General features: G+C 36.8%; 1 pseudogene; it reads right to left on the bottom strand.

Annotated features, from left to right (window-relative positions):
- Window positions 1-49559: 49559 nt before the first annotated feature.
- LOC149223893 (transcription elongation factor TFIIS pseudogene) lies at window positions 49560-124835 on the bottom strand (annotated as a pseudogene).
- Window positions 124836-144179: the final 19344 nt, after the last annotated feature.

Below are 144179 nucleotides of genomic sequence, written 5' to 3'. Positions count from 1 at the left end.
ATGCTCTCTCAGGGCCGAACTCCACATTCTTAACTCTGGGAGTGACAGGGTTGGTTGTACAAAGATCCACTAAGGTGCTAGCTTGGGCATCCTTCACCAATTTTTCTAAAGGTAGTGCACTGGTAGGTGGGTTTTGGATCAAGTTCTCGATCAAATCATCCTCGGTTGGGGGATTTCTTCTATTGGTTTCTATGGTACACAGAGGTGCTGAATACACCTCGTCTTCCTCTCCTTCTTCCAACCAGAGTGGTAAGTCATGCTCCAAAGAGGGTTGGGCAGGAGGGTATAGGACAAGTTGCTTGGACATAGGACCATTCTTGATGGTCATATTTCCGGCACGACAACTGATATAGGCATCTGCAGTGGCTAACCAAGGCCTTCCCAAAATGAGGGGATATCCAGTAAGCTTTGCCTTTGGTTGCAGAACCAGGAAGTCTGCAGGATACTCCCAAGAGTCAATAGAGACCAAGACATCCTCCACAATCCCTTCGGGAGTCACGGTGGAACGATCTGCTAGTTGCAGTACTGTCGAGGTCTTCCTCAAGGAACCTTGAAGATTGAGCTTGAGCATGGTATCCCTGGTCATTACATTAATGGCAGCCCCCAGATCAATCAAGGTGTGGGGGATAATGGTGCCATTGATGTGGACATCTACTACAGGACTTCCAGGATCTAAGTACTTTGGGCAGATGACTTGTCCTAGCATAAGGTCAGACAGTTGTCCTATGACATTGATAGTTGAAGCATCTTTCTTCCGTCTGCCTGGATGTTTGAAACACTTCTCCTTAACCAACTTGTTATAGATTGGCACATCCTTGATGGCCTGGAGAAGGGGTATCTTCACACACAACTGCTTGAGCTCTCCCAGAAGCTCATCTTCTTCTGGGTTGGGTTGTGTGGTGGCTGTAAGTCTCTCAGGAAAGGGTGGAATAGGCTTTGGTTCACTTTCCTGATGGTCTTCCTCTTCCTCTGGGGGAGGAGGTTGGCGATCTGGAAGAGTCTTTCCAGATCTAAGATTGATCTCCTGGATCTCCACAGCATAGGTAGGGCATGAGGTCTCCCCAGTATATACCTGCTGAGCCTGTCTATTGTTGGGGTTCGGGTTCGGTTGAGCAGGCATTTGAGGTTGCCTTGGAGGAGCAGGAGGTAATGGTTGTGGCTGAACTGGAGGTGGAGGCAGAATGGCGGGAGGAGTGTTGTACTGGGGCCTCCACCCCGACTGAGGTGCACTCCACTGAGGCTGTGACTGGGCATGTGAGTGATATGAGTGAGTAGTGGGTTGAGTAGGATACTGAGGTGGATAAGACCATGGAGGAGGCATGGACCAAGAAGGATGAGCAGGGGGACCCAAGGAAGGCATAGGAATCGATTGGTTGGGGTTGTAATAGGCTTGTGGTGCCCCTTGCATTCCCTGCTGATAGGGTCTAGATCCTTGTGGCCTCCTTTGGTTGATGAAGTAGAGAGGTTCAGTGGGGGCTTCAGTCCCTTGGTACATGGCTTTAAACCCAGGCAAGGTGGGACACTGATTGGTAGGATGGTCCTCCTCACAAACAAAACACACTTCAACCGAATGCAATGGGCATTCGTTCTTAGGATGTCTTCTTGTGCACCTAGGGCAGAAGACAGCCAGGGCTCTCTCAGCTTCTTCTTTCTTCTGCTGGATCCTGAAGGTGTCCAGCTGCATGGAAATGGTCTGTCTCACCTCACTCTTAAGATCTTCTAATTGGTTTGTAAACTCATGTTTGGAGAAAGGGACACCAGTGGAGAGGAGATTTCCTCTACCTCGTTTCCTAGCTGCCCTAGAATGATTTCTAAACACATTTTTGATGTCCTCATAAGGAAGTTGATAAATGTCCCCCCCAGCTAACATGTGAAGGGTATCTAAGAGATCTTCAGGTACTCCTCGGAGCAGAACCAACTTAAGGGATTCAGGGTCAAGTGTGCACCTGGCCCGCTTGTAACTAAGTTGGAACCTTTCCTCATAATCCTCTAAAGACTCATCGTTTCCCATGGTCATCCGAAAGATTTCCCCCTTTGTTTCCTTGGACCTACAATAATCCCGGTACTTGGTGTTGAAGGCTTGCTGCATCTGAGCCCATGTGGTGATACTATTCCCAGGCAAACCCATGAACCAGCGTAATGCTGCATCCTTGAGAGTGGAAGGGAAAAGTTTTAGCTTTTGTTCATCTTCAGTATAGTCATAGGTTCTACAGAGGACAGCAAACTCAAATAGGAAGGTATCAGGATCCTCAGTGGTCAGTCCATGGAAGTGAGGCAAAGAAGAGGGGCTAATGTTTTTCATTTTCATCTCTCCATTGGTCTCTCGGATGGGGAAAGCTCCTTCTATTCTCTCATCTTCTCTATTGTCAGCCATAGCTTTAGGTGGAGTGGTCTCTAACTCTTCTTCTTCTATAGGATTTTGGTATGTCTCGGGATGTTCACCTATAGTTTCCTCTGGATCACTGTCGCCACCGAAGAGTGAAGGGTGACTAAGTGATGTGGTGGGGGTGTTAGGTAGGAATTTTCCTGATCTATCTCGGTTCCTACGAGGCATGAAATGGAAAAGACTTTTTTTTTTTTTTTTATTGCTTTTGCTTTTTCTTTGGTACCTGCAAAACTGAAACAGAGTGATCTACAACTAACTATCTTGCTCAAATGAAATTGCAGAATTGGAAAGCTAATCTAGGAAAGCGAGAAATACTAGTCTATGAAAGCAGGAAATGCTAATCTATGAAAGCAAGAAATACTAAGCTATGAAAGCAGGAAATGCTAATCTATGAAAGCAGGAAATACTAAGCTACTTTTGCAGAATGGAAATGAAATAAACTACTGAGCAGAAGTAAGAGTACGAAAGTAGAAGAAAAGCAACAATTACTAATACTCTGACGCGTCCCCGGCAACGGCGCCAAAAAGATGGTGATCTCCAGTATTGTAGAAATAATGCTACAACTTTTGGGGCTTCCTGTCTCTCATTTTATCAACCCGGTAGTTCATACAAACTTGGAAGCGACGGTGCTGTATGCACAAGTACTAGCTCTTGTCGCAGCTGTCACTTGGTCAGCTGGCACAAGTCCGCTAGGGCTCAAGCCAAATTCTATAGGCTCACAGAAGAAGCTTTATCAATGATGGATGAAAGCTAGCTCAAAGGAGACTAATCTACTTGACAAAAATGAACTGAAAGCAAATCAAAGCATGTAAACCTAGGAAACCCTAATTTAACTAGTCTAACCTCTATAATGCAAAGAACGTGAAAGAAACTTCTACCAATGCTGCTGTTACCTCTAATAAGTGAAAATGCATGGATCTAAGCTGTTTGCATCATAAAAGACATGTTTTTGTATTTTTCCTTTAAGTGTGTGGAATGATTGTGATGGTGTGCTAATTAGGGTTTGGTTGTGCAGATGGGATGGAGAAGGAAGGAGAACGTGGGACAAGTTGGGAAGGCTAGGAGAGGTCCCTAGGGATCCTTAGCATCCATCCACAGAGGTTCCTCACATTCAGAAGCTTAGCAACCGAGTGAGTGGCCTCCTACAAGATGTCTGCAGGGGATCCTACAGGATACTCCGAGGTTTCTACAGGATGTCTATAAACTGCTACAGGATGACCTACCGTGAGTGGTTGGAGCGATGGAGGAATGATGGAATGGTAGGGGGAGATGTGCAAGGTGGGAATGAGGCTGGTGATGGCTCTAGAAGTGGAGGAATGAGATGAGAAATGAGTGTAGGGAGTAGGTTGGAAGATAGAGGGCTAGGTCAACGAAAGGCTAGGAAATGAAGTTACGTGAGGAGTGAAAAACTTTGGAGATAACAGAGCGGAGTAGGGGTCGAAGATGTGTGTGCATGCGTGATCGAGATGGAGAATGAAGTAATGGACGAGAGAGGGCAGTGCAAGTGAAACAAATGCTTGTGACTGTTACCAAACCGAAAATGCATTAACCTAAACTACTTGTGCTTGTAAATTCAATGATCAGCAGTCCAAAACGTGAAGGAGAATGTGCATGAAGCTGTGGTAAAGGAGTGTAGTGCAGGTGTGAATGACAAGGAAGCATCTAACATAACGTGACTGTGTTTGCAGCAATCATCAAGTAAAGAAATGCGTGTTTTTGGTGGCTAGTTATGGGCTGCACCCCAATCTTCAAGCGAGATGGCAGTGAGCCTTAACAACCCTTTTTGTTGGAGCTCCAATGGACTATATCTATCCTCTGCTACACTAAACAACTGTAAACAAACTCACCATAAGCAAATCCTATCTAACTCATGAAAAAGACCAACTTAACAACCTGTAATTCGAATTGCATGTGCAAACGAAAAGCTCAAAGTGCTGAAATGAAATGGAAACAATACTACAGCAGAGGGGATCTATGGCTCTCAGGTTGGGCCCTAACCTGAGAGCTATAGTCTCCTTAAGAAACTCAGAACTAGATCACAAACTGCCTTCTTTATTCATAATCTGATATCATGCCAAATTGGCTTACAAAAAGAGACGAAAACTGAGCTGTGCTCCAAAATTACAATAGCAATACGAGAGTTTCAACAACCTATCCAAGGCTAAGGCCTCTATACTTATACAAAAACGATGATCCAACAAGTATCCTTGATTTTAGGAGCTCGACTATCCAACTTCGAGTTTAACTGCTGATCCTGTAGGACAGTCATAACTACTGTTCCTGTAGAACAGTTATAACTGATGTTCCTGTAGGACAGCTGGCCACTTCTTAAGCTCAGAGGGGAGATGGATTGGAGCTCGGAGTTCTTGGTGGGAATCACGAGGAATGTCCCAAGACCGTGGACATCCTCTCCTAAAAACCAGCAGTGCCACCTCATTGTCTCCTTATCTCCTTTTTCGTTGTCTCTTGCTCCCTTTTAATGCCAAAACCTGGAATCATAACGCATTAGTCACGTAGATAAAGTGCCTATCCTTCTTCCTACAAACAACATGAATAAACTACGAAATGCATGCATAAGCAATAAAAATGAATGGTTTGAGCAAGTAGAATAGGCCAAAATGAGCCCAAATTGTACCAAAATTGGGGCTCATCGGACTTCTCCAAGCAAATGTGTTAATTTGCGAGATAATTTAGTACTTCTTTTGGTCATTCAAAATACACATGTTAATCAATCTGCAAGTTCTATACACGTGTTAGTCAAGTGTTAGTCAATCTAAATACTAGTATTAGTGACAAATGTCTCCCATCCGCCTTTTCTGATGAACCATAATTCAATAAAGTCATCCAAGACAAGATGAAAAAAACAAATTCCGCATGCATTTTTAGCTTTGATGGTATTTATAGTTGGGGCTTTAATTTATGATGATTTGATGTATACATTTAGTTTATTTTAAAAACTTAGTTAATGGAGGGAGAGACATAATTAATGGTATATATATGAAATAGTAATATAATATATTAAATTTAAATTTGAATATTTTAAATGTTTTATATTTTTGTTTTTTTAGATTTGTTTTTTTGTTGAAATTTAATAATATAATAATTTTTAGAATAAGCATAAGAAAAACTATATAAATTCCACATGCATTTTTAGCTTTGATGGTATTTAGAGTTGGGACTTTAATTTATGATGATTTAATGTATATATTTAGTTTATTTTAAAAAATTAGTTAATGTAGTGAGAGACATAATTAATGGTATATATATGAAATAGTAATATAATAATTTTTAGAATAAGTATAAGAATAATTACATATAATACAATTTGAGTGGGCATAATGGTTAAGATTATGTGTTTCCTCTTAAGAGGTCATACGTTCAAAACTAGAGGGAGTAGAGTATGTATGCCTTCGTAGATTTAGCAATCAAATCGCTGCATGGAAGTGGGTCCCTTCTTATACCAATTTTGTTTGGAAGGGAAAAATTTTAATGAGAACGTCAATCTTGAAGGGGTCCCTTGTCCCACAAACAAGGGGGTTGCATACACCAATTTTGTCTGAATAGTTGATTTATTATTGTGATTCGTTAGTTTGTATTTTGTCTTTAATTCTGTATTCAACTTCATCCCAAGTAGTTGATTTATTATTGTGATTGATTAATTTTCTTTTTTCCTTCCATTTTGCATTATTTTCCATAGTATAATTTATTTTATGGTAAGCTTATTCCACATAAAGATCGCATCAAGTAGCAAAGGCTCTTGCAAGCCAATCCCAAGTTCATGAATCTGTTGAGTGCCAATAACATTAGGGTGCATTAGCGGAGGTCGAATTGGTATTCTAAGGGTAAGAAATGCCAATCCAAAACAAACGAGCGTATTTCATAAAAAGATGCACCTGCAATAGATTCGCGAAAACGAAGGTACAGTCACAAAGGTCTATGTTATGTGTAAAAATAGAAAGAACCCATAAGATTTGAAATCCAACCCAATAGATTCAAATTTTATCATCAAATCACCTTCACATGAAATTCACTTCCCTGTTTGGAAGTGTGGCACATTGCTATTGTAAAACAAGGTACACTGCTTTGTGAGTATATTGTTGTGTGTAAGCTAACCCAAGCGTCCTCATGGAAATCACTAGAAATCAAACTTTTTAAGAAATTTGATCCATTCCGAATATTGGTACTTCACATTTCAAAATTTCATATATATAAAATTTGTGGGAAAAATTTTATACTTCTGACAAATTTAAACTAAAACTTTAACATTCATTTATTGATGATAATTTTCAATTTAAACGTTCTTATTATAAATTTAATTAAACATTTTTTAATTCAAAATTTAAAAAACTAAAACTTTAACATTCATTTATTGATGATATTTTTCAATTTAAACATTCTTATTATAAATTTAATTAAAAAAAAATTAATTCAAAATTTAAAAAATTCAGTTTGTTCCATTTGTTGATAAAACATAGATGTATATGATAATTTTAAACTACTATTGAAAACCTCTTAAATTCAACCATATCGTAATTCATTTATTAATTAATTACAATTACTCCTTGGAATTACTTTTTAATAACAAATTGTGAATTCCCATTTTGCCCACATACCAAATGTCAAATCTATTACTTAAAAAAAATATTATTAATTACTTTATTATTAATGTTAACATTAATACTCCATACTCTTGTAACTTGCACTTGCACACATACAATAGAAAACCACTATATCCATACCCCTGCAAACCACATTAGCATTACATCATAAATAACCTAGAAACATACCTTAACAATAATATAGAAAAACACATGATATTGGTGACGAAAACATGATCTTTTTATTATACCAACGTAATTTACAATGTTTCCCCCTTAGTGTTCCTTGCCCTTGGCTCCTCCCATCACCGCAACTCGTGATCAAGCTCACTCTATTCTACATATTATCACAAAGAGAAGTAAATTCTCAATTCAAGAGCATTTTGTTATCTCTTTCTTTTTTCCATTTAATATATGGAGAGTATTGCTTATAGAGATTGCTTTGAGGAGTGATCATAGGTATTTAAACACACTTTGCTCACAATGTTTGATATGGTCATTTCATTTTTATCTTTAAAATCTAATAATTTTTTACCTTTTTCCAATCTTATCTATTCTCTCTGCCAGCCCTAACTACTTCAACCTTCTTTCTTCTTCTTCTTCTTCTTCGTTTTTGAATAAATAGAGTGGTGCAACTCTCCCTAGTAGGCCAACTAAAGCACTGTAACTTTCCCTGCTAGCGTATTAGGGGCATTGGAGAGAAATATTTGATTTTTAGAAAGGGTTTCCATATGTTTTTTTCCTTGCATTCTAGCCCTCATTTTGAAGTGATTTCGTAGTAAACCAAAGGGGGTGTCATTTTGAACTATGATAAACCCATACAGTGACATTTTGAGCTATAACAATACTGAACAAACCAAACATGAAAGATAAGTGTGATTGGAATATAGGTTAAAAACAAGTAGTTGCAAGAGGCACAATCCCAAAGGTTTGTCCTCAAATATTTTGAACAAGTATCACTCAACTGGCAATACTCTCATGAATGATGGAAATAAGGAATTTTCACAAAAAGTGCATAATATTGGGGGGAGTTATGACATTAAAAAAATTATTTTCTTCATTATTAATCTAATTAGTTATCTTCTAATTGAATTGTTCTACAACTTTTCCCCTTATTTCAAATAATTTACGTGTGTTACATGAAGCCATAATGAGTTTTCCTCATATTTGGATCTATTGTTAGAAAATTTAGTTCTTTCTTTTTCATGATAATAGGATGGAAAAAACGAAAACAACCATAGTATGTAATAAAAAATATTAATCACTAAATTCCATTGATGAAGTAATTGAACTTTCATTTTCGAGGGATCGTTCTACGTCAAACACGAAAGAGTTTAAATGTTCCTCTTATTTGGGTTTAATTCCCAATGTGGAGTTGGGAACCCAATCCCCTCAACACAACAGTGATCTTAGTATGACAATAAACAATAGAGAAGTTTGTGTGGACAATGCTAGTGCTAACAGGCTTGCAGATCTTTTTTAATTATCTTAATTATTTCAATTGGGTAGATATTGAGCCAATCAAATTGAGGCCTACTTAGGCCAATAATATATTTAGTCATGATTCATTTTTAAAACAATTGGAAGATTCCCTAGTTCAAGATATTGTCTTACAAAATTGGGAAAATTATAGATACTAGGTGAGAACTGCTAGAGCCTATGGTCACTTCCACATTTGTTTATAATTTATTTAAGGGGATTTTAAGTTAGGATATCCTTTAAATATAACAATAGTTAGTTAGTGGAGGAGGAATTTTGTTAGGATATTCCGACACATAGGAAATAGTTAAGTATAACTTGGTTTAGTGTAGAGTTAGTGTTATAGATATTTTTGGGTCCTACAACCCCAAGCATAAATATCCATAAACTAAGGGCTCCTAAGTCCCTAAAAGTGTTGTTCCAACCCCTAAAGGAACAAGGTCAACTGATTACAGCTTCTCCCAGAAGTTCTCCATGAAAAACTGCTCAGAATGGGTCAAAACAGGATCAGTGCACTTGCTCCATGGTCAAGGTGCGTTGCAGCTCACCTAAGTACACTATGGGGGTGCGTTGCAATGCAAAAAGCCCTTCTATGGGGTGCACTGAGCGAGAAGAGACAAATGGCAGTGTCATTCTGCAAGGTGGAAAAGCATGGAATCTTCCAGAACTTTCTCCTGTGACACTTGCCTCTCTGAATTCGACCAAGGATGAGTAAGAGATCCTCAATCTCCAAGTGGAAGCAAGAACTATCAGTGGGAGGACACTAATCAAAACACAAGCTGACTCATCCCCCTTACAGATATCTATATATGGATCCCTCATCCCAGAGATCCAGAGGCTGGAATTTTGCATCTTGTAAGGAATTGCTGTTAGTTTCTTGAGGTAACATCAGTGTATGTTGGGTGATCTAAGCTTTGTATGAGGTGAAAAGAGGGCTTTTCTTGTCAAGAGGATGATGCTGGGTCGGAACAGCTGGTTGTAACTCTCTTGACTCTACTTTGATTATCAATAAAGCTATTCTTGTTTTCTTCCATACTCTTGTGTAATTTATGTTTCATGCATTTGTATGGTTAATCTATATCTGACCCTAGATTATTTATGATAATAGATCCATGTTCTTGTATAGTTTTGTGCTGCTGTGATCTTGCAGGTACTCCGTGAAGCTGGGTGTACGAGAAGGCGAGCAGTGAAAGACTATCAGAAGAGAGAAGAACCGAACAAGGAGTCAAGCGAAAGACAGAGGTTGGTCTCCTTATTCTTCTTTCATCTATCTATCGTAAAAGAAACGAAAGTAGACTTTACTTTGTTTGTTTCTAAGGCAGCTACCACACCTTAGTGGGATAGAGCAGTTCTATATAGACACTTTTCCCTGTAACAAAATGGCGACTCCACTGGGGAGCGAATAGATTGTTTGTTCATTTACATTTGTTTACTTTATAAACATACAGACGGAGCCTGAAGCTAAGCCAGCTAGCCTTCGAACTGCATTCGTTTTACGAATGCAAAGTAGATCAACGCTGCTTCAGTCAATCTCCAGGTTTGTTTATGACTTGAACATTTGATCTACAAGCTCTCTAGTTTCCCTTTGTGGTGGCCTTAGTAACCTCATTTAGATCTACCCCTGATTGTTAAGTTACTGATTATCATTTTCACGGCCAAAAACCCTGAACTGAACTGCAAATTGTGACCCGGAACCTGTTCAAAGTCTCGTCTCTAGACCAGCGCACCCTCTGTTCTGAGAAACTGCATTTCAGCGCACTTCCCGAGTGAAGAACCTGCGCTGCAATTCAGTTTCCCTGTGTTACAGGTGCGCTGATCAGATTGAACTTTGCCACTGGATTTTGGTTTCTGAGTTCACTCCTTTCAGTTCTATTCTTGAATTTTGCAGCCTGTGATCAGTACACCTCTGTTTGAAACCCTTTTCCTTGATGATATTCCGCCTCTAATGTGCAAAGAACTGTCAGTGTTTTAAGTGTATTTTAGTCATTTTCAGTTCTCATTTGTAAAAAGTAACATAATCGAGCTGTCGTTATTTGATTTGAAAGTGTCGTAACTGTCGTTTTCAGCCATAGACAACAATCCTCCTGTTTGGTAGTCGATTATATGATTTACTGTTGCATATGATTTGAATTGGTGTAATTTTTAAAGTGTTGAAAAGCAATATTTCATTTCAAAATCGTTGAGTGTCTCTTTTACCCTCACTTCTTTTTGGAAAGAAAGTTGTTAAATTGCAGTCGCTTTAAAAGTAATTCAAATTTGCACATTAAACTTTCTTTTTATCATCTACATATTAAGAAAGTCGAAAAAATACATGCATGTGCATTTGCATTTAGACAGTCTGATTGGTTTGATTTAGGAAAAATGCATATAGTGTGTGCTCTTTGCTATTTGTTGAAATAAATTTGTGTATCTTTCCTTAGTAGCTAGGATTTTCATGCCATAAAGAAGATAAAACATTTGTTTATCATCTTAGATTGCATCTTAGGAATTGTATCTATACATCACGCGGTGAACCCAAAAGGCAAATTTCATAAACAAGATCAACTCTAAAATAAATTGAATGAATCTAATGATGCTTTGGAACTTAACGCAACATCTAGAGGTCTAGGATAGAGATGTGTTCCGGCGTCGTAAAATGTGGTAACTATCGCTTTCACTGTTGGTTGGGTGATTCCTCCACTTTGAGACGACAAGTGCCAATACGGACTTATGCTCCCAGGTACCGTCGAGTATATTTTGGGAGACCACTATAGGCTTTATCCTTTATCCATAGGAAGCCGTGTCTACCGCCCTAGCGATCGCAATGCATCGAACACAACATTCGGGAAGATTGACTGCCGTACTGTCAAAAGAATTCTGCAGTTTTGCGATTGGTTTGGTAAACCCTCTACCTAGATCTCTAGAGTAGTCCCTTTTGTTCCTTTTCAGACTCTTTAACAGAAAAGGTCCATCTGAGCACTTGTCACTTCAGGCTCATTAAAAATCGAAGGAGACTAGAGTCATCTTTTGTTTTTTCTTGAATCTTTAAAATTGAAAAAACAAGTTGTGTCAAAGCGTCTTAAATTTTTTTTTAAACAGAATAATCGTCACCTTTCCTACGTTGATCTTGGGTTGAGAAAATGGAGTCCACCAACCAAGGAATTCCCCTTGGAGGGAATCCTAGTCCCTTCTCCTCTTTGGGAGATATTGGTGCACCCCACATGGCCACATTGTCACTTCCAGGGTTGACAATAGGCTTGCCGGTATGGCTCTTCTCAACCTCTGTCATTATGAACACCGCAATTCCTGAACAATCAAGTCATCAACTAGACGATCCGAGAGTTACCCCCAAACCCTCCACTTCATCCAATTCTTCCTCTCTTCCTTCCTCTTCGCTTGATGGAGATGGTAAAGCCAAGAATCAAGTACCTGAGAAGAAGAAAGAAAAGAAGAAGAGAGAGAAGAAGAAGAAGGAGCCAAAACTGAAAGGGGGCAACAAATCGTTATCTAGTGAAAATCCACACACTGCACCGACCAGGCCTAAATCGCCATGTGTCATTTGCAAAGGAGACCACTATCATAGAGATTGTCCCTGCATCCCTCGGATCCTAAGGGACTGGTCTCCTCGTTTGCACAATCCAGTGTCGTCAACCTCTGATAATCAAGTTGAAAGCACACCGTCGACTAGTGAGAGTGAAGCCCACGGACAAAAAGGAAAATATAGATTTCCTTGTAAATTGTGTGAAGGCGATCACGCCGTCCACTGTTGTCCCTTCTTAGACGAGGCTAAAAGAGTGCTGGAAGATTGTCCGGTTTCACCATTACGACTTCCACCTGGATATAAAAAACTCTCGCCGAGTCCATCACTAGTCGAGAATCCGGCTGGCCCGCTCAAGTGGTCAGCCGAAGCATCTATCATTGAAGATGAACCGTCTGAATCCAAACTAGACGAAAGTCAAAAGGTCAAGACGGCAGTTGACATGGTCTTGCCTTCAGAGGTTCCATCTTCGAATGATACCGTCATCGAAGAGAACAAGGATGACACCGTCCAAATTATTTTCATGAACATAGACTCTGATGAACAAGGGAACAATTTACCCATTCCTTTACCGCAGGAAGGAAGTTCGTCAGAGTCATCTCTGGTCGTCTATTCGGTCCCACCGCCAAGCAACCTAGTTGTTTCCTTTGACTGGAATCAACTAGGCAGACCCCGTTTACCGGCTAGTGTACCGTTTCGAATTATTGTTCAAATATATAAAATGGTTATGGCCGGTACCATCATAGATGAAGGGGCTTCTGTGAGTATCCTTTCCTCGACTACTTGGAAAGCGCTTGGTTCGCCATCTCTTTTGCCTGAAATGAGAAATCTAACAGGCTTTGACAAAGGAACCAGTCGACCTTTAGGAATCCTTTCCAATGTGCCAATAACATTGAAAAGGAAAACCGTTCAAATGAACGTCATGGTAGTCCAAGGTCCCTTAGATTATAATCTACTCCTTGGGCGAGACTATATTTATTGCATGGGAGCGATTGTCTCCTCACTCTTTAGAGTAATGTGTTTTCCGCACGAAGGAAGAGTGGTCAAGCTCGTAGACCAGCTTTCATTCCCCGGCTCACACATAGCAAATAGTCGTACACCATTCCTAAATGGTCTTTTCACACAAGGAATGTCTCAACACCCAGTTCGTCAGCCCGATGAGCGCGAGTAATTCGAGGGCGTGACTGAAACCCAGGGGGCATGCACCCTGGTCTGCTTCTGCAGGAAAACTTCAGGTATAGGGTAGGTTTACGCGAGAGGTATATGACCTCCGTAGTCCCGTTCGTGATTGGAAACGGGGGTTGGACTGGAATAAGATTCTCTTGTCAAAGTTATGTGGGTTGGCGGGCATCGCCACTCACCTTTGTTTATTTCGGTAGACATCGCCGAAGAAGTGTTTCATTTGCACCGTGAATAAAACAATCTTTGGTAACCTGTAAGAGGTAGGCCTCTCTCGGTAAAACAAATGTTTTGGCGGATAGAAGAAGGGGTAACCTCGAAACTCTACATTATACCTGGGGGCATGCAAACCTCTCGCAAGCAAGTGAAAAGAGACCAGCGTAACGCTAACCTCATTCGTTCTCTAACCATAACCACTCGAGTCGGGTGAATGGTCGAATCGACCATTCATTTCGTTGCAGAGCCCTTTTTCGAAAAGGCTCGGCGAATTAAAGGAGAGATCTCCTACCTTGCTTTAGTGGCCAGCTAACTCCATAAACAGTAGTTGGTCGCTCCTAGCTTGCATGTAAGAGGCTCAAGGGCAAAGAATTGAAAAATTGTCGTATGAAATGAGACATTCTTATTATACGACTGGATTAATCGAGCAGTTTTAATGCGGACTTCATGCTCGTTAAAAAATAAATATAAGCAATGAGCACATGTTCCTCCAGAGTTTAAGCTCAATAAAAAATGAACCAATTTCCGGTAAATAACCATCGTGAATGTAAGATTTCAGCCTTTAAAGCCTTGGGCGTGTTTGCACCATCACCTCCACTTTTGCATTGGCTGATCATTCACCTCCATTTGATTGTTTACCCATTTTGAGGAACAGCTACGAAGAGTGATCATGTTAGCCATCCTTGTAACACTGCCGTGATTGGAAAATTCCAAGCCTTACCTAGAATCAGTTGCTACCCAATTTTATCACTCGTTCCTCAAAAGACGAGTCGTCTTTAAGCTCTTTTCAAAATCGACTCGTAAAATATGAAAAGATTGCTAAGTTATTGGCCTCTCCAGCTCGTTAAAGCGACCGGAAGTGCTATCCCTCCTTTAGATTTTAATCTTTTTGGACTTGAGGGATCATTACACAAAAAGATCGAGTGCTTGTTTTGTTCGACTCGTTGAAAGAATCGAAAATCCATCCCTTCTGTATTGTTTTATACTTTTTCAGACTTAAGGGATTAGGTGATGAAAAAGGAATGTTGGAGTTTTCTTTACGTCCCTTTTCAGACTCTCTAAAATTGAAAAGGACCGAGTTATCTTTGTCGTTAAACTCGTTAAAAGCATAATAGCGACAAACTTGTCCGTGGCAGACAAGAACGAGTTTCACTATCGCTAGGCTTGGTAAAACATAGCGATGGGTTTGCCCGAAGGACAAATTATAGAACAAGCATATGTTATCCTCCTCAAGCTTGACAAAAATAAAGAGGTACTGGTCAGCAATGACTGGGGAAAAATTGGGAAGAAAACTTGAAGAAACTTTGTTGGTAGCAAGTCGCTCTTGAACATGACACTTTCACTCCGCTTCCATGTCGGGTTGGGTTGTTTCATTCACCGGTCACATCACCATGGTCACATCACACCATCCACATTTGGGGTTAATGCTACCAATCCATCATGTCAGTGTCACCGATATGTTCAAGAGAAGTCATTTAGAGAATTCACCTAGGTCTCACCCGCCACAATACACTTATACTCCATTCTTTCATGACCACCATCCTGAACCTTATATCATCAAATAGTTTTCACCTCCATAAAAATCATTTGCTCCGTTCTGTGTCATTGATGTGGGATTCATTAAGGCCCTCCTATGACGGATCACTTCTTGTCGACATCAGCTCATTATCCAAGAAGTCGATCTAGGAATACCCCCTCAGTACTTTGAAGCTTGCATGCCTTAATGGCAAGTTTCTCACTTCCGGCGAAAGGTTTACATCAATGGCCTTCGACCGAAAGATTTTGCGTGGTGTTCGACGCCAAGTCCTTTATTCACACCACATAGATTGTACTGCAGTACCTTGAGGGTCATCATCATTATCGGTGATTCCTCTCACGCCTGTTAACAGCTTACATCATTGTCTGGTAATCATGATCCAGGTGGATGTTGGTGGCCACCCACCAACCCATTTGGACCCCCACAACTCTCTCTTTCAGTCTTTTCAGTTTCCTAAATTGCAGCACAATTTACTATTTTTAGCAGTTTTTCGGGTCCTGAACTTCCGGAGCCGTTTTGAGGCCCTAAACGACGTTTTTTTGGGATTCTGGGGCAACATGGGTCCTCCCAAAGTGGTAGTACTCGGATAGATCTTTCTAATGAGCTATCGTACGCGTCAAACGGAGATCGTATGTCAAAGTTACGACCCCGGGAAATTGATGTACCAATTTACCCAAACGGGGCCCACAATTTGGCGTTTCATCTTCTAGGGTTAGGTTTCAGGATGTGAAGGGTTTTCCATTGTTTCTCAACAATAAATAGGCCTTCGAGCCTCATTGTAACTCAGTTGGGAACAGTTCAGAGGCATGTGGCCATCACATCTCTTCTCAGAGATAAGCTACCATCGCCCTAGCTGATTTATTTCCATTTCTGATTGTAATCATATTTCAATATTTTTCCATTAATGAAATGAAGTATTATTTTCGCTGCATCTTTGTGTATATGGTTATCTCTGTGATTTGTTGCGTTCCTGTTTAAATCTGGATCAGTGGTATCAGAGCGGTCTGCTTTTTCTCGGTTTTTCTTTGCATGTCCCCAACAAGGTCGGGATATAAGGAGTTAGGGCTTGAACTGGTTGAACCTTTGCAAGACCAGCCTCGCAAATCCCGACGGCCTCCCATGGCGGACGAGAAGAAAGACGAGGGGGCAGGAGATCCCGTCAAAATCTTGCTCGAAGAAGCCCTCGAGCGACAACGGAACGCGATGATGGACAGCTTTGCGCAAATTCTTCAGCGGCTACCCAGAGGCGACGCATCGGCTTCCAACAGCGACTCTGGAAATGCCACACCCTTCAAGGTACAAGTTAATTTTGAAATCCCCATATTCGAGGGTCAAATAGACGCAGATGCCGTAGATAAATGGTTAAATCTGCTAGATGGGTATTTTTCTGTTCATGAATTTTCAAGTCGGGAAAAGATTGTTTTCGCTCTTCTCAAAGCAGCCCCCCACGTCAAGGACTGGTGGGAAACCTATTGCGAGCAGAAGGATGAAAGTACAGGCTCACTATTTTTAGCCGCACCCACTTGGAATGACTTCCGGGATGCCATCAAGGAGCAGTACTACCCTGTCGGAAGCTATGAGGACAAATACATCAAATGGACCACACTGCGGCAGGGACGAGACCAAGATGTGTCAGAGTTCACAAATATTTTTCATACCCTTCGCACACAGTTGGGTATCAAAGATTCTGAGATACATCTGGTACTCAAATACCGTGGCTGCCTACACAGATACATCCAGGAAGAGATGGGGTTCTTGAACATCCCCTCACTCGGCACAGCGTATCGATACGCTGTCAAAATCGAGCAAAAGTTCAAACAGAAGAAGCGAGACTTTGGATCTGCAAATCCAAAGCCCAAAGGACAAAGCCAAGGCGGGGTGACCCAAGAAAACCCGTCGAAGTCGCAAGAAAAGAACAACACCATGAAGCCGAAGAAGGACACACGGAAGTGGTGTGAGTTCCACAAGAGTCCCACTCATAACACAAGTGAGTGTCGGACCAAGCAGTCGCTGGTGGCTGAATTGAAGGCTTCCGAATCAGATGCATGTTCTGACCCTGAGCCAGAACTTGACAAGGGGAATGGCAAAGGGAAGCAGATCACTGATGCGGATCCCAGCGCCACTGTTGCCACTGCCAAGATCCAGACGAATGAACCTGCAGATCCAGAAGAGGGGGAGCGTCTTTTCCACTCACAGATGTGGGTGAAGGGTTCGCCGCTACAATTCATTGTCGACAGTGGCAGCCAAAAGAACCTCATTTCAGCAGAGGTTGTGAAGCGGTTGGACCTACCGACTACACCGCACCCGCAGCCGTACAGTATCGGGTGGCTTCACGAAGGACGAGATCTGAAAGTTTGCCAGCAGTGCCGCCTTCCCTACAGCATCAAACCCTTCACAGACGAGGTATTATGTGATGTTACACCTCTGGATGTTTGCGATGTATTATTAGGCCAACCATACTTGTGGAGGCGACATGTTGTGTATGAGTCAAGGCCTCGTGCTGTCATTATTTCTTTGAATAATTCATTATACATGATACCGGAGGTAGCCCCACCTACTGCCACATCTTTGATCACTACCAAGAAAGGCAGCAAGCTCATATCACAGACTAGGAAATTCATCTGTCTGGTTCAATCCCAAAGTAAGGGGAAGATCGTTGCTACATCCATGACCCCTACAAAGGGTTCCTCCACGCAGCAGCAGCAGCAAAAGGATACGGTCATGACAAAACACAGGAACAACTTCTCCTCACCCACATGGGTACCACACAAGTTTCAGGTGGGCAACAAAGTCTGGTTGCATAGACAGAAAGAACGCCTTACCAGAACCCATCAGAAGCTCAGACCATTCCGACATGGTCCTTACAGCAGTACCAAGGCAATGGGGAACAATGCTTTGGAGCACATCATTCCTCCATTCCTTCGCCTGTACCAAATGTTCAATGTGGACCATCATCGACCATGCTTCCCACCATCACTGGACACATCAGAGATTGCAGGACAAGTTCAGCATATGGAGGAACTCAACGCAATGGGGACCATTGCTTCCTAAGGGGGGAGGAATGATCCAGGTGGATGTTGGTGGCCACCCACCAACCCATTTGGACCCCCACAACTCTCTCTTTCAGTCTTTTCAGTTTCCTAAATTGCAGCACAATTTACTATTTTTAGCAGTTTTTCGGGTCCTGAACTTCCAGAGCCGTTTTGAGGCCCTAAACGACGTTTTTTTGGGATTCTGGGGCAAACATGGGTCCATGGACCCATGTTGCCCCCCAAAGTGGTAGTACTCGGATAGATCTTTCTAATGGACCCATGTTGCCCCCCAAAGTGGTAGTACTCGGATAGATCTTTCTAATGAGCTATCGTATGCATCAAATGGAGATCGTATGCCAAAGTTACGACCCCGGGAAATTGATGTACCAATTTACCCAAACGGGGCCCACAATTTGGCGTTTCATCTTCTAGGGTTAGGTTTCAGGATGTGAAGGGTTTTCCATTGTTTCTCAACAATAAATAGGCCTTCGAGCCTCATTGTAACTCAGTTGGGAACATTTCAGAGGCATGTGGCCATCACATCTCTTCTCAGAGATAAGCTACCATCGCCCTAGCTGATTTATTTCCATTTCTGATTGTAATCATATTTCAGTATTTTTCCATTAATGAAATGAAGTATTATTTCTGCTGCATCTTTGTGTATATGGTTATCTCTGTGATTTGTTGCGTTTCTGTTTAAATCCGGATCAAATCAGGCGATGTCTTTCCATGTTCGACTCCAAAACATTTTTAACATGGATCGAATTGTACTTTGAGTGAAGATCGGACGAGATTGAAGACCTCGGATCTAGTTTCATCCATCCGGGCTGCGATATATATTCAGGAAAATGAAAACATCAAATGTACAACATTACGACACAGATAATCATCCAATCAAAGGGATGATGGCTCTATCCGAATCATCAGTCTATACTCAGACGATTGTCTGTCCTATGTACATGAAAATGAATTTATAAAGCTGAGCATGGGAATGCCTGCCTCAGCTAGATCATGAAAATGTTATGAAGATAATGTATTGTTCTGTATCTTATTACAGGTCTCCTCTCTGCTTGAAAGAACTCCGGATCCTCATTATAAAGCATTTCACCTGACATCTAAAAAGAATTAACGACCTCATGCTTTAGAGGGCAACTGTTATAGATATTTTTGGCTCCTACAACCCCAAGCATAAATATCCATAAACTAAGGGCTCCTAAGTCCCTAAAAGTGTTGTTCCAACCCCTAAAGGAACAAGGTCAACTGATTATAGCTTCTCCCAGAAGTTCTCCATGAAAGACTGCTCAGAATGGGTTAAAACAGGATCAGTGCACTTGCTCCATGGTCAAGGTGCGTTGCATCTCACCTAAGTACACTATGGGGGTGCGTTGCAATGAAAAACGCCCTTCTATGGGGTGCGCTGAGCGAGAAGAGACAAATGGCAGTGTCATTCTGCAAGGTGGAAAAGCATGGAATCTTCCAGAGCTTTCTCCTGTGACACTTTCCTCTCTGAATTCGACCAAAGATGAGTAAGAGATCCTCAATCTCCAAGTGGAAGTAAGAACTATCAGTGGGAGGACACTAATCAAAACACAAGCTGACTCATCCCCCTTACAAATATCTATATATGGATCCCTCATCCCAGAGATCCAGAGGCTGGAATTTTGCATCTTGTAAGGAATTGTTGTTAGTTTCTTGAGGTAACATCAGTGTATGTTGGGTGATCTAAGCTTTGTATGAGGTGAAAAGAGGGCTTTTCTTGTCAAGAGGATGATGCTGGGTCGGAACAGTTGGTTGTAACTCTCTTGACTCTACTTTGATTATCAATAAAGCTATTCTTGTTTTCTTCCATACTATTGTGTAATTCATGTTTCATGCATTTGTATGGTTAATCTATATCTGACCCTAGATTATTTATGATAATAGATCCATGTTCTTGCATAGTTTTGTGCTGCTATGATCTTGTAGGTACTCCGTGAAGCTGGGTGTATGAGAAGGCGAGTAGTGAAAGACTGTCAGAAGGGAGAAGAACCGAACAAGGAGCCAAGCAAAAGACAGAGGTTGGTCTCCTTATTCTTCTTTCATCTATCTATCGTAAAAGAAACGAAAGTAGACTTTACTTTGTTTGTTTCTAAGGCAGCTACCACACCTTAGTGGGATAGATCAGTTCTATATAGACACTTTTCCCTGTAACAGTTAGGTAAAGTGTGTTTCTTTACTATGTACTTTTGTAACTTACAATCCGATGGTCACGATATGTTCTAGACATGAAGTGATTTGATGGTTCATTCTCTCCTCGATATTATCGACACTTGATCCATGGCTTAACACCCAATTGGTCCATGATCTCTATTTAAAGAGCAAGGAGGGTCATTTGTAGGGTAATCATTCATGAGAGAAGCTTATGTAAATTTTCATTCTTTTATTAATAAATTGCTTGAAGTGGCTGTGTTGGCTCAGGCTGTGGACTGTTTCCCTCTTTGAGGGTTTCAACCACGTCAAGAATACTGGTGTATTGATCTATGATCTATTTGTGAGCGGTGTCCTTTGGTGTTCTGTCTGAGGAACTTACCCTGTAAATTCCTACATGGTATTAGAACTATTTGAGGGTCGCATCCATTGGTGATCCAAATCTGAAGCCGATACAATTGCATCTGACTGTCACTTCCTAGATCTATTGTTTCTGACTGCTGTCAGGCCAAGATGATTTCTCTATTGTGTTAAGAGCATATGTTCCAGTGAAGAATCCCCTTTGTTTCATACGAAAAGGTTTCTAGTAGCCCTAGCTATGTCATTTTAAAGATCTAGAGGTATACAATCTTTATTTGCAGTTCTAGCTATTCATCTCTCTATTTATTTCGGTTTATTTATCTCTTTGTCTTTTATTACCGGATTTATACCTTTCATTTCTTCATATTCTCTTTACCCCGTGACTCTGTGCGATCTGAGAAAATCAGAAATATAAAGGAAGGATTTTTCTCATGTGTATGCTCTTTTCTGCCGCGCCTTAATGTGATCTCGGAAAATCAGAAACATTGAGAAAAATATTTAGTTTCCAATTAAAGCTAACTTCGAGTCGTAAGGTTTGTTCTTTTTTGTATGTCCTTGTTGGGTTTTGTGGTTTTTGTTTTGTAGGCAAAACAAGACTTTTTTCAAGTAAGCACACACCCCAAAGCTTTAATGACTGAAAAAAAAAAACTCTTCCTATTTTCCAAAAGTTAGTAACGTTTTAAACTAGCTCACTTGGTCCAAAGTTACTTTATGAGAATAGAGGTCTTGAGTTCAAGTCTTTCTTTTTGTTGAGTTACTTTTTCAAAAAGCACATGTAACTTATGTTTTAAAATTACTTTATTAAAAGTGTTCTCACTCATTATAAACAGTGAGTCACTTATAATTCTAAAGTCTCTTTATCTTTTATTTAAGTTACAATTTAATGGGTAGCTCATAAAGTACCATTGTAAAAGTGACTTTAACTTCTTTATAAAAGTGAGTCACATAAAAAAAAAAATTAAGTGAGCTAATTAGATTAAGTTTGGAAATGGAGGGGGGGGGGGTGTGGTTTTAAATATGACATTATCATTCATTTCCGCACATTCACACACTTCGTCGGCATCTTCAACAACGTTTCTTCAGAAAACCATAATTTCTTCATTTGGAAGCCGTTTTCAGAGCCTTTTTTTGAATCAACCTAATTTTTCGAGGTCTTTCCATTGGAACACTTAGTTTCAGCATCTACGGCTTTAGTTTCTAATAAAATGGAAAGTACATGCCAAGTTATTCTTGACAATACCAACTACTTCCAATGGTGGTCCTACATTGTGGATTTACTTAGAAGTAAAGGTCTTTACAGAATATCCTGAAGCCAAGAAACTAAACCTCAAGATGAAGATAAGGTAGCCAAATGGGAAAATAGGAAAGATCAAGCATGTGGGTTGATAAAGATGTATATTTCTCCAGACCTTAGAATCCATATCGTAGAACTTGATATTCCTAATCAAGCAATGAAATAGCTCACTAAATTTTTTGGAATTAAAATGAAATTAGAGCCCATCAGCGCGAAAATGAGTTGCTTAAATTGGACCCCAATAATTTTTCTTCCATTGAAGATTTTTTTGTCTAAGTTCAAGACCCTTAGACTTCTCTTGGAAGGTGTTAAGGTTGAGAAAGAAGATGGTAGCCTTATCTATTCCATTCTTACTAAGTTGGGACCAACCTACTCTGTGTTTGTTTCCACCTTCCATTCTACTAGAGAAGCCTTTATTTTTCAAGGACAAGACTACAAGTCCCACTCTTTTGATGCCTTTTGTGATTTTTTAATAAGAGAACAAGAAAGCTCTTATATCTTGGTCATTTTAATCTGGGAAACTCTTCTAAGAAAGCCTTAGCCACCCAACAGCAACCAAATTCAAAGAATACTAAGAAGCAATATCCTAAAAAGAATGGTCTTAAACCAAACAAGCACTAGTAAAAAAATAATGAAATTAGTGACTAGGTGACTAAATAAGTTAGTCACTGTAACTTTTCCAAGTGAAATACTAACAAAATTAAGCAATCTCAACTGACAAAACTAAAAATGACTAACATAAACAACTAATTTAGTCACGGATTAAAATATATGACTAGCTAATAAGTATTACAACTAAAAATGGCTAACACGAATGTCTAATTTAGTCTATGAACAAAAATCTGACTACCTAGCAAGTACTACAATAATATAAATTAGTCATTTAAGTTAGTCATTTTAATTGTGTGACTTCTTCAATCTAAACTTATAAGTGATAGGGGATTCAAAGGTTTTTATAGATTGGTTGAAAGGTTATACTTCCTTAAACACTTCTTTATTGGATCAGTGGATGGTTATAATTAGGGAGTTGATTAGAATCTTCAAGGTTATATCCTTTGATAACATTCACAAGGAATTAAATTCAAATCATTTTTCAAGAATGAATGCACATAACATCCTTGTGAACCCTCAACTTTAACAACAACCTCACACAACTTCCACACATCGTCTAGAAATATAGATGGACAAATACAACAATTACAACATCCAACAAAAACCCACATAATGAAGAGGAAACATTAATAAACATACATAGAATCCTCAATCCTTAGTTCTAAATATTACACAGCCCATGATGCTCAAATCAACTAAGCAAAATCTAGGGTATGGGTTATTAATGTGGTGATATGAATGAGAAGGGAAAAAATATTAGCAACTCATCTTCTTCAACTTCACTCCCACCCTCCACATAGCATCAAGCACAACAATTTTTCTAAGGCATCTACAATACTAACAAGTAGGAGTAAATAACTATATTCTCATATGCCTATCATAATTATATTTAGCCTCTCTAACATGCTCTTGGTTTTTTAATATATTCTATATGTGAGTTCACTCTATACCTAGCTTAACATTATAACAAAAATTAAATAACGATTTTAATTTGCAAAAACTAATAGGATATAATTTACACTCAATGAAAGAAAGCATTGGATTTTAACTTACAAGTAAGAACATATTTTATATCAATATAGTAATCAGTGTTTTGAAATTGTTTTCCATGATAAATCAATTTAATTTAATAATTTGTGTTATCAATGCACCAAATCATTACGATTTTAATTTGAAAAAACTAATAGGATACAATTCACACTCAATGAAAGAAAGCATTGGATTATAACTTACAAGAAAGAACATCTTTTATATCATAGTAATCAACATTTTGAAACTTTTTTCCATGATGAATCCATTTAATTTAATACTTTTTGTTATGAATGCACCAAATCATTTTTCAATTTACTAATAGTGAAATCAATGCACCTTATTGATTTGCATTAAACTAAGGAGACAACCCATGCTAATGATAATCTAATCCTTGCTACTAAAGCCCATTGTCAAAATTTAGATCAAGGGATCGTACTTAGAAAACCTTAGATTGATTTCAATGATATTATTTTGCCGCAAATGACAAATTTCTAAGAGGTTAGTTGAAATTAACCCTCAAACAAGAGAAATTTTATCTTTTAACTTCTACCTTGAACTCCTAACTGTGTACAAATTTCTGATATGTGGGGAAAACCCTTAACCACATTTGTAAGTAACAGAAAACCCTTAACCACATCTATAAGTAACATACTTTCTATTGTTAGTTCATTTTTGTAATTGCAATATAAACAATTGTTTTATTGGAATTCAGATCTAAATGGTAATATTAAATTTAGATTGTCAATTTTAGTCTCATTGTCCTAGGAACATGCTGCAGACACACTAAAGAAAATTGTTAGTGTTGTTGAAGCAATCAAAGATTCAAGATACGACACGACTGAATTCATGTCACATGAGGCTGAATCAAAGGATCTACAATTCTGTTTAAGGACAGGGAGAAAGGGAGAAAGGTATACAGAGTTGTAGTAGAAACTTAAAAGGGTCTTTAGGATGGATATCAATCTTAATATCTTTTACAATATTTTGTATTTTAACATTCTACCATATCTTGTTTAGATCAACTTTACTACAAATGAAAAAAGTAAAAAGTTTGACAAACTATGTAGTTTTTTTATTACTAAGATTTGTAATCTATTATCTCGATGCCTTGTCACTGGAGATGCATATCGAAGGATAAATGAAATTTGTATGCCTGTAGAGATTTCCAAGAGAGTAACATTTGTAGAGCGTGTAAATGTTTACAGTGTAAATGTTTACAATAAGGAAAAATTGCAAAAAATTAGATTATGTTGACAATAGGGGTAATTATTGTTAAAATGCATTCAGAAAAGCAATGAAGAAAGTTGAAATTGGTGAAGTGATCAATCGTGGACTTCATGATGGGGATTTTGTTTTGATTAATCGTCCTCCAAGTGTCCAAAAACATTCATTGTAGGTATTAAAAATGTACATATATCTGGGATCTATAGTGATTATTAATCCTCTCATAAGTTGGCCACTTGGTGCAAATTTTGATGGGGATTTCGTTCATGTTTTTTATCCCCAATCTTTAGAATATTGGGGTGAGATTTTGCAGCTTCTAAGTGTGGATCAACAAATGATTAGTTCCCATTGTGGAGAGACAAACATAGCACTGAGTGTTGATAGTAGATACATTTTTGGTTGGTTAGTCATGAGGATATGATCCCATAGTTAGGGTAACTACCTACCCTTTGCCTTTGCTACTTTAGTCTCATTCTTCGTTTGTTCAAGTTAAGCGCTAAACCCTACAACTTCAGTGTATATGACTATGAAGAGATGGGTTTATCATGACTTTTTTGAGAGAATTTCCGTCGCAATTAAGTCACCGTGCATAGAATCACTATCCAACATTAAATATTTCCGGAAGAAAAGACCAATTGCACATACCAGGTTTAAAGTCTGACTTGGAAACTTTAATTTACCTATTATTTTGGCTCATTTCTACGTGTTTGAATTTTCTCTCCAATATTCTCCATCAATTTCACTTGTTAATGGTGAGTTTTCTTGTCATCAGGTAAAACCCGAACCTACTTTGAGGGTTTAGATCTGGTGACTCACTATTATGGAGATCTAATCATACTTGGTTTTCACCAAGGGTGAGTTTTGTATTGAACCCCCAACCCTGGTATTTCAAGGAAGTGTTTATCTTAACATTAAGGTTGATACTTGTGGAGCTATAAAAAGGGTCTCTTTCACCTCTAGTTACCTCACATTAATATGTCAATCTGGGAACGTTTTGCTATTTCAAAGAGTGTCTCAGTCTGAGGCTATCATTTGCTAGAGTAATGCTAGTAGCATAGTGTTTGAAAATACAAGAGTAATTGAATGCTTGTTTACATCTTAACTACTTCAAAAGACTAAATCACACGTTCAAAACATTTAGAAATTTATCAGTCAAGGGTTCGGTAGCAATAACCCATCCCTTTAGAAACTGATGGAACAGGAAATCAGAGAACAGATCAGGGGTCTAGGAGCCGGAAAACATATGCCAATGCTCACAATAGCCTGAGATCGTTCTTCACACAAATAACAAGAAATGGAACGACAAAGAAATTAAACAGCAATGAAATGGAACAACAAACCTAAAATGGAACTGAAATTCTGAAATAGAACAACAATTAAGAAATAGAACAGTAACTAAATCTAACAAGTCATAACATCGTAGTCTATCAAATCAATTGCATTAATCATAACCAAACGTCAATCCTTCACTCTTAAAGATGTACACACAAATGGAATAGCACTGATTACTGATACATTATGGAACAACACTAAAAACCATATATACACAACGTACTCAAATAGTAATCTGATTCAGTGATCACCTTGGCTAGAAAGAATATGATTACATTTCAAGATAGAACATCAGTATTCAATAATCCAACAATCACAAAGAAAAAAACTTCCAAGATGAATTCTATAATGTTAAGAAACAAGCGCATAACACAAAAGCTCTGTAATGGAACAACAATAGTATTCTGTAGAAACTAACCATATTATATCAACACCTAAAAGAACCGTAATATGATGCAGAGTCAATACAAAAATTTTGTCTGCAGAAACCTTAATGGATTAAACACAATAGAGCTTGTGATGTAAACTTTTAAAAAACACATCAGATTACCAAATCACATCGACAAGAAAACCACGCAAAAACCACGCGTAATGGTACAAGAGCAAGTGTCCTCCGGGGCCGGGCCCTTAGCCTCCAGGGGTACACCGCCTGAAGTTATTTTAGATCCAAAGATGAAATAGTAACCAAGTTTGTATTAATGCATCAAGTAGAACTACAGTAGAGCAGTTATTAACAAGACACGATGATCAAAGTTTTGATCTTTAAAAGAAATTACATGAAGGCCTAATCGCCCTCTTCTCTCCCTCCTTCTTAGCTAAAAGTGTTGCCCCTTATATAAGGGTGATGACAGAGATATCTAAATGCAGAAATAGATAAAACAATGATCCCTCAGGATCAAGGATCCTGAGGGATTCACAAAACAGTTAACCCTCAGTCATTTCTTCTCTTTTCTGCACCGAGCTGATATCTCCGCTTCCTTTCCCTGGCTGATTCATTTTGATCTAGTTTGCATGCAGTCTCTTGTCGAAGGGATAGCAGTTAACCCGTCTTTGTCTTTTCCTTTAGAATGGAAACTTTTCGTTTTTTCTCCTCCCTGCATAAGGAAACGACAATTGTCAGCGTTCTTGTCTTGCATATTAATCTCACATGCTTTATTACAATTCTTTATCATTTTCTAAGTTCATGATGCAAAAAGGCTTGTAAGTTCTAATGAAAATATACTGAAATAACTATCAAAACATACCTTCTTTAGTACTCCACACACCCCCCTGCTTACCCTTTTTCATGGCCTCATGAAAACATTTTAGTTGACGTGTAAGGCAGTGAGTGAGTAGGCTGGAGATGGAATCTCATGCGAAGGCCTACAGCCATGATGCGTAACCAGGTAGTCAAAGAAATGACCTATTTGACCCTCAAGCATCTCATACAGGGCTTGGTATCCGGGTGCAGGATACCAAATAATTGGACTTCGGAACCTATATCCTAACCAGGATGGCCCTGCCCTCAAAACAATTTCACCATAGAGGGGCAAGCGATTGGTAGCTAGCTTAAAATTCTCATACTTAAATGGTTCTCTCGGGATTGATCTTCCTCCCATGGTTTCGCTGTAAACTCTCAAAAGAACGGCAACTGTTTGTGATGTTGAAACACAGAGAAGCTGACGGACGCAAGACTTGTTCAAACTCTAATGTTGTAGAGTATACAGTGGAAATGGCTTTGAACAACAAGTCATGCAGAAAAAAAATAAATAAAAAGAAATAGTATACCGTTGAGCCATGTTATACCCCAGTACACAACTTCCTGAATAGTGAGCTAACACGTAATCCAAGGAATAATGAGGCTAACCTCCCCACCCCGCAATGCGATAGGCTGTCCCAGCTGTCAAATAAAGGAGCAACGCTTGCTCTACAACAAAGTCTTTAAGGAGCAACGTATGGAAATATGCCATGTTTACAAAAGCAGCACATTACTGAAATCGAGGTTTAGAGTTGCGTCACTTAATACGTAAGAGACTGTGGTGATATGATGCAAGGTTGGGAATAGGACATTTGCCGTAAATAGAGAGTCTCATGTGGTCATTGTCAATTGTTCTATCATGATTGGTGATAATATATATTCATGCGTTATATGGTTGGGGAAATAACATATAATTGATTACCACAACATAAAAAATAGAAGGGTGCTAATAACTTACCTATTGGTGTAAATAATGCGACTTCAATACCATTAACAATGCTCTGCTACTGACAGGTGTCCATAACCTTGGCAAAGTTGTTTATTTCACCCATGGAACCATGATACTTTGTGTATGCTTAGGGAACATTGTGTAATGTCAAAATGTAGGCCATTATGCTGGCTTCGTGACCAGTTAGCCATAATTCCATTCACGAGGAAGGAGCGAATAGTGGGCAGGTCGGCTCATGATGAGACCTCCTGTTCCAAGGGTTGTTTATTTGATATACCTTTTGGACCATATCCCTGGTGTGGTGGCCATAGTGGGAATGCCACTTCGCTTTCGTCCTCATGATCATGGTAGGCCAGCTCTTAATGAGACTCCCTATCCTGCATTTGAAAATTTATAAGTCATGTTTGCTCTTTTTTTCTTTCTTTTTCATAAAGTGCCTTCCCTATTTATACAAAAAGGGTGGTTCAACACTCCTTAAGAGTAGGAATGGTGGAAGAAGTCTTAACATCCCAATAGGAAGATATAAACCGTTTTCTCTTATTCCTGAATAATAATCAAAGAGGATTAAAAGGGACCAACATGATACAGATAACCAATCAGAGCAGAATTAGTAGAACAATGACAACAAAAGATGATGAATAAGCATGACCTTCCTTCTATCCTCCTACCAATTCAGGGCACTTTCTTATAAAGATAGCGATTTATGATTGAATAATTTCAGTATGTTGTGATTTTGTTTCAATTACATAAATGCATAGCTGTATTCAAAAAGACTTGAAAGAACAGGGACAATAAGCATCCTCAATTTAGAACAGCAAAAGGAACAAGCTGTTTCACAGGGAGAGAAAAAGCATACAAGTGGTGTTCCTTTTGAGAAAAGGAACAACAAAAGTCCACAAATGTTGTTCCTTTGGAAAAGGAACAACAACACACAAAGGTACTGTTCCTTTGGAAAAGGAACAACAAGAATCACGAACGCTATTCCTTTGAAAAAGGAACACCAAAGCACACCAATGTCGTTCCTTTGGAAAATGAACAACAGACGTCAAAAATACTGTTCCTTTGGAAAAGGGACAGTAAAACACATAAAAATGTTGTTCCTTTAGAAAAGGAACAAAAAAACACACAGAAATGCCGTTCCTTTGGAAAAAGGAACAACAGAAATAAAAAAGGTTGTTCCTTTGGAAAAGGAGCAACAAAAATACACCGATGTCGTTCCTTTGGAAAAGGAACGACAGAAATGAAAAATGCTATTCCTTTGGAAAAGGAACAGCAAAAACACACAAATGTCGTTCCTTTGAATAAGGAACGACAAAAATAAAAAATGTTGTTCCTTTCGAAAAGGAACAGTAGAAATCAGAAAAATGTTGTTCTTTTGGAAAAGGAACAACAGAAATTGTAACAACAAAAAGTTGTTTCAAAGATATGTACAAAAGTAATTCGAAAAATGAAATTATGTACAAACTGTAAAGAGAAGTAAATTCCTTAATGAATTACAGGTGAGGAAGACTTCTCTTCCTCCCCCAAAATCTCCATATCTGAATCTTGGCGTAGCTGCTGGTAGAAAGACTCCCAAGTGCGTGGTTTGCGATAGAGACAAACTTGGTGGCCATTTGCCTTGAAGGCATATCTAGAACCATCAATAGTGATTAGAGTAAGGATACCATTGTCATGTACCTTCTGGATTTCATATGGTCCCAACCAGCGAGTCTGGAGTTTCCCGGGGAAGTCCTGAAACCTGGAGTCATACAAAAGAGCCCAGTCTCCTTCGTGGAAGACTTTATTTTTAATGAGACCATCATGCCATTTAGCTCCCTGCTGCTGGATTAGAGCAGTGTTTTGAAGTGCAGAGAGCCTAATTTCATCCAGCTCATTGATCTGTTGTAGTCTATTAATCTGTGCGTCTGTTAGGTCTAAGCCAACTTCCTGTGTTGTTCGTAATGTTTGGATTTCAAATTCTATGGGGAAAATGGGTTGTTTTCCAAACACTAGTTGATAAGGTGAATAAACAGTGGTACTCCTCCATGTTGTTCTGCAAGCCCACAGTGCTTCAGATAGTCTGGCAGCCCAATCACATCTATGTGATGCAACAGTTTTCGTTAGGATTGTCTCTATTATTTTATTGCTACTTTCTACCTGCCCATTTGCTTGTGGGCGGTATGGAGTAGTGATTTTATGATGGAAATGATAGTTGTTGAGTGTTGCAGTTATTCTGTTTCCAGCAAACTGTGGTCCACCATATGTAATTATCTCTCTTGGAAGGCCATAATGTACAAATAGATGGAACAGGAACTGTATGACAGAGTCCTCTGTAGCTCTTGGCAATGCCTCTGCTTCAACCCACTTGGTGACATATTCTGTTGCCACCAAAATATATGTTTTCTGGTTTGATGATGGGTTGATTGGTCCAACGAAATCAAGAGCCCATCGCTTGAATGGTTCGATGACTAGCTCTGGTCTCAGAGCCATCTCATCAGACTGACTAGGGAGTCCTGCTCTCTGGAAACTGTCATAGGCTTGGACAAATTTCTTTGCATCTTTGAAAATCGTGGGCCAATAATACCCTATTTGTAGCACTTTTTGTCCAGTTCTGCGATCGACGAAATGTCCACCACATTGTCCATCATGGCAGGCTTTCAAAATGTCAAAGATTTCATCCTCTCGAATGCATCTCCTGATATGCATGTTTGCCCTTGTGTGAAACAAATATCCCCCAATCCAAGAAAATCTAGTACTTCGCTGAACAATATGTTTTCGCTCATTAGGGGTTAGATGCTTTGGTAGTTTACCTACTGCTAGGTAATTGGAAACATCAACATACCAGGGTGTTTTAATAGCCACATCAAACATATGCTCGTTCGGAAATTGATCTTCAACTACTGCTGCATCAACTGGCTTTGGCATTCTTGGGAGAAAATCAACTACAGGATTGTCTTTTCCAGGTCCATCCTTGATTGTAATATCAAATTCCTGCAATAAAATCAGCCATCAAGTTATTCTGGCATTTGTTATAGGCTTGTTTGCTAAATATTTTATGGTAGAATGATCTGTGTACAAGATAACAAGATATCCAGTAATGTAATGTCTGAACTTATTGACAGCATGTATTACAGTTAGAAATTCTTTTTTAGTAACAGCGTAGTTTAATTCAACAGTGGATAAATTTTTGCTAATGTAATAAATTGCATATGGTTTTCTATCCTCTTCCTACCCAAGGACCGCTCCAATGGCTGTATCTGAGGCATCAGATGATATCTGGAATGGAAAATCCCAATTTGGTCCTCGAAGGACTGGGGTTTTGGATACGAGATTCTTCAAATCCTTGAAAGCACGTTCACATTTTTTTGTCCAAAGAAAATCAACGTTGCCAGTTAGTGCATAGAAAGGTGCAACAATACGTGAATAATGTTCTATAGACCTCCTGTAATAACCAGAAAATCCAAGAAAACTGCATACCTCTGTTTGAGTAGTGGGAGTAGGAATATGCAAAAGTATTTGGATTTTGGCTGGGTCTACCTAAATGCCAGCTGCTGAAATATAGTGTCCTAGGATAAGTCCTTCCATCATCATCATATAACATTTTTCATGGCTTAAATAAAGCCTGGTAGCAATGCACCGTTGTAGGACTTTTTCTAGTGTATCCAGTGCTAGATCGAAATCATCTCCGTATGGTGTAAATTCATCCATATATACTTCAAGTGCTTCAGTTATTAAGTCTGCAAAAATGCTAAGGATAGCCCTTTGGAATATGGCAGGAGCATTGCATAAGCCAAAAGGTAAAACTCGATAGGCAAATGTTCCCCAAGAACAAGTAAAAGTAGTTTTGTCTTTGTCTTTAGTGGCAATATGTATTTGATTGTACCCACCAAATCCATCGAGGAAAGAAAAGAATTTCTTTCCTACCAAAGTTTCTAGTACTTGGTTGATGAATGGGAGAGGGAAGTTGTATTTTTGTGTTGCTTTATTTAGCTCCCTGTAGTCCACACATATTCTCCATTTCCCATTCTTTTTTGGTACCACCACAAGCATGGAGACCCATTTACTATCATAGATAGGGTAGATAAAATTAACATCTAAAAGTTTTTGAAGTTTAGCCTTTACCACATCTTTTAGATGAGGATTTAGTCTTCTCTAAGGCTGTCGAATAGGTCTCGCATCTTTTTCTATGTAAATGTGGTGTGTACATAACTAGGGGTCAATTCCTTTCATATCAAGGTAGTCCCATGCAAATGCTTCTTTATATTTCCTTAACAAATGGATGAGCTGCGTTTCTTGTTCGGATGTGAGGTTGGCATTAATGTTTAAGGTTTTTCCCGATTCAATTTCCACAGTTTTACTATTTGCAATAGAGGTGACAGGGATTGTATGATCATGTGTATCTTTCAAAGGATTTTCTTCTAATTCATTATCAAATTCTGCTTTTATCATATGACATTGTGTGCGAGATGTGAGTTCAGTTTGACTAATGAAATTATTAATGGCATCATCTTCTGTTTGGTCTTTGAAATCAAGTGCTTCTTGTATAGTTAATGGAGATCTAATGTTATCAGTAAGGTATGATACAGGGTGCCTATTAGTTTTGACTATTGTGACACTTGGCTGCGCTGGGGGATATAAAACTAAGTTCTTGATATCTGTTCCCCTGGTTATGATCATATTTCCTTGTCGACAACCAATATAGGCATCAGCAGTGGCAAGCCAAGGTCTTCCTAAAATCAATGGATGTCCATGTAGTTGGGTTTTGGGATTTATTATCAGAAAATCTGTTGGATATTCCCAAGAGTCAACACAGACCATGACATCATGTAGTATGCCCTCTGGCCTAACCACAGATCGGTTAGCCAATTCCAACAAAGTAGAGGTGGGTTCTACAGATGTAATGCCTAGCTTTTGGCAAGTAGTGGTTGTTAAGATATTGATTGCAGCTCCAAGATCAACTAAGGCACTGGACAGGGTCTGACCATAAATTTGGACAGTTACCGTTGGGTTTCTTGGGTCTTCATATTTAATGGGTGTTCCTAATAATAAGTCAGATAGAGTGCCGACTACTTGTACACTTGGATTATTTGTTATATTCCTCCTTGGTCTCTTTATGCACAATTCTTTGATAGTTTTTGCGTATATCAGGATGTCTTGAATGGCTTGGAGGAATGGAATTTTTATGTACAAATTTTGTAATTCTCCCAGAATGTCAAAATCAGGCTGCTGTATAGGTTGAGGTATGACTAATCATTCTGGTAACGGGGGAGAGGATGTGGTTGCTTGATTATGAGTTTGTTGTTTATTCACATCCTCTTCTTATGACATATGTTCTCTGGGTAACTGATCTTCAACCTGAACTGTCTTATCTTCCTCGGTTTGAATAATACGCCTAGATCTCAACTGAAGATCATTACACTCCCTTAGATCGGCTCCTACTTTTGGTGTTTCTATGATTTGGAGAGATTGGACCAGTCTGTTATTTGGATTGGGGTTGGGTTGGGCTGGGAGTTGCGGTCTCAGATTAGACTAGGGATTTTGTTGTAAGGCTGGCAGTGTAGGCTGAGGGAGAGGAATAGTTCCTACTGGCTGATGCATTGGTCTCTGCCAGTTTGTTTGCCAAGCTGAGCTTTGTGAAGTAGGGGGAGTCCATTGTGGTGGGTATGGGTTGTTTTGCCAATATGGTGGGGTATAAGGAAGGTTCGTCCAACCAGATTGACTTGCCTGATTCAGCCACGGGTTTGAGGAAGGAAACGATTGTGGTGACTAGTTTGGAAATGGGGGTTGGAATTGACTTTGCCACATGTTATACTATTGAGCATTATATTGCGGAGGCTGAAAAGAAGAAGTTGGGTCTGGAAACATACCAGATTGTCGCGGCTGCCACTGACGGCGTTGGTTGAACAAATACAACGATTCTGGCTCTTCTTCTGCTTCCTTATATATTTCCTTCAGTCCAGGAAGTGAGGGACAACTTTCCGTAGGGTGATCTTTTGTACAGATGGCGCATGTTTGGACTGCATCCAGTAAACACTCCTTATGGCTATGCTTCTTCCTGCATCTGGGACAAAAAATTGCCAAATTCTGTTCTGCCTCCATTTGCTTCTGCTTGGCCTGCAAAATATCCAGTTGTGTAGTTAGTGTCCCTAGTATATCAGTTTTAAAATTTTCCAATAAATTTCCAATTTCCACACACATTACTCCTTCTGACAAGATTTTATTATCTCTTACAAATCCATCATGTTCTGTCGGTTTTACTCTTGTGCTGCCTCTTGAGCTCCTAATACATAAATCAATAATGTCAGCAAAACTTTCTTGATAAATATCTCCTTTTCCCATGATGTTTAATGTTTCGATCCATTGTTCCTTCATGCCCCTTATTAATGTTGTTTTCAACATGTTATCAGGTAAAGGCAGTGATGCATAGGGAGATCTTTGTAGATTATGCTAGAAACGTTCCACATACTCCTCTAATGTTTCGTTTGGTCTAGCTATCATCTGGAATATTTCATCCTTCAGTTCTCTAGACTTGCAATAGTCCTGATATTTTTTTAGAAAGGATTCTTTCATTTGCTCCCAGTTAATTATAACCCTGCCACCTAATCCCATAAACCATCTTAAAGTAGCCCCTTTTAGCGTGGAGGGAAACAATTTCAGTTTCTGGGGGTCGGTGGTGTAATCATATCCCTGCACAGTACATCGAATTCAAATAAAAATGCATCTGGGTCTTCTGATGTAAGCCCATGGAATGTAGGGATATGTTGAAGAGGGATTGCTTTCATAGGCGCATTTGCTGCAGAATCCACTATGGGGTATTGTAATGTAGAGGTTTTGGTGTTTGGATGGTTTTGAGCCATTGGGTCGAATATATGCCAATAACCTTCTGGGATATCTAGGAAGGTATTCCTAGGTTGAGAGGGAATGGCTTTAACAGGAATAGTTTTAATAGCACTTCCTCTATCTAGGACTATTGTCTGAGGAGATTAGGTTTCTTCAACGATGACTTTTGCAGCACTTCCTTTGTCTGGGTTGTTCAATGGCTGAGTTGTCCCAAGAGGAGATCTCAGTTCCTCAGTTTCCCATGTCTCTCCTCCTCCTTCACAAATATTTCTGAAATTCCCTTCCTGCAATAGTTCTGGAGTAGAATTTTCAATATCTTGAAAGTCTTGCTCTTCAGTTTGACTATGCACCTCAGTAAAGGCTACAGATGGTGAACCTGTGGCCTGAAGGGAACTAGTAGGCTGTTTAGAAATAACTTTCCTGGGTCCTACTGAGGGCTGAGATTCTGATTTCTTGTAGATTTCGTCTATGAAGGTTGATCAGCCAAGGGTCACCGGCTCCTTAGCTTTTTTTGGCTTGGGTAAAGGTTTGGAATTTTTTTTTGGCTTTTTCTACTTAGTCATGCACTCAAATTAACTACTAAATCCTACTTACTCAAACAGCAGCAAATCTGCAGGAAAGAAGGCAAAGGAGCAGGGCTTTTACATGCTCCACACGTAGGTTCTTACCTTCCATTTTCAAAACCCAATTCTTCCCTTGCAGGTTTGTACACTACTCTAAGAAAAATGACAAATGGCTACACTCTTTCCCCGGCAACGGCGCCAAAATGTGGAGCTATAAAAAGGGTCTCTTTCACCTCTAGTTACCTCACATTAATATGTCAATCCGGGAACATTTTTCTATTTCAAAGAGTGTCTTAGTTTGAGGCTATCATTTGCTAGAGTAATGCTAGTAGCACAGTGTTTGAAAATACAAGAGTAAATGGATGCTTGTTTACAGCTTAACTACTCCAAAGACTAAATCACATGTTTAGAACATTACGCAATTTATCAGTCAAGGGTTTGGTAGCAATAACCCATCCCTTTAGAAACTGATGGAATAGGAAACCAGAGAACAGATCAGGGGTCTGGGAGCCGGACAATAGATGCCAATTCTCACTACAACCTGAGATCCTTCTTCACACAAATAACAAGAAATGGAATGGCAGATAAGAAATGGAATGGAAAAGAAATTGAACAACAATGAAATGGAACCACAAGTCTGAAATAGAACAACAATCAAGAAATAGAACAACAACTAAATCTAACAAGTCGTAACATCATAGTCTATCAAATCAATTGCATTAATCATAACGAAATGTTAATCCTTCACTCTTAAAGATGCACACACAAATGGAATAGCACTGATTACTGATACATTATGGAACAACACTGAAAACCATATATACACAACATACTCAAATAGTAATCTAATTCAGTGATCACCTCGGCTAGAAAGAATATGATTGCATTTCAAGATAGAACAGAAGTATTTATGAATCCAACAATCACAAAGAACAGAACTTCCAAGATGAATTCTGCAATGTTAAGAAATAAGCGCATAACACAAAAGCTCTGTAATGGAACAACAACAGTATGCTGTAGAAACTAACCGTATTATATCAACACCTAAAAGAACCATAATATGATGCAGAGTCAATACAATAATTTTGTCTTCAGAAACCTTAATGGATTAAACACAACAGAGCATTTGACGTAAACTTTTATAAAACACATCAGATTACCAGATCACGTCGATAAGCAAACCATGAAAAAACCACGTGTAATGGTACAAGAGCAAGTGTCCTCCAGGGCTGGGCCCTTAGCCTCTAGGGGTACACCACTTGAAGTTATTCCAGATCCAAAGATGAAATAGTAACCAAGTTTGTATTAATGCATCAAGTAGAATTACAGTAGAGCGGTTCTTAACAAGACACGATGATCAAAGTTTTGATCTTTTCTCTCCCTCCTTCTTAGCTAAAAGTGCTGCCCCTTATATAAGGGTGACGATGGAGATATCTAAATGCAGAAATAGATAAAACAACGATCCCTCAGGATCAAGGATCCTGAGGGATTCATAGAACCGTTAACCCTCAGTCATTTCTTCTCTTTTCTGCGTCGAGCTGATATCTCCGCTTCCTTTCCCGGGCTGCTCCGTTTTGATCTAGTTTGCATGCGGTCTCCCATCGAAGGGACAACAGTTAACCCGTCTTTGTCTTTTCCTTTAGAACAACAACTTTTCGTTTTTTCTCCTCCCTGCATAAGGAAACGACACTTGTCAGCATTCTCGTCTTGCATATTAATCTCACATGTTTTATTACAATTCTTTATCATTTTCTAAGTTCATGATGCAAAAAGGCTTGTAAGTTATAATGAAAAGATACTAAAATAACCATCAAAACATACCTTCTTTAGTACTCTGCAATACTGAGCATTCATCTTTCGTGGTAGGAGTTTATGTGATGACGTCATTCCATTTTGCTCAGGTAAATATCCATATTTTTTTGCCATGACAAAGTCCTTCCCGCTTTTTTATAATGCATCTTATGGGTTTAAATTTGGACCGAGGCTATTATTCTGTGCTTTGCTGGTTAGTCTCAACTAGGCTTGGGTCATCCATTGGCTTATCTCTTGAAGACATTTTTTTCAATAAGGCTTCCTTTTACTATGGCAGTAACACGTGCTTCTTTATACGATTTCTAGAAATGTGAGCATGCTCTCATCATGCTCGTGACTTGTATGGATGTTTGCTTGTGTTAGGGTTTTATTGATAAGCCTCATGTTGGCCATAGTTACAGACTCTTTTGTGTTATTTAGTCTGGAATTTTTATTAAAAGTTTTGGGGCAATACCCGGTCTCTATAATTGAAGTAAATTTAAGTTATTTAATTCTTATATATGTTTTTGGATGTATGGATGAGACTATTAGGCCAAGATTGTAAACCCTTCTTTACTTTTCTAGTTCATGAAGAAAAATACATAATTGCATGATTTTCCTTTTCTTGGAAAAAGCCTATAACTTGTCTATTAATTTTTACGGGGTCTTCACGCCCTCATTGCTATTACTTTTCCATTTTTTTTTCTCTCAGCATATATGGTGTACCTTCTTTATCTAATTTCCACCATAGTACTTTCTTTAACATGCATACTCTGTAGTTTTTTATATATATTCTAGGTCTTTTTTTATGAGTCATAACTGTTGATGAAGGATCCAAATCAATGGGGTTGGGAGCAAGAGGAGAAGTAGTGGTAGCCATTCAGGCTTCTTCTGTTGCAAGAAAGCAAGCCAATTGAATGATAGAAAACAGAGCACATGAGAAAAGAATTAAAGCTAGTAAGTTGTGCTCCATGGCTTACTTTTCTCAGAAGTGTTTTTGCTTCCGTTGTTAATCTCTGATTATAATTGCATTTTGAATGAATTCATTATGTAACAGAATCCACATTTTTGAACACAACCCACAAATCTTAGGTGTTTCACGGCATAGAATGATTGACATGTGATTAAGACTTGAAAGACTTGAAGCTATAAGCAGTGTCTTTATAGGAAAATTTTATTGTTGGGAACTTTAAACAGATATGTCATTCAGTTGAAATTCCTAAATTTTGATGATTAGATGTGCCCCTAGCAAGTAGATTAAAGTTCAATCCTGATCGCAAAAAGTAAGTATTTGATATACATAATTTTCACCAAAAAGTCACAAAATATGCTAGATCCATCCAGTTATAGACTGCAATATTGCAACATCATCCTACCAATGGAGAACCTCCAGAAAGTTCATTTCTAGGAGAAAGAGCTCAAGTATTTGGCACTAATTTGCTTAAATTCAAAGGACATTTTGAATTTGTGCATTGCATTTTTTTCGAATTACTTTAATGGAGGACTTTGAAGCTCCTACAATCTCTTGAGGCCTCAATTTTGAATGAAACGCTGGTCATTCACTCTTGGCTTTGACAATAATGATGGAGAATATGAAAACCCAGCCATTGGTAACCAAGTTCATGAAATAAAATGCCGACCAAAGATCATTGACATGTCGGAATTGTTCCCTGGACCCCGAGGCTTCCAATGGCAGGGATCGAGCCCAGGAACTCAAGTTTTCCCAGATTAAGACATGAAGATCTATAGTGCTACAATGAAGAGTCGATTCCAAGACTCAAGATACTAAGGCGATGACCCTTGCTAATGATAATCTAATTCTCGCTGCTAAATCCCATTATCAAAATTTAGGTCAAGGGATTGTACTCAGAAAACCCGAGATCGATTTCAATATTTTGTGGCTGATGACAAATTTCTCAGAGGTTAGTTGAAATTAACCCTCAAGCAAGAGAAATATTTTGTTTTAACTTCTATCTTGAACTCCTAATTATGTACAAATTCCTGATATGTGGGGAAAACCATTAACCACGTATGTAAGTAACATGTTTTTTATTGTTAATTCATTTTTCTAACTACAGTATAAACAATTGTTTTATTGGAATTCAGATCTAAATGGTAATATTAAATTTAGATTGTCAATATTAGTCTCATTGTCCTACGAATGTGTTGCACACACATTGAAGAAAATTGTTAGTGTTGTTGAAGAGATCAAAGATTCAAGATACAACAACACTAAATTCATGTCAGATGAGGCTGAATCAAACGATATACAATTCTTGTTCACAGATTATCTGTGACTAAGGGCAGGGAGAAAGGTATACAAAGTAGTAGTAGAAACTTAAGAGTCTTTAGGATGAATATCAATCTTATTATTTTTTACAATATTTTATATTTTGACATTCTACGATATATTTTTTAGATACTTGGAAGCAAGTTTCCAACAAACAACTTTTGTGCAAATGCAAAAAGTTAAAAAATTTACAAACTGTGTAGTTTTTTGTTAGTAAGAGTTGTAATCTATTATCTCGATGCGTTGTCACTAGAGATGCATATAGAAGGATAAATGAAATTTGTATGCCTATAGAGATGGCCAAGAGAGTAACATTTGTATAGCGTGTAAATGTTTACAATAAGGAAAATTTTCAGAAAATTGTAGACTATGTTGACAAAGGAGGTAATTATTGTCCAAATGCATTCAGAAAAGCAATGAATAAAGTTGAAATTGGTGAAGTGATCAACCGTGGACTCCATGATGGGGATTTTTTTTTATATTAATCATCCTCCAAGTGTCCAAAAAAAATCATTGTAGGCATTAAAAATGTACATACATCTGGGATATACATTTATTACTAATCGTCTCATAAGTTGACCACTTCGTGTCGATTTTGATGGGAATTTCATTCATGTTTTTAATCCCCAATATTTAGAATATCAAGGTGAGATTTTGCAGCTTCTAAGTGTGGATCAACAAATGTTTAGTTCCCATTGTGGAGAGGTAAACATATCATTGAGTGTTGATAGTAGATACATTGTTGGTTGGTTAGTCATGAGGATATGATCCAATATTTAGGCAAGGAGGTTTGGTTCCCACAATTGTTAACAATCCCAGGAAGGACTATGTACACCCCAGAGCTACTCTAAACGTTATTTCTTCATTTGAAAGAAAAAATATACATTGTTGGCTACCAAGTTTCTATCCAGAAAATTTATGTTGGATAAAGCCACACTGGATTAGCTATCATTTTGGACTTTTGGAACGTTGCATGAACCAACAGTCACTAATTTGTATGATGGAGGGCCATTTTGGATAGCTATCCAACTTCTTTAGATGGATTTACCTCGGAATTGAATTGTGAGGAGAATGGGCTTCTCATAAGAAACAGTGAAATACTATTACTCAATGGTGATAAAACACAATTGCTAAGTTCTCTGACTCAAATTGTTAATGAAATTGCTAAATGAGAAGGTCCAGGAGCGACAATGAATTGTTTGAATTCAGTTCAACATTCTTTTCTTGAATTTTTAACCTTAAATGGTTTTAGTGTAGGTTTGGATGATTTGGTTATTGCTCACTATGTTTCTCAGAGAAAGATATCTACGGAAGAGCTAGAAAATGAACTTACTAAAATTTCTAGTCCTATGAAGCACGTGAGGGGAGGAAGATATGATAATTCCATCATTTCCCAATTGGATAAGCATCTACTTGGAGTGTGGGAAAATGTTACCAAGGCTATTTATTCTTCAAGTTCATTTTTTCTGATGGTTGATAGTGGAAATGCAAGATCTGCTAAGAAAGTGGTTCAACAACTTGGCTTCTTAGGGCTTCAAATGTTTCGAGGAAAACCATTCCTAGAGATTGGCTTAAAAATATTTTTCACATCTTCCATTCAATGGTTCTCATCCTTTGGATCCACACAAGAAAGATGATTCGCCTATAAGTTTGTGGACTCGTTAAATCATCCTATGTTTGTGGATTAAATCACTGTGAGGCATTTATTCATTCTATCTCTTCCAGAGAAGGTCTTTTTTTCAGAAGATGGGAATGAAAGAACTAGGAATGCCTTCTAAAAATCTAATGACCTTTCCACTTGATCTGACGATTTGCTATGATGAGACAGTAAAAGATGCTTGTGGAAATTTTCTCACTAAGTTTGAATATGGGAACATAAACTCTTTAGCAACATGTAATTCCTCAAACAAGATTGAGTCTAGGAGTAGCTTGGATCATTCATCTCCACGAGAACACATAGGGACTCTGGCTGATACAATAATTGCAAATTTATCTTACAAAGCACTTGTTGATTCCTATTTCCCCTTTGGACATCCTTAAGGTAGTTGAGATCATGTTCGTTACCTGTCATTAATGTTCTATTTCAGTATGGTTTCCTTTTGTATAGCGGGAGGGCCGAATTTCGGGGTAATGACAACAAAAAACATTAATGAGTAGATATAATTATATCTTACAACCAAATGATAGATGGGTAATTATTCACATGAGAAGATGTTGTGCTAATGAAACAGATTTTGAGGAGAAAGTTGCAAGAATTCAAGAATATTTGAAGAGGATTCCTTTGAAATATTTTTCACTCCAATTTGTTGTTGAGTAAGTGGATCTCTATGTTGCACCTTTTGTTTCAGTTGTGTTACACATAATCATAAAGGTGTCTTATTGTCCAGGTCAATCATTTAACCAATCTGATTCAGAATCATTTTTGTATTTGAAGGTTGACCCTAATAAAAAATTGTGAATGAACTGCTTCTTGTTTCAAAGTTTCTAGTTGATAATTGTATTCAACGTTAATATTAAAGAAAAATACACCCTAGAATCTTCGATATTCAATGTTCTCATGTTTAATGAGATCTCTTTAAAAAATTTGCAGTTCAAAATTTCAAACTAAATGTGAATATCAGATCCATGATAATTGACACAAAACGTAGTAATTTATGTTTTGATTCCTTTTGTTCTTTTATCTTTTATATTTTAATGCAAATGCAATAGCAAATGCATGCATTATAAACTAGTTTTAATCTTCTACATGTAAAAAAAATATTTATCCGTGGTAGACATGAGTTTCCTTCACATAACATTCACACTGGTATAAGAAACAATCATTTCACCTTCAACTTTTTGAGAATGTTTCATTAAGAAATTGAGTTGCTCAACCCCATCCCTCTTAAAGTCACAAACATCTTTGCATATGAAGTACAAGGCTGCAAATATATTATTATTTTCGGATGTTTAGTGCAAGAATCTATTGTCATTCTGAACACAATTTGAAAATTCCAATACCAAATCCATGATAATTGATAAAAAAAAGCAGTAGTTTTTGTTTTGATTCTCTTTGTTCATTTATATTTTAAATTTTAAAGAAAACACAATAGAAAATGCATATGTGATAAACTATTTTTCATCTTCCATAAGAAAAATGAATATTTATTGACGGTAGACATGGACTTATTTCACATAGAATTCAGAGGTATAAGAAACAATCATTTTACCTTCTACCTATTGAGAATTTTTCATGAAGAAGAAATTGATTTTCTCAATCACATCTTCTTTTAAGTTACAAGTACCTTTGTGTTTTATGTACAAGGCTGCAAATGTTATGAAACTAGCTCACAAAAAGATAGAATAGATAGATGAACGCCTTAGAGTTCAACCTCTTCGAGGGGGCAACCTCCTTTACATTACACAAATGGACAATTCTTGGATGATATAAATGACAAGACCTCCTTTCTATATATAGGAGTCTAAGGGGTCATAATATAATGAGAGCCAACATAACAATAATAATGTAAGGGCACAATAATAACAATAGTGGGCTTCTATGGGGCACAATAATAACAATAGTGGGCTTCTATGGGGCACAATAATAACAATATGGGGACTACATGGGCACAACAATATAATAAGGGGGTTGTACTAATAACAATAAGGGGTTACACTAGTAGTATAGGGACCTAACATGCCCCTCTCCTTCAAAAAGTGTTGTCCTCAACACTTGAGTAGTTCTTGATGCTTCTGTATAAATTCTTGTCCTCCCATGTGGAATCTTCAACGAGTAAGTTCTTCCACTTGATGAGATACTCTGAAATTGATCTATTTCATAGCTGTTGATTTCTCAGTTCTGTGACTGCTTTAGGTTCCAATATGATTTTTCCTTCCTTGTCAAGTTCTCGCAATATTGTTTGAATTGGGATCTTCTGCAACTTTTGAATGAGTTCCTACTCCTTTGGGCATATGGATATCTGTAAGGCCTGATGTTTGGAGGAACACTTCCTGGAATCAAATGAATAGCATGACCATGATCATGAATAGGTGGGAGGCCTTTGGGAGTCTCAAATACCTTGGAATGATTGTCCAAAACGTTTTGGAGATCTGGAGAAATACATGATTTCGATGTGGGATATTCTAGTGAACATAACTGTGCAATTATGCCCCATTTTTCTTGATTTAGAAGCTTCGTCATGTTGTTAGAGTTAATTATCTTTCCAGGTTTCCCTTTGATACCCCTCAATTCAACTTCCTTTCCTTCCAAAAAAAATTTCAAGAAAAGTTCTTGAAAATTAAAAGCTATCGTACCCAAAGATTGTAGCCATTGGACTCCTAGTAAAACATCAACACCACCCATTGGAATGGAAAGCATTGGGCTATTCAATACATATTCTCCCATGGATAGCTTGATATTATGGGACTTTCCAGAGTAATTTATGGTTCCTCCACTTGCAACCATCACTTGACACTCTAGTGTTGGATATAGGAAGCAATTCAATTCCTTGGCTATCTTACAATGAATAAAATTATGGGTACTTCCTGAATCAACCAACACTATTTCCTTTTTCTTCTTGATATGTCCTTCTATATTAATGGTTTGAGGAGTGGTAATTTCTTCCAATGCATTACAAGATATGGTCGGATTCATTTCTTGATACTCGATGTGATCTTTCAATTCTTGAACATTTTTCTTCTTGATATGTCCTATATTGATAATTTGAGGATTGGTAATTCCGGCCAATGAATTAAAAGATATAATCAGATTCATTTCTTATTTCTCAATGTGATCTTTCACTTCTTGAACCTTTTTCTTCTTGATATGTCCTTCTATCTTGAGAGTTTGAGGAGTGGTAATTATTTCCAATTCTTTACAAGATATGGTCGGATTCATTTCTTCTTTATCTGGGGTGGGTTCTCAGTGTATATCCTCTTCTTTTGATGTTTCTTGATCCTTGTCTCCCTCCTCTTCATAATCTATGTAAAATAATTTCTTCTCGGCACACTTATGACCTTTAGTGTATTTGTTATCACAATTCTAACAAAGCCCTTTTTCTATTTTTCTTCCAATTGTTGTGGTGTAAACCTTGTAGGTTGTGGAAGGCTAGGAGAAAAAACACTTCCATAATTATAGTCGTGAGTGATGGGATTCCTTGTTTCCATAATTTCGCTTTCAATTTTTTTTGCCAACCTGAATGCCTTCTCTAATGAATCAAGTTCCCAAAGATGAACCTCGTGTTGAATGTTATCCTTTAAAGTCCCTATGAAGTCATCAACTATTTTCTTCTCTAGAATATCATTTAGCCTCATATTCAATTTTTGGAAGTCCTCAATGTGCTCTGCCATTGAACCCTCTTGTTTGAGATTTATCAATTGGCTAATGAAGGTGTTTCTCTTTGTATCCTCATAATGTGCTATCATTTCCTCCGTGAAAATTGACCACGTGACAAGTGGTTTACGAAAACAAAGCCCTTTATACCATAAAAATTGATTCGGTTCTAAATAATTAGATGCAATACGTACCTTTTGTAATAGTGGTACACCATGTAGATCAAAATATTTCTCCATCTATAGTATCCAATTTACCGGGTCCTTTCCGTCAAACTTCCTCATCTCGCTTTTTCTTGATTTTAGGAGCTCGATCTTGAAATGACTGTAACTCTGTACTTTCAGATCTTTAAGTTCTGAAATTTTGGTCTGTAATATCCCTCTGAGTCCTCTTTATAACTCCACAATTTTGATCACAATTGGATTCCTGAAGAAAGATCTATTCGCAATCTCCCGCGACGACCTAATTATAGACTAGTTCAGTATAATGAACTTGTACGACGTACTGTGGGTCACTGTTTCAACCGTAGGTTCTGAAAATGATACCCAAGAAAATTATAGTCTGTCCTCTTTCTGTAACTTCTTATGAAAATTCAATCTAATGCTCAGAGCAAACGTTATGACGATTTTCCCAAGGTGACTTGTTTGGAATGTAATTCAGGGGTCTGCAAAACCCTAACTTCCTCAGATTATATCTACGAAAATATAGTGAGACAAGATCTGAAATTCAAACCAAAGGTTCAAGCGATCTCATCTCAAATGGGTTTTTTTTAGCTTCTGAAACATTGTAGAAAAAAATTTATAGCGAAAATTCCATGATGACCTGTTTGGAGCAACAAAACCCTAGAATCCAAAGCTCTGATACCAAATGTTATGGAACTAGCTCACAAAAAGATAGAAAAGATAGATGAATGCCTTAGAAATAAGCCTCTTCGAGGGGGAAACCTCCTTTACATTACATAAATAAACAATTCTTGGATGATACAAATGACAATACCTCCTTTCTATATATAGGAGTCTAAGGGGTCATAATATAATCAGAGCCGACATAACAATAATAATGTAAGGGAACAATAATAACAATAGTGGGCTTTTATGGGGCATAATAATAACAATATGGGGACTACATGGGCACAACAATATAATAAGGAGATCGTACTAATAACAATAAGGTGTTACACTAGTAGTATAGGGACCTAAAAACAAATTGATTTTTGTCTTCAGAAGTTTAGTGCAAGAATCTATTGTTAGCCTAAATCCAATTTGATTTCAATTATGAGGTTAGGTGGAAATCAATTTAAGCTCATTACAGATTTTGATAATCATGATTCCTTTGATGCTACAACAAGAATCTATTACGATGGTGGAACATCTATCTTTGGATAAGAATACTTCCAAAATACCATTGAGGCTTATTGAACCATTCAAGTAATATGCAGTACCCTTTTATGTTAGTTTCAGTCAATTGTCTATTTGCATCATGTTCATAGTTATAGGAAAGTACGTGAATGAGAAATTTTTTAGTAGTGGTAGCAAGGAACTGCTTTTCAATGATATTCCTTATAGTGTAGCTGTAACTGTTACAGGTGAGTTCCTTTATGTTGTAGTCAGAAAGTATCGGATTATGGAGGATGTTATATTCTTCATGGATGTATCTCCAACATACCATTTAGGCTTCTTGAAACATTCAGGTAATGTGGGTTCCCTTCTAAGTAAATTAGATTATTCATTCCTCTATATGCATTATATTCCTTTCATTGTTTGAAAAAATTACATGGACAAGGTGGAAGTTTTATAATTTTAGCAAGCTACAACGTTTTGATTATTGTCCTTGTAGCTCAACAATTATTATAGGTGAGTCCCTTTGAGATTTATTGTTAACTGTTTAGTGTTTAAGAGTTGTAATATATCATCTCAATGTGTTTTCATTGGAAATGCATATCGAAGGATAATTGGAATTGGTATATCTATAGAAATAGCCTAGAGAGGAACATTTGTGGAGCATGTAAATGTTTAAAACAAGGAAAAATTGCAAAAAATTGTACAAAAGGGATAGTGTAGAACCTACATTGACTGAGGAGGTAATTTTTGTTCAAATGCATTTGGAAAAACAATGAAGAAAGTTGAAATCGGTGAAGTGATTAACCGTGGGCTTCATGATGGGGATTTTTTTTTTATTAATCATCCTTCAAGCGTCCACAAACATTCATTGGAGGCATTAAAAGGATACATACATCTGAGCTCTACAATGATTATTAACCCTCTCATATGTTGGCCATTTGGTGCAAATTTTCAAGGGGATGGCATTCATGTTTTTTATCCCCAATCTTTAAAATCTCAAGCTGAGCTTTCTCATCTTCTAAGTGTCGATCAAAAAATGTTTAGTGCCCATTATGGAGAGAAAAAAAACACTGACTGTTGATAGTAGATACATTGTTGGCTTCCAAGCTTCTATACAGGAAATTTATGCTGGATAAAACAACATTGAATCAACTATTAATGTAGACTTCTAAAAACTTTCCTGAAGCATAAATTACTAAAGTGCGTGATGGAGGGCCTTTTTGGATAGCTAGCCAACTTCTTCATATGGGTTTACCTTTGGAATTGAAATATGAGAAGAATGGGCTTCTCATAAGTAATAGTGAAATAATATTATTCAATGGTGATAAAACCCAATTGCTAAGTTCTTTGACTAAATTTTTTAATGCAATTGTCAAGTGTAAAGGTCTACGAGTGGCAGTGAAGTGCTTTAATTTAGTTGAACATTTTTTTTTATATTTAGATTGTTTTAGTGTAGGTTTGGATGATTTGGTTCTTGCTCACTATGTTTCTCAGAGAAAGATATTTAAGGAAGATCTAGGAAATGAACTTACTGAAATTTCTAGGCTTATGAAGGATGTGAGGGGAGGAAGATATGATAATTCCATCATTTCCAGAGTGGAAAGGCATCTACTTGGAGTGCGGGAAAATGTTACCAAGGCTAATTCTTCTCCAAGTTCCTTTTTTCTGATGGTTAACAGTGGAAATGCAAGATCTGCGAAGAAAGTGGTTCAACAACTCTTAAGGCTTCATATGTTTTCAGGGAGGAAAATGTTTCGCAGAGATTGACTTAAAAATATTTTTTCACATCTTCCATTCAATGGTTCTCATCCTTTGGAACACAAGAAATATGATTCGCCTGAAGTTTTTGGACTTGTTAAATCATCCTATGTTTTTTTATTAAATCAATGCGAGGCATTTATTCATTCTATCTCTTCCAGAGAAGCTAGTTTATGTCAGAAGATGGGAATGAAAGAACAAGGAAAACCTTTTAAGAATATAATGACCTTTCTACTTGATCTAACGATTTTCTATGATGGGACGGTGAGATATGCTTGCTGAAAATTTCTCATTCAGTTTGAATATGGGAACATAAAATCTTCAGTAGCATGTAGTTCCTCAAACAAGAGGGAGTATGGGAGTATCTTGGATCTTTCATATCCAAGAGAACAGGTAGGGACTCTGGTTGCTACAAAAATTGCAAACTCAGCTTACAAAGCACTTGTTGATTCCTTTCAAAAATGTATTTCCCCTTGGGACATCCTTAAAGTAGTTGAGATCGTGTTCCTTACCTGTCATTAATGTTTTATTTTAGTATGATTTCCTTTTGTATGGTGCTAGAGGGCTGAATTTGAAGCCAATCAAAATAAGAAATGTTAATGAGTAGATATAATTCTACCTTACAACCAAATGATTGACAGGTAATTCTTCACATGAGGATTTGTTGTGCCGATGAAACACATTTTGAGGAGAAAGCTACAAGAATTCAAGAATCTTTGAAGAGGATTCCTTTGAAATATTTTTCTCTCCAAATTATTGTTGAGTAAGTGGATCTCTATGTTTCATCTTTTGTTTTAGTTGTGTTACACATAATCATAAAGGCACCTTACTCTCCAGGTCAATCATCTAACAAATCTAATTAAGAGTTCATTTTTGTATGTGAAGGTTGATCCTCATAAAAAATTATGAATGAACTACTTCTTGTTTCAAGTTCTCTAGTTGATGTCTATCTTCAATTTTAATATTAAGTAAAACTACACCCTAGAAGCTTTGATATTCAATGTTCTCATGTTTAATGGGATCTCTAAAAATTGTGCAGTTCTCAATTTCAAACTAAATGTGAATATCAAATCCATGATAATTGTAACAACTGAACCTAAGGCTCAAAACACTTACAGGTATTTTATTCCATGACACTAAACTGTCAAGAAGGGGATCTAACACATACACATCAATTATTTTGATTATTTTGATTACCATCATGGATAAAATACAGAGTTCATTCATATAAAATGAATAAAAAAAATACAATTAGGTACTTTTCCTTAGAATGTTACAATTAATTTCGTTTACTTTCCTAAGACGCCATTGTCTAACTTTATACCATGATACGTAGTTATTACAAAGATCTTGACAAAACTAACCAATCATTTATACGTATTGTCAAGTAAATATGTAAAAAATATCAATTTTCAATCAAGGGTGCCATTAATAGTTCTAACCAACAAGGGGCAGGCAATGAATCTCTAGATCTCACTAACCTAATGCTTCTCTACCTACCAAGCTACGAGTGAAATTAGCAGAACTTCCAATGGTTATTACAGTTTACACATGTGACAAATGTAGCCATAGGTTCCTCTCCACTTCTTGTTTGTAACTAATAGTAAGTACACTTCTGTTAGCCACATTTACCACAATTTAATTGGTTTGTTGTAGCTTTAGGCTTTATCCCATGCTCACACTCAAAAATTTCCTTGTCTTTGATCTGTTTGTTCTCGATCTTTCTTTGATCACTAGCCGTTTCTTCCTTTGTCATGACAATAAGTTTCTCTAGCTTAATTTCCTGAAGATTAACTCTCCTTCTCAAATCTCAATTGTTTGCATCTTTCAGGTTGAACATGATGGACCTATATTTCAAAATTTGGGCTCCAATAGACAACCCTGACTTTTCAAATATCAGTGTCTCAACAAAAACTACAACTTGTACCAGATCACATGCATTTACTCTCACCATGTTGTCACCCTCGGCGTCTTTACCTACTTTGGAAAAATCCTCATGAAGAAGCTCATGGATCCTATAATGTATTGTGTTATTAGACTTAATCATACTTTTTAGCTTTGGAGGGCCATTTGCAAAGGATGATATCTTCTTATTTCTGATAGATGCTTCTTCTTCCTTGGGTTTCTTCTCAACCTTTGCAGACTCTTTCTTAACAGCAATGACCTCCACTTTAATAGTCTTGGACTACTTATCTTTTGACTTTGTAGCTCTGTTTCCATTGTTAGAAAGAGATTTTTTTCTTTCACAACCTTCTTCCAAGAATCAAGTAAGATAATGGCTAACACAAATACTTTCTTGAGGATGCTTTGTGAGATGTCAGAGGCATTTTCCAACTTGATAATCAAAGTATCATAACAAAATGAAGTTACTAGCATCCATGAGAAAACAATGCTATGAAAAAAGTTGCACACTCATGAACTAAACAGTTTCCTTGACTACTTTAAATCAGAGAAAAAGGTACCTTTTGCCTAGTCAATTTAACGTCTTAAATTGCTCTACATAAATTATTAATCCGGGTATCATAAACTTATGAAGTGTGGTGCATCATATGTGCTTAGTTAACATTTTTCTTACTTCGTTTTTTTATAGTTTATGTTGTTTTTGGGGTTTTGTTCTTGTTGGTTTCCTAAAGTGTCTAATGCAAATGGAAATCCTATTCTAAGGTCTTAAGAATACTTTTAAAGGACAAGTATGGATAGAGATTTCAAGACAAGGCCTATGTCCCTAATGGTAACTTCCAAAACTTAGCACTTCAAAAGATCTTAAAACATGTTATTGATGGAATTAGTACTTAAACAAAAGTGTAAATATGCAGCTATTTCAATCAAAATAGAATGCAACAACCAAACAATGAGCTAGTGACTATGAAACCCAGTATCCTTGTTGTTGTATAAAAAGAAAACTGAACTTAAAGCAATTCAAAAACTATAAGTAAATTAAACTAAATCATATTACATCAACCCATATTCTAACCCCTGACCATTCAACTCGCTCTGGCTATAGGAGGTAATCATAAACAAATTGAGTAATATGATATCTAAATTGCATAAAATGAAACTAAGATCAAACTACGCATTCATACTTCAATCCCTCACCATTTGACTCGCTCTGGCTATAGGAGGTAACTGAAAATGACATGAGCAATTCAATAACTAACTTGCAGAAAAATAAACTAATATCAAACTATGCATTCATACATCAATCCCTCACCATTTGAGTCACTCTGGCTATAGGAGGTAATTGAAAATGACATGAGCAGTATAATATCTATCTTGCAGAAAAGTAAATGAACAAAACAAAACTGAAAGAAATAAACAGTGCTGGAATTAGAACTAAGAAAATAAATCAGTAGAAGGACAAGATAATTCCATCATGTCATTAAAAAGCTATGTGCATTACTAATCCACAATCAACCGATTGAACATACTTGCATGAATGAAAAATCTAATCTATCAAAATTGAAAGCAATCAAATGACATAATGAAATCAAAGCAAAATCTATAAAATGAAATCTACTCTACCTTACATTCTAATATGCTCCATGATATCTACTTCACATCTCCTTCCATGTTGAGAACATCAATGCTTTATTCAAATTCTTCAAAATTACAAAGTACAACAAAGTTCTCCAAAGCTTTCAAAAGCCATCAAGGAAGAACTATAAACTCCAAGCTAAAGAACTCACAACCTAAAAGACTAATAAGCTTAAGAACTCAAAAACTAACAAATGAAGGAGAGAGATCTCCTATTTATACAAAAAGATGAGAAGCCATCTCATTAATGAGAGTCCATGAATCTCTCCCTCTACCTCTAGAGTCCTAATCAAAATAGGAACTGATTAGACACATGTCTTCTTAGAGTTACAATACAATTAGGAGATGTGATACATATCCTCATGATCCCATGATTCCTTCCACTCAAATTCGAATTTGGCCTTCGATTGCCACATAAGGGTCTTCTAGAAGCCTCCTTTCAACCTACACATGTCAACAATCTCAACCCATTTGTTAGGTATAAGCATATGCACATTATTTTCTAATTTTTAACCACAAATTCACTTAAAAGGCTTAAAATTAATAAAGATTGGAAAAACATAAATGTGGCCCAATGATAATGAAAGTGAGATGAATGTGGTGACATAGTAGTGAAATGGAGGTGAAATGGAGGTGATATAATGGACATAATAGTGAAAGTGTAATGGAAATGAATGACATTTTCAAGACTCAACATACCCCCCAACTGAAGCTATTGCATGTCCTCATGCAATATATATTACATTAACTCTTTTGATCCTTGAGCTTTGGCTTAACTTTGCATGATATCATTTGATAACTTCATATTTCTGCAAAGTGTTTTACTTGAATTGCAACATGGTTAGTTCTTGTGTTACAACCATTTTTTTTGTTGTTGCCTTCTATTTTGATCTTTGAACATTGCATAATGATATTTTGATTATTGTTGCAAAGTATATCTTTATTGGATTGCATGATAGTTGGTTCTTGTGTAACAACCATGATTTTGTTTGTATCCAATTTATCCTTTAAGCACTTTTTTTGAAAAGCCATTGTATGCTCATAATAACAATGTAATAATTAATATATGTTGGAAGTATGTGAGCTCCTGAATATGATATGGACATGGCAAAATATGAAGATGAATGTATTCCCCCCCCCAACTGATAGTATTGGCAATTTTATGAAATGAGGAAGAGAAATGTTTTTCCAACAATTATCATTCTAGCTTTTTATGGAATTCTATGGTCAAAAGTTAGAAAATGACGTACCTTCATTTACCCTTTGGAATGGATGAGTTGTATGTGTAGTGGCTGAAAATTTCTGATCATATTCTTCTTCAAGGGGCTGAACAAGAGGAGTCATGGATAGAGAGATAAGATGACTTTTTATTGCTTCTACTAAAACTTGCTGAATCTGCTCCAAAATGCTGAAAATAATAGTCTTCATGTCTTCAAAACTCGTTGGCACAATTCCTACTATGTGAAAAGATGTTCTTATGTCAAACATAGTAGGAAATTGTTGACTTAGTGACCATTAATGGATGCCACTAGTCAACACGAGAACTCTCACCATTGATGACAATGAGAGTCAGGATGCCCAAACACATCTTGCTAGGTACGAATGAATTTGCTGAAGTCGTGTCACCTAGAAGATCTGACGAACAAGGGACATTAATGTATTCCCATTGTTTGTCAGTATGAGGACTTGCCATTAAGGCATGCAAGCCTCAAGGTGTTTTTACAAAGAACTTAGACTCAAAGGACTATGGACTCAATAATTTGCATTGAAGCAGGGCTTATTTGCGGAATGAAAATTACAAGGAATGGAAGATGAAAATGGAAAATGGAAATGGAGAGTAGAAATGGCAATGGGCAATAAGCATGTGAATGAGCGTCTTGCTTTTATTTGTGGGTTATGAATGGACAAAAAGAGATGGAAAGTGTATGTGAATGTAAATGGAAACTATGGAGTGAAATGAGGTGAATGGTTTATTATGAAGTATGGATGTGATGGAGAGAATAGTATCTGAAAGTTTTTTCAAGTGTTTGGATCTGATTTTGCATAAGCATATTTCCTCTTCGTTGCTGATCATCCTCTTATGAAACAAATTGGTCTCTTAGAGAGACATCATTCTCTTGTAGTCATTTGTCCTTCCTCCTGGAACCTGCAAAAAAAACTAATACTTCTTCTGCAATGGAATGTAAGATTATCAAAGGAGAGAGTTGATCAATCTCTCTAGTTATGATATTTACACACAAAACTAAGAATTTGTATTAATGAAACAAGTTCTCAAAGGAAAAATCAAAAGAATTTATACCTGCTTTGGAATTGGTGCCCAAGTTGAATGTTGCTTCTTTTCAGCAATTTATTTCATTATTTTCCATTTCAAACTATAATGATATATTTCTCATTGTGTAGATCTTGTTGAGATCTTTCCAACGATACTTAAACCATCAAAATCTGATTTTGTATGAGAAAGATAGGCCGATTTGAACAATGAGTTTTTTCTGGCTGCAGAATTAGACTTTAGCTACGGAATGTGCACGGCTCTATAGCTAAAAATCTTGGATACAAAGTTAGCCATTCATCTTTCATCATCAGTCCAAAATTAATCAATACCTTCAGAAAAGTGAGCAAATAACTTATTCATTTCATTGATTCAAAATTATTATTTTTTTCTTGACATGCAGTGACTCAGTGTGGCAACTCAATGTGGTGACTTAGTGATAATATTCAACTTGACTTCCCTTTGACTGGAGTCTTTTTCATTGAATTGGATCAAATGAATAGGACACCATCCATGTAATGACATTCCCCCAGCTACCCATGTGGCTTGTTTTGCTTGATGACACCTGCAACCTAGAGTTTAACAAAATAGCTGTGGAAAGTTGAACGAGCTGCGGAAAGTGGCTGAAACAGCTACGGAAAGTGGCTAAAACAGTCAACCATCGGATGCATATCCCTAACTGCCCCTTTTACCTAGCTAAAGAAAGTTCAACTGATTTATCTCTCCTAATGAGCCCCATCATTATATATATATATATATATAGTTACTGTTTGCCTGAAAAATAAAAACTTTGAAATATGAAGCAAAACAGTTTTAAAGATGGAAATAGATCAGAGTACCAACTCTTGTGCTGCTCATATTTTTTTTATTAGTATTTGTCACCAACAATTCTTATGCATGCTATAACAGAAACACCCAAGTCAATCTCAAAATAATTGGGAAGTTTAACGTGCATGTGCACTACCTACTCGACTCTACATCTCTGAGAAATGGGTCATTCAGACGTGCTGCAGCAGAAGGCCTTGTTGATGCCACTGTCATATATTTTCAATAACTTGCCTTATTTCTTGATTGGTAACCTTTTCCACTGCCGCAAGCCTTAGAGCAGAACTCACCTTTTTATAAATTTGAACAATGCTACCACACGCCTTGTAAGGAATCCCCCGAATAACCAAGGAATAAACATATGCCAAAGGAATAAACATCGACAAGCTATAATCATTTTCATATAATTCTAGTGCCGTGTTTGATCCTCTTATTGTTAAACAGGAAGTAGCGGAACAAGCGCAGACAAGTGGCAACAATTTCATGGGTTCTAATGACAGAGAGTCGTGTTCAATTAGGATAAGTCACATAATGGAGAGTCGTCTTAAATCGGAACTGTTGTTAACAAGCGTTAATGAATTGAAAATGGGTGGCATAAGGGAAGAAGACGTGGTGGCAAAAATCAACAAACGGTTAATCATCAGCACGCCATTATTCCAAATCGAAAGCAATTAAATCAACTATCAGTTAATTGATTCAAATCTCGTTTTTTTCCCCGCGGCCTGCAAAAATGGGCTCCAAAGAACCGAGGATTTCTCCCAGACCACCACGAATCTCCTAAAACGGTTTTTGGGTTATCTAATTGACCCAGCTGGTGAAAAAACCCATGTTTTCTTTTCTTCAAATTCGTCTCTGTTTGGCCAAATCGTGCATTTGAAATTTGACGTTTTTTCAGCTGTTTACGTTTTTCTGAGTTTTACTGTTCTGCATTCGGCCTGTAAAATTTTTGAATTAGTGGTTGGATGATACGACTTTGTGCATTCTCTGCATTTACCATACATGTTAAAAAGTCCTTGCTTCAATCCAAAAAATTTTCAATGCAGCCGTGGAGAGTTTTTCCTTCTCTGTCCTCTCTAGAACCAGATCGATTTTTTTCATTCAACTACGAGTTCAAGTGAAATCAAAGTCAGTCAGGTTTGATTTGCATGTGTTAAGCATCAGACTCGCGTGCAGTTCTTTCTAGCTGGCTCGGCTCGAGAGATCAAGGTCTGGAGATTTTGATGCTTTACTTCAAGAAATGCAGAGATTGTTTCAGGCCAAAGCTTGAACAGGGAGGTAGATTTTCTTGTTGAAGCCATAGTGAAAGCTAGGATTCAAGAAAGCCATAGATTATTTTTCTTTTTCTTTTTTTTCTCTGAAATTTTAAATTTTTATAATAAGGATTAATGATTTTCAATTTTATACAACAAAGACTTCAAGAAAAACATACTAAAAACAGGACTTTGACTGAGGTCTTAGGCTGTTTTTTCATCGATCTGAGCTGGGTGACTAGGATAGGATCCATATCGGGATAATTCTGGAGATGCCCATGTGGTCGGTTTTTTTATTGGACGCTTGTAACTTGCTAGACCTTGAAACAACTACAGAATTCTCAACTAGCTGCGGAATCAGGGCACTTTCCGCAGCTAAGTTGCAAAACCTTATTAAAACAGGATACCGTGTTTTGAAGACCACTACAAACCATAACCAGACAATTTTGGACAATTTGAACCTATCAAAGAAGTTGAGTTCCATTTTTTTTTTTTTTTTTTTTTTTTTTTTTTTGAATCAAATGAAATGATGAAGTTTATTTTGTCTCTTTTTTTTTTAACATAAAAATTCTTTTTCTAATCCTCCAGATCACAGAAAGTGCAGGAGGAGAGCATACTCAAGAATTATTATATATTTTTTTTCTACTTAACAATCCTTTTTTCGATCCTCTAGATCACACAAAGTGCAGGAGGAGAGCATACTCAAGAATTATTATTATTATTATTCAGATGTAAGAAATAAGGTCTCCTAATTACACTTCCCCGGCAATGGCGCCAAAATGTCTAGTCAATTTAACGTCTTAAATTGCTCTACATAAATTATCAATCCGGGTATCGTAAACTGATGAAGTGTGGTGCACCATATGTGCTTAGTTAACCTTTTTCTTACTTCGTTGTTTTATACTTTATGTTGTTTTTGGGGTTTTGTTCTTGTTGGTTTCCTAAAGTGTCTAATGCAAATGGAAATCATATTCTAAGGTCTTAAGAATACTTTTAAAGAACAAGTATGGATAGAGATTCCAAGACAAGGCCTATGTCCCTAATGGTAACTTCCAAAACTTAGCACTTCAAAAGATCTTAAAACATGTTATTGATGGAATTAGTACTTAAACAAAAGTGTAAATATGTAGCTACTTCAATCAAAATAGAATGCAAAAACCAAACAATGAGCTAGTGACTATGAAACCCAATATCCTTGCTGTTGTATAAAAAGAAAACTGAACTTAAAGCAATTCAAAAACTGTAAGCAAAGTAAACTAAATCATATTACATCAACCCATATTCTGACCCCTCATCATTCGACTCGCTCTGGCTATAGGAGGTAATCATAAACAAATTGAGTAATCTGATAGCTAAATTGCATAAAATGAAACTAAGATCAAACTACGCATTCATACTTCAATCCCTCACCATTCGACTCGCTCTGGCTATAGGAAGTAACTGAAAATGACATGAGAAATTCAATAACTAACTTGCAGAAAAATAAAATAATATCAAACTACGCATTCATACTTCAATCCTTCACCATTTGAGTCGCTCTGGCTATAGGAGGTAACTGAAAATGACATGAGTAGTATAATATCTATCTTGTAGAAAAGTAAATGAACAAAACAAAACTGAAAGAAATAAACAGTGCTAGAATTAGAACTAAGAAAATAAATCAGCAAAAGGACAATATCATTCCATCATGTCATTAGTCATTAAAAAGCTATGTGCATTACTAATCTAAAATCAACCGGTTGAACACACTTGCATGAATTTAAATTGCGTGAATGAAAAATCTAATCTATCAAACTTGAAAGCAATCAAATGACATAATGAAATCAAAGCAAAATTTATAAAATGAAATCTACTCTACCTTACATTCTAATATGCTCCATGACATCTACTTCACATCTCCTTCCATGTTGAGAACATCAAAGCTTTATTCAAATTCTTCAAAATTACAAAGTACAACAAAGTTCTCCAAAGCTTTCAAAAGCCATCAAGGAAGAACTACGAACTCCAAGCTAAAGAACTCACAACCTAAAAGACTAATAAGCTTAAGAACTCAAAGACTAACAAATGAAGGAGAGAGATCTCCTATTTATACAAAAAGATGAGAAGCCATCTCATTAATGAGAGTCCATGAATCTCTCCCTCTACCTCTAGAGTCCTAATCAAAATAGGAACTGATTAGACACATGTCTTCTTAGAGTTACGATACAATTAGGAGATGTGATACATAACCTCATGATCCCATGATTCTTTCCACTCAAATTCGAATTTGGCCTTAGAGTGCCACAGAAGGCTCTTCTAGAAGCCTCCTTTCAACCTACACATGTCAACAATCTCAACCCATTTGTTAGGTATAAGCATATGCACATTATTTTCTAAATTTTAACCACAAATTCACTTAAAAGGCTTAAAATTAATAAAGATTGGAAAAACATAAATGTGGCCCAATGATAATAAAAGTGAGATGAATGTGGTGACATAGTAGTGAAATGGAGGTGATATAATGGACATAATAGTAAAAATGTAATGGAAACGAATGACATTTTCAAGACTCAACACCTTTAAAAGTCCCATTAAACTTAGAGAGAGGCAATAACAAAACTAGTGGACTTCAAAAGAGAAGGAGACTAAGCTTTCAAGATAGAGGTAAATTTTTAAGAGCATTATTCAAAGATAAAGGAAAAGAGCAAAGAAAATGAAGGAAAAACTAAAATTATACAAATGATACAAATACTTTTTCTTTCAGATATGTTATCCATGCTACAAATCCTAATGAAGTACCCAGAGTAAAAGAAGCTTTACAATTATAGTTCACAACAACCATCTAGATAGGCATGTGCAAAAAAACCATCTTCAAGAAGTAAATCTGGACTTACATTCTTCAATTTATTTCATAACATAAACGTATTTAAGTGTAAGAAAAATACTGAAAGAAAATGTCATGTAGCACAAGTTAAATTTACAATTCAAATCAATAAAAACGTGTTCCAACATAATACTTTTCTAAAAGCATATTCTTGACTTGTACACCACAAAAAGCAGCAGTCAAAGCACACGTTTGCATAAGGGTACGAACAAGCAATCTAAAGCTTACACATCCAACTCTGTTTATAACTTACATGTTACAACTTTATTGATAACAACCTCTATAATACACCCACTACCTGCACAAGATGATATCGTTGTCATGGGGAATCTAATAACAAAAATATTAAATCATACAAAAATGATTGTTAAAAATGTTGTAATGAGACATGATGAATATTGAGTGGCTAGAACTAACCCTGGAAGAACAGAGCCAGAGAGTCCTTATTATCACCTCAAAATTACAGAACTTTTAATAAAAACTAATAACACAATGAAAACGTTATCTCTAGAAATTAATTAAACAAGAAAACAAAAAAACAAAAAACACTCTAGACTTAGTCATGGAAAAATTCTATGGGAATTACAGGCTCACCCTGGGCTCATAGACAATGTTGTTAGTAGTAGCACATAGTCCATAAACATTAGGAAACTAAAGGAATTACTTGATGGGAAAACAATTGTTTTGATAGGATTGTATTCTCACCCACCAGGCATTTGTTTAAGGTGACTGACATTTTTGCAAATAAGGGGGCTAATCTAGCTTCAAATTCATTGAAAGTAAAGACAGTCTGATATGAATCCCCTCTTTATAAGCTGATATGGCAAGGCTTTGAAAGCATTGAAATTTAAAAAAATTGGCTTGTGGTTAGAGAGAGGTCCCTTTCTCATTCATTTCCATCACTCAAATACTTCCCTGAGAGTAATGGTTGCAAAATAGGAGAGAACCCATTTGGTAATTCTACCTGAGAAATTCTTAGATCTAAAAGACAAGGTTTATGTGCTTAAATATTGAATTTCAGATGCAAACATCAGGAGCATGAGTTTTAAGAAAACCTATAAGTTTTGACTACAAACAAAAACTCAAATATTGAACTACGTATTCAGGGTCTCAAGATTCAAAGGCATGAGTCTAAAGCTCATAAATTCGAAGAGAATAAAATATGAATGTGGATTGAAAGCTAGAAAAGAGGAAGATGGATGCAACACCTAAAATATAACCAATTCAAGTAACAAGTAAATAAAGTTGATGATAACCATTGCTGCTGCCAATGCAGGTAGAGTGGAAGTACCAAAAACTGAAGATCAGATTCTTTCCATTTTTTCCTTGTATAACACCCACTTCATCATCAATATTCTCTGTAATTTGCCATCAAATTCATGTATCGGTTGGTGAACCTACAGTGGAAAGCCTAACAAAGAGTTTGAAAAATGGAACGACTTCAGACCAAATATAAGAGGAATTTTGAATTGTCTTAGAGGGCTCAGGTTAGCACCTGCTAACCTACCCCATATATTTCTAGAATGTATGCAAAAAGTAATGTTAGAAAAATAGAGAAATCTAAAAACCTAAAAGTGCAGTAGCCTCAACTAATGTGGAATCAAACTAGATACAACAAGATCATAACATGGCCAAACTCCATACAGACAACAGAATAGAAAAAGATTAACATAGAAGCAAAGCCAATAGAAGGAACAAGAGAATTAATGCATCTATTAGATATGTTGCTGAGACACAAGGGGAATCCCTCTATTTATAGCAACCTTGGAGGAATCCAACATTTAAGAAGGATAGTTTGCAAGTATACAAGTATTTAATGATTTACCCAAGTTAACTTACAATTTTTTGTACACCAACAAACCCCTTAAGTGAAACTTAGGTGAGTATTAAAAAGGAGGCTAAATTCCAAAAATGCGTCCCGACTACATGACCATGATAGGTACCCATGTACAAAATGCTTATAACAGTTGAAAAGAGAGGGAGGATCATTTTTTTGTGGACAATAGAGCACCATATGTTGCAACTGAATACAATCAGTACAGAGTAGTCTTCAAATTTTATGTTGACATATTCAATACCATTACGTCTCTAACTCTCTACAAACATTTGATAAACATTTCCATATTTCTTCAAGAAAAGTGTCAAAAGCCTCACTTTTTTTCTTTAAAATGTAGACCCAAGTTTGTTTGGGGTTGTCACCAATGGATGTAAGCAGATAACGGGCCCTTTGAAATGACAAGGTAGGAATAAGACCTGCAACAATATTGTGAACAAGTTGAAGACCTTTATAAGCTCTCCAAGATTTTCCCTTAGCAAAATGACCTTGAGGATGCTTGCCAAGAATACACCCAGTACAAACACCATCAAAAGGAGAAATAAACATAAGATTAGTGACCAAATTTTACTTAGTTTATAATCATAGGAAGAGTTTAAGTGACCATATCTCATTTCATAATTTAGTTAACTCATTTGAGTGACCAAGTAATACATTGATAGGAGGCTCCACTAAAAAATGAAAAAGTAAGTTCAAGTGTGCGTGATGATCCACTTTCCTATGGCAACAATTTGTGAAGGGTCCTCAATTTCATGAAACAAAAATAAAAAGCAAACAAGATTGTTTTCCTTGAAACAAAATTTGTAATATGATAAATTGAGAGAAAATTAGTTGAAAGATTAGAAACATATAGAACATTGTTGATCATGTCATCTATCATCTCAATGGAATATTTCCCTTGAATAGGTACAGGTGAAGAGTTTCCCAGAAAGATATGCTTTGTATTGCATGAATTAATGGAAGGAAACAATTTCTTAGGTGTAGCCATGTGATGTGTTGCCCCATAATCAATTATCCATTTAGGTAAGAAGAAGCTTGCAATAGCAGAGATCGGTTTAGCATTTCTTGTATGATTTCCAAAAGAAGATATATTGACAATTAAATTGTGTTTCTTCATTTATGAAGCGAAGGCAACCAATTTCTACAAACAAGATTTTGAATTACCTTTCCATAAAAATCACATTTAAGAGGTCTATTCTTTCCTTTAAAATATTGTTTCAGTGAGGGATTTGAAAAGTTAACACTCTTTTGTACTTTGAATTTGTTTCCCTTAGATGCCTTTTTATGTTGTATCCTTGAATTTTAAGGTGAGATAGCTATAGAAATTCCACAGCCAAGAGAACCCATTTCGACGAGTTTATCCTACTTTCAAGTAGTTGTTCAATAAAAGCATCAAAAGCAGACAGACTCAAAAAAGTTTGGCCCAAGGCATCTTGATTTCAGTATAAATGTGGAAACAAACAATGAATAAAACTTGCCTAACTTAGAGAGAACTGCCAAAAATGAGTTGTTCATCACTTTTCTCAATTTTACAATCTTTTTATTGAGGCCAGAGAGATATCACTTGGAAATGAAATCTTAAATAGTATCAAAATTTCAAGGATTGAGAGTAATTAATTCATTTTCCAATTGATGACCACAAATTGCATCCATTTTTCCATGATGCTTCCATCACTATGTCTATCATTTAGAACCAAGACACAATACATTCATCTATTTGAAATTTGTGTGCCTTTAGAGCTAGAAATTTGTGGTAGTACTTGTAAGAGTATCAAACTTGAGGGCTTCTTATGAAGACACTAAGAAAGAGGAGTGTGTATACAGAAGTGCAGGACACATTTTTGATACTTCCACACATTTTGAGGGCATGCCAATTGAAATATCGTTGTTGTTGGATACACTGGGATTGGTTAGTTTCAAAAAAGTTCTTTGTCAAATATGTTGTTTTCACAAATTAATATTTCGAACCAAGAGGATAAAGACTTGGCATGCCTAGGACACAGTGGTGTAATTTCTTGCATGTATTTTTGATTTATTAGTATTCCACCACTAATAACTTCATTGCATAGCTTCTCATTTAGTAATATATTACAACAGTTACTTGTTAAAGGAGAAATATTTTGGTTTGTTTGAACACCATAAACTAGAAAGAAATTTAGCTTTGAATTAGAAAAATGGAATATATTTTGAAAAATATGTTTTTTGATCAAATATTATATAGACCCATTGCATGATCATTAAAAAAAAACCGTCATGACAATAAACAATGATTTTGGACACAATGAATTACATAACTCTACAACTCAAAAACATGTTAGCATATTCAATTTTTTGTGCATTAGATAAAAATGAATCAGTAACATTAAGTTTGCTTTGAATATTTATAGAATCATTTCAGAGATTCTAAATGGAAATTGCATGTGCTAATCTTGCTCAATTAATTACAGGGAAAACAATGGGCATACATAATTTGTTGGCTTCTCGGAATTGGATTTCTTTTCTCTCGGAATGGTACACTAACAATTGAAGATTACTATGTTGAAGCTATATTTTAGGTTAGTATCACAATTTACAAAGTTTTTTCTTATTATTTTCTAGTTTATTGTTGTAATCTTGTGTCAGAAATACTTCGCTCCACCCATTACATTTCCACTGGCCAGTTTTATTGTTGAAGTGTCACTCCCTCTTAAAGATAACTAGAGGAAACGATACAACTACAAAAGTGAAGCATGAAACATTCTTAATAGAAATTTATAGCTCCGATGTGTTTGATTATGTTGGATAAAATAAAAATTCCAGTGTACCATAAACATGGGAATTCAAAATATTGGGATAGAAATGTGTGCATCTATTTTCCTTTATTAATTTAGTTGAAGATAACATTTCATGAACAAATTTTGTACATTGATAACATAGTAGGTACAAAATTGATTTTATGGTGACGTTTTATTTTCTTTGTTTATATAGGTCATTTTGCCACATAGTGGCCACTATTGCCCAACTAAAGAAAACTTGTTTGAGTTTCTTGCTTTTATGGGGAAAAATGACATTAAAAATATTGTTAATGTTGAGGTATATATCGTATAAATATTTTATAGTCTACTTTAGTTTATATTCCAGTGTTCATCGAATTTTATGTCTTATACTTTGCAATGTATTTCTTTTTCTAGGAAAGGAACTCAGTATTGATGGTAAGAAGCAGGAATTGAAGAAAGAGGAGAACAATAACACTAGAGCGAAAAAATGCAAATTAAAGAGAAAGAGAAGAGCATTGGTCTAGTGGTACCCATAGATCCAATATCCTGCATAAGACACATAAATACTAATGGTCAAATCTTCAGAGTTGGTGAATTTACCTACAATGCCTTGGCAACACAATGATAATGTTTTGAAGTGATGAAACAATATTTTGATGTGTAAATTGTACTCCAACCAATATTAAGTTGGAAACTCATATTGTAATATTGACATTTTATATAATATAATTTATGTGGTTGGAATTATTTATAGTTGCACTTGATATTACTTAGTATTGTAATTAACATATGTAACTTTGTGTTTTCACATTATATGAACATGTACATATGCCAATTTTTTTAATTTAGTTACAAAATCATACTAATTCATTTATGTGGATTAATAATGGAAACATAAAATCAATCTAAAACTACTAAATTAGTAGTTTATGTTTATTAATGATGAACACATAGAATGAATATACAACTAAATTAGTTGCTTATAACGATTGTTAATGAAAATAAATGAAATGAATATAAACTACTAAAGTAGTAATTTATATAATGAATATGATACTACAAAAAAATATAAATGACTAATGCAAATGATAAATTTGTGATTACAAATGATGACTAAATTTTTCATATATATGACTATTAGTAGCTAATTTAGAGTATCTTATAACACCACTAAAATTAAGTCATATATCTTTGTTCATTAATTGGTTTCAAACGATGACTAAAATTTGCATATATATGACTATTAGTATCTAATTTACAGTATCTTATAACACGACCAACATTTTGGTCATTAATTGGTTTTCTCGGGTGATCTTTTAGTAATATATTTGTTGTATATTTAGTCATTAATTGTGACAATTAATGACCAAATTAATGACTAAATTAATGATTAAATATACTACTAGACAATAAAATTGAGACAACCAATTAATGACTAAGCTAAAAATGACTAAAAGTTGGTCACGTTATAAGATTCTGTAAATTAGCTACTATTGGTCACCGACCGAAAAATAGTCGTTTATATGAAAATTTTAGCTGTTTTTTAGTAATTAATTAGTCATTTTCTACTCATAAGCAATTTCAGTCTCAAAATGAAAAATAATTTCAAAAAAATGATAACGCAAATAAAAACAAAGGGAAGAATACTAATATACATTGCCAGTTTTGTAATCGAGATGGCCACTTAGAATCCAAATGTTTTAAGAAGATGGAAGCCTTGGATGTAGCAATGAAGAAGCATAACATCCATTTGGAGCACTCTTCAAATTCAACTTCATCTTCAAGAATAACACTTTGTGCATGTGGTTGTCAAGCATCTCAATCTGGTTATGCACTAAATGTATCTTCTTCTTCTCATTCTCATGGGTGGCTCATTGATTTTGGAGCTTCTTATCACATGGCCAAAAACAAAGCAATGTTTTCTTCTTTAAATGATTGTAACACCAAAAATATATATGTTGGTGATGATAGATCTCTTAGTGTTGTAGGGACACGAACTGTTCATCTAGACAATGGTCAATTTAATGATGTATTATGTGTTCCAACCTTATCCTGCAACCTTCTATCTGTATATCAGATAACTCATTCAGGTGAAGATAAAATCATTGATTTTTCACCTCATGATGTTGTAATTAAGGACCTAAGAGATCGTACACAGATTTTAGCTACTTGCATTGTTGATGATTCTATAAGGTTGTATAAGTTTATAAACTTTGGGTCATCAAATCTTCTCTCGGTATTTGTTGCTCATAATGATGAAGTGAGCAAACTTTGGCATGAGCGATTTGGTCACTTAAACTATCGCTCCCTTCAGAATTTATGTAAATAAAGTATGGTGACAGGTCTTCCAATGGTATCTTGCATAGATGGTGTTTGTTCCAAATGTGTACTCAGAAAACATCATCGGGATAGTTTTGAAAAGTGTGCCTCTTGGCATGCCTTAGCCCCTTTACAGCTTGTGCATAGTGATTTATGTGGTCCACTTCCAGTTGTTTCATTCTCTGGCTACAAGTATTTCTTAACTTTCATTGAGATTTCTCCAAACACACTTGGGTATATTTCTTAAAACTCAAGAGTGAAGTATTTAACATGTTCTTAGCCTTTAAGGCCTTTGTTGAAAAACAATCTAGACATAAAATTCTTAAGCTAAGATCTAATAATGGCGGAGAATATGTTAACAACAAATTCATCAAATTTTGCACTGAGAATGGAATTCAAACGCAACATATTGATCCATATACTCCATAACAAAATGGTGTAGCTAAAAGGAACAATCCCACCTTAAAGGAAATGGATAATTGTATGCTTCAATCTAAAGGACTTAGTCTTAATTTTTGGGCAGAATCAATTAACTGTGAAAATTACATACTAAATCACACTCCTACTAAGGTCTTAAATAATATCACTCTAGAAGAAGCAAGGAGCTCAATTAAACCAGATGTAAGTCACTTTCGTGTGTTTGGAAGTGAAGCATGGGCCCATATTCCAAATGAGAAACATAAAACTTTAGAACCTAAGAGTGAAAAAAATATTTTTTTTGGATATTCTGAAGATGTCAAAGGATATAGACTTATTCCACATAAGTCCAAAAATGTTATCATTAGAAGAGACATAAAGTTTGTTGAAAAGTCAGCCTACGAGCCTAGTTCAGCAAATGTGCCACCTCTCTCTATCCCTTCTACTTCTGAAAATATTTCTGCTTCAAATGATGATAGCGAGGATGCAAGTCCTCCCCCACCTTCTCAGGATCCTCCTTCAACTCCTTACCTTCCAAAATGGGTCCGTGCTACTCGGGATGCAACAAGTGCTCTTGCCGGTGATCCTACAACTCAACGATGTACACGTTCTCGGTTCGATAGAGCCTCTTCTTTACTAGCTCAAGCTTCAGCGAATTATGATCCTCACACCTTTGCAGAAGCTTCAGGCCATCTAGATTGGGACATAGCTATGAATGAAGAATATCATTCATTATTTGTAAATGATACATGGGATCTTCTTCCTCTTCCAAAGGGACAAAAACTTGTTAGATACAAATGGGTTTACAAAACCAAGTATGGACCAGATGGAAAAGTTGATAAAAATAAATCTCGTCTTGTTGCTAAGGGTTTTTCACAAGTTAAAGACATTGACTATACTGAAACCTTCTCCCCTGTTTCCAAAATGAACTCTATTTGCCTTGTTCTTTCCCTTGCTACCTCTTTCAAATGGGAAGTCCATCAGATGGATGTTAAATTTGCCTTCTTGCATGGGGACTTGCTTGAAGAAATATATATGGAACAATCTACTTTCTTTATACAAGCAGACTCCAGCCTTGTATGTCAGCTTAAGAAATCCCTTTATGGTCTCAAGCAAGCCCCTTCGGCTTAGTATGCGAAAATGGATAGCTTTCTTTTAGAAACTGGCTTTTATAGGTGTCATTCTGACAATATTGTCTACACCAAGAAAGTGGGCAAGTCTCTTATCATTCTTGTTCTTTATGTTGAAGATCTTATCCTTACTAGTAGTGATCCCAGCCTTATAAACCATGTGAAGTCCAGCCTTAAAAAGAAGTTTGAAATGATATACTTAGGACACTTGCATTATTTTATTGGTCTTCAAGTCTTGCAATCCAAGGAAGGTATTTCCCTTTCCCAGTCCAAGTATGCCTGTGATATTCTATGGAAATTTCACATGGAAGACTCTAAGCCAGCCCCTTCTCCCTTTCATTCTGGAGCAAAACTTTCAGTCACTTGTACTTCCCCTGAAGTTGATACTACCTTATACCATCAACTTGTAGGAAAACTTTTATATCTGACCCATACTCGTCTTGAAATTTCCTTTGTTGTTGACCTTATTGCTCAGTTTATGAAAAACCCACATGAAAGCAATTGGAAAGCAGCTAAAAGAATACTTCGTTATGTTCAAGGTACAATTCAGTTTGGGATTCATTACAGTGTAGAAGCATCTCCTCTATTGGTTGGATTCACTAATTCCAATTGGGTTAGTGACCCTGATGATCAGACGTCTACTGCAAGTTATGTGTTCACTCTTGGTTCAGGACCTATTGCATGGGCTTTCAAGAAACAAAGTGCCATTTCTCTTTCTTTAGCAGAATCATAGTATCATGATGTCGTAGAATCTAGTAAGGAAGCGATGTGGCTTTGTCAAATCCTGTCAGAGTTTGGCTTTTAGCAGCAACATTTGACTACACTTTGGTGTGATAATCAAAGTGCCATTCAACTATGCAAAGATCCAATCCAACATCAGCATAGAAAACACATTGAAATGCACATGCACTTCATCAGAAAGCTCATTCATGACCATGTTCTTGAAGTGCAATATTGTTCAATAGATGATCAAGTTGCAGACATCTTTACAAAGGCTCTCACATAGGCGAAGTTTACTAAACTTCGATTTATGGTTGAAGTTCAGGAAGTTGTCACTAAGGGGAGATAGGCTCTAATGCCTCCTTCCTTATCCTATTGTGTCATATTTGTACATCCTTCAATCCTATCCCAAGTTGTTCTTAAGAGGGGATGTTAGGATATTCCGACACATAGGCAATAGTTAAGTATAACTTGGTCTAGTGTAGATTTAGGTAAAGTGTGTTTCTTTACTATGTAATTTTGTAACTTACAATCCAATGGTCATGATATGTTCTAGACATGAAGTGATCCGGTGGTTCATTCCCTCCTCAGTATTACTGACACTTGATCCATGGCTTAACACCCGATTGGTCCATGATCTCTATTTAAAAAGCATGGAGGGTCATTTGTAGGGTAACTGTTCATGAGAGAAGCTTATGTAAATTTTCATTCTTTTATTAATAAATTTCCTAAAGTGGCTACGTTGGTTCAAGTCATGGATTGTTTCCCTCTTTGAGGGTTTTAACCACGTCAAGCATACTGGTGTATTCATCTGTGATCTGTTTGTGAGTGGTGTCCTTTGGTGTTCTGTCTGAGGAACTTACCCTATAAATTCCTACAAATTTCATTTCATTATCAAGGATAATTGGTATTCTTCTCTTGATATTGATTCATCGACTTGTGAGCATTTCTCTTCATCACTAAAACTTGTAAAATAGAAGTTGGTATCTTAAGTTGCAAAGAGGTTTAGGAAAAAGATGAAAATATTGCCAACGTTGAAAAATATTTGGAGGAATTGGTTTTGAAAATTGACTAGGGAATTTACAATAAGGAGGGAATAAAGGACATCAAACATATACAATTACAATCTAAATTATTGATGGAAAAGAAATTGGATCATAACATGAAGAGTAGAGCCACTTGTTTTGAATATGGAGACCAGAACACAAAATTGTTCCAAATTTTAGCTGACCATAAAATAAAACATTCACACCATATGGGAGATAACCAAGACTAAAGGAAATTAGATGAGAGGTTTCACAGAATGGGTAGTTCTGGGAATATAAGAATTTAAAGGCATCTTTTAGGAACCTATTGGTGCAAACATTGGTGAATATATTACTACTTATGTTAACATTTCCTATGCTATTAAATGAAGAGGATAATGAGAGGATGTTTTGGTTTACTACAAAAGAAGAATTATTAAATGTGTTGTTCATTTTTAAAAAGGACAAGAACTAAATTTTTAATCAATGGAAATGGAATTCTACTAGGGTTTCTTTGACTAGTTGGGAGAGGATGTAATTTCGGTAGTTGAACAAGTTAGAAGGCTAGGGAAGGTCCTCGTAAACATTAATATAATTTGTATTACATTGATCTTAAACGTATACTACCTTGATACCTTTCAAGGATATAGACCCATTTCTTTGTACAATTGTCTCTACAATATCATTTCTAAGGTGATGGTATTAAGTCTTAAACCATTGATCTCCATTTTTATTTTAGTAGAACAATTTAGGTTCATAGAGGGTAAGAAAATTGGTGAAGCCATTAGTACATCACAATAAGGACATGATTTTATCAATATTTCAAAATATTTAATTGTTGTTGTCAAACTTGATCAAGCTCAGGCATATGATAGGATTTGAAATCATTTGTAATTCATAAAAAAAAATTCTGTGTATAGTCAATTGGACCATAGCATGTTTAACATTTGTCTCCTTTGCATTTTTAATTAATGATACAACCTTTGGTTTTTTAAGGTCCTTTAAGGGGTTGAGACAAGGTTATGCTTTATCCTCCTGTATTTTTCTTTTTTATGGCGAAAAGTATTACAAGATCTTTGGTTTATGCTAAAAGGAGGAGAATTGTGCAAGGTATAATGGTTGGTAGGAAGGAGATACTCACCCATGTTCGATTCATAGATGATGATTTTACTTTTTGTTTTGGATCATCTCTAGAACTCAATGCATATTGGGATATTCTCTGCCTTTGTAAAAATGAAATGGGATTGAAATTCAATGAGACTAAATCTACTCTTTATTCATATAATTCCAATAATGGACTTCATGCAATTATAACTAGATTTATGCCCTTCTAGACTATAAAAAATAATGTAGGGATAAAATATTCATGGTTCTGAATGAAACCAAATAATTATGTGAAGAATGACTAAGAAGGTGGGAAAATGAATTTCACAATGGTCCAACAAAATGGTTGTAGAGAGTAGGTTACTTAGTTCTAGTTTATTCTAAGTTGGAGTCTATTTTAGTATACTAGCACACTTTGGTCAATGTCCCAAAAGGAATCTTAGAAAAGTTTAGGAAGTAATTCTTCAACTCCCTGTTGTAGGGTAGTAGTGAATATAAAGGTATCCATTGGGTAAATTGGAGAAATGTTGCATTTCCAAAGGCATTAAGAGGTTGGGATCTATAGGTGTTTGTTGTTGCAAAAATAATTATGGAATATGATCAATAAAGAGAATATATGGATAAAGCTTTTAATTCAAAATTTAATAGCCCCTAGTACAATGATGCATTGGATTAGGAGGGAAAGGAAAAATCTTCTAGAATTTGTCAAACCAATGGAAATATTTGACCTTGTATTTTCTTATGATTAGCTCCTTCCTAGCCTAGAAAGTTGGTAATGGGTCACAAGTTCGAGTGGGTGTTGAATGGGTTATGACAGAAGTATATTTCTTTCTGAAGAATTAATTTACCATTTTCAAATGATTAGGAGAGTTACATTAAATTCAATGTCAAATCCAACAATGTCCACCCTATGGTCACAAAGATGGTTGAGTGTTGTTGATTCAAATTTGATAGGTGAGTGGGATACTTATTGGAATAAATTTATACCCACTCTTCAAATGACAAATATTATACATGATGGGTCAAGGAATTAGCTCCTTTTTATCATATTTCTATTGTATTTTTGACCATTTTCACCTTTTATAAGCCTTCATGATCATCCTTTTTGCATACCTTTTTGCCCCCATCTATACATGCATACATTATTAGAGCTATAGAAGTTGAAAAAAATATATTCAAAGTTAATATTTCCAATATTCTAGTTTTTTATATGTTTTCTTTATAAAAGAAAGCTTAAATGTGATAGTCATAGAAATTTAAATAATCTATAGCTTTCCTTTGGTCTTGTAGCAAGATCGTAGATTGGCACACTTCTAGGGACAACTTATTTGTGCCAAACATTGGAGCATGTGGAAAAAATAATCAAGATGGTTACCCACCTATAGGGTTCTCTGAAAAGGAAAACATTTCGATCAGTTGGATATTGGTGAAATTCCTCTCAGAATCTGGAGGAATCTGGTAGTCTTTTAACTTTAAATATTTTAAGGAAGGAAGGTAACAAAATTCTTCTGGAAGCGTTGCTAGATACACCTCCTGTGCTACAATATTTTTAAGGTGCTTCAGCCACCCTAATGAATTTGCAAACTCTGAAAGTGTAGCATCAATGATAAATTCTCGCAAGTGGATAGGTGCCTGCAGTGTTTATGTTTCAAGGAGAAAGGAAGATAAACTAATAATTATTTTATTTTATTCTCAAAAGAAATATACTAAAAAAAAAATTCGTTCTCAAGTGACTGAGGTACATCTACATACCTAAGATTCACATTTCCACAATATTTCTAATTCCTTCCCGACCACTTCTAAAACTCTTAAATCCTGTAGTAGAAGCCAAGAAAGTAGGGAAAAGTGTGGACAATTACTATAGTGGAGGCACATTAGCTTCAGTGACCACACCCATGTCAATATGTATCATTACAAAATAGCCTTCGGCTTCAAGGAAATGCAAATGATTGATCATTCCAAAGAGCTTAAGGTTGTCATCCAAATTTTCTCGAGGATCCATTCTAATTCCGTGAACTCCCATCCAATGTCATTTAGTTGAAACTAATGAAGAATTATAACATATTACGCAACATATTTTTTACTTTTTGACTTGGAAACAAAGGTTAGGATGGTTAGGATGCACTTAAAAATGGTGATTTCTCCCATAGATCCTCTATTGCTTCCCTCCAAAAATGTCGTGACATTTTATATGTAGAGTAAACAATATTTCTTCCCAAGTCTCTTAGGTGATCGTGCATTACTATCTTATTTTCAGTCTCCACTTGGACAAGGGCCATCTTCATTAGATTTTGAAATCCCCCCAAACCTTTCCAACCAGATTCCACATATTTCCTATCCACATATCCCTATCTATTCCTATAGAAAAGCACACAATATCTAAGAAAATTTCTTGCTCTTCTTCAAGGAGGGAGTCATAACAAATGTGAAGTCTCTCCTATATATCCCTAGGTAGATTTTGGTATAATCTATATAATACGAGTTCCCAAGCACTCTCAAACATAATGGTAATCCATCATATGATCGTAAAAATTTCTCTACTAAAGGTTCAAATCTTGGGGGTGGATATGGTTGCGAGAAGGCATAGGAGCAAAAAATCTCTCGGGATCATTGTACAGTCATTCCTCTGAGATTGTAATTGAGCTTTCTATTATCCATGTATTTGTCAGGATATCTCTGTTACGACTTATAACCAAAATCAAAATCTTGGGGTCAAGTACATGCTTCTTTGGCAATAATGCATCTAATTGATCAATGTGATCTACATCATCTAATACTATGAGCGCATGACAAGATTTAATATTTTTCACATGTATCTTTATACCTTCATCCAAGCTCCCAATTTGATATCTATATTACCTTATAGGTCGTTGATGAGTTTACTCTGCAAAGAAGTTAGATTCCCTCTAGTTGTATTTTCCCTTGCATTCGATAAAAAGGATGATCTAGTGTAATATGATGTCTGATGCTTGAAGAATTCTTTGGCCAGTGTTGTCTTCCCAACTCCACCTAAACCCACAATCCCCAAAACTGTGGCCTAGTATTTCTCTGTATGTTTAAATAGCACACTATTTTCAAAGTCTTCTAATTTTTCCTCCAATATAGTTCCATACTCTGCCATTTTGGCACATCCAATGGTGGTGGAATTATTTTCAACACAATCTTATCCAAGAGCTCATCTTTGTCCCTGAATATTCATTCATCCAGAGAGAAAAATAAGTTGAGAGTCATCATATGCCTACCTAAATCATCATATACCTAGATCATTTTCACTAGATCGTTCTCACACATATTTGACAAGCATGAACAAGTCCATAACTTCTAGTTTTTTCACTACTGCTACCCCCAATATAGAAGCTAATTCCTCTTTCATTTTCTCATTGTCATGTCTCTACAATAAATTTTTATTTTAAATTTAGAAATAAAAATATAAACCCTATATATAGGAAATTTCTTCTTTTATAACTTCAAAATTAAAAACTAAAAAATACAATTCAAAAAAGCAATGGAAACATATATAAATCTATAAATTGAGTATGAAATACCTCATTCTACCAAGAATCATATCCCTTTGCTCATTTCCCTTTGCTACTTGACGTTTTTTGGCATCCTAGGGCAATTATTTTCCTCCAAACTGTGGAAAACCCCTTCTCTTTGCCCCCAAGTTTTGTTTCCTTCCCTCTAACTGTTATAAATAGCAATAGTGCAAAACGAATGGATGTGGGTTTGATTTTCATCTCTAGTACAGGTTGAATGAGATGCACAAATTGATTTTATGACTACTAGAGGTCGAATCACACCCAAAAATCAATTTTTTTATTGAAATCCACAACAGGGGAGGGGAGATCTATTAATATATTTGCCCACCATCAACATAGATCCAATCGATTAGTTATTTTCTTTCAGAGCCTCAATGCATTGCTCCAACCATGGTCTATTCCAACTCTGTGTAAAACTTCAAAGCTCCCTCGATTTGCAATTGGTGAGTATGAGAATGAAATATGGTGAATGTATTACGTTGTTTTGGTTGATAGATAGGATACACAATAGGTTTATCCATTTCACAAATTATAAATTGGCGGGAATTTTTTTTAGATTTGATTGAAGAGTTGACACTAAATTGGGTGCCATTAGTGCTGGATTTAGCACCGACTATTGGCAAAAAAATGTAGTCAATTTGGGGTGCTAATTGCACCTATTTTAGTGCCTATAATATTTCATTTTTTCTCTCTGTCTAATTTGTATTCATTGTCATTTTTGCACTTTGCAATGTTGAGGTGGGATGATTCATGTTATTGTCATTTTTTATGAGGTTTGAATACCAATATTGAATGTGCAATGTGCATAGGTACATGGGATAAGTTGAAATGTTGGTTGATGTAAAGCCCTATAAATGGTGTTTTAACAAATGGAGGGTGTTTTATATCATATTTTCCTAGCCCACTTTGGTGTGAATTTAAACTTTCTAATTTTATTTTATTTTAATAGCCAATGAATCATACTGTAACAATCCATTAGCCATAGTCACATACACACAATTTCACTTTTAAAGGTTGTGTTGCTTAGTGATTATGTATACATGTGACATAAACATTTTCAATCTTGCCACTCACTCTTTACTGCTTTATAGGGTGGATGGTGGCATTGAAAATATATCTCATCAAAAAGTTAAATTATACTAATTATTATGTTATATAATCAGTTCATTTAGAAGACTTAAAAATCAAAATTTGAAAAAAGTATATTCTCTAACATATAGGGTCAAAGAATTTTTTTAAATATACAAAAATAGAGATATTTGGTAGTTTAAAATTATGTATGTAGGGTTAGAATTAAGTTAAATGAAAATATGAAAAAAAAAAATAGACCATTAGTTTTCTTAATCCTCATCTAAGATTTATAAGAGTTGTATCATGTCACCATACTAGGAGTAGAAATTAACAAAAAGGGTATATATTGAAAATAGGGGCATTTTAGCTAGAAAGGTGCAACGAAAATTCGATGAGCTTAAATCGATTTTGTTTATCCAATTGGACAGAGCAACAACAAAGTGCATAGATGTTATGTGACTAATGCCATTATTTTGTATTATAGAATCCACAAGAGGCCATGGATATATGGCATGGATGATGTAGACCCACTAAATCAATGAGAAGAAAGTTGGTCACATAGAATTAGATATGGAATATGCAGATACAATAAAGGTAAGAATACAATGCAAACTCAACCAAAAGAGGATGATGTTTATGAATTCACAAATGCTACAAGATAGATAAGATAAAGTTATATAAACTATGTTCTTGTTTTTTTCAAATCTAAAATATGATATCAATATGTCAAATATATGAGTAAAGTGGGGTTCTGTGTCGAATAGCATACTGGTTAAAATAATATAATTGGTGTACTAAACATCATTGACTATGTTATGCATTATAGAAGTAGGACGAGGCCATGGCAAAGATCGTGTCATAGCAAATAAGGACACAAAAAATGTTGCGAGACATCAGGTAATCAAATTTTGACTTAACTTAGGAAGCGTTTTGTGATACATTCATCCTTTTTCATAGTATTATTATAATTTATAGTGTATTATCCAATATTGAAATAAATAATTTAATGCATGTTGTTGATATTTTAAATGGAGTCTGGAGCAAGTGCATAGCCTAAACGTTCAACTAGCAAAAGAAAAAATATATATGTACATGGGCGTGGACCTAAAACTATTAAATCCCGAAGAACAAAGTGGGTGGAAGAGGATATGATAATGGATCCTACAGACACAACAAATAATTGCACTAAATAAGAGGTTGATTGATACTATAGTAAAAGGGATGAGATTTGTTAAGAAGTATTTGATTATATTTCTTTGAAATTGATACATTTATGATTTATCCAATTCTTGCCAAACATTAAATAGTAGTTGTGTTTGTCGAGAGGTAGAATATGATGATGAAAAAATTATTACTAATACACAAGATCCAACGGGGCTATTAAGATTTGGACAGGATGATCCAAGTCATCCTTTAAACCATACCTAGGAAGAAAGAGCATATTTAAAGAGAACTCTACCACCTGAGAAATTTGAACAATTGAAGAGATTAGCATACATTGATGACATTCCACCTAGCCTTAATCATGATGATCATGATAGTGAAAATCTAGTGCATGAAAAAGGATTGAATGAAATGCTTACAGGTTTCTTTGGGGATGGAAACAATGATGACAATAATGATCATTTGGTTGACAGTAACGATGAAAAAAATAGTAATTACCACCAACGTAACGTTGATGATAAAAATCTACAAGACTCCACTAAGCAAGAATAAAATATTCATGTGTTCAAATCAGGTGCAAGTAGAACCTCAAAACTAGCATGTACATTAATATTATTAGAAATCAAGTCACTATTTGGTTGATTAGACAAAGGATTCACCACCATACTGAAGTGAGTTGAAATATATTTCTTACAATGCATTGTTGATTGGTGCATGTAATTCATAAACATTATTCAACTTCATTTATATTGCTTTAAGGGGGTTTTAAAATCATATATTGTATATGAATATTCATAATATAGATTTACATATCAAAAATTTTCATCATAAGTCAAACATTCAATGATCTAATCTTTGGCAATCTTACAGGGCACTAAAAACTAAAATATTTCCTAAAGAGAATGTGTTGCCATCAATTTGCAAAGAGATGTGTTAGTTGTTGTTCGAGTTAGGGATCAAATATAAGAAAATTCATTCACATAAAAATGATGGCATTTTATACAAAAATGAATATCAAGACAAGGTAGAATTCTCTATATGCAAAGAGAAGAGACATCGTACAAATGTATAAGGTCTTATAGTTCCAAAGAAGGTTTTACATCATATGCCAATTATACGTAGACTTTGATGAATGTTTCGTTACAAGTCACTTGCACAATTTATAGACTAGCATGCAAATAATAGGAGTAAAGATGGATTCATGTGAATTTCAGCCAACTCCAAAGCATTGAAACACTTAAAGGAAAAATGGCCAAGAAAATACAAAGATGAACCTCGTAGTATCAGGTTTGGTCTTGCAAATGATGGAGTGTGCCCATTCTATTTCATGATCTCAAATTATAGTGTTTGGTTAGTCAAATTGATAGTATACAGTATTCCCCCATGGATAAGTGTTAGAAAGGAGCACCTTATGTTGATTCTCATTAATCCAGGAAAACATAAAATTAAAAGCATGGATGTTTATCTTGCGCATTTTATTGATGAGATGCAACTACTATGGAAAGACATAAGAATGTATGACATGTCACATCCTCCATCAAATAGTTCCTTCATGTTGTATGGTGTGCTATGTTGGACTATTCACGATTCCCCAAGACTTGGTGTTTCTTCCAGTAAGATAATTTTTTTTATGTATTTACACTCATAATTTATTGTCATCCTAACTTTCATACTCAATTCTATACTATTATTTTTAGTTTATTAACCTTAGTTATTGAATTTCAAGGCTTCAAACAAAGGGGATATTTGCATGTCCAAGGTTTGCAGAACAAATTCAAGGCTGGTAGTCTAAATATCTACATCAATTTATTTATGCAAACAATAGGGTTTTCTGACCACCAAATCATATGTTCAAAAACCACCATAAGGATAAATTTGATAGAAAATATGAAAATAGAGTCCTCCCATGTTTATGGGTCCAACTAATTGGCTTAATAAGTATGAAGATGTTGAATTGAAAGCTTGGCATGATTTTTTTTTTATGGGGGGAGATTCTATTGAAGAACCAAAACAAGTTGTAATTAAGATGCCATAAGGGATGAAAAGGAAATCCATAATTTATGAACTCCCATACTAGAAGGATATATTAATATCTCACCTATTATATCATATGCACATCTTCAAAAATGTCCCAAACTCAATATTTCGACATATGGCAGGAAGAAAGAAGGATACCTTGTCTTCAAAGAGAGATATTTCTCTTTCGCATACAAATTTTATAGAAAACATTTGTGGTCAAACATGGAAAATGAAAAATATGCAGACCTCCATGGAATTTGAAAGAGAAAGATCTAGAACAACTAAAAAATTCCATATGTTCAATAAGGACACCTATTGGCTATGGGTTATCATTAGATAAATCTTTTACAGTTGATGGACATATCACAGAGTTTGAATCACATGATTTTCATAATTTTATGAAGGTATTATATATCATCATTTAACATTTATTTGTAAAATTAGTTAGGTACTAAATATATTTTGAGATTCTATTGTGTGACAAAAATAACTAATGACCTTTGAGAAATTTGTTTGAAAACATATCATGCCATTAGCAATTAGGGGGAATTCATGTCTTATCGTTGACTTGAGGAATTCCATAAGTCGATTGTCAGCATTTGCAATGTATGTGGTATGGAATGTTCATGTGTGAGAGACATAGAGATATTTTATTGCATTTTAATTATTTCCTAAGGGTTAATACTAATTTACTATTCTTACATTAGGTGGGTGACATCTAAGGAGATCCATGAATGTGAAGTGCCAAAATGGAAGAAGGAAGTTGCAGAAATTGTGTGTATTTGAGAAAGATCTCTCTACCAATTTCATGGACCTACAAGTCCATTTACTTATACACCTAGTTGATGACATTGAATTGGCAGGTGTCATATCAACGAGGTGGATGTTTTCCTTGAGAAGCACGTAAACACTCTAAAAAAACATGTCCGACAAAAGACACATATAGAGAGTTTCATGGTTGAAGGGTATCCATTGAACGAAACATTTTTCTTCCTATGTGAATTCGTTGGTAAGGATTTCGAAAATGGGCCACACTTCTAGGACAAAGAATGAGAATTATATATTATTGATGGAGAAAACCCACAATCTAATGGTGTTCAAGTAGAAATTAGAAAGTAAACTCATGATCATTGTGGTTGTTTTTATTACAATAATTAATTTATTCTATAGTTTATTTGTCAAAATAACAACGTAGTGTTTGGATTTTGAAATAAACATGTTGACATGTAATAGGTGTAGACAAAAGTGTTATACTTGACAAGTTCACATGGACTTTATGAACAAATGGATTGATTTTTATGATAAAAAGAGAGAGGGAAATGTTATAAGCAAGGAGATAATTTAAGAGACCAACCCTAAGGAATACCCGATTTCCTATTGATTTGCAAGGAGAATGGGGAAAATATTTCACACTAGAATGGGTTATTAAACAAATTCAAAATTAAATAGAAGATGCAGGTATATATTCAAACATAATAGAAGATTAATTCAACATGTCTAGAGGATGTGAAAGAAAGGTACAGTTGGAATTTTATAGAATGTTGTTTCCTTACAGTTTTGACACTATTAACTATTTTAATATTCGTCATTATATTTGTTTTAACCGAAATAAATGTCTTTCACAGGCAAAGAAATATCTAACATTGTGGGCATATGGTCAACATTATCGTGTAGAACGTGTAGATGTAAAGAGATGATCCTTCAATTGTGGCATAATGGTTGAATTCAAGCAATTCAATCGATCAAGCTCAAAAGATAAGAATATTATTGAACGGAATCTACAATATGTTGGGAAAATACAAGAGATTATTGAGTTGGATTACCATTCTTTCAAATTATGTATTTTGAAGTCTAGATGGTATGAAGCATTTGAGAGGACATGAAGACATGATACCCATAGTGGATTGTTTTATATAGATTCCTCAAAGTTTCTAATGGAGGATAAGGAGCCTTATGTTCCACAAATTCATTTTGAGCAAGTATTTCTTTAACTCAAAGAAGAAGTGGTAGTGATCAATAATCTATTAATACATTATTCATTGTGAATCTATACATGTGTTTATTAATCAATAAAATTATTATAACATACATCTAATATATGTATGTGCTCATTCATGTGTAGGTATTTTTCTATGAGGATATTTTGGGCTCAAAATGGATATTTTTCATACATTATGATCCAAGATTAAGACATGTATTGAATGATGCATTAGTGGATACTGAGAAAAACAATGATGAACAACAAAAAGAGAGAGGGATTAGAGAACATCAAAAAAATTGACATCCGTGATGATGTTGAAGATGGTTATGTTCAAGCACAATAAGACAACAATACAAAGTTAGATGGTGTTATGAAAGACAACAATATGGATGGTATAGAAAATGATGATCCAAATACATCTACTAACAATATGGATGGTCTACAACTAGATTTCAATGATGATGAAGATGATTGAGGTCAGATGATAATGATATAGTATTAACTACTTAAAATATCATATGAACATTGACAATGATACATTAGATGACATTGTTGCAGACAATGATGTTAATGACCAAGACTTGTAAATTTTCCGAATTATTTTTAATCCACGTTTAAAAAATGATGATTCTTATGGCCTAAAATTTGAAATTCTTCAGTATTATTTTTCTCAGTACAAACTACCTATTGCAATATCATTAAAGTGTTCAAGATATGGTATGAATTATTGGCAAAAAAAATTATGATTACTTCAATGCTTCTTCTATTCATTTTGTATCAAAATATGCTTGTGAAGACATAAAAGTTAATAAAATATCAATACACGTATCTCTCGATTATTTGAATAAGAAACTTTGTTAACTTCATTATTTTTATATTGTTTGCATTTTAATGTTGGTTGGCATAATTATTTATTCTGTTTTATGAAGAACTAAGCATAAAATAATTAAACAAAATAAAATATTTTAATAACCTAGAATTAGATTAAAAATTAATAAATTTAAGCTAAATTTTAATTTCCTATTTCATCTCAAAACATGAACATTCAATCTCAATAATATATTTTAAATTAATATATATAACAATCCAAACACTTGACCTAATGCCTAAGCACTTGAAATTTAATCCCATAACCTATAATCCTATTGGAAAATGTAACTATGTTCGGTCTTCAATAATGTACTTGAGTCATTATGTAATGTACTTGTCAAAAGAATAAAGAAAATAATTATTATTATTATTATGACTTATTAAAGCATGGGTTTCATGCTTGGGTCACCATGTTTTAGGTCAAAGTCCCCATTAAGGACTTCTAGGATTTATTCTGAGTCTATCGAAGTATTGTAAATTTAAAGAGACCCTTCTTAGGATTTTGAATCATGTAAAAAGGTTAAGTATTGAGTCAAATGTGAATTATGTAACCTCCACATCATGTCAGCCTAAGAGAAGATCAAGTTGGCCTAAGGACCCACTCGACCCCACAAGAAGCCTATAAAAGGAAGCACATCGAATTCATTTTGAAGCATCATTCTCTCATCAAGTTCGAACTCTCTTGTTGCTGGGCAGAAGTGCAAAGTTCTCTTGTAGCTGGGAGAAGGTGCAAACTCTGTTTCCGGGAAGCCAAAGTGAATACGAGTTTGGGGAAGTCTAAGTAGACAAGGAAAATAAAAAATTTGGTCTCTCTCTCTCTCTCTGTTTTGTGCCTTAGATTGGGAGATCAAAGTCTTCCAAGATTTGTTGTTGCTGGAAGCTGCTAAGCGCCAGAAGCTACAAGTTGCCAGAAGTTGCTACATAGTCAAATTCGTTAGGAAGAGGTCAAAATTCTAGGAGGTTGACAAGATGTGGGGGCTAGTTTTGGTCTTGGTCTAGGGTGAAGAGTCTCAAAGAATACTATTGAAAGGAAGAATTATCTTGAATGGATTTTCCCCTCAAGGGGGGTTTTGTTCTGGTATGTGCCTACATCTAGTGTCTATTGTTTTATGTGTTGTTGATTGTGGTAATTCATTGACGATGTACAGAAATAATATATAAAGAATAATAATAAGAAGAAACATCACAAGTAATTATCAAGATCAACAAATTCATTACTGCCTTTCTGATTTTCCAACATGGTATCAAAGCTTTGGTGAAAAAGAAAGAAAAAGGAAGTCTCAAGCACTTGATCCATTCATAGGTACTGTCTTAGGGAAGGAGTCTAGTATATTCAAGGAAGGTGTCTAACTCAATCAAGGGTGAGACCAAACTTGAAGGAGCATCTAACTTCAGATCCTGGAAGAAGAGGATTGACCTAATCCTTGAGAAGAACAAGGTGATGGATTTGGTAAAAAGAAATTGAAAAAAGCCTACAGAAGAAGCCATTGATGTCGACAAATCAAAATTCAGGGATTTAGAATTGATAGATATGACTCTAATGGTAGAGGGGATAAAATAAAAGCTTGTCCCATTCATAGCTAACATCGATCATGATCTGGACATGTATGAAGCCTTGTCGAAGATGCTCACTATTAAGCACATTGGTCAAGTATAAAGTTTGAAGAATGAGTTTAGGACTACAAAGATGACTAAAGAGGATACTATGGCAACCTTATTTGTGAAGCTAAGTATTACGTGTATTTTTAGTTTTGGGTTCATGCACTCATTTAGCTTTGATTATATTGAATACTAATCACCTTTCTCCCTCTATTGTCTTGATTAGGAAAAACATCTGAAAGAAGGCAGATCTCTCAAGACAAGGGAAAACATTTGCAAGAAAAAGGATCTCTCAAGACAAGGGAAAACATCTGAAAGAAGGAGGATCTCTTAAGACAAGGTTAGTCAAGAAACAAAGGTATGCTTTAAATACATTGTTTGAAAGGATTATTCATTTGATGATCTATTACTAACATTGTTATGACTAGTTGTATTGAATCATAGTGATTCTTGTTTGGATGATTCATCCCTTTGAAAAATATACCCACCCCACTCATATTCTTGATAGACTATGTAGAACCTTAGATAGGTTCTGGAAAGCCCTAATCAAAAGGTATGCTATTGTGAATGTCTGAAATCCTAAACCTGAATAGGAATATTGTAAAATTCTAGTTGAAGTTTTATTGATAATGTGACATTTAGGATTTTAGTGTGATCGGGATATCCTAACTTATGAGGGTTCAATGATAAGGTCTAAAATCCCAAAACCTTTGAAGTTTTGGTAATATATGGTTTGCTATGTTTCTACATTGGAACCCTAGCTCATTAGGGTTTTGTGAAATGTGTGATACAAACCCTTACATCGTCTTAGAAATGTTTCCTTAGTATGGGTGTGTATGTCCAATCAAACCCTAGTGTAATGAAATTGAATGTGTGTCTAACTCTTATTTTATATTGATATGAAGTTGGGTTTGACTAACACATGATATGGAATATATATTTTCTGTTGGCATTATGGCAAAGGATTGGAGCTATGGCACAGGTTTTGTCCTTGATGGCAACTCTATCTGGTGACATATCTCAGTTCAAACCCTTAGAATGCAAGAAAAGACATATATGCATGTTCATTTAGATTAAGGTGTGTATACATGCGGGTTGGACGCTACAAAGGCACGTATGCATATACATGCATTTTGACGTAAGGAAAAGTGCGTATATGTTGGAAAACTTACCTTTGGTCTGTGGTAGTTAATCCTTGGTATTTGAACCTATGGTTTTGGACCATGGTATCTCGTCAGAAGTGTTGATCCCAAGTATTGGGTCCATGGTATTGTGTTATTATGGTTTTGGACTGTGGTATAGTGAAAGGCCTAAGACTATAAAAGAGGAAGGAGATCATTTGACAAAGGATCATCTGAATGAATTGAATATCTAATAAGTGCTAGATCTGAAATATTTGTGATTGGGGTTATGGTGCAGATCTGGATCTGAATGAAGGAGGAACCTTAGCGCATAAAGAAGGATAAGTTCTATTGATGGGTCATAATCTTTAAGCTTGAATGATGGTATCTCTGTATGATTTTTATCTATTATATGTGGCGCATGCTTGATCTATAAATCTGATGATCTGGGTTAATTAGTGTCTGAATACTTGAAAGAGTGAATTATCCTTTATAGATCTGTATGCAGGTTCAGTGAAGCGAAAGTGTGTATACACGCTGGTTCGGTGAATTCAAATAGCTTATACGCAGGTTGTTCCAAGCACAGAAGCGTATGCATGCAGATTTCAGGTTGTTGAAGTAGCGTATATCTTTTAATTGTGATTTAGTTGCCTCTATCTATTGCTGCAGTGTTCTGGGTTCAGAATTTGGTGTATGGTTACTGTTACTGTGTTCTGGGTACAACTGTCAGAGAAGTGTTTACTTGATTCAGTGCTAATTGGTGAAAATGATATTGTTTGATGCAGAAATACTTGATGATTATTTGATGTTCATGGATCCAGTCTGAAAATTTATGAAACGTGGTCCCTGGAAGAAAGAGAAGGTTGTAGCCTTCAGTAGGCCAGCACCTACATACTAGTATCTTGGCTAGTACAAGAGCTAAGGGGGTTGTAGCTCCCTTCCAGGAGAAGCTGGAGAACAAGAGAGGGTTGTAGCTCTCTGCAGGTTTCATCCTGCGTATTGGTAAAGGACTACACCAGTACATTGTAAAAATAAGTTTCTAATTAAAAGAAGATAGAGATGAATTGCAGCAGGTGGTTTTCACCCACATTAGGTTTCCACCTTATATCTTTTGTTCTTGTGTGTGTGATTGCCTTCAGATTTGTTTTACTATTTCTAGTTACTGTTCATTTGATCCTGATACACAAATTTATGATTAACATCAGTAAGATAAATTAAATTATAAGTCTGCATTGCATACGTGGGTTTCCTTCTCTGTAGTTGCGTATATATGCGGTTTGATCTAACTGAAGTAGCGTATATGATCTGGATTTTAAAAAGAAAATAAGTGACTTAATAATACTGATTCACCCCCCCTCTCAGTATTATTTCCAACAATTGGAATCAGAGCAGGCCCTTCTAAAGAAGCTTAATCGCTTGGAGAAGATCCATCATCATGAGCAACTACGAGAGAGAAGCACCTATCAGGCCACCAATTTTTTATGGGACAAACTTCGTATATTGGAAGGTAAGAGTTACTGCCTATGTTCAATCTCTTGGTATAAAAGTTTGGGATATCATAGATACAGGGTACTCTTTTCCATCAGCAACTCCTACAAATCCAGTTGAGAAGAAGAAATATGAAACAAATTCAAAGGCAGTCAATACCCTATTAGGATGTCTATCTCAATCAAAATTCGTCAAGGTTATGCAGTATAAATCCACAAAAGAAATATGGGATAAGATTGTTCTAAGCTATGAAGGAGATGAACAAGTAAAAAGAGCAAAACTTCAAACCCTCAGAATTCAGTATGAAAATCTTAGAATGCACAGCGATGAAAGTGTGGCTAACTATTTCCTTCATGTAGATGAGATTGTTAATTATATGAAAAACTTGGGTGAAGAAATAAAAGAGGTTGTTGTGGTTGAAAAAGTTCTAAGATCTTTGTCCCCTAGGTTTGAATCTAAAGTTTCTGCAATAGAAGAAAAGGAGAATCTACGAAACCTTACCATGTCATAGCTGCACGGGATTCCAACTGCTTATGAAATGAGGAAAGGAGGACCATCAGACAGGAGAGAAGCTACCTTCAAGGCTTCAAGCAAAGGAGACTATTATGAGTCAGGACACGTGTCAGAAGAAGAAGAAGAATCAAATTTTGTCAAAAACCTTCAACGGGTTGTCGAAAGATTCTGAGGTAAGTTACCTTTCAAATGCTTTGCTTGTGGAAGAGTTGGTCACTATGCTGCCAAGTGTCCTCATAAGGATAAGATTGACAAAGGGAAGGAACCTGTTAGATGGAACAAGAAACAGAATGTAACCAAGAAAAGTTACTACACTCATGAAGACAGTGATGGACTATCAAATAGTGACGAAGATGAACGAGGTAATAATTATAAACTTTTAATGGATTTTGAAGATGATGATTACATGGATGATATAGATGCAAAAGGTATTTATGAAGATATTTCTAATCTCAAAATTTGTTTAGAAGAGAAAAATATGATTATTGATTCTCTACAATGTCAACTGGCTGAAAGGGAAAAACATCATGAAAAATTGGAATGTGAAATTGTGGGTCTTTGAAAAGAGATTGAGAAAACTAAAGCTCTTAATCTTCGATTTGTTAAAGGATCTGAAACTCTATATGAGATTATCAATGTGCAGCATTCCCCACTAATTAAGACAGGTCTAGGATATAATGAAGAAGCATCTCAAGCGCAGAAACCATCCACCTCAAATAGTTATCTTGATGCAGTAAGGAGGAATGAGCAAAAGCCCAATGGAGATCACCAGGTAAAACAGGGATGATTTTCATCAAGAATAAACAAATACTACCAGGTAAATCGGGGGCAATCCACCTTAAGGATGAACAAAAGCTACAACTAGCCACAGGTAAAATCTTCTCAATTTGCCTCAAGAATGGATGACAATGGAAACTACAATCATTTGGCTGGTAGATTTGATAATCACAAGAGTTTCTTCAATGGCCAATGTTTCTCTTGTCATAACTTTGGCCACAAAGCAGCCCAATGTGTTGCCTATAAGATAATCATGACTAGAGAAGCTCAAAAACAAAGAAGTATGACTGGGATCATGAAAAGGACCTATAAAAATTTTTCCGCCCTTGAAAATGAAATTGAATGTTCTATTTGTAATAACTTCGGTCATGAAGATTCTGAATGCAGGAGAAGGTTTCGGCAGAAAACTCAGAATGAACAAGCCTCAAGTGACAGAACATGGAGAATGAAGGAACCACAACCAGAAAGATGTGGGATAGCCTTTTATGCAGAAGGACAGGAAAATCAATGGTACATTGACAGTGGATGCTCGAAGCATATGACAGGTGATAAAGAAAAACTTCAATCATATAGTGGTTTGGAAAAAGGAAAGAAAGTTTCTTTTGGAAATGATACCCCTGCAGTCATAAAAGGAAAAGGCATTGTTCAGTTGAAAGAAAAGGTCAAAGTTGGAAATGTTTTGTATGTTGATGGCTTGAAGCATAATCTACTGAGTGTCAGTCAGATGTGTGATCAAGGAACTAAGGTAATATTTCGATCAAATTGATGTAGTGTTCGTGATCTTGATACAGGAAAAACAATGATCAAAGGCATAAGAACTCCAAATATTTTATACATATTTGAAGAAGGACAACAACAATGCTATTTGAGCAAGAATGATGAACACTGGTTATGGCACCAAAGGTTGGGGCATCTAAGCTTATCACAGATAAGGAAAGCATGCAAATACCAGGCAGTTCGTGGTCTTCCAAACATCAGAATTCCAGAAAATACAATATGCAAATCATGTCAGTTTGGTAAACAAACCAGAACTAACTTCCCTGAAAAGGAAGGATCAGTTAGCAGGCCTCTTGAACTAGTCCATACAGATCTATGTGGTCCATTTAGGACAAGGTCACCTTGAGGAGAAGAATACTTTATATTACTCATTAACAACTTCTCCAAGATTGTTTGGATAGGACTTACGAAGCACAAAGACAAAGCATTCAAAAAATTCAAATATTTCAAAGCCTTGGCTGAAAACGAATCAGATCACAAAATTAAGTGCCTCATGTCTGACAGAGGTGGGGAGTTTACCTCAAACGAATTTTTCTATTTCTGTGAAGAACATGGAATAAGAAGGGAATTCTCTACGGCTAGGCCTCCTCAGCAAAATGGAATGGTGGAAAGGATGAACAGAATGGTTCAACAAATGGCCCGTGCTATGCTTGACGAGTCTGTAACTCCCGCAACCTTCTGGGGTGAAGCTGCATTTGCTGCGGTTGTTATTCTCAACAAAACAAATGTCCGAGTGAACAACACTCAAACTCCTCATGAGCTCTGGTATGGTGAGACTCCTTCAGTAAAACATTTCAAAATTTTTGGAAGCAAATGCTATATTAAAAATAATGATGAACAGCTTGGCAAACTTGAACCTAAAGCAGATGAAGGCATTCTCCTTGGTTATTCTACCCATAGAAAAGCATATAAGTGTTACAATAAAAGACTTGGAAGAACTGTTGACAACATTGATGTAGTGATTGATGAAGAAGGAAACATTCCTAGGCAAGTAAATTATGAAAATATCGAAGAGGATGAAGACTACCCTTAAAATTAGACTGATGATGAAGAAGAACCTCAAGAGGCACCAAAGGAACAGATAAGGATAAAAGAGAAGACTCCATCCAGGTACGTTCAGAAGAATCATCCAGAATCTCAAATTTTGGGGTAGAAAGAGGCAGGTATAAAAACAAGAAGAACAATTGCAGAAGCCTCAAGCTATTTGGAATTGCTCTCCTCCACTGAACCACAAAATGTAAAAGAGGCATGCAAAGATGAATGTTGGGTTAAGGCAATGGATGAAGAACTTGAGAAGATCGAAAAAAATAACACTTGGGAGTTGGTTCCTAGACCAAAAGATAAAAATGTCATAGGGACAAAATGGATCTTTAAAAACAAGTTGAATGAAAATGGGGAAGTGATTAGAAACAAGGCCAGACTTGTTTGTAAAGGGTATGCTCAACAAGAAGGTATAGACTTTCAAGAAACTTTTTCTCCCGTTGCTAGACTTGAGGCCATCTGAGTGTTCCTTGCTCTCTCAAGCTTTCAGAAGTTCAAAGTATTTCAAATGGACGTGAAATCAACCTTTCTGAATGGAGACTTAGAAGAAGAAGTGTACATTGAGCAACCAGATGGTTTCATTCTTGGGAATGATCCAAATCTTGTATGCAGACTAAAAAAGGCTCTCTATGATCTCAAACAGGCTCCAAGGGCTTGGTACTACCGTTTGGACAAATATCTTCATCAACAAGGTTTTTCAAAAGGATCAGCAGATAGCAATCTTTATATAAAAATTGAAAATGACAAATTGCTAATACTTGTTGTGTATGTAGATGATATTATCTTTGGCAGCAATGAAGAAGCTATGAGTCAAAGCTTTGCCTTGGTGATGCAGAAAGAATTCGAAATGTCTTTGCTTGGAGAACTGACATATTTTCTTGGATTGCAAATCCAACAAAATGAAGGCGGTATCTTTTTGTCTCAAACCAAGTATCTCAAGCAGATCTTGAAGAAATATGGCATGGAAGATTCAAAACTAGTGTGTACTCCTATGGTTACAAGATGCAGCCTCAGTGAAAATGATGAATCTGCAGTAGTGCATCGACCAACCTATAGATCCATGATTGGAAGTCTTCTTTATTTGACAGGTACTCGACCATACATCATGCATGCAGTGGGAATAGTTGGAAGATTTCAAGCAAATCCTAAAGAAACCCATCTTCAAGCAGTAAATATAATTTTCAAGTATCTTCAACGAACTCAAAACTATGGCTTATGGTATCCTAGAGATACAGATCTCACTCTACATGCTTATACAGATGCAGATTGGGCTGGAAGCATGGATGACAGAAAGAGCACAAGTGGTGGAGCATTCTTTATGGGTTCCAGATTAGTGTCTTGGTTCAACAAGAAACAGAGTTCGATTGCTTTATCTACAGCTGAAGCAAAATATGTGGCTGCTGCATCTTGCTTCACTCAACTCCTTTGGACGATGCAAACCTTGCAGGATTTTCGAATCACTTGTACACCACCTATCTCCATCCTATGTGATAATACAAGTGCAATCAACATTTCAAAGAACCTAATCATGCATTTAAAGACCAAGCACATACCTATCAAGTAACACTTTCTTCGGGAACAAGTGTTGGAACAAAAGGTCAAGCTGGAATATGTTCCCTCTAAGGAACAAGTTGCTGATATACTCACCAAACCACTACCCAGGGAGACATTTGAATACCTCAGACAGAAGCTAGGAGTAGTTGATGCATCATCTTGCTGTTAAAACTTGTTTGTTTTAGAGAGAAATGGGTGTATGTGAGGTTCTTAAGGAGGATCCGCTTACATACGCCGGTTTGTGCAGAGATGGTCATGTAAATGGAGGCTTGATGGATATCAGTAGGGATAGGCTCTGGTTGAAGATAGTTTGATATGGGTTTGACAAAGACCATCTGGCACAGGTTCAGGGGGAGCAGATAAACTTCTAATGATGCATTGTTGGCATTATCTTAGAAGCTTTTGGTTCTAGTTCACAGATGTTGTTGGTTTCAGGTGGAACAAATGCAGAGGGAGAACAGAAGGAAATCATGATTGCTGATCTGAATGGTGATTGATAGATGTTGCTGCTATCAGTTATTAGTGACTTTCATAAAGTCTTGCTCTAGATATGTCATCTCTATGTCATGTATCTCTTTTATGGTGTCAAGGTCATGTCATGGCCTATTTTTGTTTCCCCACTATGCCTGGGATGAAGATGTCATGTATTTGGTTGTCATATGTAAATTTCTGATGTATCCCCACTTGGTTGGGTGGATGATCCCCACTTGGTTGGGTGATGGATGTATGTATTGAGTCTTTTGATGATAGGAAGGTCTTTTATGATGTATAAGTCTTGGTTCTTCTTGAAGAACATCTTTTGTAGATCTTGCCTACAGTCAGGGGGAGCATGGTCAGCACAGCATGGCAGAGATTTCAGCATGTACTCAGGGGGAGCTCAACCCTTTGCTCTTGATGTCAAAGGGGGAGAATGACTTTGAGGATCTTGGGGTTGCCATCAAGTCCAAAGGGGGAGATTGTTGGCATTATGGCACAGGATTGGAGCTATGGCACAGGTGTTGTCCTTGGTGGCAACTCTATCTAGTGATAGATCTTAGTTCAGACCCTCAGAATGAAAGAAAAGACATATATGCAGGTTCATTTAGATTAAGGCGCGTATACATGCGGGTTGGACATTACAAAGGCACATATGCGTATACACGCACTTTCACGCAAGGAAAAGCGTGTATATGTTGGAAAACTTACCTTTGGTCCATGGTAGTTAATCCTTGGTATTTGAACCTATGGTTTTGGACCATGATATCTCGTCAGAAGTGTTGATCCCAAGTATTGGGTCCGTGGTATTGTGTTATTATGGTTTTGGACTGTGGTATAGTGAAAGGCCTAAGACTATAAAAGAGGAAGGAGATAATTTGGCAAAGGATCATCTGAATGAATTGAATATCTAATAAGTGCTAGATCTAAAATATTTGTGATTGGGGTTTGGTGCAGATCTGGATCTGAATGAAGGAGGAACCTTAGCACATAAAGAAGGATAAGTTCTATTGATGGGTCATAATCTTTAAGCTTGAATGATGGTATCTCTGTATGATTTTAATCTGTTATATGTGGTGCATGCTTGATCTATAAATCTGATGATATGGGTTAATTAGTGTCTGAATACTTGAAAGAGTGAATTATCCTTTATAGATCTGTACACAGGTTCAGTGAAGTGAAAGCGTGTATAAACGCTAGTTCAGTGAATGCAAACAACGTATACGTAGGTTGTTCCAAACAAAGAAGTGTATGCATGCAGGTTTCAGGTTGTTGAAGTAGCGTATATCTTTTAATTGTGATCTAGCTTCCTCTATCTATTGTTGCAGTGTTCTGGGTTCAAAATTTGGTGTATGGTGACTGTTACTGTGTTCTGGGTACAACTTTCAAAGAAGTGTTTACTTGATTCAATGCTAATTCGTGAAAAGGAGATTGTTTGATGCAGAAATACTTGATGATTATTTGATGTTCATGGATCCAGTCTGAAAATTTATGAAACATGGTCCATGGAAGAAAGAGAAGGTTGTAGCCTTCAGTAGGCTAGCACCTATGTACTAGTGTCTTGGCTAGTACAAGAGCTAAGGGGTTTGTAGCTCCCTTCCAGGAGAAGCTGGAGAATGAGAGAGGGTTGTAGCTCTCTGCAGGTTGCAGCCTGCGTACTGGTAAAGGACTGCACTAGTACATTGTAAAAATAAGTTTCTAATTAGAAGAAGATAGAGACGAATTACAGCAGGTGGTTTTCACCCACATTGGGTTTCCACCTTATATCTTGTGTTCTTGTGTGTGTGATTGCCTTCAGATCTATTTTAGTGTTTCTAGTTACTGTTCATTTGATCCTGATACACAGATTTATGATTAACATCAGTAAGATAAATTAAATTATAAGTCTGCATTGCATACGCGAGTTTCCTTCTCTGTAGTTGTGTATATACATGGTTTGATCTAACTGAAGTAGCGTATATGATCTGGGTTTTGAAAAGAAAATAAGTGACTTAATAATATTGATTCACCCCCCCTCTCAGTATTATTTCCAACATTTTCAAGATGATGAAATCTAGGCCTACATAGATATGTCCTTTTGGTTGAAGTCCTAAGTTGGTCTAGGTCAAATGTGTTATGGCATAAATCTACATCAGGCTGAGAAAGGCAGGTCTAAGGTAACATCAAACCACGCTTAACTTGGTAGCTAGCCCTACTAGGTCGGGAGAGGGCTCTCTCCCTGTCAATATCAGGAAAATATGGCAAATAAAGCTTGAGATGACTAATGTAAATACTAATTTTAGGCTAGGTATATGCTCAGAGGAGTTTGAATGAGTTTAATGTTGGTTTTCTGGATCAAAATTGAAAGGCAATTTTGGTTCCGGGGAATGGACTTAGTCTTGTAGAGGTTTTTGTGGGGCAAGGTAGGCAAATGCTTTAGTACTTTGAATTAAGTGACATGGAGAGTCTTAGGACTAGTGAGGACTTGGAGAGGACATGGAAGTGTCATGAGTCCTCTTCAAATAGTAGAAAACATGTAAAACTGAACAAACCCTAGGTAGAGCACTGCAACATTAATTATCTCTACCTTTATCCTTGATTCATTTAGTAAAGCAGAAAAGAGAGAGATGATGGCACACATAAACACATGTAAACTTGAATCACAGAAGGAAAAACAGTACTAAATCACCTTGCCACAAGAATCACACAAAATGCTGCAAAACCTGGTCTATTCCTTGCCAAACTATAGAGATGAATGTACAATAATGCTCAAAGCATTCACAAGAGTCCAACCTTTAAAAATGACTGAAAAACACATGATATAGACCTCCAAACCACCTGTGCTATCCATCATGGGTCGAATCCATGAGAAGAGGGGTGTTTTAAACCATATCTAAACTAGGAACATAAAAATAGGCAGTGGAACAACTTGCCTCTAAAACCTAGGAAACTTATTCATTCAACTTCAAACCACCTATAACTGATGTATCTACCTTATCAAGTCAATTTTTATCATTTTTACATCATAATACATCAATTTACATCATGATTTTGACCATAAAGGATAAAAAGTCAAACTAGAAGAAAACTAGGTGAAAAATAGAGTTTTTGAGCAAAATTGGCACCTTTTTATCCTGTGCGTAGCACCACTTTTTCTGTGTGTAACACTTTTTCCCAACTGTATTTGGAGGCCTTACCCTTCACCAAATTTACTCCAAGTTGGATTTTTGGAAAGGTATGTCTGTCTAATTTCTAGGAAAAGTGGAATTTTTGTATTTGGTGTCCATTTCGCCCTCCAAAAATCAGTTCTCCCAACATTGCTTCCTATGTGGCCAAAAATTGGTGGAGAGGGCATTTTTGAGGTGTTTTTGGCCCTTTAGGTGACCCAAAACTTGTCAAAATTTCATAGTAATTTATGGGCATGCATAATTTTTCATAAGGAATCCAAAAATGAAAAGTTTTCCTCCAGAGGAGGTAACTATCAAAAGTGAGCGCCAGGAGGTGCTACGCACCTGCCGGAAAAACTTGTTTTTTCCTTGAAAAATACAAAATTGCCAAAAAAGTTTGAAAATTTTCTTGAAATTTGGCATGCGTGATCTGCATTGAGTACTATGCTAGGGTAATGAAGCTTCAGCCAAGATCTTGAGCTTATCTTGCTCTTTCTTGCTCCTCAATGTCTTCCTCAACTTGGCTTTTAGGCACCTTATCCTAGTTTTGCAAATCTTGTTCCATGCCAAATAGTCATAAGCCATGTGCCGAAACATATTTTTATCCTTATTGGCTTTCTCAAGTAGCTTCTCCAAGTGCATATTTTCCCTCTCTAGCCAAGATTCCTGGTCAACATCAATTTCTTGCTCAAGCGGTGTCAATTTCACTTTCCTCCTTTTTGCTGCTTGCTTGTTTTCCCTTATGGTTTGCAGCTCCATAATTGTCTGTTCATCCTCCAACTGCTTATTCTACTGCTCAATGATCCACCTAGCCCTTTCAAGGTTAAGGGATAAGGCATGGATGTCAGCTTTTTGTTCTTGGATGATCTCCTTGAGTCTTGAGCTTTGGGAGCCCAAATCAGTATCCTCCTCCTGAATCAAAATAAAATATCTCTACTAACCTTCAGAAGACCCTTCATCATGCATTGGATGTTTCCCTTTATCCTGTACCTACTTTTCTGAAGAAGAAGGCAAAGCCCCTTTCACCTCGGGTGAAGATAGCATTTGCCTATGGTCTAATGAAGGAAACGAGACTCCTTCCACCCTAGGTGGAGATAGTACTCATTTGGTAGTTGCAAATAATCTCCTTGTGCCTTTTTCATAAGTGACAAATACTGGCAAACGTATAGTTTGAGTCTCATGAACCTCTTGCTGGTTTGAAGGCCCTCCTACCTCTTGAAACACTGATGGGGTCACTTGAGGGCTTTTGAAAACCTCATGTGAAATGAAAGTATCCCATGGAACATTCAAAAAACTCAACTGATGCAAAACAACAATATTGATCAATGAAAAGTGATAAAATGATGTTGAACTTTTAATGAAGAGGTTTTCTTTCCACCAATGTAGCCATTTTCTCAATATTTATGCATATGAAATAGGGGAGGTTCATCATCCTCACTCTAGCGAAATGCATCAATAATCCAACATGATAAGTGTACAAGCGAGAAAATCTCCCTTCACAGGTGAATTATTTGATAATGAGTTTCATGAGTGGAGCATAAGAGTCTTGTAGGTATCTGAAAGGAAAGACCCTACTGATTTTCTTTTGATAACTAGCCTTAACATAAGGCTCATAATGCTCTTTGCCCACAAGTTGTCCTTTGTTCCATTGTTCACCCACATTTGGAATACCTATTGCTTTAGCTATAGTTTCAGGTGTTAAAGTGAAGGAAACACATACTAAGTTCACCTAGCCATTGTGAATATGATGGACAAATAGTCTAATAAGTTCAAGGTAGTATTTCACCCTCTCCACCATTTCACAAAATTGGTAGCAAGACTGATGTTTGAAACATGTTACTGCAAGGGGACAAGCCACTAACTCTGTGAGTGTGGCGGGCTCCTCCCGGATGTGTTTTCCTCCCTTATGTGGTTTTCTTGGTACATGAATCTCTTGTGAGGAATCACTCACAGTTTCCTCATCCATTTCATAAGCTGAATATGTTTCCATATTTGCCACTGTATGGTGTAAAATGATGAGTATGAAGAGATTTTAGTTCAAGAATAGGTGACTGCTGTTTTTTTCTTTGGGATTTGATGAGTGGAACTGATGAGTGGAATTTGATGAGTGGGATTTAATGAGTGCAAGGTTTTAATGTTGGCTACAGGGTTATTAGGGAATAATATGGTCTTGGGAATGAAGATTAGGTTTTGGGGAATAGTGGGAATTAGGTTTAGGGTTTTAGGCTTTGGGAAAAAGGGAGTAAGATGAGTGTAAATGAGAGAGGGAAAGGGAAATGAAATTAGGGAAATTCAGTGGAGAGGAATGGGATATGTGAAAATGATGCAAGGGATTATAAACAGCAAGAATGACAAAATCCTAAAAAACCCTAGATAGTTTTGCAAGGCAACTGTGAAGCAAATTACAGTTTGATTTTTCACCTATAAAAACACCATCAAGGATGATAAAATGTCTTGCTATGGCAAATACGAGGCTTTACTTACTTGGAAGAAAGATGTTTGCAAAATTTTGGAGCTTTAGAAGGTCGTCTGAATGAATTTTTGGCTTGGCAGACTGGTGCGCCGCACTAACACCTAGGTGTGTCACACCTAGCAGGTGTGCCGCACAGTTCAAAGTTCTGTGTAAATCCTACGCCTGGTGCAGCGCGTCGGGCAAGTGCGCTGTGCCTATGCCCAAGTGTGCAACACCAAGAGGAATTTCAAAACTTTGGTGCGATTTCCCTCTTTTCGCCTCAAATCACGATTTTCTCCTTGTTCTCTCACTTTAGCACAAAAATGATGTCTTCAACACAAATAGCACTTTATGTACTTTTCATTTTAATTTTTCATTTCAAAAACCCACTTTCTAAAGTTTTCCTTTTCACTCTATTCTTCAAAAACTCTGTTTTGCAATTTGGCTCTCTTTTTGTCATTTGATGGACTAATTATTGGATTTTCTTGGCTCTTTTGTAGGAGCTGGAGTGCAGAAGTTTGGAAAGGCGACCCAGCGCTACAGTTCTGAACTTATTACATATAGGAAAATTAAAATTACATGAAATTTTTACACATAGAACATAAAAACTCTATTTTACCTCAAGACAGGGATTTGAGGAAAAATCAATTACTGAGTATATCATTATTGAAATTTTGATGCTGAGACCTTATTAAACCTCCTCATGTGCCTGCTGACCATTATTGAGCTTTTACATGACTATGGTGGCAAACCCTAGACCTAATGAGACCTAAAACCCTAAAAATGGCTTTTGCAAATGTAATGACAAAAGATGACTATAAATGACCTGAACTTGTAAAAATAGGCCAGCAGGTAAAGACCATGAGGGAAATTGATAAAGAACCACTACCATCAGATGATCCATGACCTAATGGAATGCAGCTGATCGGATGAGACACCTAAAATGCATGCAAAAAGAGAATTTTGATCACTGATGGAGGGATGAAGATACCGACACTAACATTGGCTCCAATGGGGATGGTAGCTCCTGGGAGGTGCCAAGAACTACATATCTTTGGAAAGCATATAGTGCCTCTTCCATTGGGCTAAATGGACTCAATAACTTTAGCCAACCAAAACCAATACCTTGACTCAAAACTGACTCAATTACAAGACTGAAAACTGATTTAAAACTTACTCAAACAATCCACACTAAGTAATCAAAAACTAAAATCAGACCTTTAGTTTTATAGCCTTCACTTTAGGCCCTAAACTGAATGAATGATGACAGTACACACTTTGCAATGAAGGAAATAAAATGGTATGTACAATGATATATGTGGCAACAGAAAATATCTCAAAGATAATACCGTTTCAGCAGCCGACCATTGACTGGCCCTCCTAGATAATCTTCCCCGTTCATTTCTTTCAGCAGAAAAGCATTTTGACCCCGATATGCAGCAATTCTGAATGGTCCCTTCCACAGATTCTCGAACTTGCCATGCTTTCATTTGTCCTCATTTCTAGCATCCCATTTCAGCACTATGTCTTTAATCTGAAATTTGTCTACCTTTGCCTTCCGATCATATATTTTCTTGATTCTCTTTTGCAGCCTGAAGGTATTCTGAAAAACTTCCTCTCTCGTCTGATGTAAATGGATCATTTGGTTTATTCTTCGTTATAAATGATCTTCCTTGTTGCCAGCTTCCTGTAGAAGTTTAACAACCGAGAGTGTGAGAGATGTCAGGAACACCGTGTCAACACCATATACAATCTTGAAAGGAGACATGCCTATTGATTTCTTCTAACTTACTCTATCCGCCCATAGTGCATTAACCAATTTCTTGTGCCAACTCTTTTTGTTTGTTTCTAGCAGCTTTTTGATGATGTTGACCAATGATTTATTCGAAAATTCCACCAATCCGTTACCTTGTGGATAGAATGTAGTAGAATGTCCCAAGGTAATTTGATATTTGTTACAAAAATCAATCATTCTTTTAGATTTGAAAGCTGCTGCATTATCTGTAATCAACTTTTTAGGAAAACCAAAATGTGAAAAAATATTTTTTTTCAAGAAACTGAATTATTACCAAGTCGGTGGCCTACTGAGTGGGAATCGCCTCAATCCATTTTGTGAAATAATCTGTCACTGTGAGGATCCACTTGTGCTGAGCTAAAGATGTAGGATGAATCTCGCCAATAGAATCTAGGCCCCACTACTAAACTGGATCACTTACTTCAATCGGCTTGAGAGGTAAAGGTTACAACTTTCTCCTTCCTTGAAAAATCTGGTATTCGTGACAACTTGTAATAGTTTTATACACATCAACAAAGAGGGTAAGCCAATAATACCCCGCTCTCAAAATTTTATTGGTTGTTGTCTTCCAAAATAGGTGACCTCCATAGTCTCCTTTGTGAAAATCAACCTTGACATGTTTTGCTTCCTGCTCAACCAAACAATTCAGCAAAATATTGTCAGGATCTTTCCAATAAAGCGCATTATTCATAATACAAAATTTGGCAGCCTTTAATTTCAGAGTCCTAATTTTATTTCTAGCCATCCCCGATGGTGGTGAAAGATGTTGGAGCACATATACAATATCTGAATACCAAGGAGAAAGAAGAAAATTTTCAGATACCTAAATAAGCAAACTTTCTTCATTTTCTTCGGACATAGCAGTAACCAAATTTATGTCCAAGGCATGCAAATTAGACTCTGCCATCAGTTTTTCTAGCCCCTGGCCCTTGAGGAACTTTGTTGGCTTTATCTCCACGTCATATTCTAACATAGCTGCGATCCATTTGCCTCGTCTACTTTCTAGATCTGTTTTTACTAAGACATATTTAACGGCCGCGTTAGGGACATAAGCAAGAATATGAGAATGCAGAATATATACCCGGAAATCTTTCAAAGCTTTTACCAAGGCAAGAGCTTGCTTTTCAATAATGTTATACTTTAAGGCTGCATCTCTTATTGTCCTGCTGAAAAAGGCAATTGGTTTCTCAAGCTAATCTCTTTTCTGCATTAAGACCACTGCCATAGTATGATCCAAAGCGAATGAAAACAATATAAAATCTTGAGAATAATCTAGGATGATTAAAATTGGGGCTGAAGAAAGAGCCAACTTTACCAAATTGAAAGACTTGATAGCTTCTTCGGTCCACTTTACTACACTATCTTTCTTTAACATGTTTGTGATTTCCCTCAAATGTTCAGCTAGATTTGGCACAAAATGACGTAAGAAGTTCATCTTACCGTTGAATGCTTGGATCTCCTTTTTACTACGTGGAAAGTCAATTTTCTAAATGGATTCCACTCAAGAAAGATCGATGTGGATGCCCTCCTTGGATATGATGTGACCGAGAAGCTTCCCTTCATCCATGGCAAACAAGATCTTTATTGGATTAAGAGATATGCAATACTTTCTACACCGCTGAAAAATTATCTTCAAATGGTAAAGATGCTCCTCATTTGAATTGGGAAAAACTATCAAATCATCAAGATAAACTACTAAAAATACATCTTTCTCATTTGCAAAGGCGATATCCATAGCCCGTTGAAAAGTTGCACCAACATTATTTAATCCGAATGGCATCTTCGCATAATGGAAAGTCCCCGATAGAGTGGTGAATGTTGTTTTGTCCCTATCATCCTCATGGACCAGAATTTGATTATAGCCAGAATACCCATCGAGCAGCGACATACGAGATGCTCCAACTACTCTTTGAAGTATGTGATCCATTTTTGGCAATGGATAGTTATCTTTCAAAGACACCTTATTTAGATTTCTAAAATCAATACATAATCTAATCTCCTGTCTTCTTCCACACGAGCAACAAATTGGAAATCCAATCTAAAAATCTTATTGGAACAATTATACCAAAATTGTACAATCGATTCACCTCTTTCTCTATTGATGGTAGTAGCTTTGGATTTATCCTTCCTATCTTTTGTCGAAATGGCTTCTAGTTTAGTTTGATTGGAATGATGTGCTAAATTATACTTTTATCGTACTCTTTCAAATCTGAATAGTCCCATGCAAATACATCAGTAAATGAAGACAATAAACTAATGTATTTTTCCTTTACCTGACGAGGAAATTCCCTTGACAAATCTTTGGATTTTCTGTTGTTCCAATATTCGTGTCCTCAACTCCCTTCTCAGTCAGCACCAAGCTTGGTTTCCGGGCTACATCATCTTGATTAAATAACTCCTCTAAAGGTATTAGGCCTTTAGGAATGACAATGTCCTTCAGCGGCAAAACTTCCATCTGATTTACCTCTATGTTTGTTTCACCATCATCTTGCTCTCCATCGATAGAAGTATCTTTGTATTTGCCTTCATTTTGCAGAAATTCTTCAATCTCTTTGTCATCTTGAAACACCTGCCAATATCTTTGATTATCAGGGACAACTGGATGATGTTTTACATGAATTTCAAACTTATTGTTTGAATTCATCGGGATTTTCAAGTTACTTGCAGCTGTTGCAAGGGAATCTGCAATAACATTTTGCACACGAGGGACACATGTCAAACTATAATCTGAAAACAACCTCAAGATATCTAAAATTGCATTACTGTAAGCCCATTCGAGGATGTTTAGATTGGTATTCACCCTTGACTTGCTTGATTACTAATTTAGAGTCCCCATAAACTAAAATTATTTTTGCATTCAACTTCTTGAGGATTTTCAAACCAGCAATCAAAGCCTCATATTTAGCTTCATTATTGGAACAATCAAAAGCCAATTTATATGAACAAACTCTTACATTACACAGAACTTTGTTTGGTAGGAATACAGGGTTGCATATCCAAATACCAATTCCAACACCATCCTTACCTACTGCCCCATCAAAATCCATACTACAAAAACTGACTTCGTCCTCCAAGTGCTGAAATTCTGCCTGCTCTTCTACCTTTGCTTACTTTCCATCAATTCTCTGCTGTTTGCCGAAGGTTGATTATTTAGCGGTACTATCAAGCCTTTGTCTTTCTTGATCAAGTACATCTCTGAAATTTTCTGTAATCTCTGGAATATCTTCAACTTCAACTAATTGACTATTTACATCATTAAAACTATCAGAATAAAGAACAAAAGATTCTAAATATGTATGTACATAATTGATTGGATGGTTTAAAGGTTTCTCCTTGCTTGTGATCATATACTTCATCTTTTTCTCCTAATATAATTTCCTCAACTGACCAAACACGAGAATAGTGGCATAGGAGAAACCTAGCTCCAATGTCCCTTTGAGTTTTGTGCCCCACAATCTGGATAGAAGCATGCCAATTCTAGGGGGAATGTCAGCCACAACCACATCCATAAGAACATTCTTCACTAGAATCTGATCTAAAGTGACGACCAAATCTTTAATGAGACCAATACATCTAACCCTACTAGAATCAAAGGAATAAAGATCATGGTACTTACGAGTGATATCTAAACCCAAATTTTCCATAATTTCCTTTGGCATCAGATTATGAGATGCTCCTGAATCAAACATGGTGAAGTGCAAGACATAATCATGCAATCTAAGGCTGATGTAAAAAGGAGCTACATCATTATCCTCAAATTGACCTTCTAATATTGGACCAAAGATAAGCTTGGGCTGGTCATCCTCCACATTAACCATATCAGATAATGGATCTAAATTCAAAATCTTTGACACATGACCTTTATAGCTGCTATTCTTCATTAATTCAGTCAAAGGTATTGACACTTTAAACTTAGCAATCTCATTCTCTAAGCTAAAGTCTGTAGTTTAATCTACCTCTTTGAGTGGAGCATCTTTCTTTTTAGTCATCTCCTTTGATAGATTTGGCTGATTTGACTTTTCATTTGCTGATTATGTTTTTCTGGTGGTAGGATCTGCTGCCTCCTTTCCATTTTTCTGCACATTTGGAGAATCATTCTTTGGTGGTGTTGCTTCCTTCCTCTTTTGAATTGGATTGATGGGTACCTCTCTACTCCTGAGTGAATATTGTCGTTGTTGGGCTGTCAAGGCATTCATGTATCCCCTCTGATATTCATCAGATTCTTCTTCTAGGACTGTTTCATTTGCTAAGATAAAATCTTCATCCTTTTGTACAGCTGGGCTTTCTGAATACTCTTCATCCTCCGTGATATAAATTGGAAAACCATCAGGTGTAAAGAAATGATTCTCCTCTCCTATTATATTCTCATCATCATCTAATTCTGGACCATGTACAAAATTATGTTGTAATGGTGTTTTAACTTGTTGTTGTGTTGCTTGGTCTTGTGCTCTTTGTTCCTGTTGTTTGATTCTGAACTGTGGTTGCTGCTGACCATGGAAGTTTGGATTTCTGATCTGTGTCTCAGGCTTATCTGCAATAGTGAGTCTATCAAACATCTTCTCAATCTTGTGAAGCAAGTGATCTGAGGAAGAAGCTTCCTCCTTTATGGTCACTTTCTTCTCGGTCTTCGTTCTAGCTCTCTTAGCTAGCAGATTTGCCTCCACTCACTGCAATTTTCTACATATCCTCCAATGTGGTCGGGTCTCTTTCTCTCAATTGATATGCCATGTTGGGATCAAAGCCATCGGGAAATTTAATCAAAGCCAGCCCCATTGGTGGCTTTATATCAGCTGGAATTGCATTATAAACAGTATTGAATCTAACACAGTAATCTTGGACACTTTCACCAACATTCCTCTTTATGTTTTCATATTCGAAAAGAATTTGAAGAGGATTTTTCTTTACCTCCCAACGATCCAGAAATTGTCTTTGAAGAACCGCCAATGTATTAATAGTCCCAGCTAGCAATGCTCTGAAGCACTTTTGCACTTCGCCTCCAAAAGTTTGTACAAATAATCTCATGGTCACATTTTCTTCATCTATCTCATGAAGGTCAAAGGAATTGGTCATCTTATCCACATTTTGTTGTATTGTGATACCTTGGGAACCATCAAAAAATGGAATTTTTCTTTGGTAATTAGCAGGCATAGCATCCAAGTTTTGTGGCAAAATTTGAGGTGCATATCGAGCAGCAGTTGCTCTAGGTGGATTTGAAACTAGCCTTGGGGATGTAAGAGGAGTCAGAACAATGATAGCAGATGATGTAATGGGTGTATGAGGTGTAGAAGGAGGGGAGGAAATATGAGATGTTTGAGGTGTTGAAGGGGTTGATGGGGGAGAAGAGACAGGGGATCTCTGATCAGATATGGTAGGCTACATGGTAATGGTGGGGATAAAAGGATTTTCAATAGGAATTTCTGAACCAGATACAACAGTAGATGAACCAAGAGTTACAGATGCAGATTCTAAGAACTCGGGAATGTTTGTAGCCACAATGGAAGTTTGAAGATTCAAGATATAATCATCAATTGATCTATTAGCCTTTTCAGTTTCAAGATCTTTGACAAACTCCAGATTTAGAATAGTAGAACCAACTACACTTTCAGATTTAATTTCAAACAACGATAGATCAAAATGTTCATCAAACTCAAGATCTTCAAGGTATTCAAAAACAATTGGACATGAATGAGATATGAAAATGGGAATCACAGAAATTTCTTGTCGAAGAATTCTTGGGATGAGATTTGGGTTTTCATACACGGAAGGAGGATCAAGATCAAGATTGGCCCTGGTGTATCGTCTGGAAGCCAGTGTGTTGAATTATTCCCAAAAATCAAATGGACATTATCAATTTGTCAGCCTATCAAATTCTAAACTCATCATCCAAAGTCTAGAATTTCTTTAAGATATTGGGGTAATAGTTTTAGTTCAGATGTTCAGTTTATAAACTAAACTGGAGATTGACTGAAGCAACATTCATCTACTTATGCACTTTCAAAGCAAGAGCAGTTCGAAGGCTGCCTAGCTAACTTCATGCTCCGTTTATAGTATACAAAGAAAACAACAATAACAAACAAACTTTTCTTCCCCAATACGGTCGCCAATATGTTATGGCCTAAATCTACCTCAGGCTAAGAGAAGCAGGTCTAGGGTAACATCAAACCACGCTTAACCTGGTAGCTAGCCCTACTAGGTCGGGAGAGGGCTCTCTCCTTGTCAATCTCAGGAAAATATGGAAAATAAAACTTGAGATGACTGATGTAGAGACTGATTTTAGGCTAGATATATGCTCAGAGGAGTTTGATTGAGTTTTATGTTGGTTTGTTGGATCAAAAGTGAAAGGCAGTTTTGGGTCCAGGGAATGGACTCAGTCTTGCAGAGGTTCCTGTGGGGCGAGGTAGGCAAATACTTTAGTACTTTGAATTAAGTGAAATGGAGAGTCTTAAGACTGGTGAGGAGTTGGAGAGGGCATGGAAGTGTCATGAGTCCTCTTCAAACAGTAGAAAACATGTAAAGCTAAACAAACCCTAGGTAGAGCACTGCAACATCAATGATTTCTACCTTTATCCTTGATTCATTTAGTTAAGCAGAAAAGAGAGAGATGATGGCACCCATAAACACATGTAAAGTTGAATCAAAGAAGAATAAACAATACTAAATCACCTTGCCACAAGAATTCCACAAAATGCTGCAAACCCTGGTCTATTTCCTTGCCAAACTGCAGAGATGAATGTCCAATAATGCTCAAAGCATTCACAAGAGTCCAACCTTTGCAAATGGCTAAAAAAACACATGATTTAGACCTCCAAACCACTTGTGCTATCCATCAGGGGTCGAATCCATGAGAAGAGGGGTGTTTTCAACCATATCTAAACTAGGAACACAAAAATAGGTAGTGGAATAGCTTTCCTCTAAAACTTAGGAAACTGATTCATTCAACTTCAAACCATCTATAACTGATGTATCTACCTTATCAAGTCAATTTTTATCATTTTTACATCATAATACATTAATTCACATCAATTTACATCATGAGTTTGACCATAAAGGAGAAAAAGTAAAACTAGAAGAAAACAAGGTGAAAAACAGAGTCTTTGAGCAAAATTGGCACTTTTCATCCTGTGCGTAGCGCCACTTTTCCTGTGCATATCACCTTTTCCCAACTGAATTTGGAGACCTTCCCCTTCACCAAATTTGCTCGAAGTTGGCTTGATGGAAAGGACTATTTGTCTAAGTTATAGGACAATTAGAATGTTTGAATTTGGTGTCAATTTGCCCCTCCAAAAATCAGCTCTCCCAACATTGCTTCTTGTGTGGCCAAAAAGTGGCAGAGCGGGCATTTTTGAAGTGTTTTTGGCCCTTTAGGTGACCCAAAACTCATCAAAATTTCCTAGTAATTTTTGGGCATGCATAATTTTTCATAAGGAATCCAAAAATGCAAAGTTTCCCTCTAGAGGAGGTCCCCATCAAAAGCGAGCGCCAGGTGGCGCTACACACCTACCGGAGAAACCTATTTTTTCCTTGAAAAATTCAAAATTGTCAAAAAGTTTGCCAAATTTCTTGAAATTTGGCATGAGTGATCTACATTAAGTACTATGCTAGGCCAATGAAGCTTCAGCCAAGATCTTGGGCTTATTTTGCTCTGTCTTGCTCCTCAAAGTCTTACTCAACTTGGCTTTTAGGCACCTTATCCTAGTTTGCAAATCTTGTTCCGTGCAAAATAGTGATAAGCCATGAGCTACAACATATTTTTCTCCTTATTGGCTTTCTTAGGTAGCTTCTCCAAGTGCATATTTTCCCTCTCTAGCCAAGATTCCTAGTTAGCATCAATTTCTTTCTCAAACGGTGTCAATTTGACTTTCCTCCTTTTTGCTGCTTGCTTGTTTTCCCTTATGGTTTGCAGCTCCATAATTGTTTGTTTATCCTCCAACTATTTGTTCCATTTCTCAAGGTAATTAATGATCCACTTAGCCCTTTCAAGGTTAAGGGATAAGGCATGGATGTCAGCTTCTTGTTCTTTGATGATCTCCTTAAGTCTTGAGCTTTGGGAGCCCAAATCAGTATCATCCTCCTAAATCAAAATAAAATCTCTCTCCTGACTTTCATAAGGCCCTTCATAATGCAATGGTTGTTTCCCTTTATCCTATACCTACTTTGTTGAAGAAGAAGGCAAAGCCCCTTTCACCCCGGGTGAAGATAGCATTTGCCTATGGTCTGATGAAGGAAACGAGACCCCTTCCACCCCAGGTGGAGATAGTACTCGTTTGGCAGCTACAAATAATCTCCTTGTGCCTTTTTCATAAGTGACAAATACTGGCACACCTGTAGTTTGATTCTCATGAACCTTTTGCTGATTTGAAGGCCCTCCTACCTCTTGAAATACTGATGGGGTCACTTGAGGGCTTTTGAAAACCTCATGTGAAATGAAAGTATCCCATGAAACATTCAACAAACTCAGCTAATGCAAAACAACAATCTTGATCAATGAAAAGTGATAAATGTTGTTGAACTGTTGATGAAGAGGTTTTCTTTGCACCAATGTAACTGTTTTCTCAATATTTCTGCATACGAAATAGGGGAGGTTCATCATCCTCACTCTAGTGAAATGCATCAATAGTCTAACATGATAAGTGTACAAGCGAGAAAATCTCCCTTCACAGGCAAAGTATTTGATAATGAGTTTCATGAGTGGAGCATAAGTTTCCTGTAAGTATCTGAAAGGAAAGACCCAACTAATTTGCTTTTGATAACTAGCCTTAATATAACACTAATAATGCTCTTTGCCCACAAGCCATCATTTGTTCCACTATTCACCCACATTTGGAATATCTGTTTCTTTAGCTATAGTTTCAGGTGTTAAAGTGAAGGAAACATCTGCTACGTTCACCTGGCCATTGTGAAGATGAAGGACAAATATTATAGCAAGGGGACAAGCCAATAACTCTGTGAGTGTGGTGGGCTCCTCCCGGATGTGTTTTAATCCCTTATGTGGTTTTCTTGGTACATGAATCTCTTGGGAGGAATCACTCACAGTTTTCTCATCCCTTTAATAAATTGAATCTGTTTCCATATTTGCCACTGTATGGTGTAAAATGATGAGTATGAAGAGATTTTATTTCAAGAATAGGTGACTGTTGTTTTCTTCTTTGGGATTTGATGAGTGGGACTGATGAGTGGAATTTGATAAGTGGGATTTAATGAGTGGAAGGTTTTGATGCTAGCTGTAGGGTTATTAGGGAAAAATAGGGTTTTGGAAATGAAGATTAGGTTTTGGGGAATAGTGGGAATTAGGTTTTAGGGTTTTAGGCTTTGGGAAAAAGGGACTAAGATGAGTGTAAATGAGAGAAGGAAAGGGAAATGAAATTAGGGAAATTCAGTGGAAAGGAATGGGATATGTTAAAATGATGCAAGGGATTATAAACAGCAAGAATGACAAAATCCTATAAAACCCTAGACAATTTTGCAAGGCAACTGTGAAGAAAATTAGGGTTTGATTTTTCACCTATCAAAACACCATCAAGGATGATAAAATGTCTTGCTACGGAAAATAAGAGGCTTTACTTACTTGGAGGAATGATGTTTGCAAAATTTTGGAGCTTTAGAAGGTCGTTTGAATGAATTTTTGGCTTGGCAGACTTGTGCATCGCACCAACACCCAGGTGTGTCGCGCCTAGCAGGTGCATCGTGCCAGTTCAAAGCTCTGTGTAAATCCTACGCCCGATGCGTTGCATCGAGCAGGTGCACCGCGCCAAGAGGAAGTTCAAAACTTTGTTGTGATTTCCCTCTTTTCGTCTCAAATCGCGATTTTCTCCTTGTTCTCTCACTTTAGCACAAAAATGGTCTTCAACACAAAGAGCACTTTATATAGTTTTGATTTTAATTTTTCATTTAGAAAACCCACTTTCTAAAGTTTTCCTTTTCACTTTATTCTTCAAAAACTCTATTTTTCACTTTGGCTCTCTTTTTGTCATTTGATGGACAAATGCTTGGATTTTCTCATCTATTTTGTAGGAGATAGAGTGCAGGAGTTTAGCAAGGTGACTCAGGGCTGCAGTTCTAAACTTATTACATATAGGAAAATTAAAATTACATGAAATTTTTATACATAGAACATAAAACTTTGTTTTACCTCAAAACAGGGTTTTGAGGAAAAATCAGTTATTGAGGATATCATTATTGAAATTTTGATGCTGAGACCTTATTAGACCTCCTCATGTGCCTGTTGACCATTATTGAGCTTTTACATGACTATGGTGGCAAACCCTACACCTAATGAGACCTAAAACCCTAAAAATTTATTTTGCAAATGTAATGACAAAAGATGACTATAAATGACCTGAACTTGTAAAAATAGGCCAGTAGGTAAAGACCATGAGGGAAATTGATAAAGAACCACTACCATTAGATGATCCATGACCTAATGGAATGCATTTCATTAGATGAGAGACCTAAAATGCATGCAAACATATAATTTTGATCACTGATGGAGGGATGAAGATACCAACACTAGCATTGGCTCCAATGGGGATGGTAGCTCCTGGGAGGTGCCAAGAACTACAGATCTCTAGAAAGTAGACAGTGCCTCTTCCATTGGGCTAAATGGAGTCAATAACTTCAGCAAACCAAAACCAATATCTTGACTCAAAACTGACTCAATTACAAGATTGAAAACTGATTTAAAACTGACTCAAACAATCCACACTAAGTAATCAAAAACTGAAATCATACCTTCAGTTTTATAGCCTTCACTTTGGGCCCCAAACTAAATGAATGACAACAGTACACACTTTGCAATGAAGGAAATAAAATGGTATGTATAGTGATATATGTGACAGCAGAAAATATCTCAAAGATAATACCATTTCAGTAGTCGACCATTGACCGGCCCTCCTGGACAATCTTCCACGTTCATTTCTTTTAGCAGAAAAGCATTTTGACCCCAATATGCAACAATTCTGAATGGTCCCTTCCACAAATTCTAAAACTTGCCATGCTTGCCTTTGTCCTCATTTCTAGCATCCCATTTTAACACTATATCTTCAATCTGAAATTTGTCCGTCTTTGCTTTCCGATCATAGATTTTCTTGATTCTCTCTTGCAGCTTGAAGGTATTCTGAAAAACTTCCTCTCTCGTCTGTTATAAATGGATCATTTGGTTTATTCTTCGTTGTAAATGATCTTCCTCGTTGTTAGCTTCCTGTAGAAGTTTAACAACCGGGACTGCGAGAGATGTCGGGAACACTGTGTCAACACCATATACAATTTCGAAAGGAGACATGCCTATTGATTTTTTCTAACTTACTCTATCCGCCCATAGTGCATTAACCAATTTCTAATGCCAGCTCTTTTTGTTTGTTTCCAGCAGCTTTTTGATGATGTTGACCAATGATTTATTATAGATTTTGCCAATTCATTACCTTGTGGATAGTATGCAGTAGAATGTCCCAAGGTAATTTGATATTTGTTACAAAAATCAATCATCTTTTTAGATTCGAAATCTGTTGCATTATCTGAAATCAACTTGTTAGGACAACCAAAACGTGACAAAATATTGTTTTCAAGAAACTAAATTATTACCAAGTTGGTGGCCTGCCGAGTGGGAATCGCCTCAATCCATTTTGTGAAATAATCTGTCGCTGTGAGGATCCACTTGTGCTGAGCTGAAGATGTAGGATGAATCTCGCCAATAAAATCTAGGCCCCACTGCTGAAATGGAGCACTTACTTCAATCGGCCTGAGAGGTAAACGCTGCAACTTTCTCCTTCCTTGAAAAATCTGGCATTCGTGACAGTTTGTAACAGTTTTATACACATCAGCAAAGAGGGGAGACCAATATTACCCTACTCTCAAAATTTTATTAGTTGTTGTCTTCCAAAATAGGTGACCTCCACAGTCTCCTTTGTGAAAATCATCCATGACCTATTTTGCTTCCTCCTCAACCAAACAATTCAACGAAATACGCTAGGATCTTTCCAATAAAGTGCATTATTCATAATACAAAATTTGGCAGCCTTTAATTTCAGAGTCCTACTTTTATTTCTAGCCATCCTCGGTGGCGGTGAAATATGTTGGAGCACATATACAATATCCAAATACGAAGGAGAAAGAAGAAAAATTTCAGATACTTGAACAAGCGAACTTTCTTCATCTTCTTCGGACAGTAGCAATCAAATTTATGTACAAGGCATGCAAATTAGACTCTGCTATCAGTTTTGCTAGCCTCTGGCTCTTGATGAGCTTTGTTGGCTTTATCTCCATGTCATATTCTAACAAAGCTGCAATCCATTTGCCTCGTCTCCCTTCCAGATCTATTTGTACTAAGACATCTTTAATGGTTGCATTAGGGACATAAGCAAGAATATGAGAATGCAGAATATATACCTAGAAATATTTCAAAGCTTTTACCAAGGCAAGAGCTTTCTTTTCAATAATGTTAAACTTTAAGGTGGCATCTCTTATTGTCCTACTGAAAAAGGAAATTTGTTTCTCAAGCTGATCTCTTTTTTGCATTAAGATCGCTGCCATAGTACAATCCAAAGTGAATGAAAACAATATAAAATCTTGAGAATAATCCTGGCTGATTAAAATCGTGGCTGAAGAAAGAGCCAACTTTACCAAATTGAAAGACTTGATAGCTTCTTCGGTCCACTTTACTACACTATCTTTCTTTAACATGTTTGTGATTTCCCTCAAATGTTCAGCTAGATTTGGCACAAAACGACGTAAGAAGTTCATCTTATCGTTGAATGCTTGGATCTCCTTTTTACTACGTGGAAAATCAATTTTCTGAATGGCTTCCACTGGAGCAGGATCGATGTGGATGCCCTCCTTGGATATGATGTGACCAAGAAGTTTCCCTTCATCCATGGCAAACAAGCTCTTTTTTGTGTTAAGAGATATGCAATACTTTCTACACCGCTGAAAAATTATCTTCAAATGGTAAAGATGCTCCTCATTTGAATTGGAAAAAACTTTCAAATCATCAAGATAAACTACTAAAAATACATCTTTCTCATTTGCAAAGGTGATATCCATAGCCCGCTGAAAAGTTGCACCAACATTCTTTAATCCGAATGGCATATTGGCATAATGGAAAGTCCCCCACGAAGTGGTGAATGTGGTTTTGTCCCTGTCATCCTCATGGACCAGAATTTGATTATAGCTGAAATACCCATCCAGTAGTGACATACGAGATGCTCCAACTACTCTTTGAAGTATGTGATCCATTTTTGGCAATGGATAGTTATCTTTCAAAAACACCTTATTTAGATTTATGAAATCAATACATAATCTAATCTCACCTGTCTTCTTCCGCACGGGCACCAAATTGGAAATTCAATATGAAAATCTTATTGGAACAATTATACCAGCCTTGTACAATCAATTAACCTCTTTCTCTATTGATGGCAGCAGCTTTGGATTTATCCTTCTTAACTTTTGTCGAAATGGCTTCTAGTTTGGTTTGATTGGAATGATGTGTTGAATTATACTTTTATCGTACTCTTTCAAATCTGAATAGTCCCATGCAAATACATCAGTAAATGAACACAATAAACGAATGTATTTTTCCTTTACCTAAGGAGGCAATGCCTTTGACAACTTCACCATCTTTGGATTTTTTGTTGTTCCAATATTCACATCCTCAACTCCCTTCTCAGTCGGCACCAAGCTTGGTTTCTGGGCTACATCATCTTGATCAAATAACTCCTCTAAAGGTATTAGACCTTTAGGAATGACATTGTCCTTCAGCTGCAAAACTTCCATCTGATTTACCTCTATGTCTGTTTCACCATCATCTTGCTCTCCATCGATAGAAGTATCTTTGTATTTGCCTTCATTTTGCAGAAATTCTTCAATTTCTTTGTCATCTTGAAACACCTGCCAATATCTTTGATTATCAGGGACAGTTGGGTGATGTTTCACATGAATTTCAAACTTAATGTCTAAATTCATCGGGATTTTCAAGTTACTTGTAGCTGTTGCAAGGGAATCTGCAATAACATTTTGTACACAAGGGACACATGTCAAAGTATAATCTGGAAACAACCTCAAGATATCTAAACTGCATTACGGTAAGCCCGCATTCGAGGATGTTTAGCTTGGTATTCACCCTTGACTTGCTTGATTACTAATTCAGAGTCGTCATAAACTGAAATTATTTTTGCATTCAACTTCTTGAGGATTTTCAAACCAGCAATTAAAGCCTCATATTCAGCTTTGTTATTGGAACAATCAAAAACCAATTTATACGAACAAACTCTTACATTACTCGGAACTTTGTTTGGTAGGAATACAGGGCTGTGTATCCAAATACCAATTCCAGCACCATCCTTACCTGCTACTCCATCAAAACCCATACTCCACAAACCAGCTTCGTCCTCCAAGTGCTGAAATTTTGCTTGCTCTTCTACCTTTGCTTGCTATCCATCAATTCTCTGCTGCTTGCTGAAGGTTGATTATTCAGTGGTACTATCAAGCCTTTGTCTTTCTTGATCAAGTACAGCTCTCAAATTTTCTGTAATCTCTGGAATATATTCAACTTCAACTAGTTGACTATTTACATCATTAAAACTATCAGAATAAAGAACAAAAGATTCTAAATATGTACGTACATAATTGATTGGATGGTTTAAAGGTTTCTCCTTGCTTGTGATCATATACTTCATCTTTTTCTCCCGATATAATTTCCTCAACTGACCAAACACAGGAACAGTGGCATAGGAGAAATCTAGTTGCAATGTCCCTTTGAGTTTTGTGCCCCACAATCTGGATAGAAGCATGCCAATTCTAGGGGGAATGTCAGCCACAACCACATCCATAAGAACATTCTTCGCTAGAATCTAATCTAAAGTGACGACCAAATCTTTAATGAGACCAATACATCTAACCCTACTAGAATCAAAGGAATAAAGATCATGGTACTTACGAGTGATATCTAAACCCAATTTTTCCATAATTGCCTTTGGCATCAGATTATGAGATGCTCCTGAATCAAACATGGCATTGTGCAAGACACAATCATGCAATCTAAGGCTGATGTAAAAAGGAGCTACATCACTATCCTCAGATTAACCTTCTAATGCTAGACCAAAGATAAGCTCAGTCTGGTTATCCTCCACATTAACCATATCAGATAATGGATCTAAATTCAAAATCTTTGACACGTGACCTTTATAGCTGCTATTTTTCATTAATTCAGTCAAATTTATTGACACTTTTAACTTAGCAATCTCGTTCTCTAAGCTAAAGGATGTAGTTTTCTCTACCTCTTTAAGTGGAGCATCTTTCTTTTCAGTCTTCTCCTATGATACATTTGGTTGATTTTACTTTTCATTTGCTAACTGTGTTTTGCTGATGGTAGGATCTGCTGCCTCCTTTCCCTTTTTCTGCACATTTAGAGAATCATTCTTTGGTGGTGTTTCTTCCTTTCTCTTTTGAATTGGATTGATGGGTACCTCTCTACTCCTGAGTGAATATTATCATTACTGGGCTGTCAAGGCATTCATGTATCCCCTCTGATATTCATCAGATTCTTCTTCTAGGATTGTTTCATTTGCTAAGCTAAAATCTTCATCCTTTTCTACAGCTGGGCTTTTTGAATACTCTTCATCCTCTGTGACATAAATTGGCAAACCATCAGGTGTAAATAAGTGATTCTCTTCTACTATTATATTCTCATCATCATCTGATTATGGACCATGTACAAAATTATGATGTAAGGGTGTTTTAACTTGCTGTTGTGCTGCTTGGTCTTGTTGTTGTTGGGAAAAGTATCCATTCAGAATGCCCCTATCCCACTCTAAGGTGTGATAGTGCCTTAGCAACAAACGAGGAAAACTACTTGAGTATTTCTTCTTTATGAAATGTAAATGAGGAGGAAGGATGTAACTAACATGTGTCTTCCACTAGTTTGTTGATCCAATCGCTCCTCTCTTCAATAGCTCCCAGCTCCCTGCTCTCTTACCGTCCTAGCTTCACCGAATTCCTGCAAGATCACAAGAGAGAGAAACTACACAAAGATATAGATATACATTCATAAAAAGCTCAAGATCAGATTAAGCTAAACATGCAAATATAACAAAACATCATTGATATACAACATGTAGGAGAAACTCAAATAGTTTATTGATAGAATAAGAAAGTCCAAGAGGAGATACAACCAAGTGAGTTCCGATCCAGCATCTACCTCCCAGCAAAGGAATCCCTTCCTCTCCTCCAACAAAGCATAAATCACCCAATGTACTAATCTCAATCTCAAACCAACAGCAATTCTCTGCAAAGTACAAAATTCCAGCCTTCGGATCTCTGGGATGAGGGATCCATATATAGATGTAAGCAGAGAGGATGAGTCAGCTTATGTTTTGACTTGTGGCTTCTCTCTCTCAGTTCTTGCTTCCACTTGGAGACTGAGAGCCTCTTACTCACCACTTGGTCGAATTCAGTGAGGCAAGTGTCATTGGAGAAGATTCTGGAAGCTTCCATGGTCTCTCCACCTCGTTGAATGACTCTGCCACTTGTCATTTCCCACTCAGCGCACCTGGGTAGTGTATCCAAGTGCGTTGCAACACACCTAGCCAGTGCATTTGGGTGCTTTGCAACGCAGGTAGCTAGTGGAGCTTCTGAATTGATCCTGATTTGACTAGTTCTGAGTGGTTTTTGGTGGAGAACTTCTGGGAGAAGCTTTCATTGGTTGACCTTGTTCCTTTAGGAGCTGTAACAACATCTTTAGGGACTTTGGATCCCTTGGATTATGGACATTTTATGCTTATAGCTGTAAGGCACAAAAATGTCTATAACAATTGCCCCCTAAAGTATGAGGCCGTTTATCGGGTGAAATGCTTTATTAGGAGGATCCGAAGTTCATTCAATGCTGGGAGGAGACCTGTAATAAGATACAATACAATACATTATTTTTCATATTGTTTTCATGATCTAGTTGAGGCGGGCATTCCCATGCTCAGCTTTATAAATTCATTTTTATGTACATAGGACAGACAATTGTTTGATGGTAGACTGATGATCCTCCTGAAATCATCATCCCTTTGGTAGGATGATTGTCTGTGCTGCAATGCTGTACATGTAAATGTCTTTATTTTTCCTGAATATATATCGCAACCTGGATGGATGAAACTAGATCCGGGGTCTTCAATCTCGTCTGATCTTCACTCTAAGTACAAGTTGATCCATGTGAGAAATGTTTTGAAGTCGAACATGGAAAGACATCGCTTGATTACCAGTCAATGATGTAAACTGTTAACAAGCGCGAGAGGAATCACCGATAATGATAATGACCCTCAAGGTACTGTAGTACAATTCACGTGGTGTGAATAAAGGACTTGGCGTCGAACACCACGCAAAATCTTTTGGTCGAAGGTCATTGATGTATACCTATCGCCGGAAGTGAGAAACTTGCCATTGAGGCATGCAAGCTTCAAAGTACTGAAGGGGGTGTTCCTAGATCAACTTCTTGGATAATGAGTTGATGTCGACAAGAAGCGATCCGTCAAAGGAGGGCCTTGATGTATCCCACATCAGTGACACGGAACGGAGCAAATGATTGTGATGGAGGTGAAAACGATCTAATGATATATGGTTCAGGGTGGCGGTCATGAAGGAATGAAGTATAATGTATGGTAGTGGATGGGACACGGTTGACTTCTCTGGATGACTTCTCTTGAACATATTGGCGACACTTGTGTGATGGATTGGTAGCATTTACCCCAAAGGTGGATGGTATGGCGAGACCATGGTGATGTGACCGGTGAATGAAACAACCCAACCCGACTCAGGCATGGAGTGGAAGTGTCATGTTCAAGAACGACTTGCTACTAATAAAGGTTCTTTGAGTTTCTTCCCAATTTTTCCCCAGTCATTGCTGACCAGTACCTCTTTATTTTTTTCAAGCTTGAGGAGGATAACATATGCTTGTTCTATAATTTGCCCTTCGGGCAAACCCATCGCTATGTTTTAACGAGCCTAGCGATAGTGAAACTCGTTCTCGTCTAAAGACAAGTTTGTCGCTATTAATGTTTTTAACGAGTCTAACGACAAAGATAACTCGGTCCTTTTCATTTTTAGAGAGTCTGAAAAGGTACGTAAAGTTAACTCTGAAAGTCCTTTTTCGTCATCTAATCCCTTAGGTCCGAAAAAGTATAAAACAATACAGAAGGGATGAATTTTCGATAGTTTTAACGAGCCGAACAAAACAAGCGCTCGATCTTTTTGTGCAATAATCCCTCAGGTCCAAAAAGATTAAAATCTAGAGGAGGGATAGCTCTTCCGGTCGCTTTAACGAGTTGGAAGGCCAAAACTCGGCAATATTTTCATATTTTACGAGTCAAATGAAAAGAGCTTAAAGAAGACTCGTCTTTTGAGGAACGAGTGATGGGCAGCAGCTAATTCCAGGTAAGGGTTGGAATTTTCCAAGCACGGCAGTGTCACAGGGATGGCTAGTGAAATCACTCTTCGCAGCTGTTCCTCAAAATGGGTAAACAATCATATGGAGGTGAATGATCGGCCAATGGAAAAGTGGAGGTGACGGTGCAAACACGACCAAGGCTTTAATGGCTGATAATGTTACATTCACGGTGGTTATTTACCGGAGGATAGTTCATTTTTTAACGAGCTTAAACGCGGATTGAAACACTTGCTCGATCTCATGTTTATTTTTTAACGAGCATGAACTATGCGCTAAAACTGCTTGATAATCCAGTCATATGATAAGAATGTCTCATGTAAGATGCCATTTTTTATGGAGCTTGCGCCTTACAAAGCTATGCCCCGCATCCTTTCGTTATGCAAGTTCGGAAACGACTAATCCTACGAGTCTAAAGGGTTAGACCTACGGGTTTAAAGGGAGGACCTAAAAATTTAAAAAATAAATAGCCGCCCCTTGCTTGCATTCCAAAAGGTTTGCATGCCCCCAGGTATAAAGTAGAGTTTCAAGGTTACCCCTCAATTTGCAGGAAAAACATTTGTTTAATCGGGAGAGGCCTACCTCTTTCAGGTTACCAAAGATTGTTTTATTAATCTTTCAAACAAAATATTTCTTCAGCGATGTCTACCGAGATAGACAAAGGCGAGTGACAACGAGCGCCAAACACATAACTTTGACAAAAGAATCTTATTCTAGAATAACCCCTCTTCCAAGACGGACGGGGTACAGACTAGTCATATTCTCCCGCGGAAACCTACCCTATACTCGAAGTTTTCTTGCCAAAGTAGACCAGGACGCATGCCCCCTGGGTTCCAGTCATATCCCTCCGAATTACTCGCGCTCATTGGGAGGACGGACCGTGGGTTGAGACATTTCTTGCGTGAAGGGACCATTTAGGGATGGTATATGACTATTTGCGATGCGTGATCCAGGAAATGAAAGCTGGTCCACGAGCTTGACCACTCTTCCTTCGTGCGGAAAACACATTACTCTAAAGAGTGAGGAGACGATGGCTCTCATGCAATATATATAGTCTCGTCCAAGGAGTAGGTTATAATCCAAGGGTCCTTGAACGACCATCACGTTCATTTGAACGGTCTTCCTTTTCAATGTGATAGGCACATTGGGGAGGATCCCTAAAGGTCGATTGGTTCCTTTATCGAAGCCTGTGAGATTTCTCATTTCAGGCAAAAGCGATGGCGAACCAAGCGCTTTCCAAGCAGTAGAGGAAAGGATACTCACAGATGCCCCCTCATCAATGATGGTGCCAGCCATGACCATTCTGTATATTTGGACGATAATTCTGAATGGTATGCTTGCTGGTAAACGGGGTCTGCCTAGTTGGTTCCAGTCGAAGGATACAACTAGGTTGCTTGGTGGTGGGACCGAGTAAACGGCCGGGTATCGCTCTGACGAACTTCCTTCCTGCGATAAAGGAATGGGTAGGTTGTCCCCGTGTTCGTCGGAGTCTGTGCTGATGAAGAGAATTTGGATGGTGTCATCTTTATTCTCCTCAGTGACTGTGTCATTCGAAGATAAATCCTCTGAAGGCAAGACCGGGTCAACTGCCGCCTCGACCTTTTGACTTTCGTTAGGTATGGATTCAGCTGGTTCATCTTCAATGACCGGCGCTTCAGCTGACCGCTTGAGCGGGCCAGCTGGATTCTCAACTAACAAAGGACTCGGCAAGAGCTTTTTATATCCAGGAGGGAGTCGTAACGGTGAGACCGGACGATCATCCAAGACTCTTTTAGCCTCGTCTAAGAAGGGACAACGGTGGATGGCGTGGCTTCGCACAGTCTACAGGGAGATCTAGCTCTCCCTTTTTGTCCAGGGACTTCACTTTCGCTAGTTGACGGTGTGTATTCAACATGGTTATCAGAGGTTGATGCCACCGGATTGTGCAAACGGGGAGACCATTCCCTTAGTATCCAAGGGATGCAGGGACAATCTCTGTGAAAGTGGTCTCCCTTGCAAATGACACATGGCGATTTAGGCCTGGTCAGTGCAGTGTGTGGATTTTTGTTAGACGACACTTGTTTGCCCCCAGTCGCTTTTGGCTCCTTCTTATTCTTCTCTTTCTTCTTCTTTTCCTTCTTCTCCTTAGGAACTTGGTTTTTATCTTTACCAGCCCCATCAAGCGAAGAGGAAGGAGGAGAGGAAGAATTAGAGGAAGTAGAAGGCTGGTGGGTAACTCTGGACTGGTCTAACTGCTGATTCGACTGTTCAGGAATAGTGGTGTTCTGAACGACATTGGTTGAGAAGAGCCAGACCAGCAAGCCAATTGTCAGTCCTGGAAGCGAAAATGTGGCCATATGGGGCGCACCAACATCTCCCCAAGAGGAGAAGGGACTAGGATTTCCACCAAGGGGAATTCCTTGGTTGGTAGGCTCCATTTTCTCAACCTAAAGATCAACGCAGGAAAAAGGGTATGAGTATTCCGTTTAAAGTAAATTTTAACGACGCTTGGACACAACTTGCTTTTTCAATTTTAAAGAGTCGAGAAAAAGCAAAAGATGACTCTAGTCGCCTTCGATGTTTTAACGAGCCCGAAGTGACAAATGCTCGGATGGACTTTTTCCGTTATAGAGTCTGAAAAAGGCCAAAAGGAACTGCTCTGGAGTTCTAGGTAGAGGGTGTGCCAAACTTTTCGCAAAACCGCAGAATACTTTTTAGGGTACGGGCGGTCAATCTTCCCGAATGCTGTGTTCAGTGCATTGCGATCAGTAGGGTGGCCGACACGGCTTCCTATGGATAAAGGTTTTATGCCTATAGGGGTCTCCCAATATATACTCGATGGTACGTGGGAGCACAATCCGTACTGGCGCTTATCGTCTCTCAGGAGGAATCACCCAACCATCAGCGAGATTGATCCAGGTGGATATTGGTGGCCACCCGCTAATTCCACTTGGATCCCCTCTAGTGCTTCTTACAGTTTTTATCAGTTTCCTTAATTATAGCATAGTTTACTATTTTTAGCAGTTTTTCAGGTCCTAAACTTCCGGAGCCGTTTTGAGGCCCTAAACGACGTTTTTTGGGAAATCCACCGCCAGCGATTTTTTTGATAAAAATCATCTTTTCCGTCGTAGTCCTCGGAGAGATCTTTCCAACGGGCTATCATGCACGTCAAACGGAGATAGTATGACCAATTTGCGACCCCGGGAAGTTGATGTACCAACTTACCCAAAAACGGGGCCCACAATTTGGCGTTTCATCTTCTAGGGTTAGGTTTTGGAATGTGAAGGGTTTTCCATTGTTTCTCAACAATAAATAGGCCCTCGAGCCTCATTGTAACACAGTTCAAAACAGTTCAGAGGCATGTAGCCACCACATCTCTTCTCAGAGATAAGCTACCATCGCCCTAGCTGGTTCATTTCCATTTCTGTTTGTAAGCATATTTCAGTATTTTACAGTAATGAATTGAGGTATTATTTCCGCTGCATATCTGTCTTTATGGTTATCTCTGTATTTTATTGCGTTCCTGTTTAAATCCAGATCAGTGGTATCAGAGCACTCTGCTTTTTCTCTGTTTTTCTTTGCATGTCCCCAACGAGGTCAGGATATAAGGAGTTAGGGCTTGAACTGGTCGAACCTTTGCAAGACCAGCCTCGCAAATCTCGACGTCCTCCCATGGCGGATGAGAAGAAAGACGAGGGGGCAGGAGATCCTATCAAAATCTTGCTCGAAGAAGCGCTCGAGCGGCAAAGGAACGCGATGATGGATAGCTTTGCGCAGATCCTTCAGCGGCTACCCAGAGGCGACGCATCGGCTTCCAACAACTACTCTAGAAACGCCACACCGTTTAAGGTACAAGTTAATTTTGAAATCCCCATCTTCGAGGGTCAAATAGACGCAGATGTCGTAGATAAGTGGTTAAATCTGCTAGAGGGTTATTTTTCTGTTCATGAATTTTCAAGTGGGGAAAATATTGTTTTCGCTCTTCTCAAAGCAGCCCCCCACGTCAAGGACTGGTGGGAAACCTATTGCGAGCAGAAGGATGAAAGTACAGGCTCACTATTTTCAACCGCACCCACTTGGAATGACTTCCGGGATGCCATCAAGGAGCAGTACTACCCCGTCGAAAGCTATGAGGACAAATACATCAAATGGACCACACTGCGGCAAGGACGAGACCAAGATGTGCCAGAGTTCACAAACATTTTTCATACCCTTCGCACACAGTTGGGTATCAAAGATTCTGAGCTGCATCTGGTACTCAAATACCGCGGCTGCCTACACAGATACATCCAGGAAGAGATGGAGTTCTTGAACATCTCCTCACTCGGCACAGCATACCGATACGCTGTCAAAATCGAGCAAAAGTTCAAACAGAAGAAGCGAGACTTTGGATCTGCAAATCCAAAGCCCAAAGGACAAAGCCAAGGCGGGGTGACCCAAGACAACCCGTCGAAGCTACAAGAAAAGAACAACACCACGAAGCCGAAGAAGGACACAGGAAAGTGGTGTGAGTTCCACAAGAGTCCCACTCATAACACAAGTGAGTGTCGGACCAAGCAGTCGCTGGTGGCCGAGTTGAAGGCTTCCGAATCAGATGCATGTTCCGACTCTGAGTCAGAACCCGACAAGGGGAATGAAAAAGGGAAGCAGATTATTGATGCGGATCCCAGCGCCACTGTTTCTACTGCCAAGATCCAGAAAAATGAGCCCGAAGATCCAGAGGAGGGGGAACGTCTTTTCCACTCACAGATGTGGGTGAAGGGTTCGCCGCTGCAATTCATTGTCGACAGTGGCAGCCAAAAGAACCTCATTTCAGCAGAGGTCGTGAAGCGTTTGGGCCTACCAACTACACCACACCCACAGCCGTACAGTATCGGTTGGCTTCACGAAGGACGAGATCTCAAAGTTCGCCAGCAGTGCCGCCTTCCCTATAGCATCAAGCCCTTCACAGACGAGGTATTGTGTGATGTTACACCTCTGGATGTTTGTGATGTACTATTAGGCCAGCCATACTTGTGGAGGCGACATGCTGTGTATGAGTCAAGGCCTCGCGCTGTCATCATTTCTTTGGATAATTCATTATACAGGATACCGGAGGTAGCCCCACCTACCGCCACCTCTTTGATCACTGCTAAGAAAGGCAGCAAGCTCATCTCACAGACTAGGAAATTTATTTTCTGTCTGGTTCGTTCCCAATGTAAGGGGAAGATCGTTGCTACATCCATGACCCCCGCAAAGGGTTCCTCCACACAGCAGCAGCAACAGAGGGATACAGTCATGACAGAACACAGGAACAACTTCTCGTTACCTGGAGGGGTACCACACAAGTTTCAGGTGGGCGACAAAGTTTGGTTACATCTGCAGAGGGAGCGCCTTACCAGAACCCATCAGAAACTCACACCACTTCGACATGGTCCTTACACCCTTACCAAAGCTATGGGAGACAATGCATTTGAGCTCAGCATTCCCCCATTCCTTGGCCTGCACCCAGTGTTCAATGTCAACCGCCTTGGGCCATACTTTCCACCATTACTAGACACGATCGACATTGCAGAACAACTCACACCCACAGAGTTAAATCCAGCTTGCATGGAACAAGTTGCAACTGATCGGATCATGGACACACAGATCAAGCACACTTGCCAGCAGAATATCCAACTGTATCAAGTTGTCAAAGCAGGACAACTCCTTCACCAGGGCAAGTGGCTCACCAGGGACCAAGTGCAGCAGAAGTTCCCTCATCTCATGGAGGAACTCAACGCAATGGGGACCATTGCTTCCTAAGGGGGGAGGAATGATCCAGGTGGATATTGGTGGCCACCCGCTAATTCCACTTGGATCCCCTCTAGTTCTTCTTACAGTTTTTATCAGTTTCCTTAATTATAGCACAGTTTACTATTTTTAGCAGTTTTTCAGGTCCTAAACTTCCGGAGCCGTTTTGAGGCCCTAAACGACGTTTTTTGGGAAATCCACCGCCATCGATTTTTTTGATAAAAATCATCTTTTCCGTCGTAGTCCTCGGAGAGATCTTTCCAACGGGCTATCATGCACGTCAAACGGAGATAGTATGACCAATTCGCGACCCCGGGAAGTTGATGTACCAACTTACCCAAAAACGGGGCCCACAATTTGGCGTTTCATCTTCTAGGGTTAGGTTTTGGAATGTGAAGGGTTTTCCATTGTTTCTCAACAATAAATAGGCCCTCGAGCCTCATTGTAACATTGTTCAAAACAGTTCAGAGGCATGTAGCCACCACATCTCTTCTCAGAGATAAGCTACCATCGCCCTAGCTGGTTCATTTCCATTTCTGTTTGTAAGCATATTTCAGTATTTTACAGTAATGAATTGAGGTATTATTTCCGCTGGATATCTGTCTTTATGGTTATCTCTGTATTTTATTGCGTTCCTGTTTAAATCCAGATCAGAGATCGACAGTCACCAGGTTTTACGACGCCGGAACACGTCTCTAGCCTAGACCTCTATGTTGTGCGTTAAGTTACAAAGCGTTGTTAAGTTCATTCAATTTATTTTAGGTTGATCTTTTTAGAAGTTTTCCTTTTTGGATCACCACGAGATGTATATACAATTTCCTAAATGCAGTCTAAAGATGATAAGCAAGCATTTATCTCTTTTCAACAATGAAAATCCTAGCTACAAGGGGAAACGAAAGACACAATCTTTTCTCAAAGAGCATAGAGCACACTGTAAATGCACTTTTCCTAAATCAAACCATACAAACTATCAATATGCAAATGCACAAATGCATGTATTTGTTTTCACTTTCTTAATATTGATGCCTAAAAAGAAAGCTGTTGTACAAAATTTGAATTTGATTTCAAGTGAAAACACAAACAAGTTTCTTTTTGCAATCAAAAAGACGATTACGACACTTTATGATTTTGAAGTAAACACTTGTTTCGACACTAGAAATTCACAAATTCAAACCAAAGGACAAAAGTAAAAGCGCAATCAACTGTCAACAACAAACAAACTTACTCCTAAGATCAAAACGACACTTACGACAGGTCTAGATCTAAGGGCGACAGTATGACTAGTTTACTTTTGTAATGGGAAACTGCAAATGATGTAACAAATACACAAAAAAAATTACAGTTTCTTTATACAACTAAGGCGGAATTAAGGCAGAGAAAAGGGGTTTTCAGATAGGTACACACACTGATAACAGGCTGCAAAAAACAGAGATAAAACTGAGCAAAAGGAAGCAGGGAACCACAGCTGCACAAGGCAAAGGCTGATCAGCGCACCCCCAGCACAGAGAAACTGAACTTCAGCACAGGTAGCCCTCTCGGGACCTGCGTTGAAATGCAGAACCTCTTCACAGAGCTTGCGCTGAAGCAGAAACGAAAATTGTCTCTGGGTTCTGGGTCACGGTTTGCAGTTTAATCTACAGTTTTTGGTCGGATAAAAGCTATCAATTAGGTACAATTAGGAGGATGATTTAAAGGAGGACTAAGATCTATCACAAAGGGTTGTTAGAGCACTTGTGGATCAGCTGTTCAGATCATAAAAACATGCCCAGTGAATGGACTAGAGTAATAGATCTCTACTTTGCATTTGAAAATGGCAAATGCATTTCGATTCAGCACTCCTGAGTTTATGAGAAGAACAACAATAGAAACACAAATAAACTAACTAGATACGATCCCCAGTGGAGTCGCCAATTTGTTGTTGGGAAAAGTGTCCATTCAGAATGCCCCTATCCCACTCTAAGGTGTGATAGTGCCTTAGCAACAAACGAGGAAAACTACTTGAGTATTTCTTCTTTATGAAATGTAAATGAGGAGGAAGGATGTAACTAACCTGTGTCTTCCGCTAGTTTGTTGATCCAATCGCTCCTCTCTTCAATAGATCCCAGCTCCCTGCTCTCTTACCGGCCCAGCTTCACTGAATTCCTGCAAGATCACAAGAGAGAGAAACTACATGAAGATATAGATATACATTCATAAAAAGCTCAAGATCAGATTAAGCTAAACATGCAAATATAACAAAACATCATTGATATACAACATGTAGGAGAAACTCAAATAGTTTATTGATAGAATAAGAAAGTCCAAGAGGAGATACAACCAAGTGAGTTTCGATCCAGCATCTACCTCCCAGCAAAGGAATCCCTTCCTCTCCTCCAACAAAGCATAAATCACCCAATGTACTAATCTCAATCTCAAACCAACAACAATTCTCTGCAAAGTACAAAATTCCAGCCTCCGGATCTCTGGGATGAGGGATCCATATATAGATGTAAGCAGAGAGGACGAGTCAGCTTATGTTTTGACTTGTGGCTTCTCTTTGTCAGTTCTTGCTTCCACTTGGAGACTGAGAACCTCTTACTCATCACTTGGTCGAATTCAGTGAGGCAAGTGTCATTGGAGAAGATTCTGGAAGCTTCCATGGTCTCTCCACCTCGTTGAATGACTCTGCCACTTGTCATTTCCCGCTCAGCGCACCTGGGTAGTGTATCCAAGTGCGTTGCAACGCACCTAGCCAGTGCATTTGGGTGCTTTGCAACGCAGGCAGCTAGTGGAGCTTCTGAATTGATCCTGATTTGACTAGTTCTGAGTGGTTTTTGGTGGAGAACTTCTGGGAGAAGCTGTCATTGGTTGACCTTGTTCCTTTAGGAGCTGTAACAACATCTTTAGGGACTTTGGATCCCTTGGATTATGGAAATTTTATGCTTATAGCTGTAAGGCACAAAAATGTCTATAACACTTGTGCTCTTTGTTCCCACTGTTTGATTCTGAACTGTGGTTGCTGCTGACCACAGAATTTTGGATTTCTGATTTGTGTCTCAGGCTTATCTGCAATAGTGATTCTATCAAACATCTTCTCAATCTTGTGGTGCAAATGATCTGAGGAAGAAACTTCCTCCTTCATGGTCACTTTCTTCTCGATCTTGGTTCTAGCTCTCTTAGCTAGCGGATTTTCCTCCACGCTCACTGCAATTTTCTGCATATCCTCCAATGTGGCCGGGTCTCTTTCTCTCAATTGATATGCCATGTTGGGATCAAAGCCATTAGGAAATTTAATAAAGGCTAGCCCCATTAGTGGCTTTATATCAGCTGGAATTGCATTATAAACAATATTGAATCTAACACAGTAATCTTGGACACTTTCACCAAAATGCCTCTTTATGTTTTCATATTCGGAAAGAATTTGAAGAGGATTTTTCTTCACCTCCCAACGATCCAGAAATTGTCTTTGAAGAACCACCAATGTATTAATACTCCCAGCTGGTAATGCTCTAAACCACTTTCTCCCTTCACCTCCAAAAGTTTGTACAAATAATCTCATGGTCACATTTTCTTCATCTATCTCATGAAGGTCAAAGAAATCGGTCATCTTATCCACATGCTATTGTGTTGTGATATCTTGGGTAACATCAAACAATGGAATTTCGCTTTGGTAATCAGCAGGCATAGCATCCAAGTTTTGTGGCAAAACGAGAGGTGCATATCAGGCAGCCATTGCTCTAGATGGATTTGAAACTGGCCTTGGGGATGTAGGAGGAGTCGGAAAAATGATAGTAAATGATGTAATGGGTGTATGAGGTGTAGAAGGAGGGTAGGAAATATGAGATGTTTGAGGTGTTGAAGGGGTTGATGGGGGAGAAGAGACAGGGGGTCTCTAATCAGATATGGTAGGTTGCACGGGAATGGTGGGGATAAAAGGATTTTTAGTAGGAATTTCTGAACCAGATACAACAGTAGATGAACCAAGAGTTGAAAATGTAGATTCTAAGAACTCGGGAATGTTTGAAGCCATAATGGAAGTTTGAAAATTCAAGATATAATCATCAATTGATCTATTAGCCTTTTCAGTTTCAAGATCTTTGACAAACTCCAAATTTAGAACACTAGAACCAACTGCACTTTCAGATTTAGCTTCAAACAGCGATAGATCAAAATGTTCATCAAACTCAAGATCTTCAAGGTATTCAAAAAAAATTGGACATGAATGAGATTTGAAAACGAGAATCACAAAACTTTCTTGTTAGAGAATTCTTGGGATGAGATTTGAGTTTTCATACATGGGAGGAGGATCAGGATCAGGATTGGCCCTTGTGTATCATCTGGAAGCTAGTGTGTTGAATTATTCCCAAAAATCAAATGGAAGTTATCAATTTGTCAGCCTATAAAATTCTAAACTCATCATCCAAAATCTAGAATTGCTTTAAGATACTCGGGTAATAGTTTTAGTTCAAATGTTCATCTTATAAACTAAACTGGAGATTAATTGAAGCAGCATTCATCTACTTATGCACTTGTAAAGCAAGAGCAGTTTGAAGGCTACCTGGCTAACTTCAGGCTCCGTCTGTAGTCTACAAAGCAAACAACAATAAAAAAACAAACTTTTATTCCCCAGTATATTCGCCAACATGTTATGGCCTAAATCTACCTCAAGCTGAGAAAGGCAAGTCTGGGGTAACATCTAACCACGCTTAACCTGGTAGCTAGCCTTACCAGGTCGGGAGAGGGCTCTCTCCTTGTCAATATCAGGAAAATATGGCAAATAAAGCTTGAGATGACTAATGTAAAGACTGATTTTAGGCTAGGTATATGCTCAGAGGGGTTTGATTGAGTTTTATGTTGGTTTGCTAGATCAAAAGTAAAAGGCAATTTTGGGTTTAGGGAATGGACTCAGTCTTGCAGAGGTTTCTGTGGGGCGAGGTAGGAAAATGCTTTAGTACTTTGAATTAAGTGAAATGGAGAGTCTTAAGATTGGTGAGGAGTTGGAGAGGGCATGGAAGTGTCATGAGTCCTCTTCAAATAATAGAAAATATGTAAAGCTAAACAAACCCTAGGTAGAGCATTGCAACATCAATGATTTCTACCTTTATCCTTGATTCATTTAGTTAAGCAGAAAAGAGAGAGATGATGGCACACATAAACACATGTAAAATTGAATCACGAAGGAGAAACAATACTAAATCACCTTGTCACAAGAATCCCACAAAATACTGCAAACCCTGGTTTATTTCCTTGCCAAACTACAGAGATGAATGTACAATAATGCTCAAATCATTCACAAGAGTCCAACCTTTACAAATGACTAAAAAAACACATGATATAGACCTCCAAACCACCTATGCTATCCATCAGGGGTCGAATCCATGAGAAGAGGGGTGTTTTCAACCATATCTAAACTAGGAACACAAAAATAGGCAGTGGAACAGCTTGCCTCTAAAACCTAGGAAACTGATTCATTCAACTTCAAACCACCTATAACTGATGTATCTACCTTATCAAGTCAATTTTTATCATTTTTTACATCATAATACATCAATTCACATCAATTTACATCATGAGTTTGACCATAAAGGAGAAAAAGTCAAACTAGAACAAAATGAGGCGAAAAACAGAGTTTTTGAGCAAAATTGGCACTTTTTCATCCTGTGCATAGCACCACTTTTCCTGTGTGTAGTTCTTTTCTCCAGTTGAATTTGGAGGCCTTCCCCTTCACCAAATTTGATCCAAATTGGCTTGTTGGAAAGGTTTGTCTATCTACTTACTAGGAAAAATGGATTTTTTGAATTTGGTGTCCATTTGCCCCTCCAAAAATCAGTTCTCCCAACATTTCTTCCTATCTGGCCAAAAAGTGGCAGAGAGGGCATTTTTGAGGTGTTTTTGGCCCTTTAGGTGACCCGACACTTGTCAAAATTTCCTAGTAATTTAAGGGCATGCATAATTTTTCATAAGGAATCCAAAAATGCAAATTTTTCCTCCAGAGGAGGTCCCTATCAAAAGCGAGTGCTAGGTGGCGCTATGCACCTATTGAAAAAACTTGTTTTTTCCTTGAAAATTCAAAATTGCCAAAAAGTTTGCCAAATTTCTTGAAATTGGCATGAGTGATTTGCATCAAGTACTATGTTGGGCCAATTAAGCTTCAACCAAGATCTTGAGCTTATCTTGCTCTTTCTTGCTCCTCAAGGTCTTCCTTAACTTGGCTTTTAGGGACCGTATCCTAGTTTTGCAAATCTTGTTCCATGCCAAATAGTGATAAGCCATGTGCCGCAACATCTTTTTCTCCTTATTTGCTTTCTCAAGCAACTTCTCCAAGTGCATATTTGCCCTCTCTAGCCAAGATTCCTAGTCAACATCAATTTCTTGCTCAAGCAGTGCCAATTTGACTTTCCTCCTTCTTGTTGCTTGCTTGTTTTCCCTTATGGTTTGTAACTCCATAATTGTCTATTTATCCTCCAACTGCTTGTTCCGCAGCTCAAGGTAATTAATGATCCACTTAGCCCTTTCAAGGTTAAGGGATAATGCATGGATGTCAGCTTCTTGTTCTTTGATGATCTTCTTGAGTCTTGAGCTTTGGGAGCCCAAATCAATATCCTCCTCCTAAATCAAAATAAAATCTCTCTCCTGTCCTTTAGAAGACCCTTCATCATGCAATGATTGTTTCCTTTTATCTTGTACCTGCTTTGATGAAGAAGAAGGCAAATCCCCTTTCACCCTGGATGAAGATAGCATTTGCCTATGGTCTAATGAAGGAAACGAGACCCCTTCCACCCTAGGTGGAGATAGTACTCATTTGGCAGCTACAAATAATCTCCTTGTGCCTTTTTCATAAGTGACAAATACTGACACACATGTAGTTTGAGTCTCATGAACCTCTTGCTAATTTGAAGGCCCTCCTACCTCTTGAAATACTAATGGGGTCACTTGAGGGGTTTTGAAAACCTCATGTGAAATGAAAGTATTCCATGAAATATTCAACAAACTCAGCTGATGCAAAACAACAATCTTGATCAATGAAAAGTGATAAATGTTGTTGAACTATTGATGAAGAGGTTTTCTTTGCACCAATGTAGCCATTTTCTCAATATTTCTGCATATGAAATATGGGAGGTTCATCATCCTCACTCTAGTGAAATGCATCAATAATCTAACATGATAAGAATACAAACGAGAAAATCTCGTTCCTTCTGTTGTTTTATGAATTTTGATGATGATGTTATGATGTTAATGGATTCCGCATATTAATGTTTCTCATGAATGAAGATGAATGTTTAAGGCGTAGTTCATAAAGTAACTTAACAATGGAACAAGTTAACTACTTAGTCGGTGCCGCACCCCGGCCAATTAACGAAAAAGGAATTAGGGGCATGACAGAAAGTGTCACAGTGGAGTAGGTAGGTGGGATTATATAAAAATTCAAAGACATGTTCAAGAGTCAGACCACGTGTTTAACAATGTTGCGAGCCTATTTCACAAAAGAAATTCATTTCTTTTTTATCCACAAATAAATAATAACAAGCCTATTTCACAAAAGCACATCGCCACTTGGTTCTTTTTTATCCACTAATAAATAATAACAAGCCTATTCAGAAAAGCACATCGCCACTTGGTTTGATTGACAGTAACAATATCAATCTCTTTCACCCCATTTAAATTCACTTTATTTATCTATTACCATATCATATTAGCATTGCATGACAAAATAAATGAATTTTCACATTATTAATTGGTAAATAGTAACTAAATTTTGAATAATTGAATTCTATGGTGTTTGTGAATCCATCAATTAAATAATTTAAGGTGTATTTTTTGAAACATTTTTTTATATTTTTTTTTTTTATCTTATTAAGTAAGTTGCATAAGGTTTTTCTCTAATGTATATTTTTTGAAACATTTTATTCATATTATTTTGCTTTTTTATCTTATTAAGTAAGTTGTGTAGGGTTTTCCTTTGCTCTTGTAATAGAAATATAATTCATGATGTATCCACAATACATACAACATATAAGATAAAAGAGTCTATGCAACCTAAAATTCTAATAAAAGCTTTATAATTTTTAAAAGATCAATCAAAATCAAAACATTTTCACTGTAGGGGTGGGTGAGAAGGGTCTCTTTCATAACTCGACCATGATGGAGAAGTGGGTATTAAGTGGGCAACAATATTTGTGTAGCCATAGGGTATTTAATACACTTTAAGAATATATGGACACAGTACCCTAGAGTTAAATTTGTCTTTCATAACTAGACCATGATAGAGAAGTGGGTATTAGGTGGACATCAATGTACCTAGGAGTTAAATTTGACGGGTGCCTTTATCCCTTAGGGATTTTTTTGATGACAGTTTTTATTTTTAAATTGCCCTTTACATGACTTTTAATATTTATTTTTGCTCGACACAGTTACTTGAAACCTACTCTATTTTAGTATGAAATTAATCACAATCACTTGAACTAAATCAAACTTCTCAAACACCTATCATCCATGTCACTTATTACTTAATAAAATACACTACAAACCACAAAATTGAGATTTCTAATTAAAGAATAGAGTTTTATACCACTTTTTAGTATTGCCTATAAATCTAACATCATACAAATACTTTGTTACTCATTAGAAAATATATACATAATGTTAAAATCGAAATGAATATATAAATCTTTGCAATTGGTACAGGGAAAAATTTAAAGGAACTTACCTTGAGTTCCCTCTTTTGCAAGTTGTGCAATATCATATATACAAAGATTTTTTCACATTTTTTATGAGGTCTAATAAAAAATAGTATAGTCAATGTAGTCCTTCCTACTCCACCTAGCTCGAACTCTTCCACTTCGTTTGTGTAATGATATATTTTTTCAAAATATCGTACTTTCTCATCCAATCCAATGAGAATATTCGGCCACATCCAACTATGACTTTTTAATTTTTTCAACACATTCAACAACTTTCTCCATCAACTCCTCTTTGTCCTTAGAAATTCACAAAAGGTAATATACAAAATCATAAGATAAGAAATAAATAGAAGTGAAAATTAAGTAGCATTTACCTATCATATCTTATATCCCATGTAAATGAGAGGGGGAGTTCGAGTTCTCACTTGTTAAATGCCTCTGATATCTGCAGCTTTGGAAAGAGATTTTCTCTTCTCTTCGACAGTAGTGGAGGCATAACATTGTTCACGATCATGTGCTTTCTCGTGTAAAGCTTGAGCATAAACTCCTTTGTTTTGCTCATATGTCCACCGAAGATCGATCACCCTTTGGAGACCTCGAAGGAGAGCCCTGCCCTGGGGAGATCCATCATCATTCTCTGTTATTGCATGGCTCACGATCTCCAGTTTAGTAACCTAACTTCCACTAAGAGCCCTTGGAGAATTATTTCAAATCTTTGGCGGGAATCCAAAGCAGAAAGTGGCCTCAATTCTTGCAATTTTTTCATCCATGAGGACAAGTACTGCCAACCTGGTGTATATAAATTATTTTAGAGGTGGGTACTACCAGCCTAGTAAAAATAAATTATTTTATATATATATATATATATCAAATTTGAAACGAGGGATTTTTCCATAAGCCCTTCATTATGACATTTCTGTAAATTTTTTACAAGTTATGGTTGATGTGTTCATTTGGAAATAAATTGTATTTTATCGCTAAAAAACCCAAAAACGTGTAAACCGGCATCAAATTTAACAACAGAATATACCAGATGGCACACCCACTCATACATGCCCATGACATCACCTAAACTTTTATTAGGATAACCAAGACAATTTTTAACAACCCATCACAAACATAATTAATCATTAAGTGATAAACTTAATGTAAAGTGTATAGGCATATATTACCTTTCTTTTTCAGATATTCCATTCCAATTACTTCGTCTATACAAATAATCCATACCCAAAAATTAAGCTTTCTGTTTATATAGAAACGTACAAAAATCACAACTTATTTTAAACTTTCTTCCATCATTTTATGTGTAGTAAATAAAAAACCATTTTTTAAATATAAACTTAATATTTATATTACATAAACATCGACGCCTGCTTATCGATAAGTAGGTCGAGGTCATTTAGTGAGTTTACCGAGCATCATTTCTCTATTAATAGGGCTAACATAATATCATTAATTCGCAGAAGTTTGTGTTAGAGGTGGAATGTTTATAAAGTAGAATGATAATTGTTAAATTTTATTATAGATATAACCATTATTGTAAAATTGTATTTAATATAAAATTCTTAATTTTCAAAAGTTTATGGGTAAATGGTGGAACGTTAATAAATACATAAGGTTATAATAAAATGTTATATTTTTAAGAGTGAATTTTTAATTCTATTTATATATTTGTGCTGATTTAGAATTAGAGTGATTAATAAAAATTGATCTAGATTAAATATTGAGTATATAGAAAGATTTTTACTAAAATGAATAAAAACTATAACCAATCAGATTAAAATATTGAGTATATATGAAAATTTCCTCACTAAAATAATAAAAACTATAACAAATCAAATTAAAATATTAAATATCTATGAAAATTTCCTCATTAAAATAATGAAAACTACAACAAATCAAATTAAAGTTCATTGATATAATATGGTTTTATATAGTCACAATTTCAAAGAAATTTATACCATTATAAATTTCATTCAAATAACAAACATTCTAAAAAATTTATATCACTACAATTTCCATTCAAAGAACAAAATTCCATTAAAAATGACACAATCATAGAAATTCTCATTTCAAAACAAACATATTTTATACCAAATATCCATTCACCTTGCCTATTTGAATATAAAAATGAACATAAACATTTAACAATGAATACCCATTTACTTTAACTATTTTACTATAAAAATGAACATAAGCATTCGTAAATGAATTTGGACATTTGCATGTAATAGTGTTCTTAAATTATGATCTTTCTTTTTAGTATACATTTTTTTAGTCCCTGCCAACAGGGACTATTAGTAATCAATTTTCGGTGATAGCATTAGTCTCTTTTACATATAACCTAAAGTTTTTAGCTTTCACGCTCCTCTTATTTCTTAAATAACCTATCAGATTTGATATCAAGATTTCCATGGCCAATAAGATGTTTGATCATCTTATTTGGCCTCTCCCCGAGGCAGCTGAAGCATCATCTTATTTGGCCTCTCCCTGAGGCAGCTGAATCATAGTGGTTATATTATGCATTCAAAGAGGTTATATTATGCATGCATTGGACTTATTTAATTGAATTTTGTTTCAGTAATGGAAGTAATGCTAACATTGATCTGTAAACATTAAATGTTTGTTTATTTCAGATGCTTCAGATGTTTGTAACAGTCTACAAAGGGCACTGCACATGGCTCAACACACTAGGGGACTTTGTGCATGCCATGGTGTGGTGTCTAAAATAACGAGATCGACTATCATTGGCTGGTGGTAGTATAGGAAGGAGGAGAGAGCAGGGACTGGGTATTCTTTACCCGCAAGATTGGATGAAAAAATTTTGTCAGGCCATTTGTTGCGTTTGTGTTTGGAGCACCAGAAGCTTTCCTAGTCATCCTGTGAAAAATACAATATTTACAAGGTTATTTACCACGAATAATTGTAGAACATCTGGTTTTGTTTGAGGATATAATGTAAGGATGCAATAGTTCTCCTAATCTTAAGTTTTGGTTGCATGCAAGATTCAAATACATACGAGATGGCATTAATAGTAGAACCCCTTCTGAGACTTTGAGAAAGGGTTAATTTTCTCCTGAAGGAGTTTCATGAACATCCAACGTTGCAACAGATTCTACAAATTATTGGGACACTTCTTGGCATCTCTCTTAATTCTCCATTAATGAAAGTTATTTTCTTCGTCCAAGGAAGCAAATCACGACTTTATTTCTTATCTCTTTAGAATACACTTTCGATAATTTCATTTTCAGATTGTACTTTAATTTTGACATACATGCAACATACTTTATGCAGACCCTCATTAGTGTGTAATTTTTACTCCATAAATCACAACTATATGAGGAAATTGCTTCAAGAATGGTTTCTTTGAAAGGTATTCAAAGTTCTTATTTGGTGAAAGTCAATCTGGTCAATCAGTTCAGGTTAGGAGAACAAAACCAATATGCTTTAGCTAATTCAAATCTAATAAATATGGTGTTTCCTAGTACGAGTCATTTTATTTCCAGTCCAGAAAGAATAGCTTCTCAAAAAGAATGAGGTAATTATGAGGGGAAACATAAAAAATTTTCTCTCAGCTGTTAAATGTAGAACATATGGATTTTTCGAAGCCTTTGACCAGACAAATTCTTTTATCTTGCAAATTGATTTCTGGAAATGCATTTATGTGCAGCCAAAGCATTTGAGCATTCCAATAGTGTTTGTCATCCAGGCACATACTAATTTTCTTTAAATACTCTGAAACCAAATCCTTCGAAAGAAGGGGAAGTACTACTTGCAATTAATTTCAATCTGGCCAAGAGTTGGAGGTCTTTGCATCTTGGATACAATATCTTCTGAGATGTCTTGAAGAGTCAAAATAGTTGTTTCATCTTCCCTTAGACTGATACATTTGTTGATGTTTTTAGTTCTATGTTTTAGAGGAAAGAAGAAATAAAAGAAATGTTCTCAAAACTGAGTGAAGACCAGTAATCGCATGTGGGCTAGGTTTCTTACTTATAGAAACTAGCTAAACTTACTAAGGCATGAAGAGATAATGGGGGCTAAGAGAAAAAAAAAATCGACTAAAATGCTAAAAGAATCGCATGTCCAGGTAGAGAAAATTAGTTCCCTTCTGGGTAAAGAAATGGTATTCCTTTGTTGAGAAGAAAGTGTACACTTTTCACCAAGAGAATGGTTTTAATGGATAGAATGTGTACCTATCTATGCAAAATGAATACTACAGTATTTAATTCGCTATTATCAAAGGAAAAAAGCTAAAAAAACTAAGACTATAATGTGACTAAACTGGAAACCAACACTACACTATGGCTAACCTAGAGATCAAAACCACACTGTGAGCCAACAGGATGCTCCTACCTTTTCCCAGCTTGTAGGTCAATTTCATTTTGGCGATGAGGTAGTATCTATCAAAATTACTATAGCGTATTAGCGCTCTCTTCCAATATATATATCCGTTGAATGGTCTCCAAATGCCACAGTTTCATACCTACTTCTGCATAAACTGGTTAAGCAAGAGATATGGTTTCTTCTTATGAAGTTTTAATCTCTTCTAGCTGGAGATGGAGAAACATCAATTGCAAATGCAATTTTATACTACTTTACATATTTTAGTTTCAAAATAAATTTGGGCATTTGCTTATACGTGTTGAGCAATGTTCTTGAATTCTAATATTTCCTTGTGGCATATACTTTTCGGCTTGTGGGATTGTAGGCACAATCAATGAAGTGGGAATATAGAGTTATGGCTTGTGGGATTGTAGGCACAATCAATGAAGTGGGAATATAAAGTTATGGCTACTTTATACTTGCCATTGAAAACACTTTTAATTCTTAGAATAGCAAATTGTGGCCTCGTCCACTTTGCCAATTACAAATTGCCATCTTAAATTTTAATAGGTGAGTTGGGTCAAAAGTGACCACGTTAAATACATATTCATATCAATCCTATACATTCTCTCATATCTTTTTGATTTACGAGAGAACTTATTATTCTTAATCATTATAACCACATGTGTGTATGTGTTTAAGTATGGGTAAATTTTCTATTTACTCGTGAATTTAATTATTCTAAAAAATGATTGGTTGCTAATAGCAATGTGTAAATTTTAAAAATACAAATATTTAATAAAGGAAAACAAAAAAAAATTATGAAATTTAATTATTAATAAAATTATTTTTAATAGATTTAATTGGTATTAATTTGTAAATTATATGTTATTTTGATGGTATAAAATACATATATAATTTTAGTTCATAACATTGTATGATATTTATTATTAATATAAATTAAATGAGTAGGTATTAATTTATAATAAACATCAAAATATTTTTTTATACATTTTTAAAATGAAAAACATAAAAAATCATAAAAGCTAATTAAATTATAAATTTATTTTAAATTATTATTATTAATTATAAAAAGAAAATATATAAGTTAAAGATATATATCTTTAAAAAAGCATGGAACAATATTCTTAACCATGTAGATTTACCCCTACATTACCATGGAAATTCTTAATCTATAAATTGACTTTCTTACAATAACATGGACCAATACTATGATTTACCAATAACACATGCTCAAAAAAACGTTAACTCACTTCAAACGACACTTGTTCATATGACATTTTTTTAATTAATCAATTTAGTTTAAAGGGAAAAAAGAGCATAACTGCTTTGAAGATAAATATCAAACTTTTATTTGTGTATACTATTGTGAATATCTTAGAATATTCCGTGGAGGTCAATTCACTGCTATCTACCTAAAATTATTGATAATTAAATTAAAAATTTAAACCCATATTCTAAAATAGACATGACTATAAACTTAAATTAAAGCTTGAATAGATGATATATCTTCAACTAAATTATTTATCATCCACAAGCTTATATTAAAATCAATAAACATGCACTATGTGTTTTTCATCCAACATCATTTCACCTCCTCAATTATTAATAATAAGCAATATATTTTTCTTTTTGGTCTTATGGATTTGTTTCCCTTTTTGGGCTTAATTGTTTTGGGGGATAGGTTTTTCCTCTGGGCTAATTCCAAGCATCCCTCTCTTTTTTCCTTTATTTTTCCTTTACTTTCCTATTACTTTGTCTCTCTCGGTGTTCTTATGGTTTTTATCTACATCTCTAGGCTCACCCCCTTTCACTCCTCTCTCCTCCTCATTTCTTTGTTTTTTCCCTCCCTTGCTCCTCCTTTTCTCTCCCACCTTCTAAGCCTATTTTCCCTCCTTGACCTATCTCTCTTTGTCCTCCATCCACTTTACGTACTTTTCTCTTTCCTTTCAGTTATGTCTGATTGAGAGGCTTTCATGTATACCCGTGACCCCCTTTCTTATCCCCTTCATTATGGTTAGACGTAGATTTATTGGACTACATTGTAGTGGCAGGTGGGGACACCTTGGTCTCACCCCACTTCTGATCTCAATACACCCTCTACTCATGGCACTTGATTCCAAGTAGCTTTCAAAGTAGCAATAAAAAGATATAGGGACATAATATGTGGAATTGTTTAAAGGGTTATCTCTAACATGGAGGAACAAGTCAAGAAATCTTGAAGATTCATTCCTAACAAACATGTAGATAAGGAGACAAGAGTCTGGATACCAAATATTAGGAATTATACCAAGGCCAGAACAACCTCCTACATGCAAGCTATTAACCTATATTTTCATATAAAAACATTAATGGGAAGATTTCTCATAGACGGGAAAGACACATAACAAGAGTTAATCATATGCATGGAAGGGTTGCTTGATATGGTGGATAAACTTAAAAAAAAGTGTCACACTTCTAGATAAGAACCTAACAAATATGGGCCTTTCCTCATTTGACTCCAACAAAGATCCAGAACCATCATGCCCTAAGGACACCCCTACAAAATGAATGTCAACAAGGCAATGTTGTGCAACAACACTTTAACTTCATGTTGTTTTTTATGTTATTAAGTTTAGTTCTAGTTTTCTATGCTATAAACTACTACAATTTTTTGTTATCAAACTCTCAAGTAGAGAATAATATGAAAAATAAAATAAAATAATTGTGTTTATGTTACTAGTATGGTTTCCTAAGTGGAAGAACAATCGAAACAAATATCAATGTATATCTATATTCTTAAAAGTGGTGGAGGCTCCAAAAGGACCTCTCCCCTCAAACCCGACAATCATTGCCAAAACTTTTTGCTTGAACAAATAAGCAATATCCCTCAAAGTCTAGAAATTCCTATAATGGCTCAAGTTGTTGCATGATGGAACCATCTTACTTTTCTTTGATCCACCTTTGATCTCTCTGACTCAACCAACTCCCACCTTTGTAGGGATTCTGACCAAAACAAAAGTTAAAGAAACTACAATGCCCCCAGAAGCACTACAAAGAAAATCTAGAAGAAAATCCAATAAAGAGGTGTGAGATGAAGCAACACAAAAAGATATGGCAATGGGAATCCAACAACCTATGGATTCATTCCCAGGGAGAGGGAAAGCACTGATAGAACCTCAGACCCAGGCAGGGGGAGTGTAACAGCCCCTCCTCCCAAGTCCACCCAAGCATCCAACCATCCAGGAAAACATGTGACGAGAGAGGTTACTATAAGGAATTCAATCTCCTTGGTGACCTTAAGGAAATGGAATCGACAGAACATCACACACAATCATCCAACATCATCAACAGAACCCTCAAGAGACAATTCATCCACTCAGACAGCCTGTCCCTGGGTCCCACTATTGTTCTGGATCTCTTTGGCCATACTCACTCTCATGCTATGGGAAAGTGAGCAACCAGCAACCTAAATTCAATCTCATAGGCCTTTGTGCCAGCAACTGTGGACTTTTCTCAACAAACCTATGCTAGCGACCCCAACATTTGAGCCACTTTTCTAGCCCAGAATCACGGCCTCTACCAAAAAATTGCTACAACCTTCAGAATCCATCAAAGACATGATAACAGTGATGATAAATCAAAAATCAACCTCGGGACTAGGAGCATCCCCAATTGGGATTGACATTATATCAAACACTTAGCATCAATGCAACCTACAGGTCTAGGATACAAGACATAACATAAATGACTGAAAGAACTTATGAAACATAACCAGAAGGATCACTTCCTTCTCCATTGGACTATTATAGCATCAATTAGGTATTGCATCCATCCATTTAACAATTACAAGTAAATACATGAAATAACCATGACATGAACTAGTCACATAACCATGCTTATAACTAGCATTAAACCATATAAATATCAGATATATGACAACCATTAAATCCAAATATAAACAAGTACAAAAGTAAGAGAACTTAGCTCTTATTAATCATAGGCAAATCTAACCAAGTTTGGAATTTCCACGTACCACCCGACCATAGACATGGCTGAGCCAAATCTCTCTTTCAGCAAGTCACCCTCATGCCATATTCCAAGCATGAATGTGGGATCTCATAGAACAAACAATCCAAGAACAACCAATGGAATCTAGAGGTTAAACCACCTCCACCCTCACCAAACCATTATCACACCAAAATCGGTGCTCTGATCACAACCAAATCGAACTTGGAATGCCATCCGAAATCCATCACTATCCTTGAGGAATTTTTTGTCTCCTTAGCTCTCAGGCTTTACCGCAATCCAATCCCGAACCACTAGGCCCTAAACCGAGACCAATCTCTCAGGCTTTACCATAATCCAAACCAGGATAACTAGGCCCTAAACGGAGACTTCTCCCTTGGACTTTACCACGTATCCCGCCAAATCTGGTCAAGGGATTCCTAGGCCTTTGGGAATGAACCTTGAGACCACCTCCACCCTGGATTCTGAAATCCATCTAGCAAACCAAAGCTCAAAACCGAAATAAACATCCCAACACCATGGCATCCAAAAAAAGGCAAGGCTAAACTGAAAACCATTGTCATGACCTGGGAAATCCATACCACCGACAACAAGAGAACCATACACCAACATGCAAAGCCATGCATGTCCAAACCAGTTAGAAAATCATACATGCAAAAGCTTACCTGAAAGTATTCCTACTGAAGTTGCTTGATCCTGCTTCCCTTCCTTTTCCTTTGCTTGTTTTCCTTCCTTGATCGAAAGCTAGAGTGCTCCATGAAAATTCCAAGTGACCAAGAGTGAGAGAGACAGAGAATAATGAGAGAGCTCCAAACTTGAACTGACCAAGAGCTTACACTGAGGAAGATTGAGCCAAGAACTTACATTGGCTAAGAGTTTCACTAACCAAGCCCGAGCCAAGAACTTACATTAACTAAGAGCTTCATTGACCAAGCTTGAGCCAAGAACTTACACTAACTAAGAGCTTCACTAACCAAGCCTGCCAACTGATCCTCATAAGCCTTTTTATTAATGAGGCCTCTATTTTCTTCATTTTCCATTATTTTCCTTCAATTTCCTCCTCACATGCAACATGTGACCTTTCATCTTCATTTTCTCCTATTTTCCTTTATTTTCACAAATAAATGTGCCAAAAATGTATTTTTTCCTTTTAATGCCTTTTCCAATTTCCTTAGCCAAAAATACACATCCACTGATGCCCGCTAGGATATCTTCACCCAACATTCAACTTGGAATAAGTGTCCCTTACCTGTGGTCTTATTTTTGCCTTTATTTACATTATTACATAGAATTTTCACCAGGGGTGTTACTGAGAGTCAAGGGCTCTGCCACCCCTTCTCAAGGTAAATCATGATCTTGGTCTCCTGGAACTGTAGAGGCCTTATGAACACTTCAAAAATAAGTGCAACGAAAGGTCTAGTAAGATAAAAAAAACCCACATCTATATTAATAATCCAAGAGAACAAATCAAGTAAGGAAGAAATGACATCCATAATCAAGAAAATATGAAAAGGTTTTAAAGGGATAACAATCAACATGAGAGGAACTTCAGGAGGTATATGCATAGTATGGAACCGTATGATTTTGGAAATTCAAGATACTTATCGAGAGAAACATTGGATAAATATAGTTTTTCATAATAAATAAAATGGGAATACCTTCTCAGTTTGTAACATTTACACCCTAGGATACTATAGAGATAAAGAGAAATGTTGGAGCTCTTTAGCATCTAAGCTAGATTTAGATGGTGGTCAGTCAACTATTCTTTGAGTCAACCTTAATATAGTAATGAATAATGAAGAAAAAAGAGGAGGTCTCTATCTCCCTGACCCAAGTAGAGAAAAACTATAAAATATAATGGTTGATCACAGTCTTATGGACATCAAACTAAGGGATGGAAAGTTCATATGGAGTAATAGACGCCTCCGACCTAGAAACATCAAAGAATGGTTGGATCATTTCATATTTCACAAAGATCTCATATTTGAACTCATTACAACCTATTTTAAGATATTAACAACAACAATATTAGACCAAAAACCTATAAGCATAACTTTTGAAGAAAGAGAAAAATTCAGTCCTCTCCCCTTTTGCTATAATCCCCTCTAGTCCAAAAACAAGGAAGTGACACTGTTGGTTGAACATGCATGTCACACAAGAATTGATGGCTCACCAAGCTTTGTTTGGGAGTCGAAACTCAAGCTTGTTAAGTTTGCTCTCAAGATTTGGGCAAAAAATAGCTACGGAGAGCCACTTCAGGAAAAGTGTGTTATTCAATGGGAGTTGGAAAAAGTGGAATGAAGACTAGAGAATGAAGCAGTGACAAAATAACTCCATGTGCAAAAAAAGGAGCTCTATTATAAAATCTATCAAATAAATACAATAGAGGAGGAGGAGGATTAGATAATTAAATTAAGAACCCTATGGATTCAGGAAGGAGACAAAAGCATGACCTTTTTTGACAACCAAACAAAGGCTCAAAAAGATGAAAATAGTGTCAACACTATCCACAAAGAAGGGAGCATATTAGTTGAAGGGGCAGAGGAGGTTAAAAAAGAATCCTATCATAGCCTTATACCTTATAGTCATTTGAAAAGTGCTCATATTAATGAGATATTCTCTATTTAAATGGTATGTAGTCATAATCCAACTTTTGAAGATGATCAAATTTATCCAAGCAAAAATTGATTAATTCAAGATACATTTTTCCATATCTACCTCCACATAAATTAAGGAACAAGTAAAGAAGGGATACCTAGGCTCTTATTTATCTATGTATCTTCGCAAAATGTCTCTTATGGATACCATAGATCCATCATTCCAACAATAGAATGATAGATGGGGGTTCTTGAATAGATAAAAGCTACATTTATGACATCAACATATAGATTGAAATATAGGGTCCACTTATTTAGATATCATTTCCAAGGTCCCATAAAATAAAGTTCAATTTCATAATTGAGATATATATGTTCCTTTAGCCAAAAAAGGAATGTGTAATAGCCTTTCCACAAAAATAATAGGAGATTGTTCCTTTGATTAGGGCCATACATGTTGGAAATAATACTGGGGGGGGGGGGGGGGGGGGGGTGGTGAATCGGTATTATTAAATTCTTTTCACTAAACCATCCAGATTTATTCTTTAAATTATTCTTCTGCTATTGATGATTTACTTGTATATCAGTGCTAAATAATAATGAACAAGAACAACAAAAACAGAAAGTCACACAAAGGAACACCAGATATAAGGTGGAAACCCAATGTGGGTGAAAACCACCTGCTGCAATATGTCTCTATCTTCTTTCAAATAGAACTTCTTTTACAATGATTTTGTACTGGTGCAATCCTTTACCAATACGTAGGCTGCTACCTGCAAAGAGCGACAATTCTCTCTCTCATTCTCCAGTCTCTCCTGGAAGGGAGCTACAACCCCCTACTTCGTTCAAGGACCACGTTTCATTAATTTTTAGACTGGATCCAAGAAGATCAAACATTCATCAAGCATATGAGAATGCTAGATCAATATATATTTTCCTTATACATCAGACCTTTCAAAATCACCCAAGCTCCAACACAAGCACCAGATATATATTTCCCTTATACAGCAAATCATTCAAACATCACCCAAGCACCAACCCAAGCACCAGATATATATTTCCCTTATACAGCAGATCATTCAAACATCACCCAAGCACCAACCCAATCACTAGATCAAAATATATATAAGTATATACCCGATCATTAAAAACAGTGGTTGTTTATGCCGAAATCAGAACACAGTGCAGGGGATATACATATTACAGTGCGCCCGGAGGCTAGACACAAGACAACACCCAATATGCGCACCCAAAACCCTTTAGCGAACAACAGAGGAGGCTATATCAGAGTTAAGGAATGACTGCTGCTTAAAAGAAACCCTGTGGTTGGCTGCTCTTATACCACTTACTGAACTACAATACACCCGAAGCAATGCGAATCTGCGACCGCACAAATTTCCTCTCAAAGAATATATGAACTTCAAGCCTACGATCCTTTGCTCTGTTCACTAATCTGCGCGCATTCTCCTTGATTTAGGTTCAGTAATTGCTCCTTAACTGATCGCAATAATGCCGATCTATTCTCCCTCAAGGTCTTCAATTCATGATCGATGCTTTGCCATAGGATCCCCTTTTTCTTTATATAATCATGCTTTTGATAGAACCGTGAATCAAAACCAGAGGATCCAAAAATCGAGGGCTCGCTTGTTTTGACTAATCTCTTAAGAAATGTCTTAAGAGATACAAATAGCGAAAAATGATGAGAACGGTCCAAACGGGCAAAGAGGCGGACTTTAAATTGAATGTACCCATAATAATACTATATTGGGTCCACTCCTCATCGCTAACAACGCATGCCCATATCATGGCCTATTCCCGACGTCTGATCCGATGGATCGGATGCGACATGCCCATTAACCAGCCTTTATATATATATCAGGTCCGCTCTTTTCATCACTATCAGCGATTTGAAGTGGGAGGCTTTTATAAACTGTGTGATTACCGCGGATGCGATGTATTATAAAGTCCCTTTAAAGCTTCCATCGGGTTCGCCACCTCTTATCGCAATCGGAGGATTGGGGTGGGCGGCCCTTTACACGACGAATGCGATATATTATAAACCAAACATGAAAAGCCATCGGGTCCGTTGAAATATGTCTTTGGGTCACATAGCCGAAACCCCGATGCGCCGATATGTCGAAACATATATATATCTATATATATATATCTATATATATATATATATATATATATATATATATATATATATATATATATATATATATATATATATATATATATATATATATATATATATATATATAATTGTGCGATATATTATAAATCAACCATGAAATACCATCGGGTCACATAGCCGAAACCCCGATGCGCCGATATGCCGAAATATATATATAACTGTTGCTTATCCGCCAAGAGGGGAATATACCTTTATTAAAAGTAAAATGCATATATATATGGGTTTTGGGCACCCCAAACACTCCCGATAGCAATAATTCATGCACATATGGGATTTAACCACCCAACATCTCTTGATAGAGATAATATGGGCTGATGACTCCCGAAAATAATTAAGCATGCATCCATGGTTTTATACGCCCGATACCTCCCGCTAAGTTCTTTATATATGAGAATGCCCTCTATTGCTTTGATAGGCTCAATGACTCCCGATATGAGATATATACATATATAGATGTCGCCTCTTGACTCCTCTTGCCCCGTTTTCTCTGTTTATCTCCTCCGAAGATGTATATAAGAGAGATGTTTGTCTATGAGAGGGTTGTCATCAAGTTCAACACATGTCCATAATGCCATAATGCCAACAATCTCCCCCTTTGGACTTGATGGCAACAACACTAACCAAAAAGCACTCTCCCCCTTTGACATCAAGGGCAAAGGGTGGATCACTGCTTCTCCTGACTATTTCTCCCCCTGAGAGCCCGCTCCTCCTGATTATGAACCAGATTATGAAAG

The sequence above is a fragment of the Pinus tabuliformis genome, chromosome Q (assembly GCF_031772625.1).
Source record: "Pinus tabuliformis cultivar Carrire ecotype Pingquan chromosome Q, CPIR1, whole genome shotgun sequence".
Lineage (NCBI taxonomy): Eukaryota > Viridiplantae > Streptophyta > Pinopsida > Pinales > Pinaceae > Pinus > Pinus tabuliformis.
The sequence above is the reverse complement of the archived record's forward strand: the minus strand, read 5'-3'. Positions and strand labels throughout refer to the sequence as shown.